Here is a 144179-nt window from a genome sequence, read left to right on the forward strand (position 1 = left end):
AGTCTTACTGCTGCAGGAAGGAACGACCTGCGACACCTATCCTCAGACACTAAGGGTGAATCAGTCTGGTGCTAAAGGAGTGCTGTGAAGGTGTCCTGCAGGGGGTTGGACTGGTTGTCCATGACAGAAGACATTTTCACCATCATCCTCCTCTGTCCCAACACCTCCACTGGGTCAAGTGGGTATCCCAGGACCGAGCTGGCCCTCCTAATCAGTCTGTCCAGTCTCTTCCTTCCAGTAGTTGAAATGCTGCAGCCCCAGCAGACCACTCCAAAGAAGATGGCAGATGCCACCACAGAGTCATAAAAAGTCTTTAGGAGCGCCCCCTGCACTCCAAAAGACCTCAGTCGCACTGGCATGATCAGTCCAATCCAGTTTATTGTTCAGGTGAACACCCAGGTACTTGTTAGAAGTCACTTACCCTATGTCCATTCCCTGGATGTTCACCGGTATCGGGGGGGGGGGAATGTCTGCACCTGTGGAAATCCACCACCAGTTCCTTGGTTTTCCCCGCATTGATCTGGATGCAGTTCTGCTGCTCCCAGGCTTCTCCAGATGAGAAAGAACTCTGTGTTGTAGGTAGATAACGGCGTCATTCACCCTGATGCCAGAAGGATAGGCCAACTGCAGCGGGTCCATCGATGGTCTCACCAGGGGATTCCATCTAAATACACCAGGGATATGATTACATCTAAAGGGATAGTTGACCCATATGTGAAAATTCACTCATTACCTACTCACCACTATGGAGGTAGTTTGAGTCCACACAACACTTTTGGAGTTTCAGGGCTAAACAGTGTTGCAGCCAAATCAAATACAAGTAAAAGGGGGATCACTTACTGCGACCCCTAACCTCTGACATTTAAAATTTGACTCAAACGAGTTCATTCACTATGATTTCAGCCTAAATGTCTGCTGTGATCCACCACAGACAGAAATAATGTTATTAGGTTTGTGAAAAAAACTTTATTCCATCCATTACAGATGATATTTAGCATGTGTTATTAATTGTGGAGGTGCATCAGTGGACATATTTCAAGGGAAAGGGGAAAATTAAGGCTGGAGATGCTTATTATTATTCTAAACATTCAATCATACAAGATACAAATTTAAAATTTTGAGTTAGGACAGTTGAAATAAATGTCTTACAGCTGCATTCACTGTTTGTGGAAACAAGCTGTAAACACAACATATCTTTGATGAATCAACTTATAAAAATAGGTTTAAAAGAGTTTCTTTCAGTTCGAGCAACATAACTATTTGTGTGAGCGATGTTTGTGTATTCCCTCTCTTTCATCTCTGTGTTTGGTCTCCACCACCTCCCGGGGGAAACATCTGGCTCTTTAGCTGCTAAAAGCTCCCCTCCACTGGTCCAAGGATGTGGTTTGGCAGGATATGCCAATATCTTCTCCTAACGCTAAATAGTGATTCTATGTGAAGCTCAGGTTTTAGTGCCACTACAAAAAACGAATAATATGAATTCAATATGATGCTCACATCTGTTTCACTTTAGTGTGTGTGTATACCTCTGTGTACTTGTTTGTGTGTCAAATGAAGGAAACAAACAATAGTCAGAAAATGACGTCAAAATAATCAAGTCCCTGGCTCGCACACCCTGACAGAGCGGTAAATGACCTGTGCAGGAGCACTTGAGCCTGGTTTGAACAATGCACCCAGCAGACAATCACCAGGATCAGCACAATCAGCAGGGTGCAACTCCAGCGTCAGGAAGCTTGGCCTGGATCTGGGCCACAGCCGAGCAATCACTGCCCTCACATGGATAAACAAAAAGAAGAGCGTGCACGTGCACATAGACACGAACATGCTAACAACACAGTAGAGTGCACTGGGGGCGTGGGGGGGGGGCAGAGAATGCAAATTCACATTAAGGGAATTCCAATGGTTAGAGGAAAACCAGGCTGAAAGTGAAAAGTCTGGTTTGAATGAGCTGAACCTGGATTAAACCATCGTTACTACTTGCCCAACCCTAACCATTACCCTAACTTTGAACTTAACCTTAACATGTCGTCACCTTAAAATGTAATGATTTGAGGAATTAAACTCATCCAGTGTTTAGGACGTCTGATCAGACGGAGAAGAGTGTCTTCTCGAGGCTGACGGATGGAGAGCAAGGTGGAGGCAGAAAGTGAATCCACCCTGGGATGGAGAGTAAACCAGTGAGTGAACCAGTCTTTCCTGACCTGGCACAAGTCTGTTAGAGATATTGTACATTATTTGCTTTTTGGGGGGAAAGTATGACATCACATCACTATTTACAGTAATTTTTTGTTATTATTAGTTTTGTGTTATTTGATCAAATAAACATGGACTTGACATACATTGAGGTTTGGTGGTGAAATAAGAGTGATGTAGCGAGAGAAAACATTTTCTGCCAGAATAGGGCAGCGATGCACATATTATTCCTAAATTACTCACTGCTGCAGGGTTCCTACCGGTTCGGCAATTGGTCGCGTCATGTGCAGGACTCAATTTTGCCCTAGGACACGTGTGGGTGTCTAAACTGGAACGGAGACGATTGGATTCAAACTTGTGCTACCAGCCAGCTGACATTATAGTTTAAGACATCAAGTAAGTCAAAAGATCTGGTGTTTGCATTGAGGAATTGATGCAGGCTATCAAGGTAAGGAGCCAATAAATAGTATTTCCTGGATGTTTGGTCATTTTAATCATATTTTCCAGTTTGCGTGAAAACACAGCTGTTGTGCCAACTGTGAGAAGTAGATAAAATGTTAAGTAGATAAACGGGAGAATGAAATACTCAAGTCACTCCTCAGCTTCTATCACATTTGCTATTGCACTGTAATACAATCTATCAGTGGCATCTACCAAGTATTGTAGTTTAGTTTTTATTGTCATTTGCACACAATAAAATATGTACACATATGTCACAGAGGCACAAGAGGTCTGTGAAATCAGCATACAATTCATGACACAGTCTCTTACAGTCTGTGACCAGCTCAAAGGGTTAAATGTTTCAATGTTGAGGCAAACGTTCACATTATCATTCAAGTATCAGCTCTAACTTACATCCACAAGAGCAAATCAGAAAAACACGGTTACACTTCATTGGTTTTCAGTGACTTGTGATTCAGTTTGAAGCAAATCTGGGTCAAGGAACATGAAGACACAGCGTTGCCCCCTGGTGGTTTAACTTCCTCATAGGAAGCAAAGAGCAAACACAAAAATGTGACTCATGTTCTTCAGGAGTAATGAGACAGTGTCGAGGCAAAACCAAGCCTGGTGTAGATTTTAAAAAGGGTCTGTTCACATTTTTATTAAAAAGTAGGTGAGTGTGGAAGTCTGTTTTGACATTCAGGACAACTGTGGTGAGTTGAGGTCCTTACAGATCCATGTGGTTCTGAGCAGCTGAGACCTGAGCTGGACCTGGTTCAAATGTTTGATCAGCCCAGATACAGGTGTCGCTAAACCAACCAGGACTAAAATCTTCTAGACTGCCACTTTGCTTTATTCCTGAATTCCCTTGAGACAATGAAGTATGTAAAATGTAAATGTAAAATCACGTAAATCTCCTGTGAAGGTCTGTACTGTAGTCTCTGACACTGATACAGTATTACAGAGCCTAATCACACTGGCTTTCTTTTGTTTATGGCTGATTCCATGTCTGTGGGTTTAATTATCTGATTTCAGATCTGGGATTAAATGTCTTTATTAAGCCAAAGGCACTGACAGAGGTGTGCCTATGTCTCATATTCCTTCAGTAACTGGTTTGCGATAACCAGTCTCTGGATCTCACTGGTGCCCTCGTAGATCTCAGTGATGCGAGCGTCACGGTAGTGCCTCTCTGCAGGCATGTCCGCCACGTAACCCATCCCACCTAGAACCTGGATCGCCTGATTTGAAGTGCAAATAAACAATGTAAGACACTTGTCTTGAGGGTTTTTTCAACATCATGGAAACAGTCATCATGGTGTAGATCTCTTACCTGATGTGAGCAGAGCGTGGCAGCTTCAGATGCTGCCAGTTTGGCCATAGCTGCTTCCTGCGGGAAGAAAAGCGGAGGGCCATTTACTGTGTGCTGGACTGAAACAAAGTCAAATGTGTGGCGTCAGAGGCGTCAGAGGCGTCTGCGTACCTTAGTGAAGGGTTTCTTTGAATCCCGAAGGAGAGCAGCCTTCCACGTGAGCAGACGAGAGCTCTCTACTGCCACAGCCATGTCAGCCAGTTTCAACTAAACAGATTATTTGATCACAAGAATAAAGAGCAGTTATTAACCTATATGATTTAGAAATGCTAAATATTTATTGGTTCCAAATGGGAGGGCTCATTGGTCCTCTCTCTCTTTATATCATTATCAATAAAAATAATTTACATTAAAAAAGTTAGGGGATGGTTTCAGCATCAAAAAAATCTAATTCCTGCCTAAACCTTGAGGGATAATTACAGACACTTCAGATGTGTTTACTTTCAGTTTTTAATAATATTAAAATAAACTAAGATACCATGTTATATATTATATAATATGGTATCTTAGACCATCTGGGATTAACTGTTAGCTTGACAAATTGGCTACACAGTTTACCCCAAGTCTGCCTTTCACACATGCACAACACAGCGGCAGGTTCTATGCACATGTTCACAACAGCAACAAATCCTCTGCATAATTCAGGCGAGAGCTGGAGCAACCGGGTGCAGCAGACAGAGACAGGAAGTGATGTAATAACTCTGCTGCTTAGACCACGTGATGTGTTTACAGCACCCCAACACCACCATCAGCTCTTATCACCACAGACTCTCTTAACATCTTCTTCAGTGTCTTCTACACGTGTCCCTGCTATTTCACAGGGAAATTTGTTTGCGTCTGTTGCACGTTAGAAGCATCATCAAACCCCCCCCCACTCGCGTGCTGTGAATCCCCTGCTGTGCTCACACATCAACTTCTCCTAGATTTCTACTGACTTTATACGAGGAAGCCAGGCGGATAAACCCTGTAGAAAGTGTCTCAGTTGGACATTTACATTCGCATGCACCCTCTCCAGAGAAAATATGGACGTGCGGAGTCGAGTGCATGTATGAAAGCAGCTTGACTTTGTTGGCTGCCCTCGTGGATTTATTTCTAGCTTAGCACAATTATCAAATTAAAGCTACAAAGTAGTAATAAATTGTTTTCTTTAACGCTGGTCATGCTGCAGTTTAGAATAAGGATAAAGATTTGAACTGGTGGTGTTACCTGTATGCACTGCAGCTTGCTGATGGGGGCTCCAAATGCAGTGCGTTTTTGTGCGTAGTCAGCTGCACAGTCCAGAGAAGCCTGAGCGATACCAAGAGCCTGAGCTGCGATACCGATCCTTCCACTGTCCAGCGTTTGCTGTGACACGGACAAAGATGTTAACTCACCGCTCCTGCAGGGATGCTTCAGTAAGTCTAAGTTTTCATACAGAGTCACATTAATAGATTGTGTGTTTGTGAGTTGTTTCAAGTCCCTAGGCAAGTGAGGACTAATGGAATTAACAGTTCAGACTTTCACACAGAGTAAGTGTTAGATGACATTATTGTTGGATTTGAAAAAGCAGCAATATGGCAAAGACAAGTGATAATTAGCAAATGAAAAGTTGACAGAGAGGATTTTTTAATCAAAATATGGTTTAAATATGTTGAGAAAATTTGGAAAGGTCTATCATTAACATCAATAAGTCTGTTTCTAACACAGGTCTGATTCTCTCTGCAGTTGAATCTTCATTGTGTCTTTTTCCACAGATCCTCATCTCATTATGGAATATTAGTGGTATAACAAGCTCTATGTAAATGCAGTTTCTGTGCAACAGTGAAGTAAAAACTCTGAAATACCATGGCGATCTTGAATCCAGCACCGCAAGGACCCAGCATGTTGCCCAGCGGTATCCTGCAGTCCTCAAGGATGATGTTAGCAGTGGATGAGGCTCTGATGCCCAACTTATCTTCCTTCTTCCCTAGAGAAAGCCCAGGGTGTGGCATGGGGATCAGGAAGGCACTGATACCCTGCACACAAAAAGCAGTTCTTACTAGTGGTACAGTTATACTGCTCAGTTGAACAACAACTCTTCAGCTCTTTGGTCTGAACATTAAAATGTGCTGCATTGTGCCTTGTGTTTGAGTTTCTTGTCAGTGGTGGCGAACACGACTGTGGCAGAGGCATCCCAGCTGTTGGTGATCCAGGCCTTGGTTCCGTTGAGCACCCACTCTTCTCCATCCCGATGAGCTATCGTGGAGGCAGCACCAGCGTCACTGCCATTACCTGCAATTTTAAATGAAACAGTTTTATTTTAAGTGGGAGATTTAAAGAGAAGGCGTCATGAGACACAAGAAGAGACAAACAAAAGATTGAGGAGATGTTCTCAACAACCTGTCTGCCAACTACCTAAAAACCTGGGCAGGTGTTCGAAAGAGAATTTGTGTTGGTGTAAAGACAAAGCATGATCACAGCATATACTCCGATTCAGGTTCTTTACAGCTCACTGCACTAATGATATTTAAGTTTTCTAATGAAGCGTTTTACTCGGTTGCTTAAGTGTACATCTCCGCTGCTCTACAACACATACATCTCCTATGCCTGCGTCTATGTTTACACAGATCTTCAGAAAAACAATAGTCCAGCTAGGGACAGATCTCTCCACCACTGTCATCCCACATGAGGAACTTTCTTCTGGAAGGATGTCGTTAACCTCTCCAGTCAGGCTCCATAGACGTGACAATCTACAACAAGTAGGAGTGATGCTGCTCTGGAGGCCGATGGTGGAGCAACATTTTAATAACTCTTAACAGACAGATTTACGAAGGCTTTTTACACCCGTTTTTCATTGTATATTCAAACAACCACAAGAGGCACAGCCAACACTTATTACTTGTTAACATTTAATCTACATTTGTTCTTCACACTGTTTACATTCATCTCCAGTGATGGTGGCTCTCAGCCATGCTGGGAATGAGAGTTTATCCCTGAAAGCCAGAACATGATGGTGTGGAGGTTTTTCAGAGAGCAATTAAAATGCTGTCACTCTTTGTAGTTGTTTGTTGTTCTAACATCTCAAGAAGGAGTCAGCATTGCATCCTTGTCTGTTGTGTTTCAGACCAGACCTCAATGCAGACTTCCTACAGCATGTGCTAATAGCTGGTATGGCTTAGAGTTTTTCCAGCACATTTGAAAGCAGTTTATTAATGCACATACAGGTAAATAGTGTGTGTGTGTGTGTGTTTTACCTGGCTCACTGAGTGCGAAACAGCCCACCTTCTCTCCTGTGGTAAACGGTGTGATCCACTGCTTTTTCTGTTCTTCTGTACCAAACTTCAATATTGGTCCAATGTAGAGAGACTGAGAACACAATCAGATTCAGGTTACCTCCAAGATTCTGCACAGCCAGCTATGCTATTACTCAAAGTTCCTCTATGCTGGCAGACTGCACTCACATTGTTTACAGAGACCATGACTCCAGTGCTGGCGCAGCCTCGACTGATCTCCTCAATAGCCAGACTGTATGCCAGATAGTCCATCCCTGCACCACCCAGCTCCTCTGGTACCTCCATGGCCATCACCCCCATCGCCCCCAACTCTTGAATCTGGACAATTGTAAGAACATGAGCATATTTGATACCACCTCCTGAAGGGAATAACTGGCTGTACAGTGGCACATTCAGATAATAATTCATCACTACCAGAGACACCTTTCACACAGTCATTTTATACTGCCATTCTAAAAATATACATTTTGTCTATTTTAATGTGGCCTTCTCTTCTAGGCTGAATTGTAATAACAAAAATGGGATACATTTAAGCCCAACTCATAAGGTACAATAAAGGATTGAGACCATATGAGCGCGTACCTGTTTGGCAGGGTAACTTTGCTCTTTGTCGAGTTTGGCGGCGATGGGTATCAGTTCTCTGTCAGCATAGTCTCTGCAGGTCTGCCTCAGTATTTGATGAGTCTCTGGTAACTCTGCTAGTTCAGACAAACTTCGACAACCACTGAGACACAAGCCTAGAGCTGAGGGAGAGAAAAAACAAAAGGTTTCAAAACTGCATATAACCTTGGATGTTGGGTATTGTGATATACAGTATTTATCTGTTGAAGTATAGTGGTTTTTGGGCTAGGTCCAGTGTGGTCTAGATAGAAAAGCAGTACAATTCTCCTTTGTGTTTTTTCATAAATAAAATAAAAGTTTCACAAATCTGAAGCTGTGAATCCAACAGCAGTCGTAAGAATTGTGGTTGTTACACACGCACTAAGCTGTAGTGGGCATCTGTATTGTAATTGGTGGTGGTGTCTTTCTGTCTGTCACAGCATTAACTCATCAGTTTTAATCCAAATTGGAATAATCTTGGCAAGTGTGTTGGGAGTATGGCTGTGGCCTGCAATACTGATTTTTTTTCTGTCAGAGATCAAGGTCACAGCATTGGAATGGACTCTTAAGCCTAATACAATCAAATGAAGAAATCTTTGGATTTTGACCAAACCTTAAATGCGATCTTTAAGGACTGAGACATATAAATGAGCAGGATGGATGAAAACACTGGCCGCTATCAAAGGCTGGGGCTTAGCATATAGATAGATAGATGTACATCTATTGATCCCAATTTGGGAAACTATTGTATCACAGCAGCAGGTCAAGGGCATTTCCCAAAGAGTGAAGAACAAAAGGCTAAATACAAGAGATGAATAAAAAGACAAAGTGCAAATTTGCAATATTTGTTTGAAACGACTAAAGTAATAAATGTGACTATAACCTCTGCAATAAAAATGTGCAACATTTTCTTTCACAGTTATTGCAGCAGTAATACGAGAGTTCTGATGTGGATAGAAACTATAAGAGGTGAGAATTGCTGTGGGCAGGAAAGACTTCCTGTATCTGTCCTTGTGGCAGTGGAGCTGAAACAGTCTGCTGGAGAAAGTGTTCCGCTGTCTGTCCACCAGGTGGAGGAGAGGCTGCTCATGATTGTCTCCACCACCACTTCAAAAGAGTCTGGTTTGCAGCATATCTTGGTCTTATAACTCTTTGAGAAGGTCTTATCTTTAGAAATCTTCATAGATGTCTTCAGGCCTCAAATACCAGAAATTTAACTTCTTTTTGTCTTGTTCTCATTTTTCTCTGCTGGGCTTTTAACCATATCCAAGAGACGTGATCACATCACTCCAGTTTTAGCCTCTTGGCTCCCAGTATGTTTTAGAATGGATTAAAGTAAAGATTTTACTGATTACTTTGACGGCTCTCCATGTTATATGTTTGACCTTTTAGTCCCCTTCCTGCCCTAAGATCCTCTAGCATGGGCCTGATATCTGTTCCGGAAATCCTGTTCACAACTAAAGATGAGAGAGTGTTTGCAGTCAGGGCCCAGAGACCTTCTGAAAGCAGGTCAGCTGAGTGTGCAATTTCTTTAAACATACTTCAATGTCTTTTTCCTGATTTAGCTTAAATTCTGTTTTGCATATATTTATAACTATTGCCATTTAAATGTGATTTTTTCAAAGAATAATTTGTTGTTATTGTTGCCTTGTGAAGTGTTTTCTTTAATCTGGAATTTGAAAAGCTCTCTATAAAAAAAGATTATTGAATAAAGATTACTACTTTTGAATGAGTATTGTACTTATCACATACATCTGATATGCAAGAGTTAGGCAATTCTTTAAATTTAAAAAGTGTTTTTTATTTCGTTATTAGCAAGGACAAATCTTATTTTGCCCCTAAAGCATCTTTGTGGTTCAAGGCCCTAATGATGTGCCTAAATTTAAAAGAAAACTATTTAAAGTCTGCTTGGGGCCCCATGATTAGTTACATAGTTAGATTACAGACATTTCAGGACAAATGAACACTTACTGATACACACTGATAACAACTATTTAATGTATGATTTTACCTGCTCTGTTGGTTTACTACAGACCTGGTTACTGTGTGAGTTTATGCATTTACTTATGTATTTTATGTTTATCATAAACTTTGTATTGCAAGGGGGGAGGGGTTATGTAACAGAAAATACAGACAAACCTATCCATTTTATGTTCTTGTAGCTTAACATTGTCCTCTGCGGTCAAAACATATATTTATTTTTATGATCTTTAATTGTCCAGCAGTCGTTAAGTACTGACCCTGTAAGGACGATCACTCTTTCCTTCCCATGTTGCTCTGCTGTCCGAGCTTTGAACCACATGTCCTGTGTGTCAGTGAAGGCAGCACCAGCTCAGTGGCTGGCTTGTGTGTGATTTAGGTGAAGGGTCACCGTCGACATCAGTCACCTTGGTGTCAGACTGACACTTCGTAACGTGCATGTTAGAAACTCCTCAGAGAAACACTGACAGCAGGTGAACTGCTCTGCGGCCAGCGATCACGACCCTCCTCACTGAACATGAGCAAATAACCCATTTCAGGTTAGCACCTAGCCGGCTAGCTTTGTTTAGCCAAGGAGCTACCGGCTAAATGACATGATTGCAGGTGTCAGTCTGTTACTTGAGTCACTTGACTAAAGCTGGTGGACGTTTTCTTTATAATCTGGTGTTAACCTGGTGTTGAATTCAAATGTCCTCAGGGTAAACACTGACTTCACAGCAGGCTGAGCTAATTGTAGCTCTGTGGCATCCCAGTGCTCGTATAATGCTAATATGAGGCTAGCATTGTCCCCCGCGTCAGTGTTTCTGATATAATCTCTCGTTCACTGTTGGTGTACTCACCTTTCCTCGCTTTGAACAGTGCGGTCATGTTTCCTTCCTCTCGGTTTAATGTACAACAGCAAGCTAACCCGCTCCCTGCGTTCAAACCAGCAGGCTCTTACCAAACTGCTGCCTTCACGTACCGACGGGTGTTTTCAGCCTTCAAGGTTGACAAGTTATTCAGTATAAATGGGTCCGGTTTTCAAATAACTGTGCAAACGTCTATTTGCTTTGGCTCACGTGTGATCATGTCAATTTTTCGTCCTAAAGTACACAGTTATGAAATTACAACAACTTCCGAATTTTTTTTAAGGAGCTTTCAAGGAGCCGTGAAGGCAACATGTGCCCCAAATAGACACCAGAGGAAGGATGCATCAGACTTTGATGCTGGACGTTTGCAGACTTACAGCAAATGCACAATGTCTTAAATGACAGATGATTGACTATTGTTTGTGAATGTATTAAAGACTTGGTTCCAGTCATAATAAAAGATGCTCTGCCAGCCACCGAGGAGGCCCCAGTGGTCATTTAAGAACTTTAGGGGGTTCTATGGGTCCTAGAAGGATACTGTTTTTTTCTGAAGAGGTTCTAGAGCTTGTATTGGTTTTTAAGAGGTTCTGTGATCATTTAAGAAACTGAAGAGGTCCTTTGGGTTTATTTTGTGGCTTGTGAGGAGGTTCTAGATGCTATTAAAGTGGTTTCAGGGGTAATTCAAGGAGTTTGTGGCCTTTTCAAAGGTCCAAGAGGTCACCAAGGAGGTTCCTGAAGTTATTAAATAAGTTCTATTGGTCAAAGGAGATTGTAGATTTAAGAAGGCTCCAGTGAATTTTATGAGGTTCTAAAAGGAGCTTTTGGAAACTGAAATGTTCGACAACCATATATAAAATGTTCTTTTGGTCGAGAAGCTTCAAGGAATCCTTAAACAGGATCACTGAAAATGTGAAACCGTGTATTTCACTGTGAGATTCTGAAACACACATTCTTACAATGAAACCATGAGGACTCATTACTTTCCTGTCATTTATAGTACATATTCTATTGTTTATTAATCTTTCCAGACGGTCTGTTTCCCTAAGTGAATATCTATATTGGCTATAAGATATTAAAATCAACAAACCAGTTAAGAGGTGTAAATTGAGAATGAGAATTATTACTTACTCTTATAAACATTATTCCTGGACTTCAGGTTCCTTTGGGAATAACCACCTCAAATCTAAATAGTTGGGCGACATAAAAAAAATCGAAACTATTTTTAAAACCTCTCAGATATTTGACGGAAATTATTTGTATTTACATCTATCTTTTATCTTCATACATTATTTTTTTGGGAATATGAATTGCATTATCATTATTAATGCAATTGAAAGCAGATACAAGGTATTATTTACTGATGTATGTGTCAAAAGCTTTAAAGGTCCAGTGTGTAAGATTTAGGTAAAGGGGAACTATTGGCAGACATTTAATGTAGAATAATTCTCATGATGTTTTCACTAGTTCATTTCATCTGAATTGTATGAATTGTAGTTTTCTTTACCCCAGAAAAGGCCCTTTATATTTAAATACTTTATATTTACATCGAGGGGGTCCTCTCTACGGAGTCCGCCATGTTTTTTACATTAGTCCAGACTGGACAAACTAAACACCTTTTGAGTTTTTATGACAATTACAGGCTACCACAGGTTCTTTTTCATGTTTGGAAGGAGAGGGTGAGGTGAGGGGTGTTCAGCTGCAACATGCAACTTCAACACTAGATATCACAAAATTCTACACACTGTACCTTTAACTTGCTGGCATGCAATATATGACAACAAGGTAAAACACAGTTGCAATATGTTTTGATATGTTCTCATAGGAAAAGATATAATTGTGTTATATGTTTATATTGTGCTTACGGATGATTAATGTGGGATATAAGTAAAGTGTTGCGCCAAAAATATTCATATTTAAACTTACAGTGAGCTTGTATAATTATATTGACTATATTCCACATGATATCTCCCTGTCCTATGCAGTAGATATGCAGTCTGTAACATACACACAAAAAACAGTTAATATAGTCAATATCAGGTTGTCAATTTTCTTTTTAGGTAAATAATAATAATATATGCATAATAATATAACTCAAAGATCATTTTGGCAAAGGAAAACATTTAAAAACAGCATATCCTTATGTATAATAGCTGCACAGCAGGCTGGTCAATTGTAACCATATAGCCCTAGGAGATAAAATAAATATGATGATTTTTCTGTGGAATGAATAAAGGTTATCCAGCCAGGGTGGTTTCAGGTTTTTCACAACATGTTTATTTTTTAGCACCATAAAAAGTCATTTAAGGTTGTCCAGTGTATTTGCTCTCATTCTGTCTTTCCTTTGGGATGGAGCGTTGATGGTGGAGATTCAGGAAAGCATTGGAGAAAGCCGGTGTGTGGAGTTATAAGAGAGAGGGCTGTAATGGCTAAAACAGCACCCGGCAGCCAGCAGGTGTGATTCACTTGCTGGCAGAGGTGAAGGTGAAGCATCCTCTCTGGTGGAACTGCATGTCCCTGATACGACGCATGGACTGGATCTGGGGCTGGAAGGCGCAGAAGTCGTTGTAGTGCCTGTAGTCACCACACTCAAACAGGTACTGGTAGCCTCTGTATCCAGGATACTGGTAGCCCACCCACCTGAGAGACATGGAGCGAGTGGGGAGAGTTAATACTGACTTTCACTGTAAAAGGTATCTTATCCTCTTGAAGTCTTGTAGTTTAACATAAGTCAGTTTTCTACCCCCCTGTTACTTTAGGATGTTTATATGGTGTTTTTATATAAATTAGTATCACTAAAACTGTATGATGTGATAACTGGTCCCTATAGATTCCTTTTGATATTCGACAATTTCTAGTGTTCACAAGGGGAAAGTGAGGCTTCTAGTGATCTATGTGGATCTATGTATCACTGAGAAGGGTCCTGAAGGATTCTGTATGGCCCTTTAGAGTGTGTAGAAGTCACCGAGAGGTTCCAAGATTCCCATATAAATTCTAAAGGTATTTTAAGAGGTTTAAGAGGTCTCTGCAGAGGTTCAGGGCTCTTTGAAGACTTATAGTGATCATTGAGGACAGTGGTGAGCTTATAATGGTTCTTTAGGAGGTTCTAGGGTGCACTGAAGCAGTTCTGATGACCACAGATGACATTTGAGTAACTCTTAATAAGCGAGATGGAACAGTCAGAAACATTAGATGTGAGATATGTCAAAAAAGAAGTTAGCTTTAAGCCTTGTGATAACATGTCATACTACTGTTAATGAACAGCTGCATTGTTGTGTAAAGAAGCCTGCAGCTTCTTCTTATACTATGTCTGAAAGCTATTTAAAACAGTATTTGCAGTGCAATTTATTTAATTATATATGGGAAAGGAGCAGACAGGTTTGGTCTTAGTCTTTTATCATTGTCATATTGTTTAAAAGATTGCCTACTGATCCTTGATCTAATCTATTCATATTGAAACTGCAGCAGTTGAAGCTAAACTAAAATGTGAGTCTGTGTCTACTCACGCTCCTCCTGGCACCCTCACGCTGCCCACTCTGTCGCAGAAGCCATGCGCCCAGAGGGTGGGCACATCATCCTCCTGGATCTCCATCTTGTTGCCCTTGAAGTCGGAGAGCTCATACAGGCAGATCTTGTGCTCCAAGCTGTCCTGCAGGGATCAAATGAGGCATATAAAAATTATGAGACACTCTTTGTGTTACATTAATGACACATGTATCAGTCAAATTACTGTCTTGTGCTATTTGCAATAAAATGTGGTACAGACTGCAGATATCCAATCCTAATGTCGTAGGTGAAAGTTTCACATTTCATCTGGCACCCCTGTCGACTACTCCTGCTTTGCTCATACACAGAGTTAAAAATGTTCTAAAAAGGCCATCCCACAGACGATGAACCCTTTAGATTTAGTTTTAAAAATAGGACCTTACCCCTTCAGTAGTGAGGATCTAAGAGAGTCTTTGGAGGTGAAACAATTCACTGCTAAATGACTTTATGGGCATGATACTGATCTCCAAATTGCCCCTGATGGCTGTTCTGGCAGCATATGAGTGTATGACACCACACTGTGTAAATGGGTGGATGGCAAAACTGTACTGTAAAGCGCTTTGAGTGGTCATCAAGACTAGAAATACTCTATATAAATACAAACCATTTTATGAAATATTTAAGATTCTCATCATTGCTGCTTTTCTTTGTCCGATATATTATTAGATTTTGGACTGTTGGTCACCTTGGGCTAGGATGAGGTTTCATAGTGCCCTTAGTATATACACTGTTACTCATACCATGCGGATGGGCCTGAGGGACATGAGGCAGTCGCTGCGGTAGGAGTTGCTCCAGGTATCCCAGCGAGGATACTCTCCCTTCTCCAGGATGAACATCTCCCCACGGAAGTTAGTCTGCTCAAAGGCAACAAAGCTGGAGAAGGGGGGCCACCGGGCACAGGGGGGGCACAAGGGGGGAGAGGACAGGAGAGAAGAATTAGAGGAGAGGTAATATAAAGTGACTAGAGAAAATATATAGAAAGACTGTATCCGACTGGTTTAAATCATGTTCATGTACAAATGTGAGTCCATCCACTTACGGGCCACACTCCACGATGATACTACGCACTCTATCCAAGCCACGGTCACACACGTTCATGCACTCATTCTGGACCTCGATCATCCTGCCCTGGAAGTTCTCCTGGTCGAACAGCATGACCTGGGCAGAGGAGATATTGCAAGTTACAAAAACAGACACAACAACAATCAACGTATCATTTGTGTGTCCCATCTCAGTCTTCTCTATTTAAGTAATCAGCTAATCATAAATTCCAATATCAATCTGCAAAACCTTGAAATAACTGACTTTGTTTGAGCAACAGCACCTGCCACACAGACTGAGACTGGCATTAAAGGTGGCTTTATTCTGCCCAAGCATAAAAAGTCTGCATAAGTCTCTGTCCAATGTGCTAATCTACTAATGTATTGAGCATTAGCATCATAATTTGCTCATGTACTTTAATTTCATTCACACTTCAGAATATGTTTTAGTTCACCATGTTTATTTGATTATTTTGAAAGCTATAGTGACTGGTTACTTTGCAGATTAAGATTTACCACAAAACTATGATGAAATATTATAGTAATGTCATAATATATATGATATTACACTACCCAATTGTATATAAAGTAGTTTCATATAAGTGCCACTGTGGCTAACCAAAAGATTTAAATGCTACTCGTATGTTAATACAACCAAAAAAACTGTAAAAATGTAATTTCAATATAAAATTGTAGCTGTGTATTTTACACAAGGGATATCGCTACTCTACTTATGCTTAGGTACAGAATCTGAGTATTTACTTCACCACTGCTTTTTTCACAATTACACAAGTAATGTTATACTAAACAAAACTAAACAATACCTTGCACAAAGAAAAAAAAACCTTAAAGGGTCTTTACATTCAAGTCACAAAAAACTAACCACTTACCCAGTTACAGAATAGTGGCATTTATTGCCATTAGTTTTTCTAATATAAATTCCAAATTGTCCAAATTAGAAAAAAATCAGCTATAGGATAATCCACAGTGAATAGTTTCACCACTTTGCTTTAAAAAGATTTCTAGGAACAGACATTGTTCAGTTTTTCAAATGCTGTTAGCACCTCTAATTGAATATCATGAACATTAGAAATTGGAAAATAAGGGAAATCCCATTGAATATCTTAAAAGCTGGGCCAATGAAAAGAAAACTATCTGCAAGACTTGATGAAAAGATACGTTTTCATTGTAATTTGGTTGAAATGAGCCTGACACTGAGTATTCTGTAGAAATACTGTTTCTGCGGATGTCTAACACAGCTGTGACTCACTCTGAAGGATCCCATGCCAGGCTCTCCGGTCTTGGTGGCCTTGCTGGAGGCAGCTGGAGCAGGGGCTCCCTTGTCCTTGGCATCGGTGCCCTGGCTGGAGGCGGACTTGGCAGTCTGAGACATGGTGAGGGGCTTCAGGAGAGTCTGGGTGAAAGAATGGAAGAAGACAAGGGGATGAACAGTATTACAGGTGTAAATAGAAGTGAAAGGATCATAGAGGAGAAAATAAAAGGAAAGGAGAAGTGAAGTAGAGTTGTGGCCTTAGTCGAGATGTGAACTTTGTTCGGGAATGGAGGGTAGGTATGTTTTGGGGATTTGGACTAAAGCACAAGTTTGCTGCTTATGTGGGAGGCTCATTTAGGCCCTGGATTGCTGTTTGGGTCTTTCCCCAGGCTAATGGTGGTTTGCCTGGGTGTGGTGGGCAGGGAGTGGGCCCTAGCTCTGGATGATGTGTGGTTGCCCCCCCTGGTGTGTATGTCTGTGTCTGTGTGTCCTTACCTGCGTTAGTATAGCTTGCAGTGCCGTGTGAGGGAGGCTGGCTCGTGCTGGTCCCTTCAGCACTCGACCCAAGCTTTTATACTCTGGCAAAGGCCAAACGTAGAGGCTCATAGCACAAAAGAAAGCCTCTCGTCATCACAGTTGGCCTGTGCCAAAGCCACCGGGTCATCGCACAAGCTAGAAACGCCGCCGGCCCCTCTGGCCTGCCTGTAAGCGTTTTACTATCAAAGGAAAGCACTGACCAAGGCATTTTTTGCATGCATTGGACTGGTGGGGCTGTAAGCTAGTTACATGTAGAGAGGAGGAATGCAAAGGTTCTGGGGGCACAAAGAGGGGATCCCTCTCAATCACCTAAACAGGCACACAGAAATACAATCTCCTGCCGAAAAACAAAGACTCAATATTTAAAATCATTCTTTCAAGTGACTTATTTCTCTTGTTGATTTTGACAAACCCCAAGGAAATGAAAACTTTCTGTTATTATGAGAAAGAATACAACACAATTCAATGATTTATTATATATTGCTTATATTGGTCAACCCAAAGGTTTGATCAAATCAGTCTGCTTTGCTCTGGAGAAATATATTTAATGTTTCCTTTCATTCTGAGGGTGAGAGGAGACGTTTAATATTACATGTTTGTGTCTAAGATTCAGAGTCAGTAGGCAATTAGCCTAGCTTAGCATAAACATGAGAAGCATTAAGAAATAGCTAACCTGTCTCTGTCCAAATGTTAGAAAAATATTATTGTGGATGTCCTCTCGAAATATACATGGTCTAGTATGTTAAAGCGATGTGAGCGGGAACAGGTGGTAACATCCTAGCACTATTCATCCAACCATTATCGATAGCACTTGACCTTTCAGGGTCACAGGGAGCTGGATCCAATCCCAGCAGACATTGGGCGAGAGGCGGAGTTCACCCTCTAACCACAACACTAACACGTCCGCCCATGTTAGCTCCAGTCATTTTCAACTCCACAAACTTCTTCTCTTCTTTCACGTGACACATTTACTCAGCCTGGCCTTTTCTTCTCAGTTTAATTTATTTCAATACAAATCTACTAAAGAGAAAGGTAAAAACTCCCAAGTGAAACTTGAAACAAAGTGAACTCGCAGTCATCAACAAGCTTATTAGCTCAGTCTTTCATAAGACTCATGCAGTTGATTCAAAAGTCTTTTAGCTTCTGCCGTGACTTTGCAACACAGCCAACAAGCTACGACAGCCTCTATAATGTGACATTACGATTTGCTACAGGTTAGCAGCACAAATTGGCATGATTCAAATTTAACTCAACGCAGGAAATGTATTGTTCATCGAGTGAATCAATAAATCAAGAGTGAATCCACTGGTTGTTGCGATTCCACTGGAATTGTGGTGTAACCATTAAAGGTGATTATTCTCAGACATAAATTTGGAAAAACGAACAATTTGTAGTTCCAGATAAAATTACATGTTTGATCTATTTCTGTGCAGTGTCTCCAACTATAGCACACACTTGCCAACCTCACTGTGATAGCTGAACCTAGCAGTTTTCATCAATAAATAGTTCCTCATAATATTCATCTAGAATACTTGCCTCCCATCTCCAACTATAGTTAAGCATGAGTTTCAGATCAATATCTCCTGTAATGCTCAGAATGAAATGTATCAAGGATGTTGACCTATTGTATATCTTTAAAGTAACTGTTTAAAGCAACTATTGTCACAAAATAAAAGTTACATGATTTTTCAAGTAATTCAGTCCACAAACTTACTTGATAATGTAATTTAGACTCTCCAATATTATAATATCACTATTTGAGTGTATCTTAAGATAATTACGTAAATAGGAATCCATCCTCACTAGTCTGTAGAGGTGAATCTTTGTTGTTGAAAGTGGTATAAATCTTAGATTACAGCTGGATTATGTCTGGATTATATCACTTTAAATGTGATGATTTCTAATATGGAAGCAGGATTATATTGTGTGTTTGTGGGAATTAATCCCGCTGGGTAATCTGTGTGGTTCCCATTGGGCTGGGTATCAAACCTCAGTATTATTTGAATGTTGACAGCAAAAAATGAAACAGGTATCAAGTTCTAAAACACGGGCAGTTAGATTCATAAAAAATATATAGGCTAGTAAAAAAGGTATAGGATAATGAGAGGAAGTGAAGTGAATTGACTCAGAGATGGATTACTCCACAGTTGGTGATCCAGTTAGTCTAGAAAATATTTCCTGTGTTCATGGTAATGCAGGCTCATTGATGTGTTTTTATACATTTGATGCATTTGGACTAAGACATAAAACATATGAGGCTTTGATGCAAAGCTTGTTAATGGGATATGTTTATTGGTTTTGGTCTTTTAACAAGATTTACTCACAATAAGAAACGTTTATTATATATATGATCAGAATCATACTTAAATTGAAAAAGAAATGTTTACATGAGTCAGCATAAGGTATTATTTGGTACAATGACATAAGTCGGCTATCAGCAGGCATCTATTGAATACAAAGTAAATTTAGGCACATGCCACAGGAAAGCAGCCATTGATTTTGAAACCTATTGACCTTGTGGGTACTTACACTGAAACAAAAATCTACTGCACACATTTCTACCCTCAGATGGAAGAAACCTATTGATTTTAACACCCTGTCACTATCTGACCTTTCGATTTTCAGGTGACGCCTTGTCAGGACCTCTTAAGGCTTCTCCGGATGTACAACTTGTTGCCATCTCTTTAACATTCCTGTTAATTCTTCAATGTTCCTCTTTTTATTAGATTCCCTCCTTCAAATAATCGTGCAGGTTTGATAACCAAACATGACTGAATCTAATTTCAGGCCTTTGTATTTTCTGTCCAAATGTATGCAAATTTAGAAAGAAGTGTATTGATTTTGCTGACCCATTGTCCTCCTCCTGCTTCTGCTGTCAATTGGCTACCCCTGGTTTCTTCTTATCATTTCCCCAGAATGACGATGACTGTGAAGGCTAACTAGGTCAGTTATTGCACCTTGGAATTACTTGCCTATCATTTGGTTGCTTTTATCTCTGTGGTTCATCATATGTTCACATTAGTCACAAAATAATAAGCACATTGCTGATTTATTGCAGTGCAGAAATCGGTTTGGTCTCATGGACCCTTATACAGTGATTCACTCAGGCCACATGTGCCTATTATGGTTTATCAGAATGTGCAGGGTTACATCTAGAAGTGACTGAAATACAGATGGTGTGCTTGAATTAAATTCCTTTAGGCTCACAGGAAGTAGAGCTACTTCAGAAAGTCCTGTTGCCATCAAGTGCCTCGGCTCTCATGTTTACAAGTTGTTGATTATGTAAGCTGTCTCTCTCTCTCACTCACTCACACACACACACACAGATGCACACACTCACACGCATCAGAAGATATTGTTCTATACTTGAGAACCTTTTGGTTAAACATGTTTAAAAATAGCTGACATTTATCTTCCATAACAAGGTCAGACTCCAATTTTGAAATCTCAATGTAATAAAAAGACTCTCGCTCACAAACGCTGACACGGTTGTGTAATCTACCAGATATTCTCGGTAGGACTCTCACATTTCTCATATGCTGTAGTTCAAATTAAGAGAGAGAACAGGAACAGAGATTGTCTCTTAAGATTGATACTTTTGGGGATACCAGCTTATTGCAGAGTCATCAAAGTGAGTGTTAATGTACTAACATGAGCATCAGGGGAAGTATTTCTACCCCAAATGTCTGGATGAAAACCTCGGTTTATATTTCTGTTTGTACACATGCAATGCACTTTCAAAAGCACTAAATCACATCTTCTTACATAAACACCAGTGACACTAAAGTGAATCTGTCATTTGATTTCATGAAGCTAGTGAGACTTAAATTGTCAAACATAAAGATACCTGAGCAGATAAGAAGAGTTATAAGACATTAGTTAAAGATGTGTAGCCAAGTGAATAGCTTACTAAAAAGGAGATTATATTAGTCTATTTATCAATTGATTGATTGACTGAAAATTAATTAACAAAGAATTTGCTGTTATTGTCTAAAAATACCAAACATTTCCTGTTTCCAGCTTGATGAATGTGAGGAGTTGACGTTTTTATTAAACTGAAGACGTTGGTTTTGGAATGTTGGTCAAATAAAACAAGCAGATTGACATTTTGTGGAACATTTAGTCAAGAACATGACCCGTGGAACATTGTATAATAGAAAAAATGTATTCATTGCATGCCTACATTCAAATAAAGTTTAAAAAAATGTTTCTGTTAAATCTCTCTCCATCCTCGAGCCTGCCCTTAGTATTTTCTCATCCTATGTCTCATATTCCCTTGTACCCATGTCTACTGCCCATGGGTGATAATGTGGTGTCTGCACTTCTGCCCCTCCACAGATTAACCATGCTTTTGTCGGGGGGGACAAAGACAAGCCCCTCCCTGCTGCTGAGCTGGGGCTTTCAGCATGGCCCCTTGCCAGGGGAGGCTTTAAAAGGGTGGGGGCGCGTGGCTCCTCTCACTCTCACGGCAGGACATCCCAAGGGAATCAAAGCAAGGTGAGTCCCTGTCCTTTAGCCAGCACGGCACAGCCAGCACATGCAGGGCAGCTCAGACCAGCATAGCCAGGGCTCATCGGCCCCCTAAATTCACATACACAAACACCCCAAAACACTGACGGCTATCACTGCACCCAGTGGGCCGGATGATGATGGAAAAGTAATGGTCAGAAAGTGAGATAAAGAGATAGAATTGGTGGGAGAATGATTCAGAGGAGCCTAGATGAGACCTTCGGCTTCTTTTACCAACTTCATATTTGTGTAGGAGATGCTTTCACTTCAGGAATGAAGCAGTCAGGCTGATTCTAGTATACAGGCCACTTTTTTTATTTATAAAATAGACTCTGATGCTGTTGCGTGGGTGATTTCACATGTGTAGCAGTCCAGGCTTGTTATTTTCACAGAGCAACAACTTAACAATATTTAGTCTCCCGCTGTGCTGTTTTTAGATTTGAGTGCAATTGAATTCTTTGTGAGCCAAACTTTTGTGCATAAGCTTTTTCATAATCAAGCGCATGTCAGCAGACCCCTCGGACTTCAGTGTATGCACGGGCTGTCCCCTCTCATCATTGGGATTTCTAGCATTATCTCCCTTCCAATTATCTTACATCTGTTTTTTATTTCCTCCTGCCAGACAAGATGACTCACCATTGCACCAAGTTCTCCGGCCACTGGAAGGTGAGTCTGCAGACGGAGGAACAGATTCATACATCACCTCACTGGAGGTCCTTTCAACCTGCACGTTTTCCCCGAGATGCTAACGACTGCTTCTCGTAAAATGTCTCAGATGAAAAGACACACAATTTATCACCAGCTCCTTGAGGAGAGCTACCATTGCTTTCCAAGCAGGGAACTGAATAGATGGAGACCAAATCAGGGCACTAGAAATACTAAATAACGTATTCATTTTCATTTAGATAATTTAACTTAATTTTATGATTTTCAAAAAAATGCATCCTATTTGGTGCATTTAACAAACAAAGCTAACAAGCTGTTATGTTAGTTATCTCTTGTGTTTTCATGTGCTACTGCTTCCATACTCATTTATCATACATCAGCTGGCTTTACATCTCTTCATTTCTCCGTCAGATCATTGTCTTCGACGAGGAGTGCTTCCAGGGCCGCCGCCATGAGTTCACCTCCGAGTGCTGCAACGTGATGGAGTTTGGCTTTGAGACCGTGCGCTCCCTCAGAGTGGAGAGTGGAGCGTGAGTAAACAGATATTCACATACAAGAAAAAGCTGTTTTACATTTGTAGAGACGAGCAGGAAAATGCAACACTGCAGCTGTCATAAAACTGTAATGAGAAGGTAATAATTCTTAACTTTTTCTCCCCTAGCTGGGTGGGCTATGAGCACGCCTCCTACCAGGGACAGCAGTTTGTCCTGGAGAGGGGAGAGTACCCCCAGTGTGATGCTTTCGGCGGTAGCAATGCCTATCACATTGAAAGACTGACCTCCTTCAGACCAATTGCCTGTGCTGTAAGTTCACAAGTTGTTTTCTCACTCTTCCTTTCCACCGTAGAGCTAAATTTCAAGTTACAAAGGTGATTTTTCTGATTAGAAAAACATTTTTAGTTTGCAGCCTCTGTGCCTTTAGCTCCCACAAACTCCATTGCCTTCTCTTTGACTGCCTGGATGCACTGTGTCCGTGAAACCTGTGCGTTTCTCAGATGGTTGCGTTAGACTTGACTGACTGGAAAAACATGTTATATCTTCTTTTGCCCTCCAGAACCACAGAGAGTGTCGTATGACTATCTTTGAGCGTGAGAACTTCCTGGGCCGTAAGGGTGAGCTTAGTGATGATTACCCCTCCCTCCAGGCCATGGGCTGGTGCAACAACGAAGTTGGCTCTCTCAGGATCCAGTCTGGAGCGTGAGTGTCCTCCAGCTGCCACATAACTTCTCCTACCATTCCACATTTATTATTTAATACTTAATCATTTAATTTTCTTTTTTTAGCCTGTCTTTAGCAATTCAGAATATGATCCCACTTTAGACGCTCATAACAATTAACTTTTGCAGCATTTCATGAGCATGCTCTTTTTTCTCATCAGATTTGTTTGCTACCAGTACCCTGGCTATCGTGGATACCAGTATATCATGGAGTGTGATCGTCACTGTGGGGAGTACAAACACTTCAGGGAGTTTGGCTCCCACTGCCAGACCCCTCAGATCCAGTCCATCCGCCGCATTCAGCAGTAACAACTTACTCCAAACTCCCCAACCCCCCCTCCTTCCCATTTGACCCTTCACCTTTGACCCTGCTGCTACCTAGTGCTGAATAAAATGTCTTTCTTAAACCCTACTGACTTCCTCCAACGTATCTGCTTATCATCTGATGGATGGATGGATGCATGGATAGATAGATAGATAAATCGAGTGAGAGTTTTGATGAACTCATTCATTCAAAGGTTAAGTGTGTAAGATTTAGGTGAAAGGGATCTATTGGCTGAAATTGAAAATAAAATAATCCTAATAATTTTGTCACTAGTGTGTTTCATCTAAATTGTACAAATTGTTGTTGTTTTTTACCCTAGAATGGACTGAATTAATGTTTAAAAATAATATATCCTTTTCTGATTCTTGCAAATATAAAGAAACATTATAGTCTCTATAAACATGTGAATCTTAAGGCAACAGACATGCTAATCTGTTATCAACCAGCAGGGTGCTTGGTTGGTACATGCTGGATTTCTAGAAAATGTATAGGGCCCTGCCCCCAGCATGTCACTTTGTTTAAAGTGTGATCAAATAGGGATCCAGTAACAGGTTAATCTAAAATGACTCTGTGTGGCATGTTTTTTTTCCTGCACACAAGCAAAATATTATCAGTTTACATAATCACATTGTTCTAGATCCAGATTTCTACTCCAAAAAAAAAGTTAATAAAATAAGCTCCAACAGAAAAATGCTTTATTCATCCAATAACAATTTAAAGAGCCACTTCTCTGCAGAAACAAGTACTTTTACTTTAATACTTTAAATATATTTTGCTATTACTGATAAAAACTCAAAATACTGATTAAGAATGTGAATGAAAGTGAACATCTTTGGGTTTTGGGTTGTTAATCTAACAGAACATCTATGGACATCATTCATCAAAAAATGTTGCAGGGTTTGTTTTTTTTGGACCGAACAGTCGTAAACATCACTTCATAGTTGAACTGTTCTGACCTGCTAAATGACGACAGATGCAAATTATTTTGTGGCTACAATTTGGTACATTAGATTCAAGACCAGCCCTTTTAATGAATAAAATTATGATAGGTGTTGTATATTGTGCAGATATTTTATGTCTATTGTCTATATCTATTGTAATTTGGTTTTAGGATTGATTTTAAGTGACTTAGTAATAATTTGTCAAAAAGAAAAAAACCTAACAAAATAATAGACATTGTTTGTGTTATTAACATGAATTATTTAGCATATTTAGATTATTACAGGGCCATTTCTTTCAGACTGCCACCTGCTTGTATTTGACATTCAAATAACTTTTACTTTATGCAAAATTGTAATATTTATTGGCATTTACAGGCACGTTGGTGGATGAGAAAATTATAAAATTGATGCAAAAGCTTTAATGCAAACTATAAAAGTAAAAATGGTTCTTTAAGACATGATGCCCCTTGCACAGCAACGTGCAGGCCTGGGCACTGCAGTGCATGAGGAGCAGGACCGCTGCTGGCCGGAGAGCGGCGCTGCGCTTCCACCAGACGCTACCCAGCCTGTTGACCGGAGCGTCTGCAGAAACCCCACTGACTGAGCGGCAACATTCATGATCAGAGGCCGCTGCTGCTGCGTGACCATTCAGATGCAATGTGACACCCAGGCTGGGGGTGGAGGGTCATTATTAAAGCCTGTTTGTATGCTAAATGTGCTGCAGCGAGACTGTAGCACTCATCAAATTCAAATAGGCCTGTTTGGTGTACTTCTTTATCTTTAAAAGCCCCCCCCCCCCTCCATCATCCGGGAAATCTCCTGTAAACAGATGCTGTTCCCAGTGAAACGCTCAGTCATAAATCTCCACTGACAAAAATGCTCCAAATATGGACAGTCCTGGTGGTGAGGCTGAGATCACAGCGTTAACTGCGCGAGGATCCCGTGTGCGGTTTGGGTGACGATGCTGTTTGCCTGCAAACGACAAATCAATGAATAAAGACCTTAAATACAATGTTTGTTTTCCCCAGTCCTCAGTGTGGTCCAGGCCCAGTCCACGGTGAGCCGCTCCGTGTTTTACGAGCCTCTCCCCGCCGCAGTGGGAGGAAGTCGGACCACAGAGCAGAGCCACTGTGCTAACAGAAAAAACACCGGAAAAACAACCCGAGCCTGGGTTCACTGAAACATGTGCCACACCGGGGCAGGGAAACCAGCAGCGTGATCGGCTGGAGCGGACGGAGACGCTCGGCACTCACGACCGACAGGGACGCAGCGGACCGACAGCTACTTAAGCGAGCGTGGGCTGCCCCAGCACGGAGAGCCTGGTAGACGAGGACCCGCTTGACTCGTGTCGTTACCGGGGATCCGCGCCTCTGTGTTGCCAACCCGGGGCCTGGAGTGTCGCCTGATCATCGACGAGTTTACGGCGCCGGGGGAAGTTCTCAGTTAACGGGCGGTGCAGCCACTGCTGTTCCAGCGGATCTCCATCTCCCAGCAGCGCTCCCTCCCCCTCCTCCTCCCCTTCCTCCACCGCCAGCCATCAGCGTCACTATCGGCGCACAGTCAGTAGCTCTGTGCTGGGTCTCCAGGCGAGGAGGGTCCCCCCCAATGCTCGGGGTAACACACCAAGCCGCCATGGATTATTCTGTGCCATCGTGTCGTTGTTTTTGACTCGAGTGAACCCTTGATGACTGTTTCTTCCCGGGGACGCTGCAAGACTTCCCCAATCCCCGCAGCCAGTTTCCTCGCAGCAGTTAGCTTGTCAAGCACATCGCTGCCTGAAGCCGAGCCAGTGCTATCTGTCGGTGCCAGCTGCCCGCCGCGTTTGCTGCTGGCGACCGGGACATTTTAACGTGTCCGCCGAGCTGGAGTAATCAGACCTGGATGCATAGCGAGATCCATCTCCCTACACGCTGCACGTTAGTTAGCCTACTCGCTAGCAGGTTTCATTTTTTTCGCTAGCTAGCGCGGAAGCTAACTAGCAGACGAACCCAAATATCGACATTGCCAGCGGGCTAAAGCGAGCTAGCTCTCGGGCGTTGGGGATTTGGCTCGAGGTTAGTCGAGGACGCCCTCCTGTTTGGGTTGGGTTTGGTGCTAAACCTCTCAGAGTGTTTAAACGCGTCTTTCTCGGAAGACATTTTCTGTGCGTGTGTGTGTGTGCGAGAGGCAGAGAGAGAGAGATTGATGAGGCGATAAGCAGGAACATTGCAGCCTACACAGGAAGCCAGCAACAACGACGGCAACACAAACACAACAGCGGTGTGTGGAGTGCTTCTTGCGGGGGGATGTAGACCCAGAGTCTCGTCTCCAACCTGTGCTTGCGTGGTTTTATTTGAACCCAAAGACTTGCGTGTTTTTTTGCCGAGGCACAACCAAAACATCGGCGGCGGACACTTCAACCTGTCGCCCACTGCCCTCCTCCCTGAGCCCCGTTCAATTTGCCACTTTTCCGGGACGAAGAGAAGACACCTGACCACGCGCGTTATTTTAACCCAATAAGACTGTTTGCTGTTGGCGTCCAGACACGGAAGGAGCTACGGTTTGTCGTTTTTGTCTGAGTGTGTTTACACTTTGAGGGAAAATCCCAGAAAACACATGCCGCACTGTGTGGACACATTTCCACGAGGAGGACCGGAGGAGTCCCCAGTGACCCGTGGGATCTGACAGCTGTCTCCAGAGCCAACATCTGGTGCACCTTCCCCTCACTGTGAGACAGATTACTACAAAGCGAGGAGGAGCTGGCCTCACCAACAGATCTCATCAGCCCGTAGCTTCCTGCTCCAGAAACCTGCATGCATTCTTTGTTTTACATTGTGCAGTACATGGGATTACAAGGACGGTGATCGAGCGGGCCCCGTGACTGTCATTTCTCACCTAACCTGTCATCCGATGTCTTTCGCCCTGAATTTCCCCTTTTCTTCTACAACGATGGCAGTTTGAGGCGAAGTGAAAACACTGCAGCCGGAGACAGCGACGCGGTTCCAGTCGATTGTCCGCCCCGCCGTCACGCACCTCGGCCCTTGATGTTGGTCACATCTGGCGCCGGACAACATTTTTTAATTCCCTGAAACCAAACCCATCCCCTTCTCCGGTTCTTTTATTGTCGGTGGTCGCAGCAAGGGTCGAAAGATGGCGGACCTCGAAGCAGTACTCGCCGATGTCAGTTATTTGATGGCGATGGAGAAGAGCAAGTCTACACCGGCGGCCCGGGCGAGCAAGAAGATCATCCTGCCCGAGCCTAGGTAAGCACTTTAACTGAGAGCTCTGGTGCTGTGGCCCAGCCTTGTGTTTGTTTGCTTGTCAGATGGATGGATCTCTTTTGTGTGTGCACTATGCAGCCATGTATGGAAATGGAGACGTGCTTCCTCTCAAACGTGCGACTTGCTGTTGAGTGAAATCTAATTGTGGAGCTTCTAAATATCACAAAAAACAGCCAGGAGGCGACTCATTAAGCATGTCATCTCCAACCTATGCTACCTTAGCCAGAAGTTAACCTTATGTTAACCTCTCAAGAATTCTGCTATATCTTATTGGAGGCTGCTACAGCAGGTCGTGATGCAGCCACACACAGAATCTGTCACGGTATTTTTCAAACACCACCACGTGTTGATTATTTCCCAGCCCTGATATCTCGGTGCCCAAGAGTCCTGTCAAACATCCCTCATCTGCTGCCAGCCTTGCTTGACCGACAGTCTGATCACAGAATAGTCTCCTGTAGCATGTGCCACATACTTCAGGCGGCTCAGTCTCATCTGTGGTGCTGTGTACCTTCCCAGCTCTTTGGTGTAGTTTCACTATCAGCATATGCAGCTCTTGATCCGGAAACCTCAGCTCACTTGTGCTGTCTGCAGGCACGACGTGTGATCAGGCCATCAGAGCAGACTACAGCTAAAATTGGATATACATGTATACGACCCCCCCTTCTGCACATCCTTTTTTCTCAGCTACTGCAGCTTGTGAGAAGGCTTGAAGATGTCTCTTTAGGCCAGGTTGTAGGCTTGTGGGTGCACAAGTTGACGGAAGAGGAAGAGTTTAACTGTGGGGCATTGTAAATGATCTGCACTTGCATTGCACACATGTGTTAATGTAGTGGCTGTACACTGTAATTTTACAGGTTCAATGACAATTCTATTCACAGCTCGAGTGATGTTTGGAGGTCAGCTATTTCAGTACTTAATGACTTGTCTCGGCAGATCAGGCGAAAGCAATGATCCTGACAGAGGTGGACACAGTGATGAATACATAGCCTGTTGATTTTTTCCAGTTGAAGGATATCCTTTAAATGTGCCAGTCCATATCAATTGTCAGAGTCAAAGATGTAACAAAACGTGTCACCCTCTACATCTCATCTATACATTCATCTTTCATAAAAACGCTGGAATGTCCTGCCCTCTTGGCAGGTTTAGCAGAATACTCGTTGCACAAGTAAAAAAGCTCTCACGGTCTGCAATAAATTCTCCCTTCTGACACTTGAGATGTATCTCTACTGTCAATACTAAGAGAGGTTAACACCAAACTCCTCACTGTCTGACGTCATTGTTTGATAACACATACATATTTGACTGGTAATCTGTTACCAAATATTTCTCAACGTGACCTTCCTCCCTATGAGACTTTTTAAAAACCACACCAGGGTCTCTCATACACAAGCCCATTTGCTTCAAATTACGGTTACGTATAAACTTAACATCTCCGCCAACCTGTTGTGAGTGGTTTGTAAGTTGATAAATGTTGGATTCTCTCCTTCCAGCTTGTATTGGTTTCAGCTCATCTCTGTATAATATTAAAACGAGCTTGAGGGAGCCAAACCATTACAGTGTACATTCTGTCACATTAAATATTTGTGCAAACAAAGTTGTGTTGATGTTGCGCAACATCACAGTTGCAGCTCGGCATTACAGACACTCGTCTTCCTGAAGTCTTCAGTAAATATGACCATATGAAACACTTAAGCCTGAGCTTTCAGCACAGACATACACAATTAAGTGACCAAGTATTTTCTTGGCCCACCAGTGACAGTCCGAGTTGTGCTGTTGTGGCTGGTCCATTGGTTCAAACAAATTGGCTGTAAAGGAGAAGTTAGTTACTAATGTCGCTTTTTAAAGGAGTACTCCACTGATGCATGTTTTTGTAAATCCACTTACCCCTGCAGGCTTGAAAGTTTGCTCTAAAACTTCTCATTCATAGCTGCATCTGCATGCTGGTCACTGTATGACATTTGGGGAAATGTGTAATATGCTGCAGAAAAGAAGACATTTCTTTTTAAATGGTATTGATCTCCGTCTAGAAGAGCTCCATATCAGAAATGATCTCCATTCTTACCAACACCTGAAAATGCACGATCATTCATGTGGTCATTTGCATGCTGGTGTAAACTGGAAGCAGATTTTCTGCGTGGAACTGGTTGCTTGGTTGAAGATGGATGAGACCCATTCAGGATGCAAATGTGGGTTCCTGCTTTGTCGTTTCTTCTCCTGCAGACTAAAACACAACTCCAGGGTTTTTAAACTAAACCGGGGCCAGTAGCATTTCCAAAGTTCTCTGTTTTAGGGGTCTTAAATTCTGGAGTAGTGTGGACACCAGGCATAATGCATCTTAAAACCAAAGTGAATGTGAATGTAGCCTAGAAGGTTGTCACCATGTTCTGTAAATGAAGAAGCATTCCAATTGAAGACCCTGAATTGATTGGATTATCTGGAAAAACTATATAAGGTACTTCATTAAATCTATAAATCTGTATGTAATCCTACACCCTGGGTGACAGGAGATACCTTGATGATTGGCAATTAGTTGTTGTGTGGCTGTACAGAGTGGTGCTGTGGAAGGGCCTCTTCTTCATATACACTTTCGAGTTGTTAGTACAAAGTTTAGGTTGTGTGTTTGTAGCAATCGAGAATGTAATCAGGATCAGCTTGTCTGACAGTGTCCCTGTATGCCGCACTAATTGAGTTCACTGCTGCTCATTAGATGTTCAGTCTAGAATCCCTGTTGCAAAACATTGACGTGAGAAGTTAATCCAAGGATTGGCAACCGTGTGCCGCTGAGACTAAAGATGACACCAGGTCATTTGACTGATTAGCACTTTGTCAACCAGAGAAGAAGAGGTTATCCGCAAGACCTGCACACACTTAGTCTATGTGATCATCTGCACCAGGCAGAGGTGTTTCTATATGAACCAACCCCAACAAGCAGGGTGCACTGCTTTTGTGAATGTGTGTTTATCAAGAAAATTCATGTTTGCTTTATTATATGCTGCAGAGGCCCAGCTAACACACTTAGCTTAGCTCAGAGTAAAAGCATTATTAAACATGCAGTTATATGAAAACTTACACAAAACGTGTCATTATTATAATTGTCCTAATAAAGTGTCAGACATAACTGGATTAAATAATGATATTATGTTTTATTCTATACAGCCTGATCCCACATACCACTCAAGTCCCTCGAAGGAACTAGTTTAATTTGGTTTGAATTGTTTGTGAAATATTAGCATGATGGAGACAACACAAGAGATGAGTGTGACGGAAAAAGGGTGTGTATGGATGTTTTTTGTGAAACTAGTACCTAAAAATAGCAAAACTTTTATAAAGGGCTGTAGGGATTGTGTGAACACCTACAAACGTTTATGTATACACAGGTTTACCAGTCACAGTTAAGCATGTGTGAAGCTGCGTGCTTGTGGGGGGCAGTTAAATGTGGCACTTGGGAGATAGTGTGGTGCTGCCACATTCTCGGCAGGCCTAGGCTATGTCCTCTGGCAGAGAGGTGAGATTTTGACAGCAACACTGGAGGCAGTTGAGATGAGGGGTATGGGGGAGACCTGACCAAGTTATCCTGGAGGTGGAGATACAAGAAAAAAATCTGACTCTGGTGGTTGTAGTAGTAAAGACTCAGGCTTTGAGCCAGAGTACGCCTTTGTGATATTGACCCTGTTAAAACATTAAACGCCCCGTCACTACACCCTCCCTGCCCCCAGACATCGCCATGAAATCAAGCGCAGAATAGATGCATTTAGCAGCCTTCTTATTTTTAGAGTTTATCAGCTGGATTGGCTTAACTTGTTGGCTGTATGCTCTATGGGGCGGTCACTTTAAGTATTAAATTCAAACATAAATTGAAATGTGGCAAAGAAAATACATAATGATGTCCGTTGACCTGTTCAGACCTGGTATTACATCCGTTTGTTGTTATTCAATCACACCTGGTATTATAATGCATCTCCAAGTGTCCTCTGTGACCATCGTATTGGATCACACTTCCTCACTCTATATGCAAATACATCTTTTCTGTTCATGTAATTTTAGCCAATCTGACTCTGACAGACGGGAGCGAGAGAGCAGGGACAAGAGGGGCTGAGTTAATAATCAATATGAAGCTTTAAAATGAAGAAGAGTTTACAAAGTTCAAATTGTAAAAACAGAAATAGAAATTCAACATTTGGTGGTCTATGTGAATATTGTGGTGCTGGCTGCAAATAAATCAAATGTGAAACACAGAAATAGAACTTTAGCAGGTAATAAAATGTCAGTGGAGTAAGTAGTCATATTTGCATTGAAAAAGCTAAAAGAATATGGCCACTTGTTCCAGACCACCTCCCAATGTGGTTTGAGTGACAAGCCTTTGATGCATTCACAACTACCTAGAGGTGTGCTGTGTATTTAAACTAAAGTTTTAATACACAGCCCTGGCTCTCTATTTTGGAAAGAAAGCTGGACTACCTGAACACTGATACTTGTGCTCGTGCACAGGACAGGGGGTTTAGTTAAGGGACAGTATGAGCCAGACAGAGTTCTCTGAATGGTCATAAACAGTATATGCTAACGATGCAGTGCTATTTGCAGCATGCTCACTCGTGCTATCATCCATAAAGTTGTTACCATCCACACAGACAGTCAGACGTCGTCGGTTCAGTGGCAATTTCTGCAAACGGCATGCACTCTCTCCAGCGAAGACACCTTTCTTTCACTCTTTAGTCTGTAAACCCTTTCACTCAGAATCTGTTGCAGGTGCATGAATGCACTCCAGCTTCCGTCATAGATTGAAGTGGTTGGAAAATGCTGCAGAGATGCTCAGATCTGCACCAAACTCAAATGGGTTCATTTCAGACACATGCTGCATTCTTCCACGGAGTGGAAATTTCGTTGTTATCCTTTGTGTAAAGATGACAGAGAGACAGTTAAAAAGAAGGAAATTCATATTATGTCTATCAGCACAACTTCAATCAATAGCGCCACATTTTGTAAACCTGCAGCTTGGTCAGCCATAGATATATGACTGTGACAACCTTTAGTCAAAATTTATGTGACGATAAACATCACCCACTGCAATCAGTGAATGGTGTCCTATCTTGATTACCACTCAAAAGATGACCGCTCTATCCATCTGCCACATACGCCCCGAATAATAGATAGAACACTCGATTACTAAAATAGTCGATAGCTGCAGCCCTCATAGTTATACAGTTTTGCTTATGTCCCTCTTGGTTTTGGCAGTGACTCAACAGTAAAGGGCTAATGGGCCCATTTCACCCCTCCAGGACAATTGTTCTTCAAACACTGAAAGCAGTGTTACACGCAGTCTTAGCATACTATTTTCCAGCACACCATTGTCTCTCACGCGACTCATTATGGTTTTCTGCGAACTCTCATGGATGCCCTTTGTCTACAGTTTCAGCGGACTCCTCAGTATTGTACTAAATTGTTTTTCTTGATTTGTTTCCCCCCAGTTTTGCAGAACTCGGATCACAAACTAGATTGCAGTGTTAGTTTTAGAGTTTTAAGGATTTTAACTTGTGTTAAAGTGGAAATTGAAGATCAGATCAACATGGTGCTGGCAGTTCCCATTGAGTTCCTTTTTTTATATCATATTTCACCTCAAGAGCAAAAGCATAATGGTGAAGAAAAATACATTTGGATGGTGCCATGGTGTTAAAACCACACAAGGTGCTAAATCCTCAAGTAACATTATTACTACTGCTACTTTTCAGCCAAAACTGAGATAACATTGTTTATCTAAGAGCTTCCGCTTTAGTTTCAGTACAGAAATTGTGTATTGTAACAGTGCATTGAGTTTGAACAGTTATAAAGTTATCTCAACTGAACTTAAAAAAGTTAAATCAGAAATGTTTTAGTTCCTTAGTGAATTGAGGGAAAACAATTTCTTTGTCTTGTAGGCGGCTCCCCCTGAATCCTACATATGTTACATTGGAGCAGGAGCCAGAAAAACAGGTTCCAAAGTCTAACTAGTCTTCCTGGTAAAGAGAATAATTACAGTGTTGTTTCCACTGCTAGGGTTGTGTTTGTATTATGAACTGACCCCTTATTTTTGGGTGTACACACACACATACATATATATATATATATATATATGTATATATATATAAATACATAAATAAAGTCACCATTAGAGACCAATTTGAGTCTAAAATAGAATTATCAGGTCAGAACATTAACCACCAGTATGGTACACTCTCATCACAGTTAAAGCACATGCCCACAGACCGAGCTTAAAAATGCCAGTGACATCCTGTTCATGTGTTAAATATTTACACATCTGCATACTTGCTGCAGCAAGGGTCACCAACACAAAGCTGTTACCAACGTTGGAAGTGGAGATCAGCACCTAATGGAAGCTGGGTGTTTGTTCATTTACACACATTCGCACTGCTGCTTTGAAACTTGACTTGCCTTCTCAAGGAAAAAGTAAAACATAGCTAATCAGAGGAGGATAATAGCGACGTTATCAGTTTACCACAGAATGTACCCTGACCTTTTACTGCTGCACTGACAGTTACTCAACTGAGGCCAGGGCATTGTGATTCACATACGTATATTTCATGTGGGTTTCCAAACCGACTTTGCCCACCTGGTGAACAGTGTTGTTGAGACTAGTATCCCTTAAGTTTACTACAGGCTAAGACTACTCTCTTCAGAGGCCTCGACTACTCTGCCAACAATCTCCTAATTCACCCTCGGTATGAAATCAAAGCAAGTGCTGTATAAAATAGATATTTTTTGGTATGCTTTGCTGGGTTGCAACTACCTGATGTTTAAATATCGCTGAATTATTTTCAACCCTGATTATTTTCTTGATTTTAGAACACTGAAAGTCAAATCTTTGTTTATTTTTGGTGTGTTGACAGCACAAAACTCAAAAAGATTCAATTAACTATAGCGAATGTCTGTGATAAACCATTTTTGTATTGTGTCTCGTGACACATAAACAGGTCAGATAACATTGAAAGGGTCTAGCTTTTGAATTTAAAAAGGGTCACAGTAGGAGGGTAGAAGAGGCTTTTAGTACCTTTTGACTTATTATAAAAGTGGTAATTGTATTGGTGAGGTAGGTCTGTTCTCATCCAACTGTGCTAACAGCTGGTTCATCCTGACACAGATGTAATGGAGGCATTATGTAACTTCAGCCAAAAGGAAGGTGTAGTGCATGTTCTAATGGAACATGTGTGTATCCAACCACATAGTGAGCATTTAGTGGGTACTGGCACAGGGCAATGTCACCACATCTCACTGGTAGTCTCACCGCATGTCTAGCTAAAGGACACTTTAGAATGTTTTCCTGTTTCCTAACTTCCATGACCACTGACATCAACTTTGCTGGTACATTCTTTCAGCTCCCTTGAAGTCCCCCTTAGGGATGAATGACTGGAAAGCACAATCTCTTTAAACGTGCCCAAGGTGCATTTAGGCCCAATCCCATTTCACCCCTTCTCCCTTCCTCTACCCCTTGTTTTCAAGGGTTATCTTGCCTCTTGAAACAGAGTTACAAGGGTTAGTGGTTGAAATTAGAAGCCATTACATCATCGGTAGTCGTCGTGGGAACCGGCCACTCCATAAGTAGTCCTCGATGTAAACAGACGCGACAAAAGGTGGCTGGGGATGTCATTAAAATAACATTGTTGAGATCTTAAATAAACCAATGCTAATGCTTGCAGTTACTTAAAGGTCCAGTGTGTAAGATTTAGCTGAAAGGGAGTTTTGGCAGAAATTGAATATGAAATAATCCTAGTGATATTTTCACTGGTGTGTTTCATCTAAATTGTATGAATGAATTTTCTTTACCATCGAATCGGCCCTTTATATTTAAAGGTGGAGGCCACCATGTTTTTTACTATCATCTAAACTGGACAAACTAAAATATTTTCCTTTTTCAATACAACTAAAGTTCACCACAGGTTCTCTTTCATTTTTGGGAAGGGGGAGGGTGAGATGAGGAGTATTCAGCTGCAACATGCAACTTTATCTCTACCTCACTAAATTCTACATGCTGACAAACCTATAATATCCAAGTAACATCTATGCTAATGCAGATGAATCAATGACATTTGCCATTCCTCCCTGGAAATTAAAAAGCTTGGATACTCAGCATTATTTCAAGTATAACTCAAAAGGACACTGTTTCAAGCTTCTAGCAGTGGTCTGTATGCAACCCTGCCAGGATGCTTTATTAGAGGAGCAGTTAAGTAACATCTCTGCATTAAAGAGGAGGTGGATGTAACATGAAATGATGTCAAAATATGGGATTATCATAACCATACTACATTGAAACAATATTAAACTTAGATATTACAATTATTATCATAATTTTTAAATCCTTATTGATTGAGAAAATACTACATTTCTGGGTATCTCTCCCAGCTTGCCGGTGATTTGCAAGGCAGACACAGACTGTAATTGTTCTTCAGTTATTTTTTGATTATAGAACATTAGAAAACAGTGGAAATGTTCATTGCCAATGCTCAGAGCCAAATGTTATTATATGAATGTACAAAGCAACGTCACAGATACTTCACGAAGTCCTTTAGCCCAAGGACAAAACTGTTGCGTTGACTCCTGAAAAAGCAAAGAACCACCAGAACCAACATGAAGCAATATGAGTGTTGAGTTGATCATCTAAAACATGTGTGGTTAGTTTAGGGTGAGACTAGCTTGTAGAAGAGTGCCACCTTCTTTGATGGTATGTTAACAATAGACTGGAGCTAGGGTTGAGCAACAGGACATAGAAATCAGGACTACGCTGAAGGGAATAACTGGAGCTTTGTGCAGTTTACCTTGTTGCACTGAAGCCACAGAGTCTAAAATGCTTCAACATAGCACTGTACAACCTGTTGGTGTGCGTGACATTTACATTTTTTTGGGGGGGGATAATGTCACTTTGCACTTTGTTGGTTATTGTTTAATCTCACCCATCTTTCTATGAGACTCCACGCTGCTTAATAATGTAGCAAATGAATACCAGCAACATTCATACTCTAGTGACAGCCCACCACTCATAAGCTGTCAGCGTCACGGCAATCCCCTGTGGATAATATTGCCTTATTTACCACTATGTGCCAGTAGTCATCTTGTCACTCACACTGCATTGTCACAGCAGGAGCCCCTTTGTCTTCTGTTCTGCTGCGGTCATCTGCTCCCGTAAGCTGATGGTGGTGCTGCTATAGTTACTAACTAAGGTTTGCGTTGGTGAAAAGCAAGGACACATCAAGGTCCGTGAGTGTTTCACGGTAACATGGTTGTTGTTGAGGTATTCAAATTTTTTTTTTAGTGCTTTCAGAGCACAAATATTTGAACCATTTACCCCCATTATATTAGCATGGTGACAGAACGCTTAATTGGTTTTCGGATTTGATCTCTGGAGAATCGAGTCTGGACTTTCTCTGCAGTTTGCCTTTCACACATGCATACCAGCAGAAGTAAGTTCTGTGCTTAGATGAGTTCACAACAAAAATCTCTAAAGCATTAAGGTGAGGGGTGGTGCAACAGGTAGAGGCAGGACTTAATGTATTTACTCTTCTGCTTACATCACGTTTTTGTCTAATGCACATTGACACCGGCGTCAGCCCTGTAAACTCTGTCTACATCATAGTGTCTTCTACATTATTTTCATCTGGAAATATTTGTTTTCTTTTTTTCCCTTTTTGAATCTGTCACTTTAGAAACACCACCACTTGCTTGTGGTGACTCCTGTAGGATCTCCTGCTGTGTTCTCACATCGGCTCTTCCTGACTGAATGAATAGTACATGATTGAAAAATATTATTAAAATATTTTTAATCAGAAGCATCATCACTCGCAGTTTCTGTACAACAAACATGATGTAGGTTCACCGACTGGAGATATTCTCACTCCCTTAACCTCAAAAACCGTCCATGGTGTAATGGAAAATGCTTCTCCTGACACAGTTATTCTGCCTAATAAAGCGTGACTTTGACAGTATATATTAGCAGTGGTCGTAATGCAGCATCGTAAGTGGTGAGGTTTCAAAAAAATCATCCACAGTCTTGAATGATTCAGTGGAGCACACAAACAGGCCTCTGCTAACGAAAAGAGGAAGTGTTTACTTCCTTGGTTCTTGTTCCTGTAACTGTAGAAATGTCTCATCCACTGTTCATTCCACCCCCTATAGAAGTCAGCATGCATGGGGCCAGGTTGCATTCACAAAACCCACTGCAGTAAGAGCACTGGTCTGATGATCTCTAATTATATTATATAGCAAATAGAAGAAAATATGTTACCCACAATCTACACGGATTCAGGTACACATCACCCTCCACTGTTTTAAAGCAACACAATGCAAGATTTGTTCTTGGCTATACTAGGGCTCCCCCTACAGATTGCATGGGCAATTTAATGTCATAAATATTAACTGTAGTCTGAGCCTCACCACACACAGAGCTGTACACATTTGTTGACAAGCTGACTCGTCGAGTAGAACATTAGCATAAACACTAACAAGCCCACACAGCAAACTAGCAGCTGATGTAATGATCAGTGTCCGTGCATGTGCACATTAAATCACATTGAAGTTTGACTAACTTGACAGCTAAACCTTTATCCAAATGGGATTACCTGGCTTCTGATGATTTGTTATAGAGTCGACAGCTTCACTTACACAGCCCAATGTCAAGCAAGCACAGCAGCACAAGACATAGCAAACAAACAAAAGTTATTGCCCTGCATCCTTTGGCCTCTTTGTAATATTGAAATATGCCTCGATTTTCACTCTGATTTGGTTTCTCTTCTTTGTTTTCTCTGACAATGTCGTTTTTGGTTTCTTCTGGGGCTCTGCCATGATGTTCACACTGAGAATGGCAAGCGAGTTGTCTCTTATTGCTAGCTGCTAGCTGCGTCTCTGGTTGTTAGTGTGACATGTGTTGTAGAGCAGGTTCCAGAACAGTGCAGTTGTAAAGTGCATTTCCAGGCATCCAAGGAGCAGTGTGGCAATGACCGACATGACATTCGCCCCAATTATTAGTCTGCGTATCATCAGAATAGTTTTGAAGCCGTTATTTTTAGGTATAAAATCTTCCTAGTGTTGTTACAAAGACTGCCGATCATTCGTAATTCTTTGTCGACTTTTCTTATCGATAACTGCATTAAGTGTTACAGCCTATCCCACAGACAAGGTATTTACATCTCACTCACTGTTTATAGTATAAACTGCATTGGTAGAGCAAATGCTCAGTATGGGGTGCTCATAAGCTCATTATGATGACATTTGGAGAGAGAATAGTTTTATGGCACATTAAAGACTTGAAGCCCATTGAGACCCATTGTTTTTATAACTGAGCAGCTGTACAAAGAGAAATGCCATTTGAATCTCAAAATGCTCAGTAGTGTTCACTGATGGATCATAAGCGTGTTGTTATGACTTGTGCATGTTGCAAACTGCTGTGCATTAAAGCCTAATGCCGCAGTGTAAGAAGTTATCTTTCACACACTCTAGATAGCATCAGTGCTCAGTGAAGTTGCTAACATCTTTTTCAGGAGATGCTTCTCTGCTTTTATTTCCATTTAATTCAAACTTAATTGTGGCTGCTGGTTAGTAAAGTTGTATGGCTCCTGGTGCAACAATAAACAATAGTACCCAGCTATGGGGGCATGGGAGTTAGCTTTATTAAAATGTAAACAGTGGAAATAAGATGGCATAGCCACGAGGTGCCAGGGCTTCTTCTTGCTGACACATGCCCAGTGCGTTCCTGCACAGGTGTTTGTAGGTGAAGCCTGGGCACCCGCCTCTCATGTGTGCTGGGTGCTGGTGTGGTGTTAATGAGCCCATGGAGGGGGTGCTAATTGATTCATTCTCCCTACTCTCATTCTCATTAACACCTGTTCCCAGGGTAGCATGTATCTCTCCAGGTTCCCTGCAGCCTCCCATGTGTCCCCTCTTTCCTCCCCACCATTGTATTCTGTCAGGGGACAGGTGGCAGGGCAACTCCTAAACCGAGGTCAGGATCACTCATAGGAGGTGGAGTAGGACGGGACTGGCCACTCTGAATTTTTATTTTTGACAGTCTCTTATTGTTGCATCTGGCTTTGAGTGAGCTGTTGATGATGGTGTGTATTAATACACGTCTTCTTCCCCCCCCCCCCCTGTGTTCACAGTATTCGCAGTGTGATGCAGAAGTACCTGGAAGAGAGAGATGAACTGACATTTGACAAAATTTTCAACCAGAAAATTGGTAAGTGTCAACATTTCTTTTATTGCATTAAAGGAATCATGGAGTTGCTGTAGAAATTGTTATACAATTGTGTGTCTTCTTGAGGAGGGAAGAGTGTCCTCCTCCACAGTCAATTAAGTAAAATAATAGTTGAAGTCTTATTTATTTGAATCTGATCACACTCAATTTAAATCTAAATGTAAATTTACCCCAAAACCGCCTGTGTCTTGCTTGAATCTTTCAGGGCACATGTACTGTGGTTGAGAGTAAATCAAATCCGATATCTGTGTTGAATATAATTTAGTTATAATATTATGGCTGATATTAAAGGTCCAGTGTGTTAGATTTAGGTGAAAGGTATCTAAATTGAAATTGTATATAAAATAATCCTAGTGATGTTTTCACTAGTGTGTGATCATCTAAATTGTACAAACTTTACAGTAGAATGGGTGCATTCTATATAAACGATCTTTATATTTACATCAGGAGCGGGTCCTCTCTATGGAGGCCGCCATGGTTTTTTACATCAGTCCAGACTGGACAAACGAAACACCTTTTGAGTTTTACGACAACTGAAGGCTACCACAGGTTCGCTTTCATGTTTAAAAGAGGAGGGTGAGGTGAAGGGGTCTTCAGCCACAACATGCAACTTCGAACCCCGGTTTCACTAAATTCTACACACTGAACCTTTAAAGTTTTAACACTAACATGTAAATGGTAAATGGTTGTATTTATATAGCGCTTTTCTAGTCTTGAAGACCACTCAAAGCGCTTTACACTACAGTTTTCCATTCACCCATTCACACACACATTCATACAGTGCTTCTATAGCTAGCACTTTTTGTTGTTCTATTGGGCAGTTTGGGGTTCAGTATCTTGCCCAAGGACTCTTTGGCATGCAGATGGGAAGACTGGGGATCGAACTTCCGACCTTCTGGTTGGAGGACAACCGCTCTACCCCTGTTTTTTATTTTTTGACAAGGCACCCTTTAAGTTAGATTGTAAGAGGTACAGATTGTGAAACATAATGAGTATTCATAACATAAAAGTCTCAGTTATGTCGGACAAAATATATAACGAGACCCAGGTTCTAAATAACCTGAAACAAATCCACTGTACCGATTTTCTTCTTACTCCTCATCCAACACATGTACTGATTTAACTGTGACAAGCCAATATTTGACATGGTTGTTGTGTGTCAGATTTATCGGTCTTGTTCTGGCTCTTATGCTTTCTCTGGATGGATTCTGTGCACACATTAATGTGCAGCCTTGCAGAGCTGTAATCTTTAGTTTTAAATGACATTTTCAAACTGCAGATAATATTATTTTTTTACATTCATTGTCAAAAGGCTGACCTGAAACATGTCTGATTGTTGTGCTCTCTGCACGCTGTTATTTGCTCTTGGTAGACAATGAGATGATGATGTGAAGTAAAGTGCTGCTGTGTAAAATTGCTCAATAACAAAGCAAGTTTTCAAAATCTGAATCACGTCCCTCAATGTTTGCATCAAATTGTCTGTTAAATAGATCAGCAGTCTGCAACATTCTCATATGTCAGAGACTATAATCACCATTTTGTATCTTCTGCTGTTCATGTCATCTGTAGGTTGTTGCTTCCACCCAGAATTCTTTCATTCTGCATGTCTCAACCAGAATGTTAAAGCAGAATGTGAAAGCAGAATCCAAATGAATAAAAATAACTGTCTTCGGATAAGACACTTTTCTCTTCACTCACAAAAGCAAGTGCAGTGTGCCTTTGTTGATGCCAGTGTTTCTGCTGAGTGGAACTTTAGCTGTGCAAATAATGTGCATCTATGTCTATTGCTATTCACTCTGCCAATTGATCGCTTGTTGTCAGAGGTTAGGTGTTAACTCTGTTGCAATTGGTCTCAGTTGGATTTTTTCCATACTGGTGCTGGTACTGATGTCCATACCCACAAAGCAAACTGGACAAAAGCCTTCATCACAATCAGCCACTTAAGTTTTAGCCAAACTCAGTATTTTTTTTATCTGATTTTTTATCTGTTGTTGCTTCAGAACCATAGAGCACATGGATAAAAAGGCTTTTCTCACTTTCTCCTGTATGTCAGGATTTCTGAGCATCAGTATGGTAGTGGTTGCTCAGTAAACTTTCATATACCTGCCGTCCCACTCCAGGCAGAGTTCTTGGCTGTGATCGTGTGGCGGCTCTGTTTGTATTCCGTGTTAGCACTGTTGATGCAGCAGCTCAGTGCAGAGCGTCATGTCTTCCTCCTGCCCTCCAGACAGTAGCAGCGCCTCTGTGCCGACTCCTCCGAGTGTTTCCATTCTGAGCAGACAGGCTTTGTGCCAGAAGTTGTGGTGTACCAGGGGACCACAGCTGCCCTGCAGGCTTCTGCTTGGTTTACTTACTGTTCTAGGTCTCAGCCCCCCTGTGAGAATAGGCTGTGTTAATTCCCTGCCTCCTCTTTGTCTTCAGCTCTCCCTCTGTCACACTCATTGCTCTCTGTATTTCGTCTCTTTATGTTCAGTATCATCCCTTCATTTCCTCTTTTCTACTTATTGTGTGTGTGGATGTGGGTGCACAAGCTTGTGATCTTCCTTGTCAAACTAGAAATACATAGCTTTCCAATAATATTGCAACATTTGATGCCAGTTTTTTCATTGTCCACAATATGCAGAGGACTACTCACACATTGTTTTCAATGTTTCAATTCTAAAATGTTTGATCATATCTGGAGCTGAGATTAGATGATTATTGACAAAAAACTATTTATGGTCTATGTTAGAAAAGACTAATCTTTTGTTTTGACCAAGAATACCAAACATATATTTTTTTTAAATGCTGGAGAATGTTGTTAGTATTGATTTATTTGGGGAATTTTTCAGATTGCAGTATTTAGACCAAAGGGTCACTACAGCTAATGATTGGTGCATAGGGGAATTTCACCAGACCGTCCTCTACTGATAGATGATCGATAAATCTGCACACTGTTGTTTGTAATAGTAGTAACACTACTAGTATTGATTTCCTCCCCTGAACTCATTTAAACATGAGTATAACTGCGGACGTCGTACTCTCTTATGGAAGGCATCAACAGTGTTGCACTTAGTTGTTCGCAGGAGTAGTGCCACAAATATATGTGAAACAAAGGAAAACAAAAAAGAAGAGTAGAGATCAAATCCTGGATCTTTTCACCCTCGCACAGCTTTTCTCTGTGACTGCACCATTGCTTTGTTCTTCCTCCTCCTCATCTAATATCATTTTCTGAGTGCTGGAGCAGGCCCCCAGGTTTCTGCTGGCCATTAGTCCAAGTCTCAGGTCTCATTAGCTTGTGTCCCTAGAAAACACTCGTTACCAGACCAATCAGTGCACCCCTGCTCCTGGGACCCTGGGACTCTGGGACTGGGACCTGGTAATCAACAAACTGTAGTCTCCTTTCTAATTCCTGTGATATAGTTTATTGTTATCCATTAATGTTTGAGCAATAATAATGATGATTTTTGATCTGATCAATACAGAGTGACCCTGGTATCGGCCATTTCTTTCAGTCAACATCCAAGCGGAGTTACATTTGTATGGAGCAATGAACTCTGTGGTTGTCCGTTGGGTTAAATGCACCAATTTAAGATTCACTTCTATAAGTTTACTTGCTGGTACAGATGCATCTGGAGCTGAACCCAGTTTAATCTGCTGGTCCACAGCATTTTTGATCAATTTGATCAGGTGGTTTTAGCTTTCTGTTGTTTAGATACTGTAAAGACCTTTTCATCAATATTATTGTTTAAATAGAGCAGAAATAGACAAATTATTAATGACTTGTCTGAGCAAAGATTGTTTGATCAATCTTTTAAAACATAACCAAGAAAGAAAACCCTGTCAATCTTTGTTTAGTAAAAGGATTGTGTGAAATAACGACAGTTTGAATTGTCCTGCACAATTCAAGAACGATGCAGTGTCTATATTGCCATGTAGTCTACTTGGTAGGCCAGTGATGATGGGAATATTTTAGCGTTTTGCATAACAGTTCTATTTACATTCCTGAATTACTTTCTCAGGTACTGTGTATTTGCATTGTGATCAGGGCCTCCTTGAAAAATAGAGAACAGAACAAAAATAGAAAAAAAGAAGTTGACCACCAGCGGAATATTGTCTCGAGTCTCCATCCAGCTTTACTGGTTTGTCATGCTTTTCTTGCTCGGTCACATTAACAGAGCAGCAGAGGGATCTGAGAGAGCTTCTGACCACAGACAGTGTTGCATTAGCCAGTGCGGCTTTAAGAAATACTGTAGTTGTGAGGTTGAGAGAGCGACAGAGAGCCTGCATGCTGTGCACATTTTACGGACAGATCAAATTTCCAAATGGGACACAATAGGACAAAACTTAAAGACCAATTTTATGGGACTGACACTTAAGCCGTTTAAAATCCAGAGAATTGGCTATGGAGTTTACCCGTAGTCTGCCTTTCATACGTACAACATAGCGATTCGCTGCACAGGCACTTTGGCAACAGCATCAAATCCTCCGCATTATCCAGACGAGAGGTGGAGCAGCCGGGTGCAGCAGACAGAAGCAGGAGATGACGTAATAACTCTGCTGCCGAGAACACGTGATCGTGTTTACAACACCCTGACACTGTCGTAGGCTCTCATCACCAAAAATTCTCTTGGCATCTTTGCCGTTGTCCTCTAAGTGTATGATGACGCCTTTTCACTGAGAGATATTAGTTTCCTATTTGTTTTCCCATTTTTGCACCTGTTGCGTTTTAGAAGCACCTGCTGTGTTCAGACATCAACTTCTCCTGGATTTCTACGGACTTTATACTTGGAGGTCGGGATGATAAAGTCTGCAGAAACTATGGAGCATCTCACTTTGACATTTGCGTTCATAAATGCACCTCCTCCAGAGAAAATACGGAGGAACTGCGGAGTCCAGTGCATGTTCTGAAAGAAGCTTTATTTGAAACTCTAGATGCTGCATTCAAAATGTTAAATTCATGGTCACCTGTAGAGTTATTGTGGCAGCTAACTGAGAAAACACACTCTTGGATCTTAAGTTCATATTACATTTAAATGGAGTTGGACCCAAGTCACAGATTATATTTAAAATTCTATTTCAAACAGTTGGATCTGTCCAGTGGCTTTGCCTACATTAGATCTCTGCCCCGATGGATCGGTTTGTGGTTCTGTCATGCTTGAAACATGCTATCATGATTTAGCTTCAGAAGTTGAAGTCAGTTTAAATCAACAGTCGAAGTCGAGACTCTGCTATGCGTTTGCTCACAGCGTGCTTTGTCCTTGAGATGAACAGGCCTTGTTGACTGTCATGACAACCAAGGTCAGAAAGAAGTGCTGCTGGAATGATTATCTTTAAAGGTAGAGTAACAGTGTCCACCAATCAATTTTTCCTACTTTGATTTTTTCTCTGTAACACTAACATTTGATCTTGTCTTGTCTACAAGTGTGTCAATTGTAATAGATCCAGTCTGACACATTTGCACATCCAGTTATTTGTTCCACTTTTAAAGATCCATCCAGAGAGTGCACTTCAGTGTCTTTGGCAATCCATGAACACTGCTGTCCCGAGGGGGTGAGAGTCCGTGGCCCATTTCTTAGACCTTGTCGCTAAGCTGAAGTAAACCGTGTGGAGGAGATCCACCTGCTAGCCCCTTGCCTGGTTGTGAGTGGAGTCAAACTATTCAGATTAAAACCTCAAAGCTGCACTAATCGATATGTTACATCAACAATGGCTCATGTAGTGTGAAAGAGAATGCCTGTAGTGACAGACAGAGAAGTTGTTTTGCATCTTTCATCCTGTCTGCTGGATGTGTGAATAGTGTTTACCAACCAATTGGCCGTAGCATTATTGTGTCAGTGTTATGGTTTGAGCTTGTTCCACTGCCCCCACTCAACCAAAAAGTCAATGAATTCTTCTTAAAACAGTAATGCACCACACCATACACTTTTAAGAGGCTATACACTAAGTCATTTTATTAATACTTTTGACAAGGAGTGTATTTTTTAGTGTGCAATTTCCTTTTAAAGTTTTTTAAACAGAAGAGTTATGTCAGTAACTATGGTTCTAAGACCTCTGGCTGACCACCTGATGTAATATGTGGGCTTTAATATTATTGACCTGTGAAGATGTCCATATTTTTCGGTTGACACGAAGTTAAAAAATAAAAGCTAAAATAAAATAATGAATTAGCAATTGTGTTGATTGCTGGCAAGTGGCCTCGGTATAACCTCGATAAACAACCACAACTTGTACGGCCTTTTTTCATAATAACTTGATTCTCCCTTAGATTGATGCATTGCATTTTACTTTAGGTCGACTGAATATAACAAATGATTCAATTTAATTATGAAATCATTTTGAAATCATTTTAGGATCAAGTCATCAGCCAGAGTCCTGGGTAAGGCAGAGACAACACTAAGTCAAAGTAGAGAAATATAATTCATGAAAAAACAAGAATTTTTTCAGAAACAAACAACCATAGTAAAAAAGGAAATGTTGACAAATGTGGTGTTGGAGGCAGAGAAAGAGAGGATCATTTATAAGATTCTTTATTTTATCCTTTCTGCCTCTGTCGCACAGCTCTCTTTCTCAGTTTTTCTTCTTCTTCATTCTTTCCTTGTGTCACCCTCTCTTGTCTTTCTCTCACTCTTTGCCTTGGCATTCTCCCTCTCCATCTGTCAGACTTCTGGAATGGATGATGGAGAGTTGTGTGTTGCCTAGTAACTGCGGTTGCCATGGGAACCTGACCAGAACTGCTGCATTTGCTTGTCGACAGGGAGAAATGAAATTGATTAAAGGAGGAATAAAATAGGTGATGAGAATCGGAGGGAGGAAATGGAGAGGATATCTTTGAGGGGAGCAATAAATGGAGAAACCTAAGGACCTTTTCTCCCTCAGAATGCAGCGTTTTCCAAGAGGCCAGGTTGTGTATGTCAACAGACTGCCCACGCCTCCAGTCCCTCTCACGTCTCTCCATTTATTCATCACTAATGATTGACACCATCCTCTAAATCAGATGAATCTGATTGCAGTAGCAGTCACTGTTCAATGATGGAACCATGTTGTTTCATTTATTTATTTTTATTACTCCGAACAAGTACTAAAATCCGATGATGCACTGTTTATTTTCACACAGCAACAACTATTCCTATACTGCTGCCATGTAATGATCATTTCTAAAGCCCTGTTTACTCCGGCCAGCAATGCCCATAAATATGATTACCATGTGGCTTTTGTCTTTAGTGTACAACCAGCATTCGTTTATATCTTTTAATCATAATAACAGTCATAAACTTCATTAAAGAATATCTGTCTTTCCTGAAATACAGCCCAAAAAGCTTTGCAAAATAAAAAAAGATCCCAGTTTAAACAAGTCAGTTAAAATACACAGTTAGTGCCAAACGCCTATAGGACATACAAAACTGTAAGGTGCTGTTGGATCGTTTTCTTTGCTGTAGCATGTCTTACACTTCCAGCTTCTGTCACACAGTTTATTCATACAACATGGCTGTGCCCCTAGTGCTGATGAAAAGAGAGACCATCAGCACAACTTGTGCACAGAAGGGAGGGGGGGGGAGAATAACATAGAACGACAGATGTCTGGAAAACAACATTGTTTGGTCTGTTCTCCAGCAAAGTTCAGTTTAATATCACTTCCCTGTCTCAAGACTACAGTTTATACCAAAACGTGTAAAATGACTCTCCTCTAATAATGAAACAAACTGTTTCATTTGTTTCATTATTAAAGGACAGATTATAAATGATCGTGGGACAGCAGCCTGGGGGAAATCTGATCTTGGAGTTCCTCAAACCGAAACGTCTGACCTGCAAGTTCATTTCTGACTGAGGAAACACTGTGATAAGATCTAGAACAACAGATCCAGAACTAGAAAAACTAAAAAAATAGGCTTTTCCAGTCAATATAATCATAAATCATTGTAGATTAAGTACTGAAATTGATAAGTAATCCATTATTATAATAATAATAATTACCAGTTGTAGAATATATTATTATATTGCAATGCACAAATGATTGCAGATTAATTTGGCTTCAAAATAATTTTTTTCTGAATTAATGGATAAGCATCAACAGTGTAGTTCCATATGTCTCATGGAACATATTTTACACTAGACCTCTTATAGTTGGTTGCTGTGTACTGTTTGCCCAAACTAATGCATGGTTGTCCCCTTTAAAAAAAAAAAGAAAAAAGAAATGGACAATGGGGCTGAGACAGAAAATTGATGCAATCATGTATTGCAATTCCTTTCAAATTAATCATTATATGCTGATTTATTATTTAAACTAAGATAGTGCAACAACTACCAGAAGCTAACAGTTAGCTTGGGAGCTACCCAGCTGACCTGCTATCATCAGCAAGTGATGATAGCTTGTTCAAATGATGCAAACTTAGTCACCTTGAACATATCCTCACATCTAACGGCTTTGTCAACCGATAACTGCTTAACTTTCTGACAACTGACAGTTATTGTTTGATTTGTGGGCACTACATGAATACTTCCTGCCCAAAGTTCTGCTTCCAGTTTCAATGTAACAGCACCTTCATTCATTTCTTTACCACAGTAATTTGTATTACTTTTTTATTTGTATTAGATTTTTTTATCATAGCTGTAAGAGCGAGCCACTAGATTTATGGTAGTAATACTGTAGAATTAAATTCAAGAAGAGTAACAGATGTGTGTTGCACATTACTTTTGGAACTATGACTCAAGATACACTTAGTCTGTAGAGTATATAAATCCTTGTCTACTGTTAAAAGTAAACACAAATTCAATAAGTCATAATATTGAATCACAACACACTAAGCACTACTTAAACAGAGCAATACATAGGAAATTTTACCCCAGTATCAAGAAAGTATTGAATAGGAGAGTGTTATATATATATATGCATATTATCCCAGTCTCAGTGGATAAAGTCAACTGCTAGTTCATTCTGAAGAAGTCACTTCTATTGACTATATTTTTGCACAGAACAAGGACTGTGGATTTGTCCCCATCACATCCGCCAGCCATGACAAACACTTCCACATGCAACCCAGTCGGTTAAATTGTAATTTAGACGTAGACTATTCAACTAATCTATATGTAAGAAAACAATCAGAAAACAGCCACAACTTAGCACAGTGTAAATCAGGATCACACTGTCTGTGGGTAAACTACTGTATGTCCGTACTGGGTGGCAGAGTGTGGCCATTTTCAGCAGTGCTAGCACCAGCAGCCTTTCCCCGCATTACGTGCATCACATTCGCAGTGATTAATATTAATGATCCCTGATGGGCCTTTACATGCTGGTGGATGTGATAGAGAATTCTCACATACTAAGTCAAACACAGCCAACAGTCCTGCAGACACTCCATATGTGCCTCCCCTTGTTTTCGTGTCCAGTGTGTCCCCTGAGCCAATTAGGTTTAAACCTCACGCTGTGTTGTCTTGGTTGAGTGTATGGAGGGTGTTCTCATGTCTCCATGTGTCTATAATATGATACAAATTAGTTGCATTAGTTTCATGCAAGTGCAGCGTGTTCGCAAGATGAGAGCTGTGGTCTTGTTTAGCATATTCAATTCAGCAGTCTTTGTAAACAGTCAAAGTTGTTCCAGGACAAGACATCCGCTTTGAAATTTGTTTTAAGTTTTGCAAACAGTCCCAGGGCGATGGAGTTAGGAGCTGTCGTGAAAGCTTCGCACCTGCCTCATTAAAAGGACTTTCACTGTTTTGTGTTGGTCATTTTCTTTAGTAAAGGACTTCAAACCTGAACCGGTAATGAGATTGTATAATCATAAACAATGTGCCTGTGAAATTAGCCTGCTACAGCTTCTCTGTCCTTTTAATTAGTCTTTGCTAATACCATGGAACATGTGTTCCTGCTCTCCCATGTGAAGTGCAGAAGCCTGGACAATTACAAACTGAAGGTGTTGTTTAATGTTAAGATTTACTTGCCTGATCTGGTTTGTCACACTAGGCTATGAGCTGAAACAATTAGTCATTGATTAGTTGATCGACAGAGGAATTCATTCTGTCTCAGTCTGTTTTCATTCTCGATTCTATTCAAATTTAAAACTGTGCTTTGCCCCTGCAGAGTTGTGATTTTTTTCAGTATATTCCAAACACTAAAGAGTAGAAAAAGTCTGCAGATGAATCAATATTGAAAATAATTGATGATTGCAGCCCTACCTTTTTTTCAAAACATAAAACAATGTGTTTGCTTAGGATAAATCTCTTCTAATAAATATTTGATGAGAATTTGTTTTTTACTTCAGCTCAAACTTATGTTCAGGCTGCGACAACAGGGTTTATCATTATACAGAGATCTAATTATTCCAGCTTTTTAGACAGCAGCTAACAGACCTCAGGGGGATTCAAATTTACTGTTTACGATGTGTACACAGAAAATGCTGAGAAAACATTTATTGCATGTGAGCTTATATATGCTTTGGTTTTCAGGCATCAGCCCTCTGAAACTCAAACAGTTTCTGAGTGTTGTCTTTGTTTTTTGCCCTTGTCGCATATTTACCCACTGTGGTTATTCACCTCTATTGAATAAGCATAAACATGGCAGGAAGGAGAGAGAACTCAAAAATGTCTCTTGTGCTGCATTGCACTTGTAATGGCGTACATCTTTAAGCAGACTCCTTAGTGATTCATGCAAACAGCATTTGTAAAATAGACATGGAATAAAGTGATTTTGATGAAATGTCATAATCTAATGGCTGACGGAAGCAAATGTGACACATGACGTCATCATTATGGGGCAGCTGTGGCAGTGGGAGGAGTGGGTGGTCCACTGTCAAGGTCAGTGGTTAGATCCTTAGCTCCTCTATTTCGCATGCTTTAGTGTCCGAGGTCAAGATACTGAACCCTAAATTTCCCCTTACAGTTGTGCCGGCAGTGTATGGTTGGTGTGTGATAGAACATGGGCAGCATATAGCAGCGCTGTACGAATGTGTGTGAATGTGACTTGTACAGTAAAGTGCTTTGAGTGGTCGATAAGATTATAAAATCACTATATAAATGCATTCCGTTTAACATTCATGAACCAGCAGAAGGCTGAAAATGTAGTCATACTGAGAAATGGTGCAGTTTTGGCTTCCAGCTAATAGAGTGCATAGATGTCAGTCCCCTAAACCGGTCTTGATGTTTTTCCTCATCAAGATCCATAAATTATTCACTAAGAAATTATTGAAAAATCTTGCAATCTTAAAGAAAGTGAAAAAAATCCCTTGATCTGCCCCCTGATCTGGGTCTACAACAACATTTAATCGTTTTTTCTCTGACCCACACTGTATCCTTCCTCCAATTTTCATAGTACACAAATAAATACTTGCAGAAGGTGTTGGTTAACAAAAGCTTGACCACTCCTGGAACATGTAAAGCACTGCTGAATGGCCAAATTACGGCATATCTAAGTAGTCTTAACTCATTTCTTAGATAACGACATACGATATTCTTTGCTCAGACGAGCAGCGACTACGCTGTCAATTAAGGGATTCAGACTGGGGCTAATAGGACAAAAGCAATGGCAAACAAGAGTCACCTGTATGTTACTGTGGATTTATTTATGAAAGTGTGCTAGTGTTATATCTGAAATCCACCTTGTTTCAAGTTCAAATCAAATTGACCGTCGTTTAGCATCTTTTCACCTGGCAGTGTGGGTCTTCACCCTCTGCTCATGGGTAATCGCTGTTAGAGGGCAGCGAGATTGGGAGAATACTTAACATTGTTTGCTAATCCTGGTGTTGTGCTTGAATGAATATCCGTCACATTGTGCAGTACATGCACATGCACTCCCACACAAACACACTGTGGTCGGCTCGGTGTTGGGTCTCTTCCACCAGTAAAGGTCATTGTATGTATAATGCAACACAGTCAAGTCGAACATGAGCCTTGAATAAGAAGAAACCTCCTTTTCCCTTTACATAAATTTAATCGTAAGAAAAAGGAATAAATGGAGAGTGACATTTTCAAAGAATCTTAACAGTCGTTGTGAATTCATAGTAAGGGGGAAATGTATAACTGAAAGACAGAAGTAGTCACTTACAGTAAAATAAAAACCACAATCTCTTTTGTATTATGTTTTTATGAGACCTGATGTTGAGTCAACATTTACATGTGGGCCACACGAGTGAATGAAGCAGTGGTGAAAACATGGTTTGGCGTGTGCTTCATGAGAGATCAAGCAAAGCACAATTGTGAAACACTCAAATAAGTCTGATAGTGTGGACCCATTTCTGAGGCATGGGTATCTTGTTAGATCTGCAGATTTTGATTGTACCATTTTCAGTATCAAAACGCCTGCCAATTATTTATCTCAAATATCCTTCACAAATTCTATGAATGTTTTTGTTATATAGGACAAACAATTAAACCTGCAGATTGTCTATGTTAAACTACAAATTGAAAGGCTGGAATTATGACCTTTTTTATTATTTGATAGATAATCAAAATAGCTGCAAAATGTTATGAGACTGAATGTCACAACTGTCATTTATTTAGGCAGGTTCAGCTTTCATGCCGTACATCACTGCACTTTTTGTTGAAGCATCATCGAATCATCTTCTGCATCAAAGCATTGTTGTAATTGAAATAAAGAAGCAGACTGTCCCATGTCAACCTTACACTCAGGCTACATCTATATCTATATATATGTTACTTTTTTAAACCAAAATGATCTCTGCCCAGGCGAGTATTTTCGGCTCTCTGTCCACACACTGAAACCACATATCACATGACCATTCATGTACACTTGGCATTATTCGTGGTGTGTCAATACAAACAGGAAGCAGATTGTCTACTATGCAGTTGGTTTCTTAGTTACTGAAACATGTGCAAAAGAAGCAGCAATGGTGAAAAGTAGGAACTGTGATGTCTTTATTTTTGCCACTGGACGTCACATTGTGACCGGAATCAAATGTGGATAACTGCATGATCATTTCTGATAGACAGACCATGACTGTGTATAAAGATTAATGACATGATGATTCCCTAAAAGTGAAGCCAAAGGGCCTTCATTCACGGTGAAATGTCATGAGTGACAGATGAGACTGACTTGCGTGTTTATCGGTGAGACTGCACAGACTCTGGCTTCAAATGTCGTCTTCGGTACAAGAGGTCAGAGTTCATAACGTGGATATTTAAGTTCATTTCCTAAAAGTGGGCCATATGGGCCAGGCTAAAACGCTGCCCTGGAGTTTTCAAAATAAAACAGGACCAGAAGCGTTTCCAAAGAAAATTAGTTGATTGATCCATAAATCGTTTGACAAACATTGTTTTGATTATTGTATATAAAAATGCCATCATCCAAGGAAATGTGACCCGATTGTTTCTCTGAGGTCGATACAACCCTATTCATCTGTATCTGAGGAGATCTTGAAACATCAACAGTCATTACTGACTGATGCTTGGAGCAGTGGAAATAAAGCAGAAAAGACTTGACTGAGTCATTCACATTCTGTCTGACTAAGGATATCATGCCATTGAAAGTTGTAGACGATGTAGGATTGATGTACACTAAAGATGCATGGTGCTTCGCAACGGTGCATTTAAAAAAAAAAAAAAGAGAGACCACGCCTTGTCTAAATGTGTGATCAGCCACTGAAGCTGAAAGGGCTTCAAAGTTTCCCAAATCAACATTTTTGAATATTGGTAATGCATCCTGGCTGTAGCTTCCATCCTTCCTCCAGCAGTCCTACCTGTTCAACAGTGAGGCTTAATGCTGCCTGCGATGATGGAAGACAGAGGCCGTTGTCAGAACAAGCCAGTTCGCTATTTTTAGGCAGTTCAGGTGATTTCACTAATGAGACAAAGCTCAGAGGAACTCATGTCTGATTTGGTGTGTGTGTGTGTGTGTGTGTGTGTGGGTGTGTGTGTGTGTGTGTCTCTGGAAGAGGCCATTTGTTGAATTAGCTGGTCAGTGTTGAAGTGTTCAACGATTAAGGTTAATCCTTGAATCTCTGTGATGTAAGATCTGTCGTTTTCCTCTCTGTCCCTCTCTCTTAATTCCTTGCTCACACATTCAGTCCTTGCTGTTTGAAACCTGTGTGTGTGTGTGTGTGTGTGCGTGTGCGTGTTTTGGGAGGAGGGAGGGGGTTGTCAGTAGCACCCATTCTGCAAACAAGGATGCCCCGTGCACTCGGCTGTGTACATACACCATGTGTGGATGCATGTGAGTCCGTTGATTTGTATAAGCCTTTTAGTGTGGGCTTTGGAGCAGAGGGGAAATGATGCATCAAGTCTGGAGGAGCGATAAAGCAGAGGGGAAGACGTGAGAATTTACGATAGCAGGCGCAAGGCCCAAAACAAATAGCTTGTGCACTTCAAAACTGAATCAGTGAGCCCGCTAAGTTAAAGCAAAAGCCATTTTTTAGAAGCATGAGGCTGTATGTCATATAATTAAACAATTGTAAATTCTCAGAGGGTTGCAGAGGACTTTATATGCCTTGGCTGCAGAAAGAATCAGGTTTAGCCTTTCATGCAACATAGAGAGAATGTATTTTCTCACATTTCAAAAGAAACTCTAACCTGCCTCTGCTTCAATTTGCTGTAGATTAGGGACACAGGTAAGGATTATTTACCCCATCAATCCATGTGGCAATCATTTTTTGAGTAGTCTATGAATTGTTTTGTCAGCAGTAAGACAAATCTGTAACAGTTCCATGAAGTCCGAGGGGACATCGCGTAAAGGTTTAGGAATTTTCTGCCCACAATATAAAACATACTGAATTTGCCATCACATAAGACTGAGATAAAGAGAAAATGACAAGTTAAATTCAAGGAATGCTTTAAATCTTTAATTAATTGATTATGAAAGTAATACTTTTTGACTTTACCATTGATCATCTAATTGCAAGTTCAGTCTTTACTTTAACTTTCCCTTTTGGTCCTGATTCTCCAAAAATCACATCCGTTGGCTGGTCGCACACTTTCCAACTACTTTAACTTGGTGTGCACTGCATGCAGCTAAAGCATATTCAATCACATATCAGCTTGAGGCAAGAGACCATAGACAGGTCCGTCTATACAGACATCTGTATAATCCATCAAAAATACTATAAATGAAGGAGCACTCAGATTCTCAGATGGCTCCTGGAGGAAGATTAAAGAGACTGTTGGTAAAGACAAGACTTTCTGCTAGAAACTACGGGGAAAAAAGTTCAGGTCAACGATTTAATCTATTGACAAGATGAAAACTATATCGACAATCATTAAAAAAATGTTGTCCACTTTTAGGCAAAGATACAATAAAGTTGGGACAATTTCCAGGCATGTGTTGCAGTAAAACTGAATACCATTGGTTTTTTGACAAATGGCCCTAAACTATTGATTCAGTTTACACCACCATCCGACATCTTACAGACCAAACAACTAATTTATTAATTGAAAAACATATCCGGCAGCCATACTTCTGGACGTGGTTGGCAGTGATTAAGGTCGTTGTGACAATCACATATATTCTTCTTCTTGTGTCTTCCAACATTTCTTTGGTCAGGTCAAGTCTTACTTGCTGCACTTGCAACACAATGTCCTTTAAGGCCCCCAGGAAGGTTAATGTGACTGACTAGACCCGTGATTGGTGTCAAGAGTGAGATCTTGTTAGCTTTCTATCTTTGCTAATACCTGATGTTAATCAGGCAAAGCCACAGAGCCCAGCATTCTACGGAAACACGAGGTGCCACTGTGTCTCAGCAACAGCCTGCTGTGGCCATGTGGCTGCTAAGCTCATTGCTCGTGTGTCTCTTGTCTCTGTCACCTTGATCTTTCCTGTCGCCACATGTACATATGAGGGAAACTGTTGCAGGCGGTAAATAGGTGTCAGGGGATGGCCTCAAGGCCAGCAGCATATAGCCAGTAGTCACAAAAGCAATTACCATGGCAACAGTGCGTCTCATCTCTGCAGGCAACATGGAAGCGTTTTTGTTCCCTGCTGTCCCACCCTCCTCTTTCTCAGATAATGTTTCATTGAGCATGGATTTGTCGACCCATCACGAGGTTTTTATCCATTGTTTGTGTGTTAGAGTGCAACACAGTGTCATTTTCAGCCAATAATGCCTGGTGCCATTTTCTGTTATTATGAGTGTGTGTGTTTGTGCCAATAGCAGCCCGAATAAGAACAAGACATCCTTAATCCGTTATTAAGGCTAATACAGTAAATGATGCTGCCCTTCCTTCGTGTTTATGTGGTGTTACAGCTGTATACCTCTGTGTGTGTACATCTGTTCGACACATTGGACCATCCAACAGGTGTAAAATCACCTACCGCAGGTTAAGAGACATCATATCAGAAATTTTGTAGTAATTTTGTAGTACCAGTGATGCTGAATTTCTACGATTCTCAATATCAAATTCAATACCACAGCAAAAATAAGACTATTGCGCGCACACACACACAGCTGTTGCTAATCTAACGTGTGTAATGTGTACACAGAATCTTCTGCCATTTATTACAGTTGTGTAACATTTGTTTAGTTTTTTCTAATTGAGGATCTATTGTAGACTTTGTAAGTCATTGTTCCCACAAATACAAACTGTTGCATGCTTATAAATAAATGCAGGTAACTATTTTGGTCTTGCAAAGTGTTGGACCAGCAGGTTGACCGTCATGGCCAACTCCAGAACTTCACTGCTGTCCTCTTTAAAACGTACACAGTATTCTGTACTTTCATCACAAATTCAGTGTAACCAGCAGGGAGTGTTTGTAAGGCAGTTAACAGCAGCATTGCTTATCTCTCCTCACTGTTTCTCTTTTGTCCTTCAGGCTTCTTACTGTTTAAGGACTTCTGTATGAATGAGATTGACGAGGCCGTGCCACAGCTCAAGTTCTACGAAGAAGTAAGTCTAAAGAGTCCCGTGTGTGCAAGATTAGAGGGCTTCATGGGATGGACGAGAGATTATGCCTGTAATCCACTCATTCAGATTTAGCTCACCCAGGAAGTGCTTTGTGTTGTTTTGTTGGGAACTTTTAAGATGACCCCATGCGTCTCTCTTTCAGATTAAGGACTACGAGAAGCTGGACTCGGAGGAGGAGAGGTTTAGTCGCAGCCGACAGATTTACGACGGCTATATCATGAAGGAGCTCCTGTCCTGTTCACATGTAAGGACAACAGCCTCAGATCCATGCTGTGTCACTAATTCACTCTGGGTCGAGTGCGCATGTGGACACTGAACACATGTGGTGGGATGAGGAGTGCTTCTGTCTGCGGTTGGTTAATGCAGTGTTTCCAACCAGGGAAAATAAAAGCATTAAAATCTCACACTGGAATCAGGCAATGTTTCCATAGAAATTTGACAAATGATTTATTTATCAGAATGGCCGTGGATTCACTATCTGTCATTTGACAGCTCTACTTATGAGTGGAAATCACTCTTTGTTTAAGTTGCTCAAAGCTCATGGACGAATGAAATGGGAACAGCTACCAGACAGAATGAACCCTCTACACTCAAACACAAGCATTCAAAGCCAGAACATCATACATACATTATATATGTACTTGCAGTTCTATGATTTCTGGACTCACTGAATTCCATTAGATTAACACAAAGTACACTGGCAATCAGGGAATATTGATAAATCATACAAATCTATGTTAGTTAATGTTGTCTTGTTAAATCTACCTACTCTTCTCTTTTTCTCTTTCTTTCTTTCTCTCTCTCACTCCCTCCCTCCCTTTTGCCCGCGCTGGGTGTTGCCACGTGACTCCACTTCCTGTAACAGTCGTTTCGATTTGATTATATACATTCTGCACAGTCATGTAATTCTTGACATTTCAGCAGCGGTGTTGTGGTATAGATGTGTGTAGTGGAAACACTGCTCATCTTCTTATGCACACCGACATTAGAACCAGTTTAATAAAGCCTGAAGATGAATCTTTCGTCAGATGAGTCTACATGGTAATGAAGATGTTTCTCTTCGCAGGGCACATGAGGTCTGCCACCTCTCATCTTGGCCAACTGCATGGGTGAAATGATGAATATGCAGCAAAGGGCCGCAAATTGAGCACGCAAACAAAAATTGATGAATCGAGACCCCCAGCTAAACATGTCATTTTATGCTCGCACACTCAGACAAGACCAAGCAGGCAACAGATAGTTCTATTATAAGACAGTGATTAGATATCATCAAAACATTAACGGCAAATTAAGTTTTTCTGTGTGAGAACAGAAACACTTTTCCTACACCATTCATTTTCAACTCCTCCCTCTCGGGTGCCAAATATCTCTGCTGGGCATTGTGGTTCTATCTGTAAATGTGCTGTCATGTCTGAATACAGCAACTTTTCAACAGCAACTCAACTCCGTCTCTGTGACAGAAAGCCATCTCTCAGGGGGATGAAGCCAGCAGTGATACATATTCAGTGTCTGAAAAGGAGTTTGAATGCATCACCTGGATCCGCTGGACCATCAATGCTGCTCTGGACAAATGAAACTGCTCTGTCCCCATAGAAGACATTTAAAACACTCGACTGCACTTAAGCACATGATACTCTATGGACGGAGCCCAGAAAGAAAAGTAGAAAAAGTGGAATTAGTTTTAAGTTACCATTTGAAAGTCATGTATTTGAACACAGGGAGCTGATTGGAAATCCTTGCAGAGTGCCTCCACCTGGCCTTAGACAGTGAGGTCACACTGCAGCATGTTCAGTCCTGCAAAGCAATGGTTTTGAAGTAAGGCAAAGTTGGTGCTTGCTGCTAATGGCTAGTTATTGACCACACCGCGCATAAACACACACACTGCAGATGTTGGTCGTCCTCGGTAGAGGCATCTCTTACAATCCTTGTTGTGTTGCATTAAACAGAAAAAACAGAACTGGAATAACTTCTGAAGCTGAAGATTTAAAATGACCCTTCCTTTTTTTCCTACTCTGTTTTTCAGCCGTTCTCTAAGAAAGCAGTGGACCATGTGCAGAGTCACTTGGCAAAGAAACAGGTTCCGCCAACTCTCTTCCAGGTAAAAGACCTTGTTTCTGAATCTTTTTTATCTGTCACTTTATTTTTTCATTCAGATTCAACAACAGCAAATACAGAAACTATGATTGCTGTTTAAAGTATTTGTTAATTTAAAGAGACAAAGAATAAGTTATTTTTCATAGCAGACATTGTGATATAATAAATCATGACAGGAGTCTATAATGGAGCTCAGCTTAAAGGTACAGTGTGTAGAATTTAGTGATACCGAGTGGCTAAGTTGCATGTTGCAGCTGAACACCCCTCACCTCACCCTCTCCTTCCAAACATGAAAAAGAACCAGTGGTGGCCTTCACTTTTCATAAAAACTCAAAAGGTGTTTAGTTTGTCCAGGTTGCACTAAAGTAAAAAACATGGCGGCCCATGGAGGACCCCCTCCATGTAAATATAAAGTATTTAAATATAAAGGGCCTTTTCTGGGGTAAAGAAAACTATAATTCATACAATTTAGATGAAATGAACTAGTGAAAACATCATGAGGATTATTCTACATCATTCATCATTCTAATCTTACACACTGAACCTTTAAGTTTTTATTTTCACAATAAAACTGCACAGAAAACGATTTCAGCACAACCAACGGTTTGTGTCAGGGGCCGTATCCTGACGGATTAAAATGATGATTGATGATGATATTTTTGTACTTTACCCCCTCAGCTTATTTGAGGGTGTAAATTACACACTCACAGACACGTACTCTGCAGGGCTTATTTTTAAACTGTAGTTTTTGTGCTTCCTCAAAATAAATTTGTGTCAGGGCTGGGCAATGTGACAAATTGTTTCATCACAATCTTTGTATTTTTTATATCACTTAATGTTCCCTTTAACTTTAAATTCCCTATTAGTTGACTTTGAACATAATAAAAACCAACATTTGTCTGAGCTGTATACAGAAAATCTGTTTACATAAATAAAACCATTCAGTATAAATCCATATTAATCACGAAGTGTGAAATTTATAACTTGGTTCAATACTTTAATCAGTTTTAATTGTCCGTTTGTTATTTAGGATATCAGTAAATTTATGATTTTGTGCAGAGAATTAAAGTTTATTGCTGCAGTGTGTCTTGAGTCCAGGGGCTAGGTCTAATCGTTGATGAGACTGTAAGTGGTTGTGTTAATTTGTACAGTGCTTTTCAACAACAAGGCACTTAAATGAACATTACGTAAGACATAGAGAGACACTAATGCACAGTATGAAGAAAACTAAGATCATTTGAAGACACGTAAACATGATTTTAAAAAAGTAAAATAATAAAGTGGATGAAAAATGTGATACAAGAGGTTACACAACAAGTTACAGTTTCATGTCTCTTGGTGACCTGGCCCTGTCTCAATGTTTCTAGATGGAGCATTAAGTAGACAAAGTATTTCCACACCACTGACATCTTGTTACCTCATTTACCCAAGGCAGCCCTTCCATATTGCTGTTTCCTCAGAGGGAGTACTCTTCTGTGCTACCTTTCTATTCAGCCCTTAATACCGACGCGGCAGCATGTGGCGTGTTTGTTTGTTTGTGCTCTCTTTCTGTGACGTGATTGGCTGCAGACACATTGTCCGGCAACGTGCTCTGTCGACAGTTTGACAGTTTCTCATTTCCTTGTGGAGGAAATGTTACTAAAGAAAAAAAAATCACTCCTGTTGCCCGGCACTAGTTCCTGGTATGCATTTATGTTTTCCAGCTCTATCAATAGTATATTTATACCGCTCATTCTCAGGGTCATTACATATTTAGTGCAGTGCAAAGCATCAGTTGCCAAACAGCCACCAAGGAAAATAAAATACAGAAGAGAAACAAGAGATGTTTTCGTTCACAGTGAATCTAATCCAACCTTTCAGTAAATCTAATCAACAAATCCCTCTTTTGGATTATAACATGGCTTTTACTTTGTAAAATTATCCCTTGCCTGAACTTTCTGTCAGAGATATCAAATCTATTTCCTGTATATATTTGTTAGACTTCAGGGTTCCTCAAGTTTTACACTCAGCTGGAACATAGAGGTGTCTGTGGAGTGCCCTTGTCAAAACGCAGAGATGTGACTGTTCAGTGAGAGTTTCTGTGAACGGGTTTGCTTTAACAGCAGACATTTTTAAGGTCTGGCCACAGGAAATGTGGCAGAGGCAGACACCTTGAGTCCAGTTCAGTCAACATAACAATGCAAAGAAGATATATTCACATACATTTGTAAAGAATTTTTATCACATAGTTACTGAGGCGCCAGAGCAGACGAAACACTGGAGCTGAGCTACTGTTTATATGTCTGTTCCCCCCCCTGCAGCCATACATAGTGGAGATCTGTGACAGCCTGAGAGGGAATATCTTCCAGAAGTTCATTGAGAGGTGAGACAATGATGTCAGAGGTGGAGGAACTTTCACCATTCGTTCAACATATCACAGTATATTCACATTTTATTGCCTCTCCTCTTTTTTCCTTAGTGATAAGTTTACTCGCTTTTGCCAGTGGAAGAACGTGGAGCTCAACATTCATGTGAGTATGAGCTTTTACTGCGACTGTCACACCTGCAGTTTGACGCTTTTGGTCCAAAAGAGTCTTACTGGGTCTAAGGCTTTGCCAGTATGTCTACAGGTATTTAACACAGGACAGATATCTGTATGTGAATGATAACGTGCAACACAGATAGTCACTCACTTATATTTGGTGGGATAATCATGCTCTTTTTAAAACTACAGTTCCTTCATCCTGTTTGGGGATTTTAACAGTAAATTAGCTTCGCCCTCTTTTCCCATTCCCTTACAAACATGTCTGATCCAGACCAAAAAGAAAAAAAAACACACTTCCATTTTTTAGGTCCAGTCCATTTCACGCTGACTTAATATAATTGCACCAAGAGGTGTAAACATTACATCACATGGGCTGCCAGGTACCTCATTCACCGGGGCAGCCTTACTGACTCATCCTGCATCATCAGCAGCAGCATCAAAGTCTAAATAATGTGTGCTCCAGCAAGTCACACGTGTCACGTCATCACGCCTAAGTGTTTGTTTATTTTCTGCGGCGTTGCAAGGAGTCCACACAGAAATGTGGTGGTGCTCATGGGCGGGACGAGTCCAGGCTGCTTTTAGACCTTAAATGTCATAAGTACAGATGCACAGGTTGCAACACAAAGCTAGAAAACAAATAAAATAGTGGTGCTTTTACTATATATATATACATATATATATATATATATATATATATATATATAAACAAAGAGTCACTAATTTAATAAAACAACTGATAGTAGAGTTCATAAATGATCAGGAGTAAAAAGACAATAAAAATATCACAAAATATCTGGTTCTCTGAGGTGGAGGTGAATGACACCACCCAAGATGCATTTCAGGTTAGAAACCTTCACTTGGATTTGATTATGGTGGTCAGAGGTCACGTTCATGGTGAGGGTTGAGAGAATGTCTTCAAATTTGGTACAAACATACACTTGGACTCAAAGACGAGCTGATTAGATTTTGGTGGGCTAGGTCAAGATGTCGAGGTCACTGTGACCTCTCAAAACACCACGCCACACTGCAATATTAAAAAATAAAATAAAATTCCGGGTCAGTGTTGATCAATTCACCAGCTACTCCCACAGTAGACTCACATGTTCCCTCTGTCCTTCTTCAGCTGACCATGAATGACTTCAGTGTGCATCGGATCATCGGCAGGGGAGGCTTCGGAGAGGTGTACGGCTGCAGGAAGGCCGACACGGGGAAGATGTAAGAAAGCTGCACGCACGGCTGATGGATACAAGTGAAATACGAATCGGAGGGGAAAAAGCACACAATAATGCTGTGGCCATTTTGTCATTCTAATGTCAGGTATGCCATGAAGTGTTTGGACAAGAAGAGGATCAAGATGAAGCAGGGGGAGACTCTAGCACTCAATGAGAGAATCATGCTGTCATTAGTCAGCACAGGGGTGAGTGATGCAGCACAGTAGTTTCCATGCCATGCGGCTCCATAATTCTACACTACTAGATTTCTGTACTTTAACTACTCTGAATTTATTAGACAGGTAAAGATACGACTTACCCCACAGAATGCCTATACATTAATAAACTTAAAATTATATTCCCCACACACACATTCATACAATGCAGCACTTTCGCTATCATACTTTACTCTGCAGTATCTAGCCCAAGTTATTGCCCAATATTGTCATTCAAACCATACAATAAAAATTACTTAATATAAATAGGGGGTAGATCATGTCTCTAATCTAATTGTCCGCAAAGGTAAATATGTTAATCCACTATATGACCTAATTTTCGGACTTCATAGTGAGGTCTCCATGACACCAATTACCATGCAACATCATATGATGAGAAATCATTTTCTGATCGATATAGCAGAGAGACAGTTTCTTATCGTGGTCCTCTGTTTGTCCACAGGACTGTCCATTCATTGTGTGTATGACGTACGCCTTTCACACCCCTGACAAGCTGTGCTTCATCCTGGACCTCATGAATGGTAAGGTGACCCGCACAAACACACACACACACACACACACACACACACACACACACACACACACACACACACACACACACACACACACACACACACACACACACACACACACACACAGACACTCAGACACACACGCGCGTCTTTCATTAAACTGCCCTACTTTGTCTGTTCTGAGAATAAGTTTTAATCACCTGATGACCTGAAAGGGCTCAAACTACACAGGCACAGATGCCTGAGTCCTTTAACTGCATGTCATTCCCTGTCTCTCTTTCCCCCCTATTTCCTGTCTGCCCCCCAAAAAAGAGGAAAGATTGGATTACTCATCCTGATGCTGGCCAGTTAGGACATTCCTCCCCTCAAGAATCAAGATTTTGACCTCAGTGATGATGCTTCACACCACAGCGACCTGCTTGTGTTATCCTTCGTAACATCTAATATCAGCCTCCCTTTAAGTACCACCTCATCGTACTCTTTTCCACTCAGTGTTCCCAGACAGTCTCCCAATCAAAGCCTGAGTCACATTTTAAAGTCAACGCTGAACACAGACATCATCATACAGTGTGCAGTTGTGCTCTGAATACAGTGAGTCGATACATGTTAAGGCTCAGACCATTGGGTTGGAGGAAAGAGCTATAGAAGGCTTCTGATTGATTCTCATCTTCTCCCCTGAAAAGATTACCACAACTTATTGACAGACATCGATTGGGACATGAGTTGTTATGAGGTCATGCTAACGCACGTGTGTGTGTGTGTGTGTGTGTGTGTGTGTGTGTGTGTGTGTGTGTGTGTGTGTGTGTGTGTGTGTGTGTGTGTGTGTGTGTGTGTGTGTGTCTTCAGGGGGTGACCTGCACTACCACCTGTCTCAGCATGGCGTGTTCAGTGAGAAAGAGATGCGATTCTACGCGGCTGAAATCATCCTGGGTCTGGAACACATGCACAACCGATTTGTTGTCTACAGAGACCTGAAGGTAGACCTCTCACTCTGATTACATTCTCTTCTTTAGAGCTGTATTTTTAATGCAATTAGAGTTACGACATTTTATAGTAACTCACTAACTGTTTCCACCACAGGGACAAGAGTCTAGATGCATGACTATATCAGCAATTAGCTGAGTCCATCTTTGATTGTTGTTATATTTTGGTGATTCAACATTTTATTTTGCTATTTTAATGGTCCTACATCCTCAAGAATTACTAACATACACACAGACGCATGCACACAATACCTCTTTGAACGTAAACCATTGATGATATTGGCCAATTCTTAAGTCAACTGATCGTTTCAGTTGGCAAAAAACTACAATGAGCTCCTGTTTCAACATTTACATCTGCAATATTTTCCCAAAATTCAGTTACCCCAAAAACTGATAGAAAAGATCACTAGTTGCAGCCCTGCTAAGAAGAGATGCTATGTCATATTTGTGTTGTTTAACAGAGAATGTTATAAATCAGGACAGAGAGAGGAATGACAAGTGACCCTGAATGTCACAGTCCACTGATCCACCTCGACACCCCCGCACGTACTGTTTCAAAGCCCTAGCTTCACTTCAGCCATGTTTTCAACTGTCCTCTGTTTTTCCTCCAAGACCCCTGTTTGGACTGGTTGCCATAATAATAGATATATTTTGCTGGAAGTCAGGGAACAGTTTTAGGTCTTTAATAAACAGTGCAGAACAATGCAGATAATACTCTGAGGCTGAGTGTTGGAAGGGGACAGAGAGTGAGTGAGTCACAGTTTTGCCAAACAGCAGAGGATAGCCAGGACAGGGGGGCTTTCTTTTATTACATGTATCCACACAGAAGTTTTCTCCTGCTGAGCGGAAATTGTAACTTAGATTGTGACTTAGTGAGGTCTCAAACATTTTTTCCTGTCCCAGAGATCTGACTATGTGTCTGTGTGTCCTCTCCAGCCAGCCAATATTCTACTGGATGAACACGGTCATGTTCGTATCTCCGACCTCGGCCTGGCTTGCGACTTCTCCAAGAGGAAACCCCACGCCAGTGTGTAAGTGCTCCTGAAGCTTCTGTTACACAGACGGTTAAGGGCAGGAAATGTTGCACCTTTAGTGTGCCTCTTGTGTAGAAAGGCACAAACATGGCTTTATGGCGACTTTGTTGTCTTACTAAAAACCAACAAATAGTGAGTGGTTAACAGAAATACAACTGGAGAAAAGTTAAACCCCATTCTCACAGGATTTCTCCTGATACAACTCATTCTGTTAGCCTATACAACAAAGCAAAAGTAAAGTAGTATGAGAATGATCAGGTAACAGAGTGACAGAATATATATATATAATATAACAAACAGCATCTATCAGGGATCATTTCAGATCTTGGCGATGTTCATTAGTCAACTGATTCAGTGATTCATAGTTGAGCTGATGTGTGCAGGGAGCTCTAATGTTCAAACAGTCCCAAAGCTTGAGACTCACAGATATTTCTTAACAAATAATATTAATTCTAGAAATCACCATAAGCCAGTTGCTGACTGATTGGCTCTTACTTTTTTTAAATGAGCATGTAGGAGGGCGTAAAGAATATTTAAGGCTGCAAAGATGATTTAAATGTAATTTTATCCCTAAAAAAGTTTGTTCCTTATAGTATAACATACACTAGATACACTAGATTCAAACTGCACTTACATGTATTTTATAAATATGTAATTATTTATACTTAAACTCTATAAAAGATATGAACACATGTACAATAAAGTAGTTCTAAACCATTGGTGCCTTTGCACTGACAAGTAGATCAAGTGATTAATGTTGGTTCAGTACAGTCATTGCAGCATCACTTGTGTTATCAACCATTTCGTTAGGAAAAACAATAAATGCTGCTTTGAACAAATTTTGCAGATCATATACTATTTTAGTCGAGAGAAAAGCTTTGCATGGATGGTTACATGCTTCCAGCACATTGTGGTGTCTCACAAAACCAGCTTCCGTAATTTGCCAGTAGCAGAAACACCATCCGGAACAACAACTTCTATTACGAGGGACAGGGGAAATGTTTTATTACCCACCCCCTTCCCCTCTAATATGAACCCTGTCCAAATGAGGCTGTCGTGTGCGATTCTGCTCTCGTAGTTGTAAAAAGTAATGAGTGTGTGTTTGACATGAACCATTGGTGTGTTTGCTGCAGCGGTACTCATGGTTACATGGCTCCAGAGGTTCTTCAGAAGGGGACGGCGTACGACAGCAGCGCCGACTGGTTCTCCTTAGGCTGCATGCTCTTCAAACTCCTCCGAGGGTAAATACTACATCGTCTCTCTCTGCTCTCCTTTCATTTTTCCTCTTCTGTTTCTCCTCTCTGCTCTATACTCCCACCACATCCTGACTTCATGTACTGCTTTCAAACCTCTTCTGCCACTCTAAGTAGACCTCTTTGAATCTGCTCTCACCGTTCTCTGTATCTCTCGCCGGCTCGTCCTCTGTTTGGTGTGTGTTTGATGTTGTTTGTGTGCTAGTCCGTGTGTGCTTGTTTGATCTCGAGTGTGTAAATGCCAGAGGTCCAGGCCCAGTAGGTCAGATATCAGGTAAAAGGGGGATGTGTGCGTGCGTGCATGTGCATGCATGTGTGTGCATGTGCATGTCTGAGCGAGCAGAAGAAGCGTGTGACGTGTCTTTCCATTGATGTTTGAATCAGTGTGTTTGAACACTGTGTTGGTCTTCACTGAAAGGTTGGCAGTGTGTTTCTACACAATCCTAAACAACTCTAACGGGAGGAAGACACACTGACAGTACAACAGACTGCAACACAACTGTGGTTATAGGTTAAGTTCAGGTTTCCTCAGCACGACATGACCATGCATAATCTTATATATATATATATACTCCACTTTGGAATGACACATGAATTCACTGAAAGCACAGATATCCCAGGTATCAACCAGCACTTAAAGGCAGCATACATTTGTGGATATGTGTGGAGGTGGAGAAGTGAAGAGCAAGTGAAGAGTCCCTAAATGCCACACACAAATGTAACCTTTACCTTCGAGCGGATCAGGTGATCTGTGCACACACATTTAACCATCCACAAATAAAGTAGTTCTGTGGTTTGCACCAACAAATGATTCATTGATGTCATGTTATAATAATACGTACATGATAATATCATGTAAATCAGGGGCCGGCAAGTAGGTTTGGCCGCAGGACATTTTTTGACTGGACTAGTAGATGGATGGGAACATACTGAAAGACTAAATCAAGAAATTGATTTTTTTTAAAAAATGCACCTTAAATGTGTGACAGAGACTGTTACAATGTTAAGTCAATAGATTCACTGTCATCTAATTGTGTTCTGCTGTCAGACACAGACATGCAAGGCAGGATAATCCTACATTAGTAGTGACACTTGATCTGGATCGTGAGATACAGATGTAATGGTAATACGCTGTCAGTGGTTTGCAGTGAGTAACTTCCTGACATTTTAACCTCTAACCCCTCCGGTCAAAGAGCGACATTCATAAGTTACATCTAACCTCTGACGTTTTGTTACAATGACGAGCTTTATTTTAGTCTCCAACTTCAGCTAATCCAATGTGCCTGTGTCACTTTGAAATGATTCCTGACAGTGCTACAGGCACTAGCACCCATGAGTTTTAGCCTCCTTGCTAACACACCAAAACCCAAAGTTGTGATATCCGAGTAGTGTGCAGGACTGAGTCTGTCCACACAACGCAATTTGGCTATTTTGGACGTCTGTGAAGCAATCGGCACAGTCTTCTGACCCAAGTTCACAACTTGCATATTTTGTAGATAAATTATAAAGAGGAAGTGATTCTATGATTGTTGCTGACTTGAGTGAAATCAGCACCCACAACACCCTGGGACTGTCTGTGTCACTACAATATGGGGAAATAAAATGAATCTAACCATCATAATAATCTGATAGGCCTGATATTATTGCTGGTGGGCCAGTTTTGGCCTGGGGGCCACCAGTTGCCTGCCACTGATGTAAACATTTCTGTGTCTCTTAAACCATTTCACGTTCTTTCTTTTGTTTCTCTCAACAATCATGTCAGATTCCTTATCTGGTTATTTTTATCCCTAGATGGCTTTTCAATAAAATCCCCAGAAAATGTACGTCACCACAATACATATTATTACGCTGCTGTGAAGCGCTATATAAATCCAAACCATTTTCCATTGTTATTATTGAGATGTAAAATGACTGTAGATGTGATCCACTCATAAATCAGACCACACTCTGTCCTGAGGTCATTACAGTTTTAAAGTCATGTTAGGACACCGCGCCTTTGTTCTTTCATGAACTTGAACTGGCCCGTTGAAGTCACTGCTGGAAAATGAATCTTTATCCACAAAACATTCCAGTCCGAAACCTTAAAACATTTCCATGCTTTATCACACACGCTCAAATGGATCCTGGAATAACTTGTCTGATCACAGCCATGAAGTTGGGCCTTGGATGTATTGATTACCACACCTCTGGTCCTCAGCAGTAGTTCTTGGTGTCATTTGGCTCTGGCTGATGAATTGGAGTCACTGCAGATGTAATTTAAAAGCTGCGGTTGTCTCATTAACACTGTCAGTTGTTTGATCACTTATAAATTCTACGGCTTAATATATGGGTCCCTGAAGGAGCTTCAACTGCCCGTCTATAAAAACATCTATCCCAGTGTTTATTCTCACCTCAACTTACCTTACCTCCCTCAGAAATCTCCAATGTCGCTGCTCTGCTGCTGGAATCGATTCTCAGCACTCAAACAGACAGTTTTGACCCAGACTGCCGCACTGAACCTCTTCCGACCTTATGAAAAAGTTCTTAGTTGGGAGTTATATTTTCTTCCTGGGCCCTGTACCTGGAGTCCTTCTGCCTTTCAGGGTAATGGACACATTTCTAAATTCCTTTTTAATAACATAGTTTAGCTGGTTAATAGGATGATAACAAGACCATATACATTTTTTCATTAGCTATATATAACGTATACATATAAAGGATTTATGGATTTAAACAATTATATAATCCATATAATTGTTTTAAATGTTCTGCCTCAGTTGTGATACAAACATACTGCTCAACCCTTATCAGGTATACATTACCTACAGTTTTAACGTCTCATCTCCCCAAAAATGTCATCCCATCTGCTGCCATGTTTCTAACACTGCATGCCAGAGTGGAACATTTATCTCTTTTTATCAGAAACTTTTGTGGGTAGGTTTGTGGGTCACTTTTGTAGGTTCTGAGTCACTTCTCTTAACTTCACTGGAAATCACTCCTTTCAACTTTTATGGAGGTAGTTCTGGTTCATAACATAATCAATATCCTTAAACCTGCCACTGAGTTGCTGCTCCTCGAGTAAAACATCAGAACAGAGCAGGTGAGTCTAGTTCTGGATCAGCCTGGTGGTGTCGGGGTGTTTATACAACACAATCCTAGCACACATGCAGGACGCACTAATGTGAAGACTAAAAGAAACCCTAAATATGAGAATAATTGAATGTGAATCAACTGAATGTCTGTCATTATAATATGATGATTGGAGCTTCATCAGCAGCTGTGACACAGCTCATGGAGGCAATTCATTTACTTGAAAACCTTCACATTGCATCAAACATTTATTTTGAACCTCCCTGGAGCCGAAACTGAGTCATATTGGAACACGAAGGCAGATTTTTCAATGTAACTTCCGAAGCTTCATTTAGGAATCAGTGGAAAAGAGGCTCCTTGTAACGTGTTTCAAGATGCAGCTACTAATGCAACTTACAGACTCCATGACAACGTTATACTTCTGTCAGACTTTGATTTAATGTGAATTTTACAGATCATTCAAGCAGCTGCAGCAAAACATTTTATCCAGTTAGTGATTTGAAATTAAAGTAGGCAATTTTATAATTGGGGGTCAGGCAGGACAGTGTCCCAACTAAAATCTGATTGTCTGTCGCTGTCCTGTCAGTAGTCTTTTTTTTATTATTAATTAAACTAAAGTCTAACAATTCCGACTATAAATATGATAATTTTTTTATTATTTTTTTATATTTTCTTACACAACGTCCTTTGAAGCAACCACTTTCTAAACATATTCAATGATGTGTGGCTTTGCTCAACGTTGTAGAGCTAACAGAAAATAAGGAATGACTTAAATATGAACCTTACTGAATCAGGAATTATGCATAGATGTTGGACATATAATGGCCTTTCTGTGTAAATTGTGGCCCTCCTAATTGGCCCTGATTAAGATGAATCCTGTGAGTCATACACACAAGTACTTGGTGGTCATCACTACATCATTGCATAAATACTAATTTAGTTTGTAAACGGTTCGCACCACACCCGTCTTCAATGTGATTTCAGTAGCACCCCTGTAAAATGTTGTGACTGTATCTTGCACAGTTCTGATGCAATCATGGTGACATCTGTACACACTATCATGTTGAATATGAGGGCAACTACTGAGCATGCAGAGTAGATGGAGCGGTGAGCAGTGAAGAGAGTGTGGCTGCACGACTCCCCCTAATTTTGTTGGACTGTAAATTAAAAGCCGTTTCTGCAGTACCGGTTGTTGACGCTCTCAAATCTTCCAGTCAACGATTTGACCCGCAGGTAGCTAATTGACTGAGTGTTGTGTTGGAACATGAGCACATTGCTTCAGGTTTCCCTGATTGTTAAAGGTATGATTTGCAGTGAATGTGTAATTTAATCTAAATCTTTCTTCCTCTTGCTGTGCTGCATGCCCAGCTCCCATCCTTCCTCATAATGTCCTCCTTAACATGTACCTCATCTCATCTCACCTCATCTTCCCCTTTCCCTTCATCTACTGTGTATAGACAAGAGTGTCAGTATCTGTCTCTCTCTTCCCTCTCCTGCTCAGGCACAGTCCATTCAGACAGCACAAGACCAAAGACAAGCATGAGATTGACCGCATGACGCTCACCATGGTAAGACACATCTACATGCAGCATGTTTGCTACGAGTCAGTGGTACAGCCCTGACACAATGGCGGATACATCTGTTACAAGGAGTCTATGAGTAAACCCACTGTAAAGCACATTGGAGTCTTTACTTAGCCCTGAACATATGGGTTTGGCCTGTGTTTATTTTACAGTAATACAAAATGCACACAGATGTTATTATCCCTATGCATACTGTATTGTGTGTGAACAAACACTATGACCTGATGCACGCCACTTACAAGACAGAGCTGTGTCTGTATGAGCCACACTCTGGTGCCACTTTTCATCTGTGCTACCTTCACATCATTGACAGAGATGAATGTCTTTGTTGTGCAATTTTTTGGGTCATCCCTTAGTGTGTCTGCCTGCTACCCTTCAACTGCTACCCGGCCGTCTGTTTACTTTCCTGTGTCATGGGAAGACACAGGAGATGAAGCATATGACAGAAACTCGGCTTAGATAAACTGATCCAGCAGCCAAGCTGGAACAGCTAAAGTACACCCCCTGGGTCAAACGGATTTGTAGTCACATTCAGCACAGGTTTGCTCAGGGAGTTGGGGATCTGTGGTCCAGGCATTGTTTAAAAAAGAAAGAATAAAGTAGCTGCATAATGAATTAGTTCTCATCAGTTTTGACTTGGTGTGTTTTTAATTAAGTTTCAAGTCCCCATCCAATTAGAAATGTGCCTTGATCCTTCACTGGGATGTTTCAGCTTCACTGTGCAGACTGTGCCCAGCTCCAGTCTCAGTTTAACACCTTGGCATTTGAGTCCTGGTCTCATATGCAACATACTTCAATGTGATGTGGGGACCTTGGGGCGGCAAGTCACAAACAAAGGAGATGTGATGTCTGAATAGTGTCTGACAGGAAGAATAGAATTTGTGGAAGAATACACAGTGTTAATTAATGTGTTGAAGCATGTCCAGATAAAGAGGGTGTTTTAATTACAACATGCCCTGTGCAGAAAGCTGAGATTTGGGATTCATCCAAATTCACCACTTTCTTTCCTGAATGATTTAAAGAAAACTGTTGCGATTGTGAGCAAGTGTGTTTCATAGTTCATTCAGTTCATTTCGTTAACTGTGAATGTAAAATTAAATTGAAAAATTAAGATGCGTTTGTCATTGTCTTCTAACATTTATTAGAAAAGCAGTGACAGGTATCAGAATATAATATTGTGAATAAGTAACCTCATAATTTCGACACCTGATGCCATGGAAACATCGGCCCATATACCAGAGTTCCATACCCAGCCCTAATTATGAGCTATTTCTATTTCTAAGCAAACAATTGCAGCAATTTGTTGCCTCTCGGATTTGAGCATCTGGGGCTTTTTCGAGCCATGTTCAGGTTTACTGGTCTCCGGCGTTATTGATCATCAGAGAGCATTAACAGTGTCGTGTGGAAAAACACTGAACCGCGGCTTCGCATCTCTACTTAAGAAAGCCGACGACAGGTCTGAATTCAGCTTGTCTGTTGTCAGTTTGTCTGTCTCTGCAAACGTCTGTAAGTGCTTGACAAAGATTGTTTGCTAGAGGAGAACTGTCACTCTGTAACCACAGCGTACATGCACAAGTGTTTTTGCAGCTCCAACAAATCCAGCAGAGTGAGACATCCTAGTGTCTGGGATGGGGGATATTCTCCAAAATGAACCTAATTTATATCACATCAATAAATGAAGCTCAAAGACTTTGTTTTTGAAGCAGGACCTTTAGTATTTGACTCAGGAAGTTTGTAAAAATAAAGTGTATGAGATTAATAAGTCTACACCAACTGTGTTTAAGTAACACTGTAGTAATAGGTATAATCATCATTTAAATAATGCCAATTAAGTATGGGATCAGACTGGAAGAAAGCCATTATTAAAACACTTGGATCAGGGAAAAAAGTGTGCGTCTTTGTTTTTTACTAGACGATATTAAAGCACTCACTGTGTGAGACCGTTTTCAATACAAAGTGCGATTAGCTCATCATTCTCTGTTTGAAGAATACACTGTTGAGATTCTCGATGTCATTGGTCAGATTTGGCAAACACATGGAATGAATAGTGTTCATTGAGCCCACCCAGCGACATATCTGCTCTCGCCCACCCCATTTTTTTTCCTCTTCAAATACAAGCTAGAGTTGTGAAAAGGCGACTCATGTCGGAGCGCAGACACATTCACGAAGACAAACTGAACAGTGAATTTTCACCACAGCTTCGCTCCTCTTCACTCTGTTTGCCAGCAGCACTCGTCCATTACAGTGGACGGCGTCAAGAATCTGTGTCTGTTAATGGGTTTTGTCAGGACATGAAACAACTGAGAAGGGGGAGCTGCACCCTACACACACACACACAGGAGCGGTTTGGTTGAGCAGAACCCCCAGACGCCGAAATTATGATCTTTCATATTACAATAAATCCAGATTAGGATTTTAATCCAGCCACTTACTCTGATTTATCCCCTTAATCCTTGTCTGCGTGTGTGCATGTGTGAGGGAGAGAGACAGTTACAAAAGAGGGGGGCCGTCAACCCAGCCCCAACCAGGCTAAAAATACTGCTCTTTATGTCTTAGTGTTTATTAAACATGATGAATGGTCTCATTACATAAACATGATAGAAGCAGACAGCAGTGAAACGGCTGAGCACTGAGCTGCAGGACAGGAAGAGATGGATAGGAGGAGGGCCGGAGCAGATCCTGATAGATGGCACATCTGAACTCTGAGACATCTTCACCAAGCTGCTGAGTAAAGCCTGTCAGGGGGAAAAAAGAAATAGAATGAAACAAAAGGGCGGAGGCGGACTTGTGCTGTAGTAGAGGTTCTCTGACGGTGAATTGCCTTTCCAGGGACCACGGGAGAGCTGAGGGAGGGACGTTAAGAAAATACACTGCCTGAGATGAAAGAGATGCCGGTGTTGGAGTTTGTAGTTTTGTCCTGCTAGTTAAGCAATTCAGAATCATACCTTATCCAAGTCAGTCAGTCGACTCAATGTGACGTTATATCATTTTGATGATATATCTGATTTTCATTGCACAACACGATTGTTGTTGTGTAGCTAAATCTATTAACATATATACTGTATATATATTATACAACTTTTTCATGCTGCACAATCAATATCTAATGACAATTATCGCATCCCATCAACATGAGTATTTTCCCTGATGGCAGACAGGGGGTGGTGGAAAACCTGTGCTCTCTATTGTAATAGGTGCTAAGGATGTTGATCTATTTTCAAACTCCCTATTCACACTTTCACTCTCTCCCCCTCTTCGTCTCTTTCTCCTGCAGAATGTGGAGCTGCCAGATTCTTTCACTGCAGAGCTCAAAGATCTGCTGGAGGGGCTGCTGCAGAGGGATGTGTCCAAGAGGCTCGGCTGCCAGGGCCGAGGGTACGACACACACTCAAACAAACACACACACACACACACATACACATAAAGTGCACATTAATCCCTGTCACATCTCAGCGTTCATGTCCACAGGCGTGGGAATGAATTCATCAATCAGACAGATTTTGCAAGATGTGCTCATTAAGGCCGAAAACAGTGGGTGGTGTGGTGTACAGCCCAGCGAAATCGGGTAGAGACAAGACATCAAGTGATCCGCTAGAAGCCGAGTTCATAACTAATTTCATCAGCGCTGTCGTTTTGCATCAGTTTAGGAATAAACCGGATTGATGGATCACTGTCTGAACTGGGTATTCGGCTAAATAACAGGATTGTGGGTGTGTTTGTGAGAGGGGAATTCATATGGCAAACACTGCCACCTAGTGGACATATATATTTATTAACATTTTTTTCTCTCGATCACACATGCAGAGCCCCAGAGGTGAAGGAGCATCAGTTTTTCAAAGGCATTGACTGGCAGCAGGTGTACCTCCAGAAGGTGAGCGGGCATCATTGTCTTCATCAATCATCTTTTGATCTTTGTGCTGCAGGTGTTTTTTTTTTTTTTACAGTGAAACTCTTCATATGAGGTTATGATTTTCTCAGCCTTTGTCTGTTTGTTAAAAAGCAGGTTTACATTAGAACTAGAGGACGGATTACCACAGACTTGTGGAATGAGAGTCATGGAAAATCCCAAAACATTTTGGTGTGGATCTGGATAAGGGGACGGAGCCAGGAATTTTTTAAACTTTCTTTTACATTGTGATTTTAACTGATTTCCCAGCAAATAATTAATTAATCATGATGGAAAGAATTAGGCAGAATTAGAAGACTGAGATACATGTAATTGTGTGCGATTTGGTACTTGATTGAATCAAATGGAACTATTTGGCCTTGATGGCGGTATGCTCTCATCTGAGTGGTATTCTAGTTTTGTAATAATATGCGTACATACTCCACTAGAGTCTAAGAACTTGAGAGACCTGAACTAGAAACTGTATTATAAATTGATTTAAATAAGTTTTTCCAAAATTATTGTCAATATAAATCCAAACAAGTTTTTTTAATCCCTTTGTTTTTTCTTTCAAATCATGTGTCCAAATGTTTGAAAAAATGAGAACTGACAAATCATTTCTCTAAATGCTTTTGAGCCCTTTGTCAATAAAAATATATGTATATGTTTTGCACAAAGTTAAAATATAGAAGGACAAACAAGTTTGAACAAACACATAATTCATTCATATTGATTCAAACAACACTGTGGAGCAGTTGAAGTCAGCTTCAATCTTTCCATCAGTTGTGTCCCACTGAAAATACTCCTGTGCCTCAGTCTGATGCACTTACATAGATAAAAGTAATGGTATTAGATCAAATTACATTCAAAATATATTCTGTATGTAAACAGGTAAGCGGGTAAGCAAAGCCTTAAAATACAGGTTTATCATAACATCAAATTTGCATTCATTTTTATCTTTGCATTAGCAATGCTGGGCACAGTCGTGCAGAGTTTTTAGACCAACCTTCCACTAAAGTGGATTAATACTTTACTCGGACTTTAATACACAGTCTGAACCGAGACATAGAAACTTACATCATAGATTCTGATTTATAGTTTGGATTCAAATTCCATGCATTGATTTCACAAAAGGTAAACATGACACAAATACATTCACTCATGATCATAATTCTGTTCTTCTCTATAACTGCTTTATCTCAAGTAAATGCATCACAGGAGCTATATCCAGGTAACTTGTATTTGGTCTGGCTACCGATGAGAGGACTGCTGTCATGCAGCCGTCATATTTACCTGACTTATCTGGTGCGACAGGGAGCAGCAGTGGTGTGGAGATAAAGGTTTGCAGTCCAGATGCCTTTGTAAGATGTGACTTACTGAAGAGGAGGAGGTTACTGAGCCTCAGTCGCTTCATGCTGTTGTCACGATCAACAGCATGAAGCAGTGGTTAAACAATCCGGTCCAGACTATTTTTTTTTAACAATACTAATGCGGACTTGATTTTTACTGTGATGGATTACAAAGTCAGGATTTTCAAGATCTATACATCGACCCTGATGATGCTTGTTCATATACCTGACGTGTTAAAGAGATTTACACTGCTCCAAAAAATGAGTGCTGCAGATTAAATCAAGTAATGCTTCAGTTTTTCAGGAACTCTGTACAGCGCTACACTAGTCCATACAGTTACAGTTGCTATGGTTACTCCATCACTTCAGGGAAGCACTGCTGTGGGGCTGTTGTCTGGTTGCGTTGCTCACTCTCCTGTTTGTCCTCCTGCCATGTCGTCTTGCATTGTCCTTCTGAAAACCATGTCTGTGTTCTCTCCCTCTGCCTCCAGTACTCTCCCCCGCTAATCCCCCCCAGGGGAGAGGTGAACGCCGCAGATGCTTTTGACATAGGCTCTTTTGATGAGGAGGACACCAAGGGCATCAAGGTAAAACACTCTCACACATCCCTGTGTTACATTTACCACCCACTTCTCTTCCCCCACAGATGGTTTCTGTGAGTGTCCCGTCACTGTAAACAGATGTGTCCCGTGTCTCTCTCAGCTTTTATTTCTCAAATAATGAAGGGTGCGTGCTCAGCAGCAGGAGAAAACAAATCACCACACTCATAATAATGTAAATATGGACATTTTCAGTATGTAGAAATGGAGCAACTTGATGGAAACCAGAAATATTATTTTTTAGTTGTGAATTTCTCTGATTTCCACACACTGTACACACCATCCTTTGAAGGACATCTATCAGATCTTTACTAAACTTTGAGGTGAGAAAAAGTAAAAACTCAAACACAGACCAAGTCAGCTCTTAAAGGCGGTGGGGTGTTATAGTTTTAATGTTGATTCGATGAACAGACAATGACTGTAGAGTAATCTGCATTTGGATTGTGCAGTTCTGTCTCACACTGGGCATGAAATCCAGGAAACTGGAGGCTCACTTAAAGTACGTCTGCCAGTGCACTACAGAAACAAGAAGATGGTCATGGACATGGACATGGCAGACAGTGGAAAAACCAGAGTAACTGGAAAGTCAAGGGCAGAAAGCAGCCCATCAACGTGGCTGATGGCCAGTCAGAAAATGGAGAGAACGCTGGAACTGGAGAGGGTCCAAAACTGACATTTCTACCCTGCTTTTATTGCAGCCCTGTGATCAGAGTTTCTAGTTCAAATTCTCATTCTCTCGATTTCGTTGTTGCTTTGGGCTGTAGCCAGACTGATAGCTGTGTAGCCATGTTGAAATGTTGGTCATGTTGAGTAACAATACAACATTTTCCAGCCTCTCAGTTGTTCGGCTTTGCTGCTTTTCTTTGTCTAATATCATTTTCATAAACTGCAAATCTTTTGAGTTGCAGGGAATTGCAACACACATTTTACCCATCCTTTCCCGCATTTTATTAAATCAAATAATCAAGAAAGACGTTAATCAAGAATAAAAATATGTATTTATAAGAAAATAAGACCAATGAAAATTAAATAGCCAACAGCAAAGAATATAAGCTAATATAAAATTCCTTAGGCACGCACAACCTCCCTGATACTGGACAGGATGGTGACATTTAGTTCAGAATGACCTTCTTGTTGGTTAGCATCATATTATACTTGTTTTATAAGTCACTTATATCTATTAGTTGATCAACAGATAAGTGGAATCCTATTTGGTGACTGATAATCATTTCCACACATCATATTTGATAGTTAACTGAAGGACCTCTGGTTTTTGACTGTTGAGAAATCTGAAACAAAACATTTAAATGCCGAGGGAAATGTACCACAGTGTGAACAGACAAAGCTGCTGTCAGTAATAAATAGAATTCCTCAGCCAAACGGGATCATGAAAATATAATTGTTTTCTCTTATGCACTCTGTTCACCACCACAATGATCCCAGATGAAACTCCAGATTTACAGTATGAATCAGATCATTGTCCAATTTCCCATCATCCAGAGAAAGACAGGAAACCAGATCATTGAGCTGCTTCCTTTTAAGAAACGGGAGGCAGAGGTCCATACTCTTTAGAATAAACCTTTCAACTGTTACCACAGAAAACGCTGCAGCCTGCTGGCTCTCATGTGGCAGCTATAGAATCTGTAACAACAGCCCAAGACTGCAAGTACTTCCTGGTTTGTTTTCCGATCCCCTGCGTGTGCGAGCGAGCATGTCACAAAGATGTCGCTCAGACAGCCATCGCTGCATCAGGGTTCGGGAAGTTTTACAGAGCCGCTGACTTTACCTTCCTCAATCACAGGGATGTGCTCTCGGTCCTTTCACAGCTTTAGATCATGAAGCAAAGGATGGTTTGAAATGACTCAATTCAACACATCATGCACTCTACTTGTTTCCTCCCTGGGATTTTCTTCCTTCCTCATTAACATTAATGTGGCTGCAGTATCAGTAATCTTCCTCTGACACCCCACCGCAGGGAAATAAAAGGCACACGCGCCCGTTGACGTTTCCCCGGACAGCGCTTGTCTGTAACAATAGCAGGGATGACAGACATAACTGCGGTGTAGTAGCGAGAGCATCAAGATGGAGGAGGGAAAGAGCACAGCTTTGGTCCCTCGATGTTAATCCAGTCAGAACAAAATGACTGTTTCTGTGTTAAAGTGGAAGCGGAGCAGGGGGTTTCTTAAAGAGACAGTTAAGGTTTACAGCAGCATCTATGAACCAGTGTTACATTGAAAGGTGCCTCTAATATTTTAGTGATATAGATGAGCAGGATAAAATACCTTAGCCACCGTGAAGGTAGCGAAGCGTCAAGAAATGTCAGCTCCAGGCAGTAGGTGATGGATGATTGTTGACACGATCAAAACTCAACTGTTCACTTTCCTGCAAAAGTCAGATAAGTAGATTGATATCCGTCTCATGTTTTAATGTATAAATATGAGAGAAAATCCACAGTTGTATCAAAGGTAAAAAGAGGTACATTCAACCCCAGCAGCAAACAGACATTAAACTGAACATAAACATATTTGTATTTTAATGAAATATTCCTTTTTATTGCATCTTAGAAATTGTAGTAAACTTATGTCATTAATTTCCTGTAATTAGCTCTGTATCTATGACCAGACGACAATATTTAATCCTCAGAGCTCTGTCATCACTGAACGTCCTGCTCTCTGTTCCTGTCTGTTTGTGCCTCAGTTGCTGGACAGTGACCAGGAGCTGTACAAGAACTTTCCTCTGGTCATTTCGGAGCGCTGGCAGCAGGAGGTGGCAGAGACGGTCTACGAGGCCGTCAACTCGGACACGGACAAGAGCGAGGCTCGCAAGAGGGCTAAGAACAAGCAGCTGGGCCACGAGGAGGGTAATGATAATTGGCAGGAAACGACATGATGACAGATTTTAACACACACATACAGCAGCAGACGTTCTGACCCTGTGTATCTGTGCAGACTACGCCCTGGGTAAAGACTGCATAATGCATGGCTACATGTTGAAGCTGGGGAACCCGTTCCTAACTCAGTGGCAGCGTAGATACTTCTATCTCTTCCCCAATCGTGTGGAGTGGAGGGGGGAGGGCGAGTCACGGGTGAGTTTTCCTCACAGCACACATGTTTCATCACATGTCCACACCCACGTTCTTGCGTGCGAGTTCGATATCTGTCTGTCTGAAGTGATGACGTTGTGTTACTGTTACTATGAATGTTGTCTGTCTGTCTCTGTCTTGATTCCACACTGAAGGACAACTGGCTAAAACATTTTAAAAAGCAGAGAGATGGGGTGAGTGTTTTAACACCAGGTCCTGGCCCCTGCTGTGTCCTCAGAGTCCCAGCTGTATAGAATAGTCCACCTCCCTGCTTCAGACTCAGTAGTGAGTTTCAGTCTTAATGCCCTCATCGGCCAGTAGCTGAACTTAAAGGAGAGCGACCCTGAGAGCGTTAGGTTGACATCAAGACCTAGAGTATGTGCAGGACCATTGACTTAACATGTGATGGTGTCTTCAAACAGCTAAACTAATCCTGTTATTCAACGTTCACTTTGGTGGATGGATCAGGTCATGAGTTTTGTAAAAAGCTAAACTTTTTTTAGGTCAAGGTTTAGAATAATGATAATCTAAGGAAGGAGTTTACTGCTCTTGAAGATAATTTGAACTTAATTACCAGGTAGAACAGTATTGTTGTTGTATTTATCTTATTATTACTTCTGTCTGTCTTCCTTACCTCTTTATTTCATACTTACTTGACCACACATTTGTTTCCTAATGGAGCTTCACTGCTAAATGTCCTCACTGTTTTCTATTGTACAGTGTGACATCTAGAATCTTAAATCATGAACTTTAGAAATAGATCATTCATGTTACAAAGTATTTCCAGAGCCCTCTGACTAAACACGGCCTTATACCTACAGTCATTACCATAAGGGAGTGAAGTCCCTGCCTTTGGTTCAAAGGATAAACAGCATTTTTAACACTAAGAATTTTTTTTGAGACCATGCATGTCTCAATAAAAGACCTAAAGCTGTGACTGTGGCTACATCCGCACTACTACAGTGTAGCTTTAAAACTCTTCACTGTCGCTTTGGTTCGCTTTGCTGTGTCCACACTACCCTAGAGTTTTCAAATGCCTAAAATGGATAAGATTGAATTGCCTAATTTGAAAAGTCTGGGTCTGCATTGTAGTCTGGATGGTCAACAATGGAGAGAGGGATGCAGTCACCTTTATTCGTTTCCTGATTGTTTCCTTTAGGGTCACAGTTTCACCAGCAGTGAAGAAGGGTTGTTTGCAATAACTGTCAGGAACAGTTCCACCTCGTCGTTGGTCCAAGAAAAGAAATCCCTGTTTTTACTTTTCACCCTTGATGTTCCTCATTTGTAGTATTTTCTGTAACTAAGCAACCGACTGCAGAGCAGACAATCTGCTTCCTGTTTACACCTTCATGCACATTCCCAGTGTACATGAATGGTCATGTGATATACGGACAGGGATTATTATCGATACAGAGCTAAAACTCTCATGTGGACAGAGACCGTTGTGGTTTTGAAATGCTTCTTTAAACCAACACTCATTAGTGTGAGGATGTAGCCTGTGTGATATTATTGTTGTTCCAGGATATCACCGGACCACAGCTCTGCAGTAACTGTTGTTCAGTCAAATGGAAGCCAACTGTGCAACAGTAGTCTCTCAGCCTCGGCCCTAGTGCATCATTATCTTTGCTCTGCTCTGTGAGCTTTACCTTTGCTAATTTTATGTTGGCCAATTTTGTTCGCAGCAAAACCTGCTGACGATGGAGCAGATAGTGACGGTGGAGGAAACGCAGATTAAAGACAAGAAGTGTATCCTGCTGCGCATCAAAGGAGGGAAGCAGTTTGTGCTGCAGTGTGAGGTAGGACTACTTTTATTTCCCAACCGCGTCGACAGGATGAAGACAGAGAGCTGATCCCTTGATTTCATTTTATGTTTTTTGTTCTGTGTGCAGAGTGATCCTGAGTTTGTGCAGTGGAAGAAAGAGCTGACCGAAGCGTTCACAGAAGCCCAGAAGCTGCTGCGTCGTGCCCCCAAAGTTATCGGGAAAGGGCGGGCCGGAGTGGTGGAGCTCTCCAAACCGCCCCTCACGCACCGCAATAGCAATGGCTTGTGAATGCACACACATATACACACATATATATATATATATATATATATATAAATTCACAATACACACACACATACACACATTTGACACACACACAAACACACACTGCAATCCACCTCCCTCCCTTCCCCCCCTCCTCATCAGTCACAGGACATTTGCTCTGACACCTTCCCACCACTCGCCCACGACGCCTCACAGTGTGTGAACGGAGCATGCCCACACTCTCAACATGACGACCAATCATAAGTGCGATATTGTTTTTTTTTTTTCCTGCCATGGGACCTTGCCAGTCATGGAGAGGAAGAAAGGACGAGGCAAGGAGAGAGACAACATTCGGGAGGACTCTGCACGTGAAGAACCTCTGCATGAATGTGACTTGGACATAACGCTCCTCTCTTTCTCGTTTTCACTCCCCTCCCCCTGTCCCCCCCTCACCACCTTGCTAGGTTTGAATCAGGTGAATTTGGAACCAGGATCCGCAGTAGCCTGACAGACTCCTCCAAATGGCCACGGAGCTAAAGCTCTGACTTCTGTTGCTCAGCTGAGATAAGACCAGGCTTTAGTGGGGAATGCTTTTCTGCGAGAGACAGAAAAAGGCTGCTCCTCTGGTTCTTCTCATCCCTCCCTCTAACCATTTCTGCCTGCATTATTACATTAAGTGCATAAAGTGCCAACATCAATATTTACTTGTCACCTGAGCACCCAGAAGGACCTGCTCTGTGGCAGATGCCCCCCCCCACACACACACAGAGGAGGGGGTTTGCGGCAGTAGTGAGGGTGGTTGATCATTCCACTGCTGAAAACCGGAAGTACAAGGACCACAGACTCTTTCAGATTGGCTCTTGTACAGCCAGTTACCATAGAGACTGATATTTCATTGGCTGACAAACCGCAGCCAGTTGCTATGGGAACCTTGAAGACTGGTATACCTGGGGATTGGTAACCACGGACAACGGTATAACTATTGTGTTTGAAAGCTACACTTGCAGAGAAAGAGATGATAGCATATGGACGGGAGGGAGGGGGTGAGGAAAAGACTCAGAGTGTATATAAACAACCCTTTCTCTGTGCATCTCCAGTGTTCTAGTCTAATGTGTTTGCATTATCGGGGACTTCTCTGTCTGCCTGTTTGTGAATCTGTCCTGGCTTTTAGGGAAGAGGAAGAGGCTCGTTTTCCTGCTGGGAAGGGGAGGTTGGGTGGGGGAGGGAGGTTGGGGACAGGCAAAGGAGTGACAGCTTTCAGTCACTGGAATCGCTGCATTACCTCAGTTGGACTGTGTGTGTTTGAATATGAGGAAATCCTCTTTAAGGGTCAAACGCCACGCTCTGTGTCCGTGCACGGCAGCGGGCGTCAATGTCTGCATCTCACGGCTCGTGGAAGTAACAGTTTACCTTGCCGCTTACACACAGTCGCCACAGTAGGTTTACGATTGCAGTCTGTCAGCTATTGTGGACGGTGCGAATGCAGTGGGGAAAATGAAGAGGAAGAGCTGAAACTAATTAAAGGAGAAATCCACCTTCACAGACCAAACACAACAATGTTAGTGGCATTTCAGGTGTTGTTTTTTTTTCTTTTCTTTTTTTCTTGAAAACTAGTTTTTGCGCTCATTCCTTCAACCTGCCTCATCTGCATATAGTCCTGTATTGGTTGAATTGGCCTACATTTCCCAGAATGCCTGTGGACAGCCTCTAGAGGTGTTTGTCCTTCTAGGTGTTAAGAGCAGAGGGAAAATAGTGAAATGGTTTTTCCAGGAGAAAAATCAAGAAAGTTGCAACATTATGTTGAGCTGGTCTGATGATTGATCTGCCCTTCTTTTTCTACACCTATTGTTAATGGTCTGTAAACTAGCAATTTCCTGTTATAATATCTCACAATCTGTGGAGATGTATTCATAAATTCCCAGAAGTACTGTTTACAATCACAAGAGACAAAAAAAGGTGTCAAATCTGGAGTTTACGGTCTAAGAAAAGCGCGCGTCCGCCACACCAGTGTTTCTCTATAGCCAAGGAGGCTCAGGCGAAGGTAAAGCTCCTGCTGCGTGACTCGAAAAACAAAAGTCGATGTGAAGTCACTGTTGCATAAGCTTAAATTGCCGCTCTGACCTTGATGGATGCATGTTAGTGTGACGTCAGCCTGCTCACATGAAGAAAACACATCGACAGCAGCAGTGCTTCAGGGTGGACTCTTCCTCTGTTTTTCTCTAGGATCTTATTTCCCTGAATGGGGCACAGCTCAGATTGGGTAAAACATTTTTTTTTTTTTCCTTCTAATTATCGGGGGCTTTCACGGTTTCACCCGCGTTGTCGTCGACCTCATCGAAGTTTATACGCGAAGGGCAGAAACGCGCACAATCGTAGTGTTGAAGAACACACAGCAGAGCAGTGGGAACAGGAACTAGTGTCTTCATAAATTTCAGGGTTTTTTTTATTTTTCATGCAGTACAGTGTCCTTGTCTGTGATGTCCATGCATTTCCACAGCTGTGATGTGTGACCTGCAGTAGGAAAGGGGTTGATTAGGGGTGCATTGTGATTATTATTTTTTTTCTTTGTAGCCTTTACCAGTCAGGGGGAGATATTATCATCTTATAGAGAAATTTTGTCACCTCTCAAGGTGTCTTTTATTTTTGTAAACCAAAATGGTTTTTATTGTTTTCATTGAAATGTATGTTGTTGCACCTTTTTAGCCCAATGTGTTACTTAATAGTTGTTAAATGTGCCAAATAACTGTTTCTGATTGAGTGGAACCAATGGGAAGCCTCGTTTTCTCAACTTTTGATCCTCGTCACAATGAACATGGCAGAGGTCTAAATGAAAAGTAAAACACACACACACACACACACACACTTTGCGGTGGAATTTTTGAAGGGTACAAAACTGTGACCAAATGTTTTCTGGAGAAGAGGAGTGTTTTTTTGTGTTTGCACGCTTTTTGGCTTTCCAACATGTTGCCATTGGGACTCGCATTGACACACACGCACACACACACACGCACACACACACAGCACACAGCACACACATCTCCCAGCTGTACTCCCAACTTGCTCCTGAAGAGTTTTCTTTCACACTGTATGTATATCATGTGAGTGCAAGAGCATACCTGTGCGTCACTATCGCTTTGTATGTTCATCCGGTGGAAATTTATTTTTTTCTTGTCATACACAGATTCTCAGCACACGCTAACACACGCTCAACACAAGACAATTTAAGAAGGTTGGCATATAGGTGAAAAAATCAAAGTATATATAAATATATGTGTATATGAAATGACAAAATGCTCTAGGTTTATTTAAAAGATTTAATGTAGAAAAACAAAATGAACTTGTTCAGGGGAGGTCGGGTTTTTTTTTTTTTTTTGATGTGAGTATAATTGTTTGTGGTGAAGACTTCAGCTCGAATCTTGCACATAAAGACTTTAGATATTGTACCTGCGAGTTCCAGATGATTATTTTTGTTTGAATACCGGACTCTTTGCTCTTTCATATTTATTGCGTGTGTGGGGAGCTCTCTCTCTCTCTCCTCCACGTGTTGGAGCTCTCAGCCGAGAGCTCGCTGTAGAAAATCCTCCGATTTGCGCCCATCAGAAACTCTTTGTTTTGTTTTTCATATGCCACAGACAAACACAAATACTACTGGCTTTGGGTTGTTATTATTACCATTAAGGTTATGATAATACTGATATATAATTGATATTATTCAGTGATTATTAGTAAATTTATTTTATTTCAAAGATTTCTTTTGTTTTTTTGCGACAGATAGGAAGTTGCGTGTTGGACTGCTTGTAAAACAGTTCATGAATAAAAATTCTTTTTCCGTGTTGCCTTCTGTCACATTTGCTTTGCTGTGTATCAACGTTGCATCTGGGTCATAGAATGGCCAGAATTTGAAGTATAATTATGATTTTTGATTTGCTCAAAAGTTCATTTTTTACCTGAACTAGCTTGACCAAAACAATCTCAACTCAAAGCATTATTTAACTATTTTACTTTAAAATAACATCTTCAACATCCTGTGGATGTCACCCTGAGCTGTAACAGGGAGACCGGTTACTCTTACACTACAATTGTTCCGGACAGACTGGGCACTTTGATGATGTTTCTAACATAAGACAGACACAAAACTGAAAGAAGCAAAAAGAAAACCAATTTCTCACAGTAACAAAGAGGTGTCATACACGGTGAAGAAGCAGATGATGTCAATTTTGAAAGATGACGAGATTTGAAAACTGTTGGTAATAAGGGCTGATGGTGATCTCAATTTGCTTACACAGGGGAATTTATTGTGTGTCACTTGCGTCCTCTGTCCAGACGTCAACCCCGGCCTGAACGCTCCTGCTTCGTTGTTCATATGTGAAAAGTCTGGATAAAGTCCAGACCCGATTGTTCATGAGAACGGCCCATGAAACTGGTGAACAGGTACAATCACCTGTGGAAAGTGTCTTGTGATCTCCTGCCATCTTCCAGAGATACCATCTGTGTGAACGTAAACGCCCGAGCTACGTTGCATCCTGCCTGTGCCTGCTGCACACTGAGTGAGAGTCAGTGGCTCAAACCTCCTGGCAAGTTAAAGTAATGTTGATCTGTCAAGGAGTTCAAATGACTACAAGCCAGTGTTCATCAAGTTAGTACATGAAAACTACCCAACTGTCCAACCCTCTTGTGGCTACAGAGGGCGCTGCTTCTCAGTAAAAGTTGCTTTTTGGTCACTTAATTGCCGTCTGTAGTTTCCAGTCATATCGTGCATGTGATGCGTGAAGTTTAAACTTTTCTTACCTTCGGTCAACACAAGCCACAAGTCTTGAAATTAGTATGAAACCAAACATCTGAGAGTGCACATCAGCAACCATCATTCTCAACAGGTGAACGCCATCTGCCAATACCATGAACCCTGAAAACATTAGTTTAACAAAACATTCCCGACTCAAGGTCCACTTACCTGCTTTTCTGGAGCTTTCAGCCATGTCATAGTTTTCAACTTTCATTCTTAAAGTCATCATCAACCAAGAGTTCAAACTGATCCATCTCTAAGACAACTGAGCCAACTCCATCCACTGAAGCCCTGTGAAATCATGAAGAGCTCTGGAATCATACTCTGCATTGACTTTTGGTACTTCTTGTTTGCTTTGGCTTAAAAGATCAAGTTTGTACCTTTTAAAGTTTCCGATTAACAAAACGATCACGTCAGTCTGTGTGCAGACGATATACAGAACCTGCATCCTGAACTTGAGCTCCTGCTCCTCAGTAAGAGAACAAGTGAGTGGAATTAATCATTGTATATATTAAAGTTTAAACCAACAGAGAGCAGCACAGCGGCAACTTTCTCCATCAGGTGATCAACTGTGAATTCACCTTGAACTGTTCACATGGGAAATGACACTAGATGAATGTTCCTGTTAAATAAATCCCTGGTTTTAGCTGCAGTTGTGCAGATGGCAGTGTTTTACTTACTAATACTCATTGCATATAACCACACACTAATTGTGATGCAGTTTCTAAAATAGACAAAGATATTTGCAGGTACGTGGACAGTGCACAGCCTGTGTTCACCCTCCATCAGTCTCCACATCCCATCAAGGACAGACAGCAACATTTCCTTCTTAATACTGATTTCTTGTGTTTGTTTTCTGGACCTGTTCTGTGTTTTAAGTTAACAGTCTGCTCTGAGAATTCCTCATTCTGTCACTTTTCTAGTGTGAACCCACTAAGAAGCTGCTCAGGACTAGTTCTGTATGCAGTGTGGATGTGGGTCATGTTATTCTCGTGGCTCGGTCAAACTTCCTTAAAGCTGTGCACTCAATTTGGCTTCGTGGTTCAGTTTCACAAGTATTATAAATGTGCCTAATAATTATCGTTGTGCATAGGATTGCAAAATGGACAATTTATTCCAGCAGATTGGTTGCATAGAATAAAAAGCTCCAGTGTGTAGGATTAATCGGTTCTCTATCTATCATGTAATGTAATGTTTTCATTAGGGTATAAAAACCTGAAATCAAAAATTACTGAATGAGTCTTCCATGTTTCTACAGTAACCCTGAATGGACAAAACAGACACAGGCTCTACAGGGTCTGGCATATTTTAATTTTACATGAAGGCCACTGTCCGTTCTGCTTAAAGCTTGGAAGGAGAGGAGAGGGGTACTCAGTTGCCTGTAATGTACAACATTTCCACTATAGTCTGAACCTTTAATGGGGATTTGCTTTGGACAAGGCACATACTCGTTGTAGGTGGGGGTGTCAGCAGGGGCTTAACGGCACTTGTTTTAGACCCCTGGGGCCCCAGACGGGTAAGTCCAGCCATTCTGTCCAGTAAAGGCACCACAGGCCAAAATAACCCCTGATCCACTGCCTCACTGTGTCAAAGCTACTACTGTCTCCAATAACTTTATTTCCAGAAATGATTTTTTTCAGGCCTGTTGGTCTCTAACAGCGTGTGGCTGCTGTTTGGCTCAGGGAGGAGGAGAGGTTGTGTGCTGTGTAGCTTGTTTTCACTTTGTTTGATGAAAACAGCTCCCTGCTGCATCTGGAAACACTGAGGCAGAACTAATAGTCACAGCTAAAAACATAAAAAGACAATGTCAGAAAAGACCCACAGCTCTCTGGAGCTGCTGAGTTGAGCTGAGCTGGGTCACTCTGAGTTGACACCTATAAAAATGTTACATAAGAAAAATAGAATTTAGCTTTTCACCTCTTTTGCTTGGAAAAAAAACAAATAAGCTTCATCTACCTGGAACAGTGTTAATCTACCTTCAAATTGATTGGTTTGTTCAGCAGATTGTGTTTGTCTTGTACCAGGCAGACTCCATTAGCCTGCTTTGGGCTTATCGATGTTTTGTCCCATCTCATTGCACTCTGTACACTTTCAAGTTTTGGGCTCAGAGATGTTGTTTTATTTTCATGGATCAGATAAAGAGGAAAAATGTCAAAATGATATTAGATCAGTTGAGATTGTTTCCCTTTTCCAGCTCACACTATAACTTTATTATTAATTATGTCAATGTGATCATGAGGGTAAATGGTTTGTATTTATACTTTGTATTTACACTTTGTATTTATACTAGTCTTGATGACCACTCAAAGAGCTTTACAGTATTCACCTCTTCATACAGTGCATCTATTAGCAGCACTTGTCTCTATGAGAAGGGCAGTTTGGAGTTCAGTACCTTGCCCAATGACACTTCGGCATTCGGAATGGGGAAGACTGGGATCAAGCCGCCGACCTTCCGCTCTAATCAACTGGTTAAGTTAGGGGCCCAACATTACATTTTGTACACAGTGAGAATTGTGTGTCAGACATACCCTCCCCTCACACACAACTGAAAAGCTAAAGGAGACTTGAATCGGAAGAGTTTTCAGGGTTGTGTGAAGACTTGAGTCCACTACAAACCAAAACACACCCGAAGTTTCTCTATCGAGGTCGCACATGTGTATTTTAAGAGACGGCTATGGCTCAGGAGGTAAAGCGTGTTGTCCACTAACCAGAATGCCATGATTTGATCAGTCTCCACAATTCTGTGCACTGAACTGTCCTTGGGCAAGACACTGAACTTCAAAATTGCACCAATTTGTGGTGTCATAGAGAAAGTGTGTAAATGGGCCGATGGCAAAACTGTGCTGTAAAGGATAGTATTTATTACTAGATGTAATATAATGTAAATACAGATCATTTACCATTTGCAGACTTTTTAAAAGTCATAGTCGTCCAAACCACGATCTTTCACCCACCAAGTCATTCTTATGTCAGAACCAAACCTTAATCACAGTTGTAATTATGTTGTCTCCTCATAACAAGTTTTATTTTTCGACACTTTGGGAGGCAAACTGTTCTGCTCGCTGTTTGAGTGCATGTTTGACTTTTAGTGCAGTACTGACACCTCCTGGTTGTTCTGCAGCAGTAATTGCAGAGAAATTAATGAGAAGAGATAGAGATCTCAGTGTCTGTCAATCAATCAGTCAATCAATCAATCAATCAGAATTTCTACCCCCCACAACCATGTTGGGGCTTGTGGACACTTGTGGACACTTCCAACACTACAGACTACAAAGTAGGTCTTGTGTTTTTTTCTGATATTATTTGTCTGTTAATCACTTTTTAGATGCTATAAACAGAGGAAACTTTAAGTAAATTAAATGTAAAACTGAGTCTTCACTGGCTAAAGTCGGGTGGCTGTGGCTGAGGGGTAGATGGGTCATCCTCCAACCAGAAAGTCGGCAGCTCAATCCCATCCTTCCCCATCTATATGCCGAAGCGTCCTTGTGCAAGATGCTGAACCAAGAATGGCCCTGCTGGAAGAAGCGCTGCCCATAGATGCACTGTATGAATGTGTGTGTGGGTAGGTGGATGGCAAAACTGTACTGTAAAGAGCTTTGAGTGGTCATCAAGAGTAGAACAACACTTTATAAATTCACCATTTAAAATAGCAATCAGGTTATAACACTGCTCAACTCTGATGTCAGCATATTCAGGTGAAGCCTTGTATTATCCTTCACAGCATTATGCCGTAGCATGCATTAGTAACTCCTCTGCACCATGAGGACCACCCCAACACCTTGAGGGACTGTCTCCACAACTGGCAAACATTTTCATTTTGACTTAAAGACGAGCTGATCGGAAAAGGGTTGAGGTCACCGTTACCTCAGAACACAATCATGAGGTCACCTGCTGGTGGCGCTACAGGAAAAGCCAGAGTTCCACCAAAGTCAGTGGGATTCAACAGTCGAGTGCCATAAATATCTGAGGTAGATTTCATGACAATCCGTACAGTGGTTGTCGAGGTATGAGAGCTGCACCGGGCCCCTAACAAACATTTCCACCCTGTCCTCACAGACACCAGGAGGCTCCTCCTCCTCCTCCTCCCCCCTCGCCCCCAGCTGGAGCTGTCAATCAAACTGGACAGCTGACGCGGTGCAGATCTGCACATGTGCACTTGTGTCCTCTGTGGGGGAACAGCCGGTGTCTGTTGTCACCCCACCCCCCCCTCTACATTCACACATCTCAAGAAACAAGTTTGCGATAATGATAAAAACCAGAGCTTTGCCAGAAATATTGATTGTTTCATGTCTCCGCGATGTGTCTCACGTCTCAGTCATTCAGTGTCCACCAGGTCTCCAAACAGGGTCTTCTCACCCTCCTCCCCCCCCCTGAGCCTGCAGATATTTATAGAGGAATCGTCTGTCAACCATGTCCTGTTGCTTATCAGTGTGTGGCTTCAGAGCCCGTGTGTCACTCTATTTCTGACTCCATTGCTCCATGCCTCACTCAGTCTGTCTTGCCCGCCGTGTGAATCTGTGGTGGTGTTTGTGTGACAGCGGGACTCTCACTTGGCCTCACAGGATTTGACCATTACCCACCTGGATCTCTGAGCCAAATCTTTGCCATTGCTGAAGGTATGCTGCTTTGTCTTCTGTGCGTTGTTTCGGTCCAGTGTGCATTAACCACTAGAGATTTTAACGACATTCTCCAGGTTTTATTTATAGATGGTTTCTCTGAGAGAGAGGGGCCGGATCGGGCCTGTGTGGTACATTAACAGGTGTGATATGACATTCGCTTCAGACAGAATATAACACCGTCTTCTGATTTTTATTATGAAGTGTCCCAGGAAGGTTGTGAATAAAGTTGAGTCTATTCCTGTGTGAGATCTACAGTGGCCTACAAAACAAGTACTGTTGGTCATTTAGCGACTGGAGTAGAACTATTTGGATTCAGAGTTTCACCTGAGTTGGGAAAATAATAAACCTGATGGATTAAGATTCAACTTAATATTAGCTATTGTTCATTTGTTTTGGTTTGTTTGTTTTTGTGACGCTGTCTCGGTGTCTTCGAAACTAGTCATCAAGTTGTTTACACGCACTGACACAACCAGTCACCTTATGTGGTGCTGTGTGTAGTGCGTGATCTACAGGGTAATCATAACAGTAACATTTGGATAAGTCATTGTTCCACTTATATATGTGAAATTATTAAATATCGATAAGAAAATGTAGGAATAAATGAAAAAATCCATAAATTCTTACAATAAGAAATTTTAAGTCACTTGTGAAAGCGACAGGTCAGTGGAAGGAAGACAAAACAGCAGAGATAGTTGTATATTGTAAATCTTGGGAGAATCCTGGCTGCAGCATTTTTGTTTATCCTGAGATGTCTGATTGATTTCTGTCTGAAAACAAAGCCATGGATTATTTTACGGTGGCCCTGAGGGTCAAAACTCAACATTGCACAAAACACAACAATATTGTAAATACCAATTAACCATTTTCGTAAAATTGAAATGTTGATGTGACTTTGTGTTTTGTAAAATACTGCAGCATTTTCTGGGATGTTGTGTTGAATAAAGGAACATTTTAGCAATGCTTTGAATGTGTTACAAACAAAATTAGAAAAGTTTATGTCAGAATGAAAAAGTGCCTCTTGAAAGCACAAAGTCCTATATTTGATATTGCCGATAACTTTACACAATTGTTAAGTATAATTGAAAAGAAGAAGCCCAGGAATAGACCTCTGGGGTTCACCACAAGCAGGACCGGCACTTGCACTTCTGCTGCTCTAGGCGAAAAATAATTATACCGCCCTTCTATTTGCAACGAGCCCGACCAGCAACAACACAAAAACGCCAATATTCCATACACATAAATTGCTAGTGCACTAGATCACCAGTGCAATCTGGTGCAATGCTAGTGTGCTGAAAGTGCCAACAGTATTAAAGTATGCATGACACAATGTATCGGCATTTTTGCAGAACACTATCAATTCATGGCAGCAAATATAGTTGTTTTCCAAATAATCCAATTTCAGCTCCTCAAATTAAATAATACCAGTGAAAATCTCTCCTATACACCACTTTCTTATGTGCATCAAACACACAAAATGTGCAAGGCAAATTTTATCGGCAACTTAAACGACTAGAGAACAAACAAAACAAAAGTCTTGCATCCTCAGTTTTGATTCTCTGACGGACGGAGATCGTTGCCAGTCCATTAAGTCTGTCTTCTTTTATGGTGCTGTGGAGGTAGTTTTTTTTATAAGTTTCAACTTGAGAAACTGCATCTGAAAGCAACTGAAATGTGGAGTGTGAGAGACACTCATAATGCTATAAAAGCATTTGGAAAAACTTGAGTGCGTCGAGTGGTTAAGTTCCAGCTGCCAGACGTCTGCTCAAAGCAGTCAACACCGCAAAAGGTTCTCCGGAGTCGTCGCGTGTCAGGGCCTTTTTCAATGCTGTGCATTCTTGGAGAATGTCTGAGGTAGTTGTGCTAGCAGTCTCTTGGCCCGGTGGTTCATCATCATTGCTAACACTCCCTAGATAAATATGTATAAATATTGGAACGATGAAACCCTCTGTGTTTGGAATGCTGGCTCCTTTAATAGTCTCCTCTTTATATATATTCGCAGCCAGATAATTTTGGTCATTTAGACAGTGCAGTATCCTCTCATTGAATTTTTTTTTCTCAAAGACAATTTAGACCTAAAAGTTTAAGTATAAATGGAAAGCACACTGCTTCAGGCTGCTAGCAGTGGTCTGCAACCCTGCCAGGATGCATTGTTATCAGAGGAGGAGATCAGTAACATCTCTGGTTAAATCAAGTGCATCGTGTATCTTCAGAGATGAAAATACAGGATTATTGTGCATAAATTAACAATAACAATGTAACAATAGCATGCTAGCTACAGAGACATCGACATATTTAACATGTGAAAAAAAATGACCATAATACATTGAAACGATATTAAACTAAGATGTTACAATAGTTATCATAATTTTTAAATCCTTATTAATGGAGAAAATACTATATTTAGGTCTCTCTCCCATCTTTTAAGGCATTCTGGTATTTCATCCTAACAAGAATTGGGAGGAGAAGGAGTGAAATGGGATCAAACCTTAGTGTGGAAAATCTAAAAATCTAAATGTGTGACTGTTTTTGAGTTATTGAGTTTCTTTCATACTCTGTGAAAATGTTGTAATAAACCCACTCTTTAGTAACTTCTCAACACAGAACTGGAGAATTTACTGGCAAGACAGCCAGAAAAATTCTTTTCAGTGGTTGCTGAAAATCAAAATGCGAGAAATACAGTTTTAGTTTTATTTTTTTCCTACTTAAATTGCTTTTTGAGGAGCGTGTATGTCTGAAATGTGTCTTTCCCACAGGAGTGGCTACCTTGCTTGACTATGCCTCTTGTTTGTAGCATGTTTCACCTAGATGCATGAAAATTGGACAAACCACATCATGTCACAATGTACAAAAGCAGTCATAGCCTTAATCCAACAATAAGTTGAAGGTCCTTTGCGACTGTAGGTCGCTTGAGACTGAATCAGATGGGCGGTGGTCAGGGTGGATGATTCGGCGAGGGAAAGTTGCTGGTTTTGGTTAATTATTGGTATTGCTTCACTGTAGCACTTTCCATATTTAACTAAACCACAATCAAGTCCAGTATTCCTTATTTTGTACCCCTGTGTTTGGTCTCCACCTCCTCCTGAGGGAAATATCTGGCTCTTTAGCTGCTAAATGCTCTACTGTGTTTGCCAGCTGGTCTTTAGCTGCGTTTCTATGCTGTTTGCTGCTGAGCAGGTATAGTAAACTGTGGATTTTAAAATGTGTTGTCTACAAACAGAAGTCTGCTGCAACTGTTGACAAGTGTTAGCAAAGGTTTGGGGTTAAACCTAAAACTGACCTAAATGTTCTGGAGAGCTGAAACAGCAAAGATCATGATAATTCTCTGTGAGTTTGTCTCTAGGTGGGTTTGTATCCATCTGATTTTATGTGTGTTTTCACTTTCTGTGTAAAATCCTGAGAGGAGAAGCTTGAAATAAAAATAAAAAAACCCTTCTCTCTGTCACATAAACATTTGCATGCATACAGGAGGTGGAAAAGGTGAAATCGAAACATTCTCAATGAATAAAAACTGACCTCCATGAAGCTTGTGACTTAAACGTAGAGCAATTAAGAGCCTGGAACCTTCTTCAAATGAATACATGAAACAGAAATGTCATATTTGTGTCACAAATTTACCACACAGTTCTCCTGAATGGAGTCGTTTAACGTTGCTGTGTCCTCTTCTTCTTCAGTGGATTAGTCTCCCCCCAAGATCCAAACAAACATTAGATGGATAGTTCATGATATCTACTCTCCATTATACCAATGGGAGAGTGGGTGAAGTGGTTGAGTCCACAAAACACTTTATAGCCAAATCCAAAACAAATAACATAAATGGTGATCACCCATGTTTTTGGGCTAAAAACATGGTGTACATGCCACTGTTTTCGAAGTTGAGTGTCGAGGCTCACGGACACTCGTCACATTGTGGAGACACAGCTCACAAAAATATAACTGATGACAACAAAATAGAATAAAAACAAAGAAATTGTGAGCATGTGACAACAGAGCCTCTCGAATGCTTAACAGAGGGACAACGAGACAGTTTCTTAAAAGAAAAGGACGCCTCAACAGACAGAACGTAGCAGCCAGACGTCTCAGTAATAGGAAACTGTAAATCACCAGGACGTGTGTGTTTGTACGATAACTCAGCCTCTCCCTGACTGATTTGATCTGATGCAATGATATTTTCTTCCTGGGTTTTTTTTCTTCTGTACAATCTCCAAATTGAAAGGCAGATCTGACACTTTTCATCATTCATCTGGCAGCTCGAGTGAGAGAAAGAAGGAGGGGGGCTTCATATTTTTCTCTACCATCTTCTGTCACTTTCTTCACTTTCAACTATTTCTCTCCTTTGTCAGGTTTTGTGTCTTTCTCTGCACGCACACATACCACCACCATCACCACCTCCGCTTTGAGATCCCGTCTGGCTGACATCCCCTGCACACCCATCCCTGAGCCACCCTCCACCACCCCACCCCCTGTGCAGCCATGGCCCTGTCTTCACGTTTAAAACTGTGGGAGCAGAAGGGAGGTGCAGATTTGTTGCATGCTGTGTTCACTCAACATATTCTACTGTCACTGTGTGTGATGCATGTAGAATCTAGCTTTGATTTTGTCGTCACTAACCCCAAATGATCATGACATCATTTGCCGTGGCTGAGGAGTAAAGCAGTCGTCCTTCATCCAGAAGGTTGGTGGCTTGAATCCTTGGGCAAGTTGCTGAACCCCGAATGGCCCCTCATAGATATTGAATGCACGAATTGGAAGTTGCTTTGGATGAAAGAGTCAGCTAATGACATGTCATGTAATGACATGTCGCTGTGAAGTCTGCATGCTGAGGACGGTGTATTAGTCATCCTGCATGTCTACTGGTTTGACTTTGAGCTTTCTAAAGCTTCACTCCGTCATTGATATTCAGGCTGAAGCTGCTAGGAGCTGATATTCAATACTTTTGTGCAATCACTCAAGTCCTTTCTTTAGAATCTGACTTTAAACTACTTTTTCACATTTCACATTATTCCACTAGATTTATCGTTGTCACCAGAGGTGATCCTTTAATTAAGCAAAAGCACCAAAATTCTGCATTACATGTAAAAGTCCTGCATTCAAAACCCCACCCAAGAGCCTCACCATTGATGCTTAAGCAGCTTTTTACTGTTGTGGCGGCTACAGGTGGAGGAGCTGCTCTTCTGGCCTTACAGGCTGCTCTTGCTGCTTGACAGCTTGGCATCAGGCTCCTGTCTAGATGCATGGATACAGAGCTATTACTGTCTGTTGTGCATGGATAGAATCACCACTCGAAAAGTTTGGTGATGTCGCCCGGAAACAATGTAGAAAACATGTAGTTATACATCCTCTATACCCACAAGGTTGTGCAACAACATGATTGCCTCGATATGTTTCCTCTTTTGCTGTTATAAAGCAGATGATTGGCTTACTGGGGGAATGGGCGAGGCTTGTGTTAAACAACTGCCAGTGTTATGGACTTCTTATAGTGGTTTGTCTTTCCCCTTATAACATTTCTACTTTATATATATTTTCATATTTGGATATTTCAGTTGCTCCCAATGGGCCAACAGATAAATCTTGATGAGATGATTTATGGGAGAGAAAAGAAGAAAAACATTTAAGTAACTAAATATCTAGAACTGCCGAAATAGTTTTTGTTTAATCGATTTCTCTATTGAAATTGTTTTTATCAGCAACACATTTTGATTATTCATTGTTTATCAATTCAAACAAAAAAATGCACACATTTCTCTTATTCAAGTGTGAAGATTTCCTGCTTTTCTTTGATCGTAAATCTGAATATCTTTGAATTTTAGACTGTTTATCCTACAACCCGATATATTATCACCTTGTTACAAAACAAATATCCATACTTTTATGTCTGAAAGAGTTTTTGTTTCGTAATACAACAATTTTGTATACAATATGCAAATAAAGCTGTTGTAATGGAACAGTTTTACTTAGTAGTATTGCTATTCTTTCAGCAATTCCCCAATTAAAGGTTCAGTGTGTAAGATTTAGGTGAAAGGAAACTATTGGCAGAAATTGAATGTAGAATAATCCTCATGATGTTTTCATCTTGTTTGTTTCATCTAAATTGTATGAATTGTAGTTTTCTTTACCCCAGAAAAGGCCCTTTATATTTAAATACTTTATATTTACATCGAGCGGGTCCTCTCTACAGAGGCCGCCATGTTTTTTACATTAGTCCAGACTGGACAAACTAAACACCTTTGAGTTTTTATGACAACTGAAGCTACCACAGATTCTTTTTCATGTTTGGAAGGAGAGGGTGAGGTGAGGGGTGTTCAGCTGCAACATGCAACTTCACAGTAGATATCACAAAATTCTACACACTGCACCTTTAAGAACTTAGTTCCTTTAAGTGATGTGGCATTTATTGGATAATGGTAAACATTTAAAAAAAGACAAATAGTATGAATAGAGAGTACGAGAGTATGAATAATCAAAATATTTTATGTTTTGAACTGCTCCTGAGAAAGATAAGTATACAAACAAATCCTGTAATTGAGTCTAGTCACAGACTGCTTATGTCTGTGTTAAGGCAACATAACACTCCAACAGTCAAAATGTAATAATTAGGCATGACTCAGTCTGATTCTTCTCCAGGTTTTCTCGTGATTGCATATTGTAGCTTTTCAAAGAATGTGAAACAGCTGTCCTGCTGACCTTTATTCTGTTCCCTGTTGTGTCAGCCTCTGATAGCTATTAGTTAAATGTCAGGCCTCTGGCTACCTCTCTAGTTTGGCTCTTCTGGTTCCCTCATGATTCTTGTCATAGCCACTGAGTCATACTTCCTCCTAAAGCTGAGAGCGCACATGATGGAAAACGTATTAAAATGTACTCAAATACAGCTGAAGACACTCACTCTGTCTTTGACAATCAAAATAATACGTGAAGCGACCTGTCCTGTTACTGGCTGAGCCATGAAGCCAGTCAATGTTAATAAAGTCTATATATCACTCTATATGAGGGAGGCTCTCACTCGGACATTTGCATTCACACATATACCTCGTCTGAAGAGACTGCAGATCTCTGGATTTCAGTGCATGTCTGAAAGCAGCTTTAGATAAAAGACCCACTAGTAAAAGATTACAGTAAATATGGTATCGTATATATATGATAAATTCATATTAAATGTTATCACTTCATCATTTTAGATTCTTTCTGAAAATGTCTCAGAATTTGTCAAAGAATGTGTCATGATTATTGAGATGTGGCCAAAAAAACTAAGGGATTTCCCTCGTGTTGCTGAGATAGTAAGGTCAAATAGTCCTTGAGAAAGAAAGCAGGATGTACATAAAGATGAAATAAATAAATATTGGATCTCACCGAGGAGCATGGCTACACAAGTTTAATTCCAGAGCAACAAATCTCAAAGACAAATAAATCCAAACCTGCAATGATGAATACCACAGCAGTTCTTGTAACGCGTGTGTTCAGATCCCACAATGATCCTGTCTAATTGCATTCACCCATCGTTCAAACCACAGATAAAGGAAGAGAACCAGCCGGTGGCCACAGCCACGCCTTCGCCACCTCTGTCAGCGCTGCCCGGCGGCTTCCTCAAACAGCTGGTCAGGGATTCAGAGAAGGAGACCAAATATAAAGAGCCGGAGGTCAAAGACGACAGAGCCGTGAGTGCCTCCTCATTTGTTTCCCTTCAGCTCTCTGAGAAAATACAATCTGACATTTTGGTAAATATGCTTATTTGCTCTGTTGCCATGCGTTAGACTATTAGATTGATACCTTTCAAGAACGGAGACAGTCAGCCTAGCTTAGCATAATGACTGTAGGGAAACAGCCAGAGTGGCTCTGACCAAAGGTTACAAACCCCAATCACCACATTTAGCCCACACCCCACACATCCTTAATCCGGCCCACATATGAAATGATGGTATTTGGGTGGTCCGCTCCTGTTTGCCAGATCTGGGCCACAAATAAGCCACAGCAATATACCAAGCTTCAACCAAAGGTTGCCCAAATTTGAGCCATATTCACCATTTACCTCATGAGCCACTTTAGGGTCACATCCAAAAGGCCCACATTTGTTTTGGGACATTTGGGCCGTTATTTTACAGATGGGCAAATTTAAGTTTCCCCATCCTTTTAGTTCAGGCCATAAGAAGGCCAGAAGGGACTTTTTGACAGAGCTAGCTGTTTCCTTTTGTCCCGAAGCCTTTATGCAGAGCTAAATAAAAATATGAAGTTACAACTAGCAGTTGCTTTAGCTGCTTGTAACTTCATATTTTTACTCCACAGACACAGTTGGATTAATCTCCCCATTGATTTCTTTAGAGGGTGATACCGAGTCTTCTTTTTTTATCCCTGTAGCCAAACAAATTGAGCGACAACCTTGTGCAACAGTTCCTCGTCCCAGATCAGACTCCTCCGATCCTTGAGGCTGAGATGGCGCTCCGAGCTGAACAGCTCATCAGCAACAGCAGGCAAGGATGTCAATCAGATGGCAAGTCCCCTCAGAGACACATCTTCACTCCCGAACCTGATGGTCAACAGAAAACCAAACTGGATGTGATGCCAGAGCCGTCAAAGCAACAGCGGGATATGAGGGCAGAGAAGATCAAGAAGACGCCACAGGCCGAGCAGAAGAAGGAGAAGATAGCAGAGGTGAAGCAGGTGGAGAGAGAGCAGGGGATGGAGGAGAGGCTGGAGCCGGAGGGAAGGCAAGCAGACACAGCTATGACAGAGCACAACAGAGAGGTATGTTTGTCACTCTGATCATTATAATACAGACTAATCCTGGAGTTATTATGGACATCTTCAATGTTAAATTATATCGAATGAATAAGTTGAAACACATTTTGGAAAAATAATAATGAAATGAAATTAACTGGAAGATGTGTGTGTGCCCTTGTGTTGGAGTTTTCATTGGCAGATTAATCCACATTTGGATTTCTAATATGTGCGACAACTCAACAAGATATATAGTACAGATCTAGTTGTGTTTAGATATTTAATGAGAAGTTACAAATTCATTTAAAGCTTAATTAAATACTGGATTTGTTAAGTTATTGCAGTGGCTCAGACTTGTTGTTGCCTCACTGTCTCCTTGTTTCTCTCTCAGGTGAAAGACGTGTGGTATGAAGCCGGAACTGTGTGGTGTGTCCAAAAGGATGGGTTCACCCTCGGTGAGATATGAAAGCAATGCTGTCTATCTATCTATTTATCTATCTATCTATCTATCATGTAAAATGTTGGTGGATCAGATCTCCGATGGAAGTAGAAGGGAGGTGATTTAAAGAGAAGAAGATCTTTAAAATAGATACAGGTAGCCACCGGTGTCTTGAAAGGGAGGTAGGCAGTCCAGTAAAGGAAAGAGAATCAAAGTCGTCCAAGGGGCTGGTTATGAAAGTGTGAACGAGCATTTCAGATTATTTCTGAAAAGCTCAAATTTAGCTTCCTTCAGGAAAAAGTGATTAGAGGGAAGATCAGGAACAACAGAATACAAGACTATAATTAGATCCTTAAACAATCAACCGATTATCAACTTATCTAATTATATATAAGTGTATTTAACAGAAACAAAATTACACAGAAAATTGGGGTTAGGATTAGTTATTCATTCAAGTCAACTCATTGTCACAGCTCTGCTCTGTGTGTGTGTGAATAGTATAATTTGGTCATAATGTGTGTCAGGATTAGTGGAGTCCTCCACTAATCCTGACACAATCTCTAGTAATCGTCTCGTCTGTTATTTTACCTTTGTATCATGTTACAAATGAGCTGCAGCAGACTCATCATCTCTCCCCGTGCTGCTGCTGACCATATGTGCAGGGCTCTGCTCCGAATCCATCTGTTGATTTTATCCAGTGCTCACGCATCCATTCATCCACCCATCCATCTACTTACTGCACTGCGCAGCACTAATCCCATTAGACCTTCAGATTTCCACATACTGTTTCCCCTGACCCCTGACTGTTTAATATGCATGGCTCAGAAAATCATAATTGACAACAGATTTGTCTAGAGAGACATATTAACACATATGTGGATTCACTGTGGACCAGACTCTGCTCTATAGGCAGCACGTGGGGCAAATAAAAGATGTCCTGGTTGTTGATGTATTGATGTGCGAGCTTGATTATCATTCTCTCTTTCAGCCACTCAGCTAAAACCAGATGAAGGCACACCTGAACTCCCAGAGGGCCGAGCGAGGGTCCGCCTGCAGACAGATGGATCGCAGCATGACGTGACAGAGTTTGAAATCGAGAAGGTAGTTCAGTTCTTTTTCTTTTGAATGTGTTTCTCTCTATTTTTTTTAGGGAAAATCAATTTAATGTTGTACTACAGCAAAGTTCCTGGAAATCCAGATGTCCTATAATGCATTTTTTTATTTATTTACACCTGAGTTGTAGTCTTCTGTGGACCACTTCAATAAGTCATACTTAGAAGAAGAATGAGTCACGTGGGTGAAGGTCCAGTACTCGACCCGTTTATCCACCAAGACCTTGACTTTGTCAGTCCCTGTACAACCTCCCCTGACTTCCAACACCTTTCTACCAGAAAGTGATGTTTAATAAGCACGTGATGGTGGCAGACAGTATGTGCAGCACTTCACCTGTGCATTTCAACACTTTGTAGCATCGTATAAGCTTTTTTATTTTGCAGAAACACACACCAAAAAGCTGCCATGTGATGGTGCAGACACTTTGTTAAGAAATGACCAAAATGGAAGCAGAAGAGGTTGAAATAACCAGATCTGGAACTAAAAGGGAAGCTTTTTTATTTTTATCTTTGGCTTAAGTCTGAATTCAATTCGAAGTTGTAAAAACACTGCATGCTACACTGGACCCATGATGCAGCTAGTAGTGTCTTTTCATTAGTCAATGCCTGGTCTAATTCTACATATCCAACAGGATTTGTCTTATAGAGACATTAAGCAGCTGTTTTCAGAGGTTGGTGTTTTAATTCCAGCATTTGTCACAAAACAGAAAATATGGCAAGAAGATAAACACACCAAAAATCCCAGTGTCTACCTGTGTTTTTATATATTGTTAATATATTGTTGTGAACCATGAACAGCTCCATGAACTGACGGTTCTTCTCCCTGCGCAGTGTAATCCATCAGAGCTGGATCTGTGTGAGGATCTGAGCGACCTGCAGAGTGTGAATGAATGTGGAGTTCTGCACACACTGTCCAGTCGAGCTAAAGCCAACATGCCGCTCACACACGCAGGACCCAACCTGGTCAACTTCTGGCCTCCGATACAGGCCCACAGCAAGGTGAGAGCAGACCACCACAATTTCACAGAATATTTTGTACTGTTTAAAAAATGTTCTAAATGATGAAAATAATGAAAAAGAACATTTATACAAAATGAAACCAGCTAATTATTTATTTGCCTTTTACAACTGTTAAATATGTGACAATTATTTAGAAAATGTTAATACTGCCTTAACAAATAACTAACTATCTTTATTAACTGATGGTTTGTAAGTGGTCCTTGGTATAAATAGTAATTTGTGCCTGATTGATTCATCTTTTTTTTAATTCTGCCATGATTATTTTCATGATTAATTAACCCTCTTATTTATGAATGAATGAATGAATAAATTCCCAGTATTCTCCAATTTTTTTATTTCCTCTGAACAGCAGTTCAAAACCCAGAGATAATCATTTTACAGATCAAAAACTGTCACTCAAGTCATCAGTCATTGAATCAATCAGTCATCTGGTTGTTTTTCGACTCTAAATCAATTGCATTTTTTCTTTTTTCTAACTCTATTTCCTGTCAGACCCCAAAGTCCCGGCGAGGAGATACAGTCTGGGATGCTCCTCCTGCTCTGGCGGCCTTGGTCAAACGGGTTTATGTGTCCATGGTGGGCAGCCGGAGAGACCACAGCGTGTGCGCGGTGGGACGCAGCGGCACAGGAAAGACCACGGTGTGCCAAGCCTTCACAAATGCTCTCCTCAAACAAGCCGGCACCACTGGAGAGAACCTCAGTGGTGAGCACAGCAGCTGGAGGGATGAGGGTCCGCGTCCGTACTTTACAGAATGTTCATTCCTTTGCTTTCTCTCACTCTAGTGGAGCGTGTGCAGGCTATGTTCACAGTCCTGAAGTCTTTTGGCTGTGTGAGCTCCCAGCACAGTGATTCTTCATCTCGATTCGCCACCGTCTTCTCACTGGACTTTAACCACGCTGGACAGGCTGCTGCTGGACACCTGCAGGCATGAATCACACACACACACACACACACACACACACACACACACACACACACACATGCACCATCGCTTTTCACCTTCTCACCCTCTCCCCTGCCTCTCCATCAGACCATGATGCTGGACAAATGGAGAGTGTGTCAGAAAGTCGCAGGAGAGAGTAACTTCCTGGTCTTCTCCCAGATGCTAGCAGGACTCAGCACAGAGATGAGGTAATCTTCAAAGTACCATCTATCTATCTATCTATCTATCTATCTATCTATCTATCTATCTATCTATCTATCTATCTATCTATCTATCTATCTATCTATCTATCTATCTATCTATCTATCTATCTACTATCTATCTATCTATCTATCTATCTATCTATCTATCTTTCTATCTTTCTATCTATCTATCTATCTATCTATCTATCTATCTATCTATCTATCTATCTATCTATCTATCTATCTATCTATCTATCTATCTATCTATCTACTATCTATCTATCTATCTATCTATCTATCTATCTATCTTTCTATCTATCTATGTAGTAGTGATACTTCTGGCACATTCAAATACAGACATATCTGTTGTTAACTCTGTTGTTAATTCTTCATTAGGACAGACCTGCAGCTGCACCAGCTCCCTGAATCCAACTCTTTCGGCATTGTAAATCCCACCAAGGTACAGTAAGTGCAAGAGACGTGTGTGGGGGTTACGTGAGTATGAGGAGCTGCAGAAAAAGACAAACCAGCACCACAGATGGCAAGAACACCGAGCAGGTGTTCGTTTGAGAGGCCTTGTGTCCATCCTGCCTCGGCAGATGTTTTGTTGTTATTAGGCCTTTCAAAAATGTGAGGGAGGCCATGTATGTGAGTATTAGTGGATTTCCAGGCAGTAGTCGTTGGAGGCACAGCGTCCCTTCTGTCGATGTGCTTGTGTGGAAAGAATAGAGCTATTTGAAAACATCTGGAAACCATGGAGAGGTCTTCGCAGGATATTGAAGCTGTGATCAGTCTTATAGCATAGTTGGCAGAAATAAACTAAATAACTGAGTCACAGCAGTTGCGGCTAAAATGTCATCACTTCACAAGTTTTTCCTTTTGAGATGTATTTTTGAAAATGTGTCATATTTATAATTGAGTAATCGCGACCTTGAGCTTTGACATCAAAAACTATCTGGTTCATCTTTGAGTCTGATCAAACATTTTTAAGTATGAAAGAATTCCCTCCTGGTGTTATCCTGTGAATGGTGGATACACTTTACCTCTCCACATAGTATCTCTTTAAAGAACACACTGGCATGACGTGTTTAATATATATATATATATATATATCTTTCTCACTTGGGCTGTCACGTCTGACTTTGCTTTGTTTAATTGTTTACACCCTCACTACGGCCACAGCGCTCACGTAAGGTTGAGTAAAAAGATGAAGAGGTAACATGGTGCAGAGAAAATTCTCCACTTGAAGGGACAGGGGCTGTGAAGATGATTCAGCTGTTCTTCCATTTCAATACGTGACTCATTTTCACAGACTGAGCAGACACACCAACCGTCCCTCCCTTCCTATCTGTCTGCTCTCAGGTTGAGGAGAAACAGCGTGCGTCTGTTGCCTTCACCAAGCTGCTGACTGCCATGGAAACGCTGGGCTTCACCGCCAGCGAGCAGAAGGCGATATGGCACGTTCTGGCTTCTATTTATCATCTGGGAGTTGCCGGGGCCTGTAAAGGTAACGCTCGTTCATCATCATCATCATCTTCCTCATCACACAGTGGTTGTGGGTCCGCCAAACATTACACACCTTTGTTCTTCAAGTATATATCAAACCCTACTTAAGTGCACATCCCACCACCGTCCTGTCTTCAACCGAACTTCTAAAGTTATGAAGCTTTTGGCAGAGAGTTTGTGGTATCCTTGGTAGTTTTACATCCTTGGTGTTGTTGTACTTGTACATGTCTGATATAGACTTTGATGGAATTTAAAACCCTTATGAAACACTCAACACATTTAGTCACCATTTTGACACTGTGTAAACAGATTGAGATCCCTACGAATTGAGTAATACTTGGGCCACACACACGCACACACACACACACACACACACACACACACACACACACACACACACACACACACACACACACTCACACACACACACACACACACACAGCAATCTGATTCTGACATTAGACTAGAAGTGAGCGGCTGTGCTTTGATCAAACACACAACAGTACCTGGTGAATAGAAATACACAGCATCACCTGTTTTCATCTGAACCACTTTAAACTCTGACAGTGACCTGCAGGCAGAAATCTCTCACATGTAATAACCAAATGGTCTTTAGAGTTTGTCACTGATGTCACTAATATCCTCCCTCTGTGGACTTTGTCATAATTGTGTCTTCTCTGTGTGTTCCCCTTTTGTTTGCACAGTGGGCAGGAGACAGTTTGTGAGTTTCGACAGTGCTCAGGCGGCCAGCAGCGTTCTGGGCTGCGAGGGCGAGGAGCTGCACACGGCCACGTTCAAACATCACCTCCGACAGCTGCTGCAGAGAGCCACCGGGGGCAGCAGAGAAAGAAACGCTTTTGCCGAGGCAGACGAGGGTGAGATGCACACTCACTAAAGGCGCCGAATTGTGGGAGGCAAGACCAGGGTAGGCCCGAGGTGGAGGGAGTCCTTCCGAGAACAGAGGCTTCCACTGACTTTAAATAGATCAGACTGAGGATAATGTCTCTGTGGCCCTGTACAATAAGACAAAGTGCAAAAAAAATTGTTGGAATGAAGAAAAAGGAGAGAGAAGACACCACTAGTGAGGCACTAGCAGGGCCGTACCCTCATTTTTTGATTGACTAACTGAAAAGTAGATTTTTTAAGTTGATCTTAGAGTAGAGCGATTTCTCCAGGAAACGGCTTCTGCATTAAACTACAGTTCTTATTAGGAAAGTATTTAGGAAATCAATGAGTAGTTATGTGCCAGTAAAATAAAGAATTGCTATTTTATTTTCCAACATAAAGTTCGAAATGCTTATTCATTTATTTATTTAACTGGCCTAAAGTGCATTCACTCAAATGTAGTATTTTTAGAAAGCCATTGGGATTCACCTGCCAGCGATCATGAATATATAACTATATACTTGAATATCCTTCGGGATCAATAATGTATCTATCTATCTATATTCATGGTTGTCAAGAAATTTCACTGGGTCACAGTTGAATGGTCAGTGCAGCAGATTAAGCTCCACCGCCCCCCACACATGTAATCATGTTCATTAAAGGAAACCCACACAGACTGAGGAAACCATCCTAAACCATGTCTTCGTCCCCCCGGTTCTCTGCAGGCCCCAGGTTGACAGCCACTCAGTGTGTTGATGGAATGGCTGCAGGACTCTATGAAGAACTCTTCACTGCCATAGTCTCACTCATCAACAGGTACATGGACACATCGCTGACTGCACATTCAATGCTAAATGGTTTTTGCAGTGCTTCTATGTGCAGAACTTTTATGTATTAAACAGCCGAACCACTGAGCCTCTGGTTAGTGGCTACCCGCTCTATCTGCTGAGTTACAGCCGCTCCAGCCTTATAATAAACTGGATAATTTTCAATGCACCATTTGAAAAAAGATGATTGCCACAGTTTGTTCTCTTCTCTTTCCAGCAAAAAAAAAAAGCAGCTGAATCACTTTTTGTTCTTCAAATGAACAATCAATTGAGCAAACATTCTGCTTGGTAACTCTGCTGAGTCTCTAATCTACATGTTTTTCAATTTCTTCTGTCAGACAGTAAATATATTTGCATGACTCAATGATTTGATCCAAGCCAGGTTAGCTGTTTTAGCCTGCTTTCAGTATTTCAGCTAAGCTAAAGCAAATAAAGCCAAGCTAAGGAAAGAAAAGTTAAACTAACTGGCTGCTGGCAGGATCCTCATATCTAACAAAAAACAGGAGAATGGTATCAATTTGCTTTCAAACAAGAAAGTGAATATATTCACCAAGTCTGAACTATTCATTGAACCTAAAATAGTCCTGAAATGATGTGGTGCAGCATTCACACTGAAAGACACAATTACAGAGCAACTTTAAAACCCGACAGTAATACATGCAGCTGCCCTCAATTTTTATTTTTATTTATTTAATATAAAGGTGACTAACATATATGTTATTGACATGACACCATGCCATTGCAAAACAACAATTTAATAAAAAGTAAAGATGAATAAAATGAATAGGATAGAGACAGTTTACAACATTTAGAACCACCAACATAATAATCAAAGGTGTGAAATAAATGTTGTGTGGCCTCAGTCAATCTTGAATATTGGTCCATAAATGTAAAACATATGGACAATAGAAGAACATACTTGTTTTTCTCCTCCTCCCATTGTTTAATGTAATGGTATTTTCATGTTTCATTTGTATATAAAATGATTGAAGATCTATTTCACAGACCACTCACAGTGTGTGTGTTGTTTGGATATTTGTTGATTCAGATGATGTTTTCCTCTCGGAGACATTCATTTGTTTTCTATGCAGCTTTACTATCGTACAACGTGCATACATGCACAGTAGACTGTTTGTGACACGGGCTGTGTGTTTTGTTGGCAGGGCTCTGAGGGGTCAGCAGCTGACGTTAGCCTCCGTGATGGTGGTGGACACGCCGGGCATGAGGAACCCGAGACACTCTACAGAGGAGCGAGGGGCCGGCTGGTCTGAGTTCTGCCACAACTACCTGCAGGAGAGGCTGCTGGAGCACTACCACACACACACCTTCAGACACACACTGGAGAGATACGCACAGGTAATGGACACACACCGGTAATCCAATAATCAAAGTTTACATGTTTGTTTTTTCGTTTATCTTCTCTCAGGTATAATTTTGCGTGTATACGTGTTTTCATATCACACACATAAAAAGCAAAGGAATACAACATAATACTGTTGAGATATTACTGTCTTTACACTTTCATATATATATATTAATTGGATAACAGCACTTCAAAGTTGCCGTTGGTCGAGGTTGGATTTATAATTGCCACCTTACATTTTATTGAGTAGTTTACTCTATAAGAATAATATATAAAATAAACAAAAATCCTTCATATTTCATTTCTTGATCAAATATTTTGTCTGTAAAATCTGAATCCTCAATGAAGTAAATAGCAATTACAGTTCGCAAATGTAGTGTAATATGTAAAAAGTAAAATATGTAGTTGAGGGAAGTTGAATTATCAGAATCCTAAAGAAATGCAGTAAGAGTAAAGAACTACTTCAGAATGTTACTAATTGTTTCAATATGTTCAGTTACCTTGCAACTTCATTGAATATTTGAAACCAGTTCAAGAAATGATTGGTACAGGAAAACAATAACAGAAACGGACTTGAAATACATTTGATTTGAAGATTTAAAAAACAAAATGTTTGCATGTTTTTGGGTTATATACAAAGTAAGAAATTGTTCCCATCAGGGTTATTATAGTTAACGAAAACTAAGACTAAAACTAAAACTAGCAATGAAAAAATAATTTTGTTAACCGAAATAAAAACGACAATTTCAAAACAAACGAAAACTAAATGAAAACTACAATGAACAATGCAAAACTAACTCAAACTAAACAGAATTGCAGATAAATCCAGCTTCGTTTCCTCCCTCGATTACTGCCTGTCCTGCAGGTGATGAACTAAACTATATTTGGTGTCACACATTGTTTCATCCTTTTTCAGCTTCTACAAGTCAAGGCTTTCTCTTAATACCTGGAAAAACTAAAACTAAGACTAAAACTAAATAAAAACTAAACTGAAATTAGTCGATTCCTCAAAATAAAAACTAAACTAAAACTACAAAATCACATGTTGAACCAACTAAAACTAAACTGAAATAAAAAAGCAAACTGAAAAACTAAATAAAAACTACAGAAAATTTCAAAACTATAATAACCTTGGTTCCCATATCTTTTGTAATCTAGTTACAGATGAAAAAAGTCCTTGATTTATTTAGTCTCAGTATAAAATAACCTTCTTTTGACAGCTCCACACATTGTTGTCTGTTCCAGGAGAGGATACCAGTGGAGTTTGAGTGTCCAGAGAGCAGCCCCGCTGAGGTGGTGTGTGCCATCGACCAGGCGCCTCCACAGGTACACAGCTAACACTGTTCACACATAAACATGGCAATGAGAGTTACGGACAAAACTGGGCTGAGATAACACAAATGATATGGTAGGTGAATCAGGATTCTGTGGTTTCCAACTTTTATCTACATGCGTTTTATATTTAGTTTCCAATCCGTCTAAAATATGTTGGCGTTGTCTCTGTTGCATCTATCTGTCAGTCATGGGAAAACAATTCTCGGACATTTAATTGCTCCTTATCCAAATTAAAAGTCTTTGTTTAGAATGGGATTTCTGATGTACTGCACAGATTATAAAGCACCTTCAGGTGTAAAACTGGGCCGAGATAACAAATGATATGGTGGGTGAAGGTCTGTATGCTCGGTTGTGCGATGTTTTTGTGAAGACTGATGAAATAACCATGATTTTTTTTACCCATTTTTCAACAGTGATCCTGTTTTAAGGATGTTTGTCAAGTTTGTGGAGCTGGAAAGATAAAGATTTTTTTTTCTGAGCAGGGAGAAACCGATGAAAGCTTCTTTTGCATTTTCTCTCGGCTGCATTTTCCAAGTGTCTGATTCTAATAGTCTCCTTTATCAGTTTCCTCTTACTGCCCAGTCACCAACAACCAGATAAGAGCGGAGTGTTGATGTTGGGATTTTAAGCTCAGACTCAGAAAAGCACTTCCACTTTCTCTAAACGTTCATACATTTTTATTTTATTTGCAGCTTCTTTTCTCCCCAAAAGACTGCAGACCTCAATCAAATATAAAACAGTATTTATCTCATTCTAAGGTGGACATATTTATTTCTCATTTGAAATCTAAATCTGTGTGTCTCTGTGTGTGTGCCTGTGTGTGCTTAAGGTCCGGGCGGCAGATGGAGACCCCAGAGGTCTGTTATGGGTTCTGGATGAGGAGATGGTGACACCAGCCCCCAGTGAGAACAGTGCCTTGGAGAGAGTCTGCCAGTATTACAGCAACACTGGTAAAAAGAAAATCTAGAAACACAGCACAAACACGGTCTCTCCCAGTGTGTTAATTCAGCGTTGGATATTGAGAATATGTATGCCCCTGCAGTGCGTCAGTGTGAGCAGCCGCTGCAGTGTGAGGTGAACCACCTGATGGGCTGTGACCCGGTCCGCTACGACCTGACTGGCTGGTTTGGTCTGATCCAGAACAACCCATCTGCTCTCAACGCCATCTGTCTGCTCCAAAACTCCACCATGTGAGTGTGTTTGAAGGCCCAGGATGCAGAGCGCTGAAACGCGGTCGTGTCACGTCTAAGTGAACGTCTCATAGTGGACTCCTGCAGTCGGAAAGTTTTGCATTTCACCCAGAAGGCTGGGGTCACCGTCACACAGTATGTGTAAGAAAGGCCCAGAACGGCCAAAAGTATCTGGACAAGCCTGTCTATGTATGTACTATTAGGTACTTGTTCTGGAAATCTTACTGCTAGAGTTCCCATAATGCTTTAGGGGATGTGAAGTATATGTTGCTATGGATTCAGGGTGGCAACATATTACCAGATAAGCTATGTTAGCACTGTTACCACAGATGTACAGCAACTATCACTGGATATGCTGCGTTCACACCAAACATGAAGCAAATTATTCACGATGCAAAATGGATTTTAATAGATGCAATGTCACCCGGGGCAAGTGGCTTGAATGGTGCGAATGATGTGTATGAACATTTTACACATTAGCACATCTCAGCACACGTTCACTGTGTTCTGTCCTTGCAATTGTAAATACACGCTTGTAGATTCAGCTTGTGATCCAGTTTTAAAACTCTCCACACACATTTAACAATTAACAATGCTGCTGCTGCAAAAAACAGAAGTGATGATTAATTTAAAATAAATGAATAGGCATCAGTTGGCAGGATCAGTTATAGACAGCACTGAACACTTACAATAATGTGTGCAGTAACTAATCTGATTACTGCATCTGTTGACTGTAAAACATGTTTTTCGGTCAAATGTGACAACCAACCCCTCTCTCTGTTTTCTGCAGAGGGGTGGTGAAGGCCATGTTTACCCCCAGGATCTCTCTTCCCCCTCTGTGTCGAGGTCTTGGGGGATTGGAGGGCGGCAGCCAGCGCTCTCTGCAGAGGAACGGCACCATTAGGAAGACGTTCAGCGGGGGGATGGCAGCCATACGAAGGCACTCCCAGTGTATCGCAGTGAAACTTCAGGCAGTAAGTGCACCACTGCAGGCATTTCCCCTTCAGAACATTTCCAAAGTTTCTGTGGATTCAGTCTGTCTGTCACTGGCCCCTACCGACAGGATGCTCTGGTGAACCTGATTCGTCGAGCCAGGCCGGTGTTCCTGCAGTGTGTGAGTGCAAAGACCGACATCCCCGCGCTGAGAGTCCAGCTGCACTCCACACAGATCCTGCAGGCCCTGCAGCTCTACCGCACAGGTCAGCACAGTCACACTGGGGATGCTTGTTTAGCAGATCTAAGCAGCATACAGAGAATCAATAAGTGTTCAAAGCACACTACGATGTGCAGAATCCCAGAGGTGTCAGAGAAAAATGTTTGTGCGTGATTTAATAAGTCATGCTCTAGGATTAATGCTTCATGCTGTACATTTAGGGTAAGTTATCACCTTAATGTCATTACTTGAATTTCCTTCGGGATTAATAAAGTATCTGTCTATCTATCTATATCTTTAGTCTGTTGTGTAGCCTTCACACTCACTATGGAGTTCTTCAATGTAATACATTGCACTGGGATATATTGATTCACTTTTGGTTTTGGCTGCCAAACACAATGTTGTGTTATTTTTCAAATCCCCTGTAAGAGCATCTCTGTCTTGTCACGGGAAGGAGACAAATGATATTACATGATATTCAGTCGAGAGGATGAATGACTGAATTATGTACAATTATTCTTCCAGGCTTTCATAATGCTGTTGTAAGCATATTCTATTCTACTGTTCATTAATGCATTAGTCAGTAACATTAGTCAATAACTTCTTATATAATATCTGTGACTCTGTAGAAACATTTAATGATTCATTAAGACAGTACAACTCAACTTTTACATTATATTTAATACAACTTAATACAATCAAACACTGAATATGATAAATAAAGAAACATAAAGGTTATATGATTGGTGTAGGTGTTAACAAATGCACTGAGAAACTGTTCAAATGCCTTAATAGACAATGGCAGCACATTACAGTAAGTATGTTGGGTTGAAATAAGTTTACCAGACACAGACTCATGCACAAACCTTTGTCCTTGAAATACAAACCTGTTCAAAAGAATATTCCCAAGATGTTTGAATGTAAATGTGAAAATGAAACTCGGTCTGACTTACCCAACAAGCCGAGGCAGCCAACTCTCTACTTCTGGGTGAGATTGTCTTCCCACTGAGCACATTAAGCCATTTAGGTCCATGCTCCACTTTTCCCCATGAACTCTTTTTTTATCTGGACTGGCACAGTGCAGCTGAGGAAACAGAAGCCAATGAATATATATATATATGTATTTTATCTATCTATTTTGTGCAGGTGCTAATTTATGAAATGATCCGTGTTTTATCTCAGGTTGTGTTTAGGCTGACATTCGGTCTGTTGATTCACAGTCAAACATAATCCAGATATGTAATAGTCTGGAGTCATACACTATTCATTTGACCTGTATTATTATCTGCAGGTCAAAGTATTTCTTCTTTTATATGCAGTGAAAAGGATTCAGCTCGCTGCCCCTCCAACCAAACAGACTGCAGCGAAGACAATAAGAAAATAATAACTGGACTATTTATACAGCTTTTTGTAAATCACTCAAAGCGCTTTACAGTTCAAGCCACATTAATCCATTCACACTGACCCTGCCGAGGACGTATGCAGACCGGAGGAAGCTGGGATCAAACTACCAACCTTAGAAGATGACCCACTCTTCTCCCTGACCTATACCACCAAACTGCCTTTTCTTATTGTTTGTCCACTTAAACCACTATAATCTACTGGTCGTACCACAACAAGTAGCTGGCAGTAACAGCAAAGTTCAGTGTGTTAAATGTCTTCTTTTATTGGTCATGAATTCATTTTCAAGATTCAGTTTTTTTCTTCTCTCCAAACCCGTAGCGTGAACTGGATCACAGCAACCTGCACAGTTTGAGTTGAGCAAACAGAAGAGGTTGTGTTTGTGATTTACAATGATATGTTGTATCCCCTGTGGTTTTTCTTTATTACCTACTGTCTCCTTATTGCTGTGTTCATGTTCAGTAAATCTTCCCTTAATTAGTTTTCCGTGCTGCTACTGATTCTGCAGGGATCAAAGATTCATTTCACAGAGCAGCTGGTTTTATCATCCACACATTTTTCTACCTTTAATGTTTGAGCAACTTCTCTGAGATCTATAGGCTCACATTTAGTAAATCACTTTTGGATTTCATGCTCTGTCTGCCTCTCTGTCCCAGGTTATCCAGACCACATGACCCTGAGTGACTTCAGGTGCCATTTCCAGGCGCTGTCTCCTCCAATTATGAAACGTTATGCTTCAATGTTTGTCAGCCATGACGAGAGAAAGGTGAGATGGCACATCACGGCACCTCGCACTCTCACACAAAAACCATGTTGGCTATCTTCACCAGAAATAAATAAGCTGTTCTTCTCCTCCGCATCTCAGGCAGTGGAGGAGTTGCTGGTGGAGTTGGATCTAGAAAAAAAGAGCACTGTCGTGGGAGCTAGTAGGGTGAGAGCATGTTTTAATCAAGACAGCGGAACATGAGTGCAGCTGATATGACTCATGGATCTTCCTCCTGCTCCTCAGGTGTTCATGAAGCGAGGTGTGCTGCGCTACCTGGAGCAGCAGAGGGACCAGCAGGTCACCGGCTGGTTGGTGTATCTACAGGCCTCCTGTTCGGGACACCTGGCCCGTCAAAAGTACCGCAAACTCAAGGTTAGTGTGGCTCTGTACGCAGGGGCGGATTTCAGGGGTGGGGGTGGGCGACCCCCCCTTCGCTCCAGTGCTTCCTCATTATCATTGCAAAGACAGCTATATAATTCTCTCTTACACGCACACACAAACACGCTCCCTCTCTCTCGGAGTTGTACGATCTCTGTGGTTACTGGCCTCCAGTAAGTTGCAACCCTGCAACGGTTAACTAAAAACAAAAGATGTGACATGTTGCTTTAATTCTAAAACTCAAGAGAAGAAAACACAATTCAATTTAACCGGACTGAATCTTGTTGCTGTTCAAGGTTGAATCTTGAATGTAACCTGGGCTGACTCGGGCTGTAGTTGCATCTTGTCAATGCACGCGTCAGTATGTCTATGCACAATTAATAGTTTGAGAACTCTGTGAAGTTTCAACCAATTTCAAGCTGTTTAGTTTGTTACATTACATCACATTTTATTTAGCTAGTTAAAACTAGCTAATACGCTTTGTTCAAAGTGACTTACACTGAGTGCATTCAACCATGAGAACCCAGAACAGCAAGAATCAAGATAGTACAATTTGCTTCAAAAAAGTCAAGTGCCATATACAACTGCAACTAAACTTAATACATTTTTTGACGATTAGTTGATAATGGTTATTTGACATCTTCTTCTCCACCAAGGTGTAGTCAGAAGAGATGTGTCTTTAGTCTGCGGATGTGAATGGGAAGCTTGTTCCACCATTTAGGAGCCAGGACAGCAAACAGTGATATTGTTGAGTGGCTGGGTGTCCCTCACAGTGAAGGAGCACTGTGCCAATTGGCAGAGCGGAGAGGACGGGCTGGGGTGTAAGGTTTGACCATGTCCTGGATGTAGACCGGGCCGATCTGTTCACAGCACTGTACAAATGTCAGATGTGTATTTATGACACAGAATGCACATTACAAAAGCAGCTTTTCACACCACAATGCTTTTGTAGATGATAATGCAGCATCTTATTAATAAATAAAGGTGTTTAGATTGTCCAGTTTGGGCTACTGTAAAAAAAACATGGAAGCCTCCATAGAAATTAACCACTCCAGATGTAAATATAAAGTATTTAAATATAAACAGCACAATTTGTACAATTTAGATGAAACACACTGGTAAAAACATCACTAGGATTGTTTTATATTCAATTTCTGCCAATAGATCCCTTTCACCTAAATCTTACACTCTGGACCTTTATTTAATAAAAAAGACAGTATTATAACAAAAGCAGTATAAATATATGTTCAGTGTCTGGTAGGCATCATAATGTTTCGAACTTTAACACACTGTCAGCAGAATATTAGAGATCTGCTTCTTCGATAAAACTAAATCTTTTTTAATAATTAGTGATATTGACTCTAGTTTGGTTAATTGTTGTTGCTTGTTGTGTATAAATTAGATTTTTTTTTAGCAGCTCACTGTGTGTGTGTGTGTGCACGTGTGTGTGTGTCTCCAGGTGCACCAGATGGCGGTCAGCTGTCTGCAGAGGAACCTGCGTACTCTGAGGGTCGTGGCCAAGTGGAGCTGGTGGAAACTTTTCTGTCGAGTTCGTCCTCTGCTCGATGTCAACATGGACAATGAGAGGCTCAGGGCCAAAGAGGTACAACCACACACACACACACACACACACACACACACACACAAGCTCATCATCATCATGCATTGTGCGTAAACACTGTCTGATATTGCACACTGCCAGGTACGATCTATGTGAGCAACAGGTGGACTGCAGTCACAGAAAATGATTAGATGTGAATATGGGTAGCAAACAATGTGATTTAAGGATGTGTCGTCAGCTGCTGTGAGATGCTCTTCTGCTTTTTGTCAGGATGAGGTATCAAATCTGAGACGCCGTCTGGAGAAATCAGAGAAGGAGAGGAACGAGCTGAGGCAGACTGCAGACAGCCTGGAGACCAAGGTTTATGCTGCAGCAAACACCCACCCACACACACACACACACACACACACACACACTCATGCTGTGTGATCCATGTGTGCAGATTACAGCTGTGACGTCTGAGTTAAGTGACGAGCGTTTCCGTGGCGATGCGGTGGGACAGGCTCTGGATGTTGAGAGGGCAGAGAGACTTCGTCTCAGCCGAGAGAACAAAGAGCTGCAGGTAGACAGGCAGAACAAGTAATCTATTACTCATAAAGTACTCTTTATGTCCTCCCTTTCAACCTCCTGCTGTGACTTGCAGCACTGCTGGTGTAAAACACCTGGAAGTATTGCATCCTCTTCACTGTCAAACATGTCTTTCTCTTCAAACATCAGGCTCGTGTAGACCAATGTAAAGTCACCATGGAAACACTGGAGAAGCAGCTGGAGGAGGAGAAACAGAAAGTTCAGATCGCTGAGAGTCACAGAGGAGCAAGGACAGGTAAAGGACAATGCTCACTCGTGCTTTACAAGAAGGATGTCGCATATTTAGTGCAGAGAACAGAGAAGACCAAACCTGTTACCAGGGTTAACGTGGAAGGATTGTGGAGAGGGTCAGATAAATAAAAATAAAAATGTCTTCTCAATTTCATGCATGGACATTGTTTTGTGTTAACCTAAAAAACTCTTTGTTGAGGTTTGCTAGCATAACTGCACAAACCTGTGTATTACTGGTTGTGGAGCTCTGTGTTCGTGTAATATCAAAGCTTGTGCACTGATAATAGAACAGAGATCAACCTTTCAGCAGCAATAAGGGTGTTTTGAATGGCTATACATTTGCTGATATATTGATCATTGATAAATACATTTTTTAAGTTGAAACCTTGAACTTAAACTTAAATATGTGTTTGGATTTGTTGTTGTCCCTTGTAGTTACTATGAAGTTCTTTCTGAACTTTATTCAAACTGGTGCTTATAATTTCCTAATGGTCTGTGTTTATATAGAGCTGTTCTAGTCTTAATGATCATTCAAAGATCTTACAGTACAGTTTTACCATCCACCCGTTTACACAATGCATCTATGTGCAGCACTTTCTCTATCAAACATCAATCACAATTTGGGATTCAGTATCTTGCCCAAGGACACTTTGGCACGAGGAGTGGGGGGAACCAGGAATTGAACTGCCAGCCTTGTGTTGAGTGGACGACCCACTCCTGAGCCACAGCTGTCCTGTCCACCAAAGGGAGGGATTGAAAGGGGCCAAGAAAAGTGCCCAAACATTTGACAAGGAAAAGGTGTGGTCATTGACCTGATCTTTACAAACTACCTGAGTAAATGGCTTTGTTGCAGTTTCTGGAATTTCTCTGTTTCATAAAAGGTTACAAAGACAAACCAAAATAAGACGCTGCCTCACCAAGAGTCATAGAGAAACATACACACAGCCTAGTTGCAAGAAAAACAAAAAGAAATGTCACCTGAGTGAATGTGACCTTCACCATCACCTCTGACAAAGTCCCATCCTTCACCCCCCCACAGACAGTGAGCTGGCCATGCAGCTGGAGTGCTGCCAGACTGAGGTTGAGTTTGTCCGCAGACGACTGAAGCAGACGGAGGAAAAACTGGAGACTGAGAGACAGACGCGACAGCAGCTCGATTCCAAGGTGAGGCAGCACGCTCTGACGTCCACGGCGACGTGGATGGGAGATTAAATATCTGAAGAGAATGACCCTGTGTATCTACGTGTGTGTGTGTGTGTGTGTGTGTGTGTGTAGGTGGCGACACTGCAGGCCCAGCTGGAACAGTCCAGGAGGAGTGTGACTGAATTGAAACGTCACTGTCGCCGCGTGACCTCTGACCTTCAGGATGCCCGAGTCCTCACTGACAGCTTGCAGAGTCGCATGCATGAGCTGGACCGCAAACAGAGAAGGTGTGTGTCCACCTGTTCCTCTTCAAGTGTCACGTCATTTTATTGCTAAATCATCTCATCCTGCCTCGCACGCACTTAGGACATAAGGCGTTGTTTGATTGTTTGATGATGTATATATATATTAAATCTACTGAAAGTTAAAATTTCTCACAAATATCTACACGCTGAGATGAAATTAAACTGGCTGGAAAATGTCAGTGTACATATGTATTCTCAATATTTTTACGATGTATTAAATTTCAAAATCTCAGCTTCACAGAACGTGATAGTGAGTTTCAGCTCGTTGTTTTTCTGTTTACTGCTCCGTCAACCACTCAGATTTAGCAGGGAGGGAGTTTTTCCTCTCCACAATCTCCTAAGTGCTTGCTCATTGTGGGAAGTGGTGGGTTTCTCTATATTCATAAGATTTTAAGGTCTTGACCTTCTATGTAAAGTGCCTTGAGATAATGTATATTATGATTTGGCGCTATGCAAATAAAATTGAATTGAATTGAAGCAACTGTAAGACGCCTCCGTCCACTACCTGCTCAGCAGCAAACAGCAGATACACACCGCCAGGGAGCAGCTGGTGAACATAGTGGAGCTTTTAGCAGCTAAAGAGACAGATATTTCCCTCAGGAGGTGGTGGAGACCAAAAACAGAGATAACAGAACAGTAGGACTACTGAAATTACCTTCATTTACCAGTGTTTCTGTAATTACTTGATACATTTATTACAGGTTTAAAGAGACCGTTCTGGTTGTTATCCTATGCACAGGCATAACCATGCTACAGGGTATTATTTTCAATAACGCATGGAGTGATTCTCACCAAACTTAGGGTATCTCCAGATGATTAACTTTGAGCTTTGATTGATCAAATGTCAAGGTCAACAAAAATGTGAAATGAAAAAGAAAAATGTCTCTGCAAATTAGACAAAACTTAAAGTTACGTTGATCATAAATTATTCCCCATCACTACGATGTCAGAAAATTAGCTCATGCTTAGTTAAAAACCTAAAGCCAAAATCAATTGGCCTCATATGGTTGAAATTATGTGATTATTAAATGGAATTAATTAATACAATACAATACTGAAAAAGTTAGCAGTAAGTGATTGGGGTAAACAGCATACACAAGGTATGCAATGCCCCTCCAATGCTTTTACATTATACACACAACTTCACTGCTAATGACCAGGACAGGACGAAGGAGCTTATTAAAAACCTGAATGTGACATGAGGGAAATTTTATTCCTAGGGATTCAAAATAATCTAATGTATCAAATCTAAGAGGGTCCATGTTAACTTTCGGCTTGTTTTTACTTTCTGGAGTATTTTTCCTATTTCATACACATCATTTTATTTAAAGCATCTGTCTGCTTCTGCTGTCTCTTTGTATTTTTTGTCTTTATTCAGGTTTGACAATGAGTTGACTCAGGCTCTGAAGGAAACTGACAACGAGAGAGAGCAAAAGGACAAAGCCTTTCAGGAAAACACCGCTCTGGGCACTGAAATATACACTCTGCGCCGCAACTTGCAGGTGTGTTTGCATTTACCTGTTATTTCTACATGTACGTTTCTGCTAACTCATGCAGGTAATGTTACTTGGAAGCAGCATGGACTATGTATGGACTCATTTTGCATTGTCACAAACTGTAGGTTTGGTTGATGAATAACAAGTTCAGAATGACAAGTACTTCACACTATTCACTGCTGTAGTGGACTAGTGTTAATAGCATATTGACACAATGAGCTATTAGTGTGTTAGAATGTGATCCTGCTGTTGGAGCAAACAGCTGACATTGACAAACAAAAGCACTGATGATACAATAGTGTGCTTTAAGGTCACAAGTCAATGGCCATCATTCATCAAGTCAACATGGAAAAGAGCACATAATCTATTGTGGAAATGATGGTTGTCACAGGTGATTCATGACACACTGTCACTGCAGTTAAATGATGCAGATTTCACTGTAGATCGCTGAGATGAGACGGGACATTCATGTTAGGGGATCTGTGTGCAGTCAACACTTCATTTAACACATGGCTCACCCAAACTGAAGGTCAATGGGATATTCTACAGGCAATCCAGAACAAAAGCAGTAAATGTTGCTGTATTTTTTAAAGGTTCAGTGTGTAGAATTAAGAGACATCTAGTGGTGAAGTTGCATGTTGCAGCTGAATACCCCTCACCTCACCCTCTCCTTCCAAACATGAAAGAGAACCTGTGGTAGCTTCAGTTGTTATAAAAACTCAAAAGCCTTTAGTTTGTCCAGGTCTGGACTAATGTAAAAACATGGTGGCCTCCGTAGAGAGGATCCAGTCCTGATGTAAATATAAAGTATTTAAATATAAAGTGTTCATTCTAGGGTGAAGAAAATCGATTTAGATGATACACACATGTGAAAACATCACTAGGATTATTTTATATAGAATTTCTGATTTTCCAAACATTGGCAAAAGGAAAATGTGAATTTGGGTGAATTTCCAATCCACTTATCATTGAGACAAGAAGTAGGTGTTTGTGTCTCCTGGTGCCATCGTGCCACTGCAGAAGTAGGTGGTGCAAAAAGAAGATATTTGTTAAAGAAGCGTCAATCAAAGGTCAAAGGAGGGAACACACGACTGTATTAAAGTGATGGAAACTCAGAGACGGAGATCACACTTTGTTTCTTACTTGTATTACTTCAAGGAATGTTTCAGTCTCCTCAGTGGTCCAAATATGATGTTTTCATCTGATGCCATTCTGAGTGACTCCAAAGTCATGTGCATTCTGCACATCATCTTTCATTCCCTGAATCTGTTTCCACTGCACGTTTTATCCAAACACCAACTCACAAGATGTTGTGAACATTCCCATTTAAGACTTTGTGTGCAAGTTGAAAATGAAAATAAAAACATGTGTATGAAAACACACATAATGACACACACTGTGGCTGTGTGAGGAATGAAGCAAGCCACAGGGACTTATGCAAACAATAAGAATGTAATGAAACATCAAGCAAGTTAGATTAAACAAATATGAACAAGTGGAAACAACAGTTGGTAAAAGAGACAGAAAAGGAATAAGCAGTCAGACAAGAAAGGTAGATAAAGAAAATAAAAGGTGAAAATATCTGTGTTTTATCATTGAATGTATGTCATTAAATTCCAAGCTGTTCCAGATAAACCCATATGTATATTTGAAAGTAAGACCATGTAACTTTTAAAAGAGAAAAATAACAGATTTGTCCTTGTACTCAGCTGAGGTCACTATATTTCATAAAGATGCTTCAAACATTTTTTTTTTAATACAAACAATACTCCTGAATTACGCTCCAATGAATGCTACACTGAACGAGTGTTAAACAATCTTTTGTTAAATAATGGCAGTATTTTTTATCCAGTTAAGAGTCAGATTATTTCCACAGGAATCTGTGCTGTATCTTTTTTAGGCTTGTTTTTGTGTCTGTGTTGAAGAGAGCTTCAGTTTCATCTCCCATGTGGCCAAAACCTGCCAAAGCAATCTTAACCAAGCTCAGGCCATTTAACCTTCACAGGCTCTGGAGACGCTGATGTAACCACCAGACAAAAAGAGAATTTCTTTTCAGTTGGAGTTTGACCAAAATGTTTAGACGCCACTAACACACTGCTCTGCGTGCGTGTGTGTGTGGGTGTGTGTGCAGGAGAGCCAGTCAGAGGTGGGTCGTCTGCAGAAGCAGAAGGAGGAGCTGTGCGCACAGATCCGTGACCTCAGCCTGCCCGTGGACCTGGCCTCAGATTCACTGCCTGACCTCAAGAAACAGCTCAGACTCCTGGAGAGCCAGGCCAGCGAGAGGACGGAGGAAGTCACCAAGCTCTCTGCCAACATACAGCAGCAGCAGCAGGTGCCCTGCACCGCACAGAGACACACTCAGATACCTTCACCGAGCGCTGCCATTCTCACCTCATCTCCCCTCTCTGCAGATCCACCTGAGGTTCGAGATGGAGATGGAGAGGATGAAGCTGATGCATCAGAAAGAGCTGGAAGATAAAGAGGAGGAGCTAGAGGATGTGCACAAGTCCTCTCAGAGACGGGTGGGCGTAGCACAATCCATTCATTGCATGACATCCCAGCACCGTTCATAACCCTCTCAGTGGATAAAGTCTGCACTTCAAATGTCTGCATGTGTTCTTGCCTTGTTTGTTTTATGAAGCTTTTTATCTGACCTGCTTTTGTCAGTTTGGGATGGACTCTGTATTCCAGTATGCATTTTGCTTTAAACCAGTGCTTTGTAGTGGAAAAGTACATTTATACTGTAGAACATTTTTGAGGTAGAGGCCACTCGTAGTTCATCATCATGTAACATTTAAATATTCTATTCCACAATTCAGAGGGAAACATGCATTTGACTCCATCACAATTGTTTAACAGCTAAAATTATGAGATTTAAATCATGAAGCTCTACTGTGGATTAGAATGCCAGACATGCATCTTTTACTATTATGCTGCTTGTATTATAATCCATCAGTAGTAATAATTCCTACATCTGTAATAATAGAGTACCTGTCATTTTCAAGTTATTATTCCCTCCCCATATAAAGCAGGGAGTATGATCATTTAGTTTCCAAAGTAACAAATGCTAGTTCAAGTTAATCAAGCATAAAGTTAATGGCTTTTGATATTATTACTTTTTTTTCTGCATTTCCATGGCAACAAGTCTGAAAGTAGCTGAAAGTTATATTGAATTGAAAATAGCTTTAGCTCTCGGACTAAAACATTAAAATGGCTTCGGATTTTTTAAGAAACTTCACTGTGTATGTTTATCAGGTGGTGGAGTAGAAAAGCTACTTAATATAAAAAAAAACGTTGATTGTATTTGCATTAGCCTTAGTTTTTACATTGACTTGAACGATGGAACGTAACTATTTAACCCTCTATTTACACCCCACCCCACACATACTGTTGATTTTTTGACTTTGGTGAAAATGTTGGTTTAATTTAATTCAGTCCTGTCAATCAGCCTAATATGATAGTGAATGAACGATAAACAAATTGGCTGTGTAACTACTTGGTGCAAGATCCAAACTGTATCTAGAGCTCCTGTTGTGGCAAAGCACAGCATATGGATTTTGATATTAGATATGTGGAAAGTTAGTGGACACGGTATTTGACCTGCTGGTTGGAAGGAAAGTCACACTCAGTGGTGTCCTCCTCATGTCCTTGATGAAGAACTTCCCTCTGGCAGAAAGTTTAAAGCACCAAACTGGTTGAGTAGTTCAGCAGAATATGGTTCAATTGCCTCTGTTATTTTGTGCTGTTTATTTTTATACCCTTCCTCAGATGATGATGTTTTTATGCCTATCATTATGCATCCTGCTGCAGGGAACATTTTCTGTCGGGGACGATAAAAACTCATTCATTATGTTTTTTGTTGTTGTATGTGTATGTGGTGTGCGTAGCTGAGGCAGCTGGAGATGCAGTTAGAGCAGGAGTATGAGGAGAAACAGATGGTGATTCATGAGAAGCACGACTTGGAAGGACTCATTGCAACTCTGTGTGACCAGGTACACACACACACACACACACACACACACACACACACACACACACACACACACTGAGCTGCTCATATAACTCTAAATCTCTTATTGCAGAAATCTCTTTATGTTTTTTGGTTTTAGTGTGTATGAAGTTTATTCTGACAGATTGAGTGTCCAGACAGATTTGTCAAATCATGGATCATTAACATTGTGGGTTAACGTTCTCTAGCTGATGACTGTCACGTCTACATTACAGGCACCACAAAGCATTTGCAGCCAAGAGGCAGTTGTTAATTTAGCGTCCTCTTGCTCTCATTATGAGGATGTAATTGCACTGCTGATAAGTGATCTGTGCACGGGCTGTCAAGTGGATCAAATTGAAGTATTTTTAGGCATTTAGATTGAAGAGCGTGATTTAATTTATTTTCAGGTATGACTCTTAACTTTTTTAGGGTAATCTATTGTATGGAGGAATGATTCGAGCTCTCTCCCCCTGCAGGTGGGACACAGAGACTTTGATGTGGAGAAGAAGCTGAAGAGAGACCTGAAGAGGACTCACGCCCTGTTGGCTGACGCTCAGCTGCTTCTAGCCACCGTCGACAGCACCGGACACAACAACCCCAACGGCAGCAAAGAGCAGATAGAGCGCCTACACTGTCAGGTACACCCAACCGTGAAGAATTGTACATTCACCTGAGTGTGCAGCTTCACCCCCTACTCACTCCCTCTCTCTGTATCCAATTAGCTGGAGGAAAGTGAAGCGAGACGTCTCGAGGCCGAAAGCGTTCAGACGACTCTCTCCCAGGAGCTGGAGAACTCTCAGATTGAACTGGAAAATATCTGCAAACAGAAGAGCATGGTGAGTGTGGCTGTGACAATCATTTGATGTTTCCATTATTTTGTTTATCGAACATGGGATCTGCTAACATAGTGACTTATTTACCACAAAACAATATCTAATAATAATTATAAAACCTTTTTTAATAGCACCTTAAATAATAATTTACAAGTTACAAATGACGTGATATTTATATAATATTCTCATGTATTAATGAATTATTCATTATGGTTTCTATGGAGACTGACATATAAGATACAGGCCAAAGTTCTACCAATTCATGTTCACTAAATTCAACATCAGAATCAGAATCAGAATCAGAATCAGAATTCTTTTATTTGCCAGGTATGTTTGCACATACAGGAAATTGCCTTGGTGTAATTGGTGCACTGCTTATGTACATAAAACAACAATGTAGAAAAACAACAATATATAAGAAATTGAATAAAATAAAATAAAATAAAATACAATAAAATAAAGTAAAGTATATACATATATGCAGTAACAGAGTAGTAATAAATTATATTATGTGCAGGTGGTGGGGTGTGGTGGGGTAGAGTCAGTGCTGTGAGTATTACAACACATTTATTCCTGTGGGTTTAGTTTAAGGTATACTATATAACCCAGTCTCCGGTGTGTATGTCCAGGTGGACGAGCAGTTAGCCCTGCTGCAGCATGAGAAGGTGGACCTGCTGAAGAGGATTGAGGAGGACCAGGAAGACCTCAATGAACTCATGAAGAAGCACAAAGCACTCATTGCACAGGTACTGCTTTGAATCTGATTGTTTGAATGACATGGAATCTGATCGTTAAAATCAGATTTGGGCCATTTTCAAATGTGGTTCTAAATTTAGATACAGATCAGCTTCATGAAAGAAATACGACTTCAGTCTGATGGGACCTTTGTACAGAACTTTCAGCTCTTCCCTTGATTCTTCTACTCTCCATCTGCTTCCACATTTGCCTGCTCCCCTGCACAATAACTTGAAAATAAAACCGTAAACGCTCACATCTATGGCCTCCATGTTTATTACCGAAAATCTTCTCCTTGTTTACTTTACATAACAGCGTCTTGTTGTTCTTCTGAGCATGCGGGTCACATCAGGACCTTGACCATGGAATCTGATATTGGCCACATTTTAAAAGATAATGTGAAAAGCCACATAAAAAAATCAGATCTAGAAAACCATCTGAATTGAGTACTAATGCTTGCAGTGTGAACAAAGTCTTTGTGCACGGTTCACAGTTTGTCTGTCTACCTTTATTGATCACGGATCAATCTCTCTCACACTCTCTTGTTCAGTCCTCCAGTGACATCTCTCAGATCAGAGAGCTACAAGCTGAACTAGAGGAGGTGAAGAAACAGAGACACTCTCTCCAGGAAGAGGTTTGTTGGGCAATCAGAAAATGTAGGCAGCTCAAGAGGTTTGTGAATAAGATGTGCTATTGAAGCTGGATAATATTGGATGGCCTTGGATGTCTGGATCATTTAACTCATTGTTACAGATCTCAATAGAACTGCAAGCTTCAGATGGAGCACTGCCACACTCACTGATCTGTGGCTGCATAATTTACCCTTTCAAATGTTTTTGGCTCACTCCTCGTTCTCTCCACCTCCCTGTGATGCAGCTCCAGAAGTCAGTGTCGAGGGTGCAGTTCTTGGAGTCATCCACTGTGGGGCGTAGCATTGTCAGTAAACAGGAGGCGCGTGTATGTGACCTGGAGAATAAACTGGAGTTTCACAGAGGGCAGGTCAAGAGATTTGAGGTCAGACCAGATTTCTTTCCCATTTCAACCACATTCAATCGTTAACAATGTGTGTGATATTTAATTCTCTGGCTCAATTCTATGCTGCAGGTGCTGGTGTTGCGGTTGAGGGACAGTGTGGTGCGTCTGGGAGAGGAGCTGGAGCAAAGTGCTCAGGCTGAAGCTCGAGAGAGGGAGAACGCCCGGTACTACCAGCAGCGCCTGCAGGACATGAGGCTGGAGATGGAAGATTTGACCCAGAGGGAGGAGGACAGCAGCCGCAGACGCATGGAGCTGGTAACATGCTCAAACCACTGCTGCATTCAGTTTCACAACAGTCAAATCCATTGATGTATTCACTGGTGTCCAGTCCCACATACACATGTACACAAAGCATACATTTTTCATTAATAAACACAGCCTGATTTCAGATTTTAAATGGTTTGTTTAACTGAAGGAGGTAATTTTTCTCCACCCATGAAGAAACACATGGTAATAATAATAATCATAGTTGGTTTTATTTCTATTTTTCAGTTTTCTATATCTGTTGACAACAAAACAACAAATTTTATATGGTCTGCCACGAAACTTGATATATTCATGTTCCCCAGTGGATGAATCCTATTGACTTTGGTGGTACTGTGACTTTTCCTGTGGCTCCATCCTGACATTGACAGTTGAGGTTGAGTGAAGTATTGAATTTGCCACAGATATTCAAGGTCTGTTGAAGATGAATCCTAAAGAGATCATCTGTATTTTAATCTTATGCCATGAAGGGGTTCAAATATGTCAGTCATTGCATGGACAGCCGTGTTGTTCAAACATTCAGCGTCTGTGACCTAATAACCTCAAAAACTGTGGTGAAATATATACTTTTTCAGACCCAGGCACATTTATTTGGTACAAGCACTATTTCTTTCCATCAGGATGGGCAGCAATTATCTCGGACCCTAGTACATCTACGTAGGGCTCCATGGACGCATTGAAAGCCACATAGCGTGCTGACAGGTTCTATAAATAAAACCCTCCTGCATCATGGTTTCCTATGACTCAGGTTAGCAACAGTCTAGACAACCGTAAATTGATTAGCACACATACAGACCAACCAATATCGAATTCAGATGCACAGTGCCTTGTTTTATGTTTTTATTTTGGTTAGTTAGGTAACACTGAGTGGGACAGTACATGATAAAATCAACATAAGTGCTAAAAACAAATATGTGTGTGTGTGTGTGTGTGTGTGTGTGTGTGTGTATGTATAATGTTTAATTTATATATAGAATTATTATTTTTACTGTGGTGAATGTTGAAAACCTGGAGATCTTAGTGTTTTACAGATATTTGTGAGGACTCTGGACAGGCGGCTGTGAAATGAGTGACATTCCCATCAGCCCCAGCTGTACTTTGTGTTTAGCACTGAGCACAAAGATGTATGTGAATCCAGTAACACCTCAGTTCACTCCACTCTTCAACAGTTGTTTTCTTGTAATGTGTTCCGTGGTCGTTTCATCCTCAGGCCTTTTATCTTAAATGAATGGAAAAAGTAGATCATAAACATCAATAGTAGATGAAAAAAAAGGGCGTCATCGCACACACACAAACAGAGGCTCCTTGTCCAGGAATAGATATAAATTCAGGAACCAATATTTCCTCAGCACCCCACGTCTTTGGCGTTAACCTGCAGACAGATCACCCCCACACTACCTGGGCATCTCTGAGGCAGCTAAATATAATCCCCATCAGGCATTACTCATATGCAAGCTGTGAGACGATATTTTAGTGAGGCCGGCAAGAAAAAAACACCTCCTCCAGGCTATGACTGAAACTACAGCGCACTTCCAAAGCAGTCACATCTCTGCTGTTCTCATGAACAAAAACAACATCTGGTATACTATCTGGAAGATTAGAAATCATCGCTTTCGATACCGATCAAGCTAAGTTTGTTTATGGCAGCACGAACAGCAGGAGGAGGGAGGGTTTCAGATCATGAACGAGCAAACATACACACTCTGTAACTGTGTTATTTTTGAGACCAATAATCCTGCTTTATGAAATATGATTTCTTTCATGATCTGGTAATAAAACATGCTGGATAATCATGGAGACGCTCTCTCAGCAGCCTGAGAGCTGTGAGGGACATCATTCTCTTGTATTTACTCTGATGAGACAGAATCAGACTTTTTCAATGACACAAGTACTTAACATTACTTAATAAATACTTATATTCTGTACCATAACCTATCATCAATGAACGTTTAAGAGGCCATTAGTGTTGTGTACATCTGTAAAGCAATTCAATATTAATAATGCACTTCATTGTATGTAATTGTCTTAAATTAAATATTGACCCTGAACACACCTGGTATTAAAGGGATAGTTAAAAATGTAAATTCACTCATTATCTACTCAACACGAGTTTCAGGAGTAAACTGTGTTGCAGCCAAATCCAATCCAATTAAAGTGACTGGAACCTCTCTTAATAAAAGGACTTAATAAAACACCAGGGGAGCAGTGGTTGTGGTGGCGCTCCACGGTGAGAACATGTTGAGTCAACCTAATAAGTATTCAAATGATCACAATGTGATTGGTTATTCGCAAAGTAGATACAGGTTCAGTTTCCTCGGAAAATCGCAGGACAGATCACGTGGGCCTCTGCAACGTTACCAGCTAGCTTTGTTGCCTAAACCCAATCAAGTGAAAAAAAATTAGAAAGACGAATTTGAAAATAATAAGTTAACAAAGTCAAAAAGGAGAATTCAAACCCCAGTCCCGTTAATGGAAGTCTTGTGTTCAACCCAGTCATCCACCACAATGTCCTCTGCTAATGTAATGTGTCGCTCTTTATACAACCTCATCTGACCACTTAAGGCCTAAGAAGAGCACCAATGAACAGTCTCCATTTGTACTGCATGAGCTCCATTCTGTTGGCAGCAGACACATAGAAGCTCCATTTGGGTTTGGCGCCAGTGTTGCACTGATTAGTGCGTCATTCCTACATTTCTAAAACTGTCAGATGTTAGTCATAGTCTATTGTTGGTTACAACGAGACTGTGACAGTATATTTGAACCTCTGTAATAGTGCCACGTAGGACCAGAACCAAACACATTAACATTTCTTTCACATCCCCTGTAGTACACAGAGTATGCATATAAAAAAAAGAAAAGATACAACACTCTCCATGTACACAGTCTCCATGGCTAAATTAAATATTTCATATGTGGATAACCAAGGATCTGGGCACATCTGAAAAGAACTGAAGAAAACAAGATAATTCTAATTTTCACTTGCTTTTCTTCTTCCCGGCTGACTGCTCAGTTTTTAACACCGGTAATGTAAAATCTCCATACCTCCAGTGATTTATCTGCAACAAGGAGGTTATGCTTTCTTTGTTTGTTTGTAAATTAGCGGGATAATTAACTACTCAACCAATTTTACATGTCATTGTTTGGAAGGGTGGGACAGGACCAAAGGAAGAATCTATACGATTTTGGTGTGGAACGAGATCAAGGGGTGGATCCAGGAGTTTTTTTTCGTTTTCCTTAACGTTACAAGATGTAGCATTTTTCAACATTTTGGTTGATTTTTTAGAGAACAATTAATGGATATTGTTGAAAGAAAATCAGGCATATGTAGGGGACTATATGTTTTTATGAATATATGCAATTTAATGCAGATCCAAATAAAAATCTAGATGTAGTGAATTTAAATGTGGTTTCATTCTGTTGGATGTTGGTCCTCTCTGCGAGCCATTCTATTTCCATCTCTTATGTAGCCTTTATGATTGTGGAGTGTTTTACATAGCTTTTTATTTAATTGTACATCAGTAATGAAATTGAATACTTCCTCCTCCACTGACCTTTTAGAAAACACTTTGTCAGAGCTGGTTTTGATAAGAGCTCGATATTCTGTCCATTGCAGTTTGCAGAGCAGCCTCTTGCTTCTGTACTTCACCGCTGAACACTTTGGCAACACTCACTTTAAGTTTTACATCGGAAGTCAGTGGTTTAGAAAAAAGTGTTGTTTTGTTTCAAATCTACAATCGGCTGATGTCTTTATGTTCCCAGATCTCAACAAAATAACCAAATAACATCATACATGGTAAAAAAATTTTTTTTAAAACTTAAGAAAAAAAAGCCCAGTGAAATAAAACACATTTGTTTTACATCTAGTTCTACCACAAAGACACAACATCATTAAAACACAGATAGTATAATGCATTGTTATTTTATGCTCTCTGAAGATGCCAGTTGTACTCAGCTCCAGACTCAACCACCTTCATGTTGCTCACTGCAGATTTCTCAGTGACCTCTGAGCTGAGGAGAAGAAGCTTCAATAATTATTCAGCTATTAGCACTGAACAACACACACACACACACACACACACACACACACACACACACACACACACACACACACACACACACACACACACACACACACACACACACACACAGCCCTCCTTCCCCCACCTTCTTAACGTCATCTCACCCTCATCCTGCTTTCTCCCTCTGACTGTGATTAATCCTCATTGTCTCCTCAAGGTTATGGGCACACACACACACACACACACAGACACATGCTTACTGTATGTGTCACTATGACAACCACTGCACCCACACCCGTCGCCTCAAAGCCAACAAAGCCAACAAAGCCAATAACTTTGAAAGCCTAGAAGCATTTGTGTGTTTGTGTGTGTTTGTTTGTTTGTGTGTGTGTGTGTGTGTGTGTGTGTGTGTGTGTGTGTGTGTGTGTGTCAACAGGGCTTTCTATGGTTGTGTGGACAAATATTGGTTTGAAACCATTGTTGTTTGAGGGTTAACACTTGGTTTTTGCATCAAGGTCAGAACCAGGTGGAGGTTAGTGTTTGGGTAAGGGACTATGAATTGTATTATGTCAATGACAATCCCCATAACTGCTCTCAGACAAGTGTGGGTGTGAGTTTGTGTTTGTCTCACAGGCATGTGTGAGAGAGACAGGAGCAACAATAAACAAGATGAATTAATAAATCACTCTATTCTCCCAGTGTTAGCGTGGGTACAAAACAATTTTCATCTCAATAACCCGAGTGGTACAAACATCAACACCACAGGCTGGTTCTGAGAGAGGACGTGGCGCTGGACATTCAGTGTTTGACTGATGAGGTAATATGGGCAAGAATGCAGGTAATTGCTGTGGAGGATTGGGCCTCTGGGTCCTTGTGGGCTGGCGGTGGGATGAAAACACACAGACAGTGAAGGTGAGCGCGTTTGTCCTTGTATCGACACGCATCCTCTAATCTCTTAATGTTTGTTTACAGGAAATGCAAGTGGAGGAGCTGGCCGCTGTCAGACAGACGTTACAGGCTGACCTCGAGACGTCCATCCGTCGCATCGTGGATCTGCAGGCCGCCCTGGAGGAAGTGGAGTCGAGCGACGAGAGTGACACTGAAAGGTATTTGACTGCAGCGAGGCTCCTGTCCTCTGCTTCAGAAAACATGTCTTTATGTCAAGACTCGACATTTACGCAACTGTACAAATTTAAGGGGATTCAGCTTCGTTTCTTGTTACTTTACAAATGTATATTTTAGAATACAAAACTTTCAAAGAGCGTATACAATATGTTGCTTTATTATAGATGAAATTACAGAACAATTCAATATATACAAATAGACCTCAGCCAATAAGTCGAAAAACAGAAACTTAATTGGCTAACTAATCTTCAGGTAATTTAACATGTAACATTTCATGGTTCTAACTTTTTAAATGTAAGAATTTACTGTCAAACTTTTAAAATCTATTAATAATATTGGTTTTGAGGGACTGATGTCTGGTTGTAAAGGTTTCACTTTGGGTTAATGCGATTTCTCACTATTTTCTTAAACAAACAGAAAAATAATCAGCAGATTAATCCATAATGAAAACAATCTGCAGTTAAAGTAGTTGTTGAGAATCAACCTACTACTACTACCAACTACAGCAGTAAAATGCTTCTTATACATGTATGCATCAGTAAAGATGCTTCCTCTTACTTTTAATTGAGTAGTTAAGTTTCAGTTTTTTGAATTCAAGGATCTGAGTACTCCTTCCACCTTTGAAACTAAACCTTTCACCGCTCTGCCCTTCACTCCAGCACTCAAACCGCTGTGGAGTCGCTCACTCGAACGAAAGAACTGTAAGAACCTTGTGAATGTATGCACGTCCTCTGTGGTGTGTGTGTGTGTGTGTTTGCGCTTCTGACTTTACACTTTGTTGCTGTACAGTTGTGTGAACATCCCATCAGACCTTTAAGTATCATCATTAAACATTTTACTGGATTAAAACCAAATTTAATATGAGAGAGAAGTTGACATGTTAATGGATCATTTTATTTTTATACATTATTTTTAGTGTTTCCCATCATTTCTGTCATTAATAATGACATCGTACTCACTCAAAGTAATGGCTGGGATCTGGATACACTGTGACATCCAAAGGTTTATGGATCAAGCAGATCATCAGATTATCTGGTTGAGAGTTTATCCAGATTACATACAGTAAATCAGTTTGTTGCTTTCACAGGCTCACAGGTTAGGTTAATTTTTTTATTTTAATTATGCCGTTTGTGTTATCAGCAACGTGAGCTCAAGTAATCACTAGTTATTTAACAGTCAATATCCCGGTCACGATAACAACCGGGAGACTGATTACCATCAATAACAATCACACAATTAATCCAACATGATCATGAGCATGGGAATCCTTCTTGTCTCTACCCGCCATCACATATGATGTGAATGTGGCATTAGTGCACACAGCAAGGACCTAATTCCTGAAGGACAGCGGTTTGCCTTCAGTTTTTCCTCCAAATTAATCGAACAACCTGTGTGATCATCTGACCAATTTATGACTCTTGACCTGTCAGACTTGGATCTCATCACACTCAGTTGAGAGCGATTATCACGGTGAATAGAAGTTAATGAAAGTGGCTGTGAATAAAAGTACGAATGAAAACTGTCTGCCCGCACGGCAACTAACAGTCCACTGACCACTGCTGGCTTTAAAAAAAGCAAACATTTTAGTCAATAATGCAAGTCATGACCATGCTGCCGTCTTCATGCTGATATAATATTCAAACCTCATTGGAATGGAACCTGAAAGAAGCAAAATCTCATTAACCATTACACCTAAAGTTTGTGGATTTTCCTTCTTCTGCAGTGACTCAGTGTCCAGTGTTGGTTCTATCGGGACAGAGGATGTTGGTGAGGGGATTCGTCGCTGGTTAGGAGTTCCAAGAGGAGCATCCCGTGGTGCTGGCTCTCCCTACAGCAGCCGCCACTCTATTGCTGACACCATGAGCACCTACAGCTTTCGGTGGGCCTGATATCCAGTGTCCACATTCATATATGTTTGAAGAGCTGCAATGATTATAACCTGGTCAAATCAGAACCAATCAATAACTATTTTGATAACTGATAAATTGTTTCAGGTGAATATGGCAAACATTTTGTGGTTCTAGCCTGTAGAATGTGGCGATTTGATGTCAGTCACATAGGACAGTAAATTGAATATATTAAAGGTTCAGTGTGTAGAATTTAGTGATATCTAGTGGTGAAGTTGTAAAATGCAGCTGGATACCCTTCACCTCACCCTCCCCTTCCAAACATGTAAGAGAACCTGTGGTAGCTTCAGTAGTAGTTGTCATAAAAACTCAAAAGGTGTTTTGTTTGTCCAGGTTGGAGGACTGTAAAAAACATGGCGTCCTCCATAGAGAGGACCAGCTCCAGATGGTAATATAAGGCATTTAATTATAAAGGGGCCATTGTAGGGTAAAGAAAATAACCATTCATAAAATTTAGGTTATTACACACTAGTGAAAACGTCACTATTTTATATCCAATTTCTGCCAATAGATCCTTTCAGCTAAATCTTACACACTGGACCTTTAAGGTTGTGGATTGTTTATCAGTGAAAAAAGCTACTTGAAGAGTACTTTTATTTTGGCATTTCATGGACTCAACAACTTTAGCAAATAACGTAAGTAATGAAATTAATTGTTGGCTGCATTCCATGGACTTAAATGTGAAGTGTCTCATTTATCCCTCTAAAGTTCTTGCGTGGATCCCGAAGACGAAGGCTCTGAGGCTGGAGGAGTTGGTACCAAAAATCTCGGCCGAGCCCCTTCCTCCTCCGCCCTGTCCGAACTGCTGGATGGACTTCGAAAGCGCAGAGCAGGCGGTGATGCAGGAAATGGAACAGGCAGTGCTATCTCCCTGCCGATTTATCAAACAACAGGAGCGTCGACTCTAAGACGGAGAGCCTCTGCCCTCTCTGTTGGTCCCGATGACCTCCAGGAGGTCAGACCTGGACCCAGCATCCTCAAGCCACCTTCCCCGCTCCTGCCACGTGCTGCCAGTTCTCGCTCCATCACTGACTCTCAGGCATCTGGTGCTTCTACAGCTGGAGCCAAGCTCTCTCGCTTCAACTCAAGCGATTCCCTCTCTTCACTTCCCTCACTGCCTCACCTCTCCGCTTTGGGTTCCTCCCTCACCGCTCGCCATCACCCCCCATCCTTGTCTATCCCTGAGGAGGACCCAGAGGACTCCCATCGCTCTGTGACAACTCCCATCCAGCGCTCCCCACAGCCACTAAGGCGGTGCATGCTGGGGAGTCTCGTCACAGAGGACGGAGGTGAGGGCTCTCTGGGGTCGGAACCCATGGTCTTCCAAAATCGCCGTCTGACGGGTGACAACGGCCGTGACGATGCAGCATCTGACATCCTTCCTGCCATCCGGAGAGCTCAGTCAACCAGCAGCCTGGCAGGCTCCGTGAGAGGAGGTAGGAGGGCGCTGAGCGTCCACTTCGGAGAGCTGCCTCCTTCGACCCGCAGCAGGAAAAGCTCTGAAACGGATTCCTCCAGCTCAGGCGGAAGTTCCCAGGGTGGGGGACCAAGACAGAAGTTTGAACGACCACACGGAGAAAGACTGGAGGCAGAGGGCAGCGAGGGGGGCGACGTAGCCTCAGTCATGAAGCGATACCTAAAGAAAGAGGTTGACTGAAGCATAAGAGCTGAAGTCTCAGGTGTGTAGACACAATACATAAAGTAACTGAATTTTAAAGCATCTTAAGCCTCACATGCTAAAATAAAATACAAATAAAAACTTTGTTTGGTTCAAGAAGTGTTTCCTGAAAGCATCATAACATAAGACACTCTATTGGCACGGCTCCATGATCAGTCCATCACTTTGGTTCAGGTCTGAACATTGCTTTGAGATTTGATTCCGACATTTGTGTTAAATATAACACATTACTTTAAAGTCGAAAACTGACATGTGGAGCTCATATCATCGTGTACATGCACCCACTCTTGAGCTCTGATTTGCAAAACATGTAAAATTCATAACACTTTGATAAAAAAGAAGAGAGTGTCTTACAGCACGGACGTTGGTTTATCCAAATAGAACATGTGATGGATGTAGGTGTAGCATGATTCAGAAAATACAGGCCCAGACCTGTATATGTGGCTGCATATACACATACCCCCCATCTCATGTATCCTCTTTCCTGTTCTAACCATCAGCCTCCTTGTGTGTCCACATCCAGCTGTGAGCTTCAGAGAAAGAAAACTGACGACTGCAGGAGCTGATGCAATCAAGGCTGAACGAAATGCTCCATGAGTCAACAAGGATGTTCCTTTTGACTCTGTAAATGGCCTGAAAATACATTTGTTCAATCCACATGCACTCAATCAACTGTGTTTTCAGATAGTGTTTGAATGTGAATAAAAAACATGAAGAGAAGGTTTTGTGTATTCATCCGGCTCTGGAACGTGCTCCCTATAGATGCACTGTATGAATGTGTGTGTGTGTGTGTGTGTGTGTGTGTGTGTGTGTGTGTGTGTGTGTGTGTGTGTGTGTGTGTGTGTGTGTAAAGCACTTTGAGGGGTCACCAAGACTAGAAAAGCTCAATATAAATACAGACCATTTACCCTTGTCACCCTTTTACAGATACTCTGGGTAATTTCAGCCATGCTACCACATTCTGAATCTGTTCCCCTCTTCTCATTCCTGTTTGATCGGATTAATCAGTGTGTAAACTGGGCAGGACATACGCAAGTTAATTAGCTCAAAACACCAAAGCCCAGCATTTACATTACCCTGTGGACTGTAACAGCAGAGAACTCCAAGTCTACTTAGAACTGCTTGTTCCGTTGTAAAGCATCTTCACTGAGCGTAAGTATGAAGACGGGATACAGGACAGGATCCCACTGAGTCCAGCCAGCAAACTATTGATGAATGAAGCTGTAGAAGATGGTAGAATGCAGAATGACAGAAATGCAATGATATTTTAAGAACACCATCCAGGGAGTGATTGGCTTGAGGAATGCAAGCAGAAAGATGATGTGGAAATTGTGACTGTAGGGACTCACGCAGCATGGAAAGCGTGGGCATGTATATGTGATAGAGAAAATTGGAAAAGGAGGAAACGGCAGAATCTCACTCACAGAGGAATACAGGCAGAGTGAGAGAGAGCGAAAAAAACATCTTCCATATTGAACTTTTGCCAACGCTTCATTTATTGTATTTATCTTTCAGCTATTCTTTTTCCAGAGAGACTATTGAACATTGTTCTATTTTACAGCAGCTCTGTGTTTTGCATATTCTTCACTCTTCGGAGCTGTCAAGTGTAATGCAGGACACAGCAGCTGGAGAGGTGAAGGAGACGGTATACCTTGATCAAGGACACAGCCGATAGAGAGAGACCAGGACAGCGTGTTATCCACTTTCTCCAACCTCTCCTTGCAGCCATTTTAAGGATTAAGAATATCAGGGGTCAGGCGTCTGTCCCTCAGGTTACACTCAGGTGAAAAGCTTCCAAACGTCATCCAGTCAACTGCTGCCTTTATATGGGATTGTGAAGGGTTTATAAAAACACCCCTCACCCATTGTGCTAATCACAACCTCGTACCTTAGAGTTTTTCTTTTTCATGAGTTGTGATGTATTTACTACCATGTAGGATCATTGTTCATTGGACAAGTTAACATATTGTAACTTGTCTTTATATATTCAACTTCTGAGCACAATGTTGATATATCTTTCCCCTCTGACATTAAGCCTTTGTTACCCACCTGCTGAACTGTTTACCTCTGCAGCAGCCATGCTGCTCTTGCTAAATGTGTTAAGGACTTAACTTTTTTTGAAGATATTTTTGGCCGTTTAAGCCTTTGCTGATAGAACAGAGTTTAAGCTCAGAAGGGGGAGAGAGAGCAGGGAAGACATGCAGCATAGGACCAGAAAAAAAAAACAATAGGGGGACTCAAGCCTCTGTACATTGGGCACCTACAAGCTCATATGGTCAAGTGGCTGGACTTTTTAAGCCACGGATACCGTGTACACGACTTCTCATTTTTGTAACCACAAGCTCATAAATGCACTGGTCAGTCGTAAATGATTTCAAACTGGACCATGCTGCCTCTCCAATGAGTTAAGAGTCAGCTTGTGTCTGAAGGTTAGAGCCAAGACTGTCAGTGCTTCATTGGATATGTTTCCTAGATGTTCACCATTCCCATCTGTTGCTCTGTTGCAGAGCCACAGTTCAGCTTCAGGAAATCCAGTTACAACCATCTGCAGCAGGCAGAACATGTGTGAGAGCAGCAGATGCATGTCTGCCGCCACAGAGCCAAAACCAAAAGCCTCTGCTCCATAGCCCCACTACATCCTTCCAGAATCTTGAGATTTTTAATCCTATTAATGTATTTAGAGACTGTAGCTTTTCTAATTCTATTTTCAATTTGGTATTTTGCTATAACATCTATCTACAGATGGTTTGTTATAGTTCTGCTTTGACTCTCAGATATCACTGAAGTGTTTCCAGTTTGACAGGGACTTTTCATCATGCAATCAATCAATGAAAAGTGTTAGGAAATTTCATCAACCACTGGAACATTTTGAGTGGACAAAAAGAAACAAAGACATGTCCATTCTAATATTATTTTTGAACTACCTATTTCACTGATAATGTATTTTGTGGGTCAGTATAGTCACATTGATTGAACCTTTACAGATCTGCATCTGGTGTAGATCCAGATCAGGGGGCAGATTAGGGGCCTTCTTTCACTTTCTTCTTGGATCCTGATGAAAAAAAATCTGACATGTTTAGAAAATTTGATGCAGATCCAAATAAAAATCTAATGAGTATAAATGGGGTTTCACAAGGGACTATTGGGTCTTTGCTGAAGTATGCAATATACTGGGAGACATTCTTGTTGAATAGATTTTTATTATGATGCCTGAAATAAGGTCAGTTGTAAATACAAGCTCTCACTTTTTATATTTGATTACAGAACATAAAATACGTATGTACAATTTTTTAAAATCAATACATTATAATTATTTCCACCACAGTTCAGGTGATTAATGGGAAACATTGGTATTCTACATTTCCCACAATGCATTCGATAAAATAGTTATAGACCCATCCTACAGTACATGAGTGATGCACAAATCAAACTCTCCACTGTCTTACCACCTCATTGTGTTGATACTCAAGCTCTTCCAAACCATAATAGATTTTCTAAGAATAAAGGCTTTTGTAGAAGAGGTAAGCACCGGATCAATATACAAGTTGGAAGCTTAAAGGTACAGTGTGTAGAATTGAGTGATATCGAGTATTGAAGATGCATGTTGCAGCTGAACACTCAATTTCTGCTAATAGTTCCCTTTCACCCAAATCTTACACACCGGACCCTTAATGGCGGTGACGTTGATTTAGTGCCACTGCGGTGGAAACATCCCATAGGCTTTTTGTGGAGGGAAGGAACTGTCAAGTAGATTTTATCAGCTCCAGACAGGGTTGACTTTACATGACATGACATTAAGGCAGAATACTTGAAAATGCCTGATTTCAGCCGACCCACCTCAGTCTAATGTGTAAGCACAGATATGATACACCCACTCATATTCAGTTTTAGTTACACGTTCTATCACTTGAGTGATAGCTGTCTGTATATCCACTAATTCATAAACACAAACAATATTTACTTATACTGATATTTAAGCTCATGCTGACAGGAATGCCAAATTATATTCGGTGCAGTTTTTTTTAAATTACTGAACCGTCTCTAAAAGAGGAAGAGAGTTGAGTGCCATATATGAAACCTCAGAAGAGCCAATTTTTTAAAAGCCATCATTTCAAACGTTTTCCCTCTGAAATCCTGCAAGGAATGTTGAATTATTGCCACTCTACCAGCTAACCCACTTCAACACCTTGACATATACAGTGTTGTTTACTGATTGGCTTGATGCTTGACACTTGACCTGATTATCTTAAGTGGCTCCTCTGGATTGCAGAATCTGACAGAGATATATTCTGAACCAAAGTGAACATAAGAAGCTCATGTATACATATACAGATATGGATACTGCTTGGAATGACACAATTGTATATGCCGCATGGATCAATGTCCCATTTTGCAAACTTTCAGACACTCGTGGCTGTTGAATAACTTATTATAAACTTACTGTACCTTCCCTGCTGGTATGTTTATTTTAAAATAGAATAAATAGTTCTACTCTGGCTTCTTTTCACCTTTTTAATGAAATTAAATTCTGTAGTTACTTATTTGATTACAAATAACAAGCCTGGTAAAGGGGAACCCCACAGATTTTGTACGGCTCTCACACTGAAAAGTATAATTTAACAAATTAATAAGTGAACAATATAAAAGGCTCCGTTGCTTCACATTGTGTCAAACAAAGAACCAACCCATCAGGAGTCGATGAGGGATTATTACACCCTGTGATTGGTCAGTGAGCTCCGTGCATGCTCATGCTCTCACGCACACCCCGAACGAAAGGCACAAACAGACCGACAGAAAACACTTCATGGATTTTTTGATGGTCCGCTGCACCACCGATGCGGCAGGATTTCTCCCGATGCTGCCGATGGCTGGTCCATCAATGACAGTTAGTCAATGTGCTTTGTTTGTGAGAGAGAGAGCAGAATGTATGTGGTGCACAGCTCATGAAGATTTACACTTAAACAACTGGAAAAAAGTTTAAATCAATACGTTATGACTATTTCCACCACAGTTCAGGTGATTAATTGGAAATGATATCCTACATTTCCCACAATGCATTTAATAGAATATGTTTACTATAGACCCTGCCTACGTTGTGATGCACATGGTCACAGTGATTTTATTAAATGTATCACAGTTTCTATCTACATCTCTTGTATAAATTTATAGATTCAGAAATAGCATGACAATGATATAAGATAAGATGCTTTGCAGAAAGGTGGAAAAGTTCTCTGTAGTACCTGCATTACTTCTGATGCTTCACTAATCTGGTGACTTGAAACTCCATTTTACCCTCACCAGGAAATAAATAACATAATAATATAATAACATCAGTCAGTTGTGGTTAAATAAGTCAAAACTAACCCCAAGGATGTATATGCTGATTTCAATTTCATTTTCCATTGAAAAATGTAATGCTGCTCTGGTTGTGAAGAAAGAAAGCACTGACATCACCCATTGTGTTAAACCTTGACATACTGTTCATATGTGCATCACTTTGTATTCACACATGTGCCTGTGTATGATCTACATTCCTCACATGATCTTTGTGTAGATAATAAACCCATGAACACTAAGCAAGAGAAACAGTTCCCATTACGAGCTGGAGAACAGCTGCACATTTGATATTCCACATCAGTAGGAGACCTTCCTCTGTGATTACATCTCTGCTGCCACCACATTTCTCACTGCTGCTCCCAGTCTGAGCGAAAAAGTATGTATATTGAGTCTGATTGTCCTCACTTGTAATTACTGTTTGATTTACAGTAATAGCGCTGCATCACCGAGCTGGTGTTTCACTCACTTTCTGATCCTACTCAGATTGACTCCTGCAATTGAACATCCTGTCGGCGGTTAATGATTTGAAATAAATCCTGTTTATGTTCCCTGAGTCCTGTTAATGAAATTGATGGGGGAAGGCAAATAAAATTAAAAACAAGCAGTTAATAATTGATGCGTCTTCCACCAGTATATGCTGCTAATGCTGCTCATAGATCAGCGAGTTGTTGTTTGTGTGAGGCAAACAAATGTTGGCTATAGCTCTCCTATGGTGTGTTATCTAACTGCTGAAGCTGCTGAAGCTGCTGAAGCTAAATGTGGCTTGTTAGGAAATCTTAACAATAGAGGAAGTATAGAGGATCTCCACTTTAGCAAATCTTCACCGCCTCAGGGCATCTTACACACACTGCAACAACCAGTGTGTGTGTGTGTGTGTGTGAGAGAGAGAGAAAAAAGGGAAACAAATGTGTTGTGTTATCTTCCTGGAGCTAACATAGGAGGGTCTGTTGGTAATTGTCTGCCTCCAAAGTCCCAGACAGGCCATGGGTGGAAGCAGAGCTCAGTGTGTAAATTGACCTGCTCAGTGACCTCAAATGTTGTCCCCAACAGCTTTTGTGGACACAACCTTGTGTACAACACTGTAGTCTGTGTGAGTGCATAATAGGAGTGGGCGAATGCTGCTGTTTATCTCTGGGTGCAGTTTTTATCCCGTTTTCTTTCTCGTCAGCTATTATGCCAGTTAAACTCAGGTCTGAGGAGCCTCTGCAGCAAAACTTCACCAATCTGCTCAGCCAATTTTTGCTGCCTGTTCACTAACATTTGTGTTGAGGGGAGTGCTACCCTTATATGACACACAAATCAAAGAGATATTTGCCTTGTCCCAAGTCACTCCTTGGCCCTACCCCTTAGTTTTGCACGTGGCCGTGAAGGGCTGGTGTTGTCCCATATCTCTATGTGATGTAGGGATAGTGGCCTTCTTGCCCTTCAAACACCCCTTCAATCGTAATCTATTCAGGACCCCCCAAGAAACGAAATAGACAGAAATTCCTGAACGCTTTACTTAAAATGTTCATTAATGGAAGTATGCGAAAAACAACCAGTACATTTTTTTTAATCCAGCAGAATATCCTATTTTAATCCAGTAGAAAAATAAAACATAATTGAATCGCTGTGACAAGTGTTAAATCATTATTCACAAGATCAAAATGGGGCAGAGGTTACATCGACATAACCAATGTAAACACGCTGACTGTCCCGTATATAAATCCATCTGTCCCATCCGTCCTGCAGTTGTGAGATGTGTCACTATTATAGTGTTGGTTGATAATCTTTGTTTATAAAACAACATTAATTGAAATTGTTTGTCACTTTAATAATGTTGTTTGGCTGCTGAAAACGTAACAAGTGGTGTCTCAATTCCTTGGGGAAGATTTGTTGCCCCCCTGGTGAATGCAATACTGTTTCTACTTGATGACAACAAATATCATAAGAAGAACAGAAATAACCATGACTTACTCAGTCTATCCTCACTTTGTCTCCCCCCACTCCTCAATGTCCAAATCTCACAAATATATAGTTTTATTTTCATAGTTTTTATATGCCTGAGTGTGTCTGCGGAAGGAGCACAACATCACCAAGGACCACAGCCATCCAGCATGCAGACTGTTCTCTCTGTGACCATCTGGTAGGCAGAACAGGAACAATGCTGCACACACCACCAGACTTAAGTTTCTACCACCAGCAGCCAGGCCATCAGGTTTCTAAGCTTGTAGTCGACTCATGACCACCAACCCTCTGCACATCTGGTTACCTGCCTGTTTGCACTTCATTTTTTCTATCTCACTCACCTCTGGGGAATGTGTTATAACTTATACATATTCACTTCAAACTGCTAAAGTTGTCACTATGTTTGCATCAAATGTCACACTGCAAGTTTAGTTTGTATTGAATTTGGCTTTTTTATTTGAGGTAAGCTTTTTCTACTTAAGCTTTTATTTCAATTTAACTATTGCACTGCTGAGCTTACCTGTTTCTTCTTGTCCAACACCTTGACCCTGTGATAACTTGCACATGGCAAATATAACTTTCAACTTGTTATCTCCGAAAACAACTGAAGCATTTTTCAAACATGACTCAAACAGGATCAAATGGTGAATTCGTCGAGGACTATTTTCAGTGGCAGAGAATTCACAATTTAGTGCTTTAGTGAGTATTTGGGGCAGGAAGGAGTGTGTGTGTGTGTGTGTGTGGGGGGGGGGGACTGAGTCAAAACAAACACCAGTGTGTGTCGTCATGGTGATGGGGGAACATGTCTTGTTAATGCAATATCTCAGGATCATCTCAAAGGATTTTTTCAGATTTGGCTCAAACGTTCACCTGGTTCTTTCTTAAAGG

General features: G+C 41.0%; 5 protein-coding genes and 1 long non-coding RNA gene across 10 annotated transcripts; 4 read left to right on the forward strand and 2 right to left on the reverse strand.

Moving 5' to 3' along the window:
* Positions 1–2851: 2851 nt before the first annotated feature.
* On the reverse strand, positions 2852–10831 carry acads (acyl-CoA dehydrogenase short chain). Its single transcript, XM_020082258.2, has 10 exons — positions 10674–10831; positions 7837–7997; positions 7423–7572; positions 7216–7327; positions 6102–6253; positions 5827–5997; positions 5210–5347; positions 4115–4210; positions 3965–4021; positions 2852–3872 (listed from the first exon to the last, which is right to left on the reverse strand). Exons 1-10 carry the CDS (start codon positions 10699–10701, stop codon positions 3720–3722), a joined length of 1218 nt encoding a protein of 405 aa, XP_019937817.1. The 5' UTR covers positions 10702–10831; the 3' UTR covers positions 2852–3719.
* On the forward strand, positions 10235–11149 carry LOC138405423 (uncharacterized). The gene is made up of 2 exons (XR_011239158.1): positions 10235–10373; positions 10966–11149. It is a non-coding gene; the product is annotated as an uncharacterized lncRNA (long non-coding RNA).
* A 1784-nt stretch (positions 11150–12933) lies between these two features.
* On the reverse strand, positions 12934–17190 carry crybb1 (crystallin, beta B1). Its single transcript, XM_020081809.2, has 6 exons — positions 17034–17190; positions 16536–16679; positions 15265–15383; positions 14966–15098; positions 14186–14328; positions 12934–13319 (listed from the first exon to the last, which is right to left on the reverse strand). Exons 1-6 carry the CDS (start codon positions 17142–17144, stop codon positions 13142–13144), a joined length of 828 nt encoding a protein of 275 aa, XP_019937368.2. The 5' UTR covers positions 17145–17190; the 3' UTR covers positions 12934–13141.
* Positions 17191–21473: 4283 nt separating this feature from the next.
* cryba4 (crystallin, beta A4) lies at positions 21474–23878 on the forward strand. Its single transcript, XM_020081824.2, has 6 exons — positions 21474–21572; positions 22207–22250; positions 22662–22780; positions 22912–23053; positions 23304–23446; positions 23628–23878. The coding sequence occupies exons 2-6, from the start codon at positions 22212–22214 to the stop codon at positions 23773–23775; spliced, it is 591 nt and encodes a 196-aa protein (XP_019937383.1). The 5' UTR covers positions 21474–21572; positions 22207–22211; the 3' UTR covers positions 23776–23878.
* Positions 23879–25867: 1989 nt separating this feature from the next.
* Positions 25868–86322, forward strand: grk3 (G protein-coupled receptor kinase 3). Of its 2 annotated transcripts, XM_069513417.1 has the most exons (22): positions 25868–27974; positions 40130–40206; positions 56954–57027; positions 57188–57289; positions 59069–59143; positions 61440–61501; positions 61598–61649; positions 62787–62878; positions 62981–63080; positions 63553–63631; positions 64469–64599; positions 65542–65636; positions 66773–66880; positions 71463–71529; positions 74819–74919; positions 75349–75415; positions 77271–77366; positions 80076–80238; positions 80327–80463; positions 80616–80654; positions 82143–82256; positions 82350–82727. In XM_069513417.1, the coding sequence occupies exons 1-22, from the start codon at positions 27862–27864 to the stop codon at positions 82509–82511; spliced, it is 2106 nt and encodes a 701-aa protein (XP_069369518.1). In that variant the 5' UTR covers positions 25868–27861; the 3' UTR covers positions 82512–82727. The 2 variants fall into 2 exon arrangements, with proteins under 2 accessions (XP_069369518.1, XP_069369519.1); XM_069513418.1 differs by lacking the exon at positions 80616–80654 and having other exon boundaries at positions 82350–86322.
* Positions 86323–91727: 5405 nt separating this feature from the next.
* LOC109626482 (unconventional myosin-XVIIIb) lies at positions 91728–136727 on the forward strand. 4 transcript variants are annotated; one of them, XM_069513258.1, is made up of 44 exons: positions 91728–91886; positions 96230–96402; positions 99395–99538; positions 100236–100622; positions 100987–101050; positions 102023–102135; positions 102978–103145; positions 103659–103869; positions 103950–104092; positions 104198–104298; positions 104689–104752; positions 105655–105799; positions 106503–106673; positions 107409–107499; positions 108674–108866; positions 110119–110199; positions 111038–111158; positions 111251–111398; positions 112189–112372; positions 112462–112597; positions 114609–114718; positions 114818–114883; positions 114962–115090; positions 116556–116699; positions 116928–117017; positions 117100–117219; positions 117375–117480; positions 118516–118640; positions 118752–118906; positions 120303–120426; positions 122552–122752; positions 122832–122942; positions 124308–124412; positions 124888–125049; positions 125134–125247; positions 125874–125990; positions 126530–126613; positions 126856–126993; positions 127084–127269; positions 132270–132403; positions 133082–133123; positions 134146–134301; positions 135038–136008; positions 136508–136727. In XM_069513258.1, exons 4-43 carry the CDS (start codon positions 100311–100313, stop codon positions 135984–135986), a joined length of 6114 nt encoding a protein of 2037 aa, XP_069369359.1. In that variant the 5' UTR covers positions 91728–91886; positions 96230–96402; positions 99395–99538; positions 100236–100310; the 3' UTR covers positions 135987–136008; positions 136508–136727. The 4 variants fall into 4 exon arrangements, with proteins under 4 accessions (XP_069369359.1, XP_069369356.1, XP_069369357.1 ...); XM_069513255.1 differs by having other exon boundaries at positions 91749–91886; positions 96230–96396; positions 99393–99538; XM_069513256.1 differs by having other exon boundaries at positions 91749–91886; positions 96230–96396; positions 99393–99538; positions 136531–136727.
* Positions 136728–144179: the final 7452 nt, after the last annotated feature.

This window comes from Paralichthys olivaceus, chromosome 18 (genome assembly GCF_024713975.1).
Source record: "Paralichthys olivaceus isolate ysfri-2021 chromosome 18, ASM2471397v2, whole genome shotgun sequence".
NCBI classification, from domain to species: domain Eukaryota; kingdom Metazoa; phylum Chordata; class Actinopteri; order Pleuronectiformes; family Paralichthyidae; genus Paralichthys; species Paralichthys olivaceus.

Excerpts from the sequence above, each read along its gene's own strand:
- acads (XM_020082258.2), bottom strand. The coding sequence starts at position 10,701 with ATGACCGCACTGTTCAAAGCGAGGAAAG. Across the intron at positions 7,573-7,836 it reads AAAGTTACCCTGCCAAACAG|ATTCAAGAGTTGGGGGCGAT; the intron begins GTACGCGCTCAT and ends ACAATTGTCCAG. Across the intron at positions 5,348-5,826 it reads CTGGATTCAAGATCGCCATG|CAAACGCTGGACAGTGGAAG; the intron begins GTATTTCAGAGT and ends TCCGTGTCACAG.
- crybb1 (XM_020081809.2), bottom strand. The coding sequence starts at position 17,144 with ATGAGCCTCTACGTTTGGCCTTTGCCAGAGTATAAAAGCTTGGGTCGA. Across the intron at positions 15,099-15,264 it reads ATCATCGTGGAGTGTGGCCC|CTTTGTTGCCTTTGAGCAGA; the intron begins GTAAGTGGATGG and ends CCCCTTCTCCAG. Across the intron at positions 13,320-14,185 it reads GTGAGGGTGCCAGGAGGAGC|GTGGGTGGGCTACCAGTATC; the intron begins GTGAGTAGACAC and ends CATGTCTCTCAG.
- grk3 (XM_069513417.1), top strand. The coding sequence starts at position 27,862 with ATGGCGGACCTCGAAGCAGTACTCGCCGATGTCAGTTATTTGATGGCG. Across the intron at positions 59,144-61,439 it reads TTCCGCCAACTCTCTTCCAG|CCATACATAGTGGAGATCTG; the intron begins GTAAAAGACCTT and ends CCCCCCCTGCAG. Across the intron at positions 74,920-75,348 it reads CTCGGCTGCCAGGGCCGAGG|AGCCCCAGAGGTGAAGGAGC; the intron begins GTACGACACACA and ends TCACACATGCAG.
- cryba4 (XM_020081824.2), top strand. The coding sequence starts at position 22,212 with ATGACTCACCATTGCACCAAGTTCTCCGGCCACTGGAAG. Across the intron at positions 22,251-22,661 it reads AGTTCTCCGGCCACTGGAAG|ATCATTGTCTTCGACGAGGA; the intron begins GTGAGTCTGCAG and ends TTTCTCCGTCAG. Across the intron at positions 23,054-23,303 it reads TCAGACCAATTGCCTGTGCT|AACCACAGAGAGTGTCGTAT; the intron begins GTAAGTTCACAA and ends TTTGCCCTCCAG.
- LOC109626482 (XM_069513255.1), top strand. The coding sequence starts at position 96,360 with ATGGCCCTGTCTTCACGTTTAAAACTGTGGGAGCAGA. Across the intron at positions 105,800-106,502 it reads AGTTGCCGGGGCCTGTAAAG|TGGGCAGGAGACAGTTTGTG; the intron begins GTAACGCTCGTT and ends TTGTTTGCACAG. Across the intron at positions 110,200-111,037 it reads TCGACCAGGCGCCTCCACAG|GTCCGGGCGGCAGATGGAGA; the intron begins GTACACAGCTAA and ends TGTGTGCTTAAG.